This window comes from Rhinolophus sinicus, linkage group LG04, assembly GCF_036562045.2.
Source record: "Rhinolophus sinicus isolate RSC01 linkage group LG04, ASM3656204v1, whole genome shotgun sequence".
NCBI classification, from domain to species: Eukaryota; Metazoa; Chordata; class Mammalia; order Chiroptera; family Rhinolophidae; genus Rhinolophus; species Rhinolophus sinicus.
The window spans coordinates 68,485,585-68,598,965 of NC_133754.1; the positions used below are offsets into that span (position 1 = coordinate 68,485,585).

At 43.5% G+C, this 113,381-nt stretch overlaps 1 protein-coding gene across 2 annotated transcripts; it reads left to right on the top strand.

Moving 5' to 3' along the window:
* The first annotated feature begins 22,263 nt into the window (after window positions 1-22,263).
* PRAG1 (PEAK1 related, kinase-activating pseudokinase 1) lies at window positions 22,264-76,643 on the top strand. 2 transcript variants are annotated; one of them, XM_019750557.2, is made up of 6 exons: window positions 22,264-22,402; window positions 26,687-27,088; window positions 28,828-30,650; window positions 53,158-53,315; window positions 64,279-65,030; window positions 71,453-76,643. In XM_019750557.2, exons 2-6 carry the CDS (start codon window positions 26,774-26,776, stop codon window positions 72,644-72,646), a joined length of 4,242 nt encoding a protein of 1,413 aa, XP_019606116.2. In that variant the 5' UTR covers window positions 22,264-22,402; window positions 26,687-26,773; the 3' UTR covers window positions 72,647-76,643. The 2 variants fall into 2 exon arrangements, with proteins under 2 accessions (XP_019606116.2, XP_074185805.1); XM_074329704.1 differs by lacking the exon at window positions 22,264-22,402 and having other exon boundaries at window positions 26,953-27,088; window positions 28,792-30,650.
* Window positions 76,644-113,381: the final 36,738 nt, after the last annotated feature.

The window sequence follows — 113,381 nt, forward strand, 5'->3', positions numbered from 1 at the left end:
GAAATCAACACTGGATTTCAACATGAGAGGAAAAGGGCCGTGACAAATGTAGTTAAGTTTCAGATTAGAGGCAGAGCTAACTCTGTCCCTTGGAAACAATAGAGGAATTCTAATAAAATAAATTTCAGTATGGAGAAGATTGGTGTGCCGGGGGGTGGGGGGGGGGAGAGAGAGAGAGAGAGAGAGAGAACACATATCAATGCATATAGCATATCTATTGTTTTGGAAACCAGTGTACCAGCCACCCGTAGACATGCTTCCTTTTGCTTTTGAGAGAAATTTTCTTGGCATGCACAACTGGCACTAATTCAAATGAGATAATCCCAGCAGAATCACTTGTCTTGTCGCTCCCAAACCAAGATAATGTTTCATGTTTTAAAGTAATTATTTCTGTCCTTCTCTCAGAGATGGTTAGGCCATATTACTAATTCCCAAAGAAATCAAACATGAGATCCTTAAGAAGTCTGTGACTTATGATATTGGCACTTTTAATAGATTCAGAAGGATACTACTCAAGGACATGTAAGATAACTAATTTCTGCTCAAATGTGATAAACTGGGTCACAGAGACCTAGCAAGATTGTCTGATGTTTCTAAAATCCTTTAAAATCTAGTACAAGGAGACCACTTCAAGACACATCTAGAAGAATGTGGTTCCTGATTAAAAAGAACATTATCCAGTCAAACTATTGGTGAAACATTACTGTCATATTTTTCCATAGCATACTTCAGAGGTCAACAAACTTTTTCTAGAATGGGCCAGATAGTAAATATTTTCAGCTTTGCAGGCCAACACTCTCTCTGTCACAACTACTCAACTCTGCCATTGAAATATAAAGTAGCCATAAAAAATAGGTAAACCAATAAGCATGTTTTCATGCCTGTCATGTGGGGTGTCATGAGGGGTCTCTGGTCCCGCTCCCCACATAGGAATGCAGGACATAGTGAGGTGTGGAGACAGAGCCAGGAGTGCAGTTTCTAGGCTCTCGGCCTCACGTGGAAAGGTGCTGGCTCAGGTAGTAAATGGCCATCAACTGTGATTGCATGGCCATCAGCTGTGGCTAGTTGGCCATCAGCTGTAACCAGTGAGCCATTGGCCACTAATATAACTGCTGTGACTACGCTAGCAAAAAATGGGGGCTAGCAAGAAGATGGTGGCTGGCAAGCACGGATTGCAGTTAGCATGGCAGAGTGCGGGTTGCAGATTGCAGAGAAGTGGACAGCAGGTTGCAGACAGTGTGGCTCCTGCTTCCTGTGTCTCCAACCCAGCTGCCAGCAAGACTACAGTGGTATGACTCCCCTACCTATGGCTCCGTGGGTGTTCCTTTTTGGCCTCACCATGTCCTACATTCTTATGTGGGGAGCGGGAGCTGAGACCCTGCAGGCCGCCTGATGACCCCCTGGCACAACATGAGGCCAAAAAGGAACATCCACAGAGCCAAAGATAGGGGTGTCATACCACTATATTCTTGCTGGCGGCTGGGTTGGAGACACAGGCACCAGAAGCCACATGATCCACAGCCTGCCGTCCACTACTCTGCAATACGCAACCCACACTCTGCCGTGCTAACTACAATCCGCGCTTGCCAGCCCCCATCTGCTTGCTAGCCCCCATTTGCTGCTAGCATAGCCACAGCAGTTATATTAGTGGCCAATGGCTCACTGGTTACAGCTGACAGCCAACTAGCCACAGCTGATGGCCATGCAATCACAGTTGATGGCCATTTACTACCTGAGCCAGCACCTTTCCACGTGAGGCCGAGAGCCTGGAAATTGCACTCCTGGCTCTGTCCCCACAGTGCCTGTGGCTGTGTGTCAATAAAACTTTACAAAAATAGGCGAAGGGTTTGCTGATCCCTATTACAGTTGATAATACAGCAAAAGTATAAGAAACAATTTATAACTCTTTGGGTTTTAAAATGCCTGTTGTGCATTTTTAGGGTGCAGTAATATATGGTGGGCCAAAGGATTTCGTTCTGGATCAGACCTGGATTTGAGTTTTTGCTCTGCCTCTATTTACCTGTGTGACACTAGACACATTATCAACTTTCTAAACTTGATTACCTTATTAGTAAGACAGGTTAACGATGGTCCTTATTTCAGTGGTTGTTGTAAGAATTAAATAAAATAATATGTTTCAAGCACAGAGCATAACCGCTCAATAATGTTACTCATGCATTTACACTGTCCTGGGAAATGCCATAACCAGCACCAAGAAAGCCGTGCTTCTCCTGTCTGTGAACTCTGAGGGAATTTACCCGCGACAGTGTGGTCCCAACTAATATCAAATTCAGCTCCCTAGAATTCCCATCCTTCAACTGCCTCCTTCAGTTCTCACAAGCTTCAAGAGATAGATTCAATGGCACCTTGGTTACCTAATGACTTTTAGGATGAAAATTAAAATAAGTTCCTTTAAGCAAGTCTGCATAGGAAAGGAACCTAAAACCTTTTTACACGTTTTTCAACTAATTTAATACTGTCATTTAATGGAATGTGGTCACATTTTAGTGTTCTCCTGGGAAGAAGGACTTATTTGTCTTTGATTTTCTGAGGATTAGTGTAGTGCCTAGCACACACCGAACATTTAACAAATGGCTTTACAGGAATACTGGTAATTGGATGAAATGAGTTGAGAACCAATATAAGATAAAAATGCCTGCCTCTGAGTCTTGGGGTGTTTCCTTGGGACCACAATTTCTCACCCTTATATGCAGACTGTTCTGGGGATGGGACTAATCTCAAAGCAAAGAGTCTATAGAAGAGAAAGATTTATTCTAAGGAACTGGCTCATGTGATTGTGGAGGCTTGATAAATCCAAATCTGCAAGGCAGGCTGGCTGGCTGGAGACCGAGGGAAGAGTTGCAGTTCGAGTCCAAAGGCAGTCTGCTGGTAGGATTCCCTCTTGTTCCTGGAAGATCAGTCTTCAATCAATTCAGGCCTTCAACAGACTGGACAAAGCCTACACACCTTGGAGGTCATCTGCTTTACTCCAAGTCCACCAATTTCAATGTGAATCTCACCCAAAAACCACTTTCACAGAAACATCCAGAACAATGTTTGACCAAATATCTGGGGACCCCATGGTATAGCCAAGTTGACACAGAAAATTACCCATCACGCTGTGGTTTTCCACAAAAATCCCATTCCAGGTCCTCCCTAGTTTCCCACGTCCTGATAGTCAGGGAATCTCAAGTGAGCTGATTTTGAAAACAACTTTTGAGATTCTAAGATGAAATGTGTTGTATCATTGCCTAGGTTTTCTTTCCTTCTTCTCCACTCCCTAACCCTTCCTATCCCCCTTTTTCCTCCTTCTCACCCACCTCCCTCACCCCCTTTTTTTTTTCTCGGAAAAGGAAGAGGTTGGAAAGACAGAGAGAAGTTTTAACAGTCAAAGTTTTGCAATGTGATGCCACAGCATGTTGCAACACTGTCATGCCTGAAGCAAATGTATTTAAAAGACAAATTCCGTTTTAAATGCACACACTATGTAATAAATCAGCACTTACATACCTTAGAAATTTGACGTCTTTATATGTACCTTTTTCCTCTAGGTTGGAAACCTATTCACATACAATTCTTTGCACTATAACCTTATTGCAAAAGGAACTACTGGATCTCAGGCAACTACAGCCACTACTTTCTGAGTCTCTTCAGCCGGCAGAGGCTTTGCCTGTTCAGGTATGAATAAGAAGCAATGTTCTGCTCTCCATGTGGAAAGTCACAGACCTGGGGTGACAAGTGCAGAAAGAAGCATAAAGTGGCCTCTGTGACAAGTTCCCATGATCAGCCTGCTCTGGTTGTGATCCTATTTCCAAACAAATGCTTCGGCTAACAAGGCAAAAGATAACTCCTTAATAGCAAATCAAAGTAAAAGTACATGAGTAACTTACAGTAAATTGCTAACAGGCGAGGTTGACTTAACTTGCAAAACAATCCTTTCAAAATGAATTTTTATTCAAAATCACCACCACCCAGAAGCAAATCAAATGTTCATCAATTGGTGAATGGGTAAACAAACTGTGGTCTATCCACATAATGGAATACCACTTAGCAATAAAAAAGAACAAATTACTCCTATGTGGAACAACCCAGATAAATTTCAAACTCCTTACGCTAAGTGAAAGAAGCCAGACTCAAAATGCTACCTACTGTATGATTCTACGCATACGATTTTCTAGAAATGACAAAGCTATAGGTACAGAAATCAGACCAGAGATTGCCAGGGGCTAGAGATGGCAGGGAGGGGTTGGCCATAAAAAGGCACGAGGGAACTTTGTGGGGTGATGGAATTGTTCATCTTTTATTCTGGTGGTGGTTCCATGGCTGTACACGTTTGTCAAAATTCACAGAACTTCAACACCTAAAAAGAGTGAGTTCACTGCATATAAATGATGCCTCAATAAATGACTTCTAAAAAAAAAAAAAAGATATATGCTAAGGCAAATGTCTGGAGAAAGAGAAAGACAATGCTTTCTGGAAAATATTTTGAGAGGAAAAACAATGGGAGTTATGAAAGCCTTACTGACCTTTCATGCTCTGCCAGAGCTTAGCTCAGCCATGAAGTAGGAACACTGCTAAGGTTTGGAAGGCAGGAGAAAGGGGAGCAGCAGAGTGCAAACTCTGTTCTCCATCCAATTCTAAGTATTTCAGTGCTTTCGTTTATCACACACATTCCCTGTCTCTTTGAAGATTGAAAACATGCAGTCACTGTAAACCTTCTTGGTGCCTGAAGATGCTGTAGCCTGGTCTCCCTGGAAGTGGAGGCCCGTTCCCACCGCAGGCAGTACATTTTCTCCGTGAGGGCATTAATGGACGCCAACCAATTTAGTTTGGTTCCCCTTTTTCTGTTTCTGGACTGCGCCTCAGAAAGCTATTGTACCAGAGAAACAAAAAGAGACACGTTTTTTATTTGCCTTGAAGATCTTCAAAAAGAAAAAGTGTGTGTGTGTGTGTGTGTGTGTGTGTGTGTGCCGGGATGGAGGGCGTTGCCAGAATAAGTTAACAAAGGAGTTTCAGGGACAGTAATGTGCCACTCAAAGTGCCAGCCAAAGTTCATTTGGATTCAAAGGCAGAAACTGTTAGCAGAGACAGTAGGATTGAATCCCAATTGTCATAAGAAGGTGAGGGGTAGTGAAATAGGAGGCTTCACAGGAGGCTCGCTCGGGGTGGGGAAAGGGAGTTGAAAGAAAGATAAGAGCATCTAGGTCTTTATAGGTGGAAGGGAACACCTCAAATTGCATCAATGGTGATTAGAGTAACTGAACTACTTCCAGAGTATAATTTAAAGATATCATTTCCTAGTGCCAACCATGCTCCTGATTTTTGCATTTTACCTCTGTGTTCTTCTCTGCAAACTAGGATCATTAATCCATGCTATACTTTCACCCCACCGGGGAATGTAGGGAAGCCATTTGGGCTGCCCCGACACACTGCTGACGGGCATTGCGATTGCAGTCTGTACCTGGTTTTGAGATCCACAGAATGTATCGTTATTACCAAGGTTGTTTATCACCTCCGTCTGCATTGCGTATAAGCCGCAGATCCTTGCCTTTTCCATGCTGTGTATTCTTTTCTTCTCCTAGCCAGACCATTCACTGCGCTCACCTCTCTCTCACTGTGAATCAGGCAGTGAGCATTTGAGCACTGGGCAAGGTGGGGGAGATGGAATGACTCTCAGAACCATCTACAGAGAATGATCTGTTACAAAGAAATCATTCGGAGCCAATAAGAGTGCTGCTGTTATCAGTAAGTCTAGCTTCCAAGGAACAATCTGCTTGTCATGCTTTTGTCTCCTGTGGTGCTTCCCTATTACTTGGATCTTCACGGATTTCATTTACTACTAAAAACAGTCCTTTGAGAAAGGACTGTTAGAACTCCCATTTGTCAGCCAAGGATACAGGGACCTAGAGAAGTTAATGAATTTGCTGAAGGTCACTCAGCTGTTTAGTGGGCAGAACTGACAATCACACCCATGCCAGTGCACTGCCAAAACCAAAGTTCCTGCCCACTAAGCAAACACTGCTTCATCCTTGTAAAACCACACCATTTCTTTCCTAGGAAATGGGCATCTCTAAACTGTACCTTTTATATTTCAAGAAAGATACGCAGGATATACAATTAGGAGCTGGCCATGAGATTTTGTGAAAAGGGTTGACATCAGATAGGCCCAGATTCAAATACCAGCTCAACAAGTTAATGGTTGTGCAAACTTGAGTAACATGCTTGCTCTCCCCAACTCTATCGACTGTCAAATTGGAATAAGAATGCTTGTCTCATGAAATTATTTTAGAGATTAAATGTGATATGTGTACAAAAGTCACTCAATAAATGGTACTCTTTCTCCAAAGAATAGTTCCCCAAAAGTCTAATTCTTTGCTACTCTTAGCCGTTGTAAATTGACATAAAAAGAAAGCTGGACATGTTTGAAGCAACCAATCATCGTTTTCCAAACTTTTAAAGATTTTAGAGTGCCAGCATCCCAGTGTATGTATTGAATTGTGCAGTGGATGTAAAGGAAGGAACAACATGAGTATTGGTTTCTGAATGACCACTATGTTTCTAAGAAAAACCTACTAGAACCAAGACATCAAAACTGATATTGGGCAAACCGCCCCCTTCTTATATAATACGCCTCTCTCCAAATCCTGCCCTTGGATAAAATCTTGATTCAGCTTTACATCTGAAGCTGGAATCTTATTTGTTTCCAAGTGCTACATCTCAGGAAAGACATAATGAATTGGAAACCATCATAGGTTAGAAGAATCTTAGAGTTAGAGTGATTTGTGTACGTCATTAGAGAACACCTACATTTTAGTTCCATTATCATAGAAGGCAGGAATCTCTTCCATAATATCTTGATCAATTATCTGAACTCAATCCTCACATCTTAACAGAGTTGGGAGCACACTCATCACATTACTCCTTCGGTTTTTAAACTTATTGCGTCTCCCTGTAATTTAACCTGACTAGTCCTAGCATTCATATAAACAAAGTCCCATGTCCGCGTTACCTTCCCAGCATGTGTAGAGATGAAAATATGATCCTGCTGCTCCCTCTCTACATCCAATGGCCTTTTCTGGGTGATCCAGCTTCCAGCCTTTTCCTGTTTCTTATCAACAGTGTCCAAACTGTTGGCTCTGCTTGGCTTTCAGCGTTGCCCATCACCCCATCACCCTACATGACAATGAAGCTAAGATTGTATTGACTTTTTTGGTAGCCCATTACCTTGTTGTTGGCTTAACACTGAGCTTGTAAAGTTAGAAAATGCATAAGAAAAAGTGAGGTTCCTGGCACAGAAAAGTGGTGATGAGAACTGAGTGTGTGTGGTGGTTTTGACCAGGGCAAAGAAGCCAGACCCTGAAGGTCAGTCGTCGTGTTTGTGGTAGGACCAGCCTGTGAGCCTGATACGGTATATAAAATCCAGAAGGCCAGTAAATGGTTTAGAATGAGTAACAGCTTCGGGATCCAAAATGGCTCAGATTCAACACCATTTATGTCTTCCTCTTTCACACAAAGATATCATGAAATTCTTAGTCAAAGGCCTCCGTGGAATCTGTAGATGCTCTATATACTGCATGGCTTCATCTACCAGCATGACAATCCACTGAATCCCCTGCCTGCTTCTGCAAGTTGAAATAACCAGATTTCCTGGTTATCTCGGGTGTCCTTGGGCACACATAGACAGCAAAAACAGTGATCCAGGTGGGGAATAAACTTGGCAAGAGAACAGACTTAGAATAAATATTTTCTTGACAGAGATTGGCAGGGAAAACATCAAAGATTCTAAAATACAGCATATGGCTCCTCTTATATGCAAAGCTCACCCCTACAGGTTAAGAGGGATGCAAAACAAGTGTAAATCAGAATATCTGACTTTTGGACTCTTATTGTCAAGGCAGGAGTGAGACAGGAACCTGTGAAATGGTTAAGAACATATGAAAGGAGGCATGGAAGTAACATCAAAAGACCAATATCAATAGTGTAGGAGTTCAGAGTGGTTGGATTAAGAGGAAAAGGACACGGTGGGGGAGTGTGGGATGACCTAAAAATGAACTTTGAAGGATGAATAGAATTTAGATGTGGGGGGTTGGGGTGAGAAAAGAACTTCATAGGTAGAACTGATTAAAATCAAGAATATGGAAGGAAAAACTCATTGGCAGGGTGAGTGCATTCCATCAATGATGAGAGATTTAAGGAAGGGTGTCTAGGATGAACTTGTGTACTGAGGCTTGGGGAAGACCAAGAGAGATTTAAGAAAACCTGCAAAAGTGGAGATAGAATATGAACTGCTTCTCTGGAGCCCTTAGCGGGAGGTAAGAGTACCCTTTGGAGGTAGAAAATAACAGCATTTGGAGAAAGTAAAATAAAGTATTACTTTGCAAAGTAGTTGGGAACCTAGTAGAACTTAACCTTAAAAGATACAGACTAAACATATATATTCAAAAATGTGAATATAAACACATAGTTTATACACACATCATGGGTTATTAAGAGAAAGTAGGGATATGTCTATATCCTGAACTTGTGTTAGCATCTCAAAGGAAAACAATATCTTTTCTTAAAACACAGTATCTTTTCTAAAGTAAATGAGGTTACTCTCCAATGACAAGACCCAACTTAGCCAGTCTTGAATTACACCGGAGACTGGGGATTCCATGGTACATAGATGACATTTCTCAACAGAAACATTTTCTAATGGCCTTGTCCCAAACTAAGATCCCTTGCTCCTTAACAGTGTCTAGTTTTATTTGAAGTGTGCTAAGCACTGACCTTGTTTTCTCTCTTGAGGCCTTGTAAGTCCACTGCACTTTCTGATCTGTTACACTTCTAGACAGTCCTCTGGCACTTGAAATTTCTTAAATAATGGAATTTAGGGTAAGTGTGGAGAAGATCCTTCTGTTTTTCTGAAACTTTGATTAAAAATATATTAAATACATAAAAAAGTGGGCTGTTAATGTACTGTTTTTATAGATGACTTATTTTTGTAGGTCACATCAGAGCACCCCAGTTTTAGTTACTGGCTTTGTCTTTGTACACCAGAGAGCCCAGGAGCTGTTGCTATGTATCGTCAATAATAAGTTTCACTGTCACTCCTGAGTATTTCACAGAAAAAGCAGATCGTACTTTTTTAAACACTTGCTTTATAAAACGAGGCGGTTTGGGTGAAGAGGGGATATGTGTCTCTTACTAACATTTTATTTTAAAATATTTAAATTCCATTAGAACTGCAAAGCACAATTTTTATCATAATTCATTTCTTCTAATAGAGAAACAGAAATAAACAGCTGGGGACCTGAGATACGTTTAACTGGCAGCACATTTAAATTTTCACAATAAGAAAAATTGTGGGTGTGTGGCAGGGAAGGGCAGTGAAGCAGACATTGGCCTAAAGAACCATATCTTTAGTCGCTGTGGCTTAGGTAATAAGGAAATGCAGACGGACAAGCATATTTGCCTGATACCCGGAGCAGCCAAAGAACGTTTGGTGCAAGTAGTAAAAGGACAACACATTGTCTAGACTCAAAACCCCAATTTCAGCCCGTAATTTAATCTGTTGTCTGCCCTGGTGCAAAGTAAATTGTTTCTTTGCTGTGTGTTATCTCTAATTTCTTAACCTGTAGGCTCCAAACAACAGCCTAGAAGTGGTTAAGGGAATGAAGTTCAGCAGGAACCCCCAGCTTTGCTGCCTTTGGAGCTGTGAGGATATTGGAGCTAATGACTCAGAGCAGTTTTGAACTCTCTGAGGGGTTCCTGTCTCCACGGCTTGCCCTCCATTTGGCACAGATAATCAAACATTGACTGAAGTAACCATTATGATAATATGGTGGCAAAGTTCCACATCTCTCCTAGTGACTGCCCTTATAGTGGGATGGAGACAGAACATTCAATTCGTGATCATTCTGATGCGGATTTTAATGTTCTATAGATGATTCAATTGGGCATATTCCAAAATTGAAAAGTCATAAACAGAATTTAAGATTTTTTCTCTTCTTTTATGTTTCTCCCTTCCTTCCTTTCTCCCTTCCTTTCTCCCTCCCTTTCTCCCTCCCTCTCCCTCTCCCTCTCCCTCTCCCTCTCCCTCTCCCTCTCCCTCTCCCTCTCCCTCTCCCTCTCCCTCTCCTTTTTCCCCTCCCTCTCCCTCGCTCATCTCTTTCAAGAAAGTACCATAAGGATCTTTCATAATATTGAACTTTAGACCCGGAAGAAATCTTACCAGTTATTTTCTCAAATCTTCCATTTATGGTATAGTCAAAGATCTGGAATATAATGGCCTAGATTTTAGTCTAAATTCCACCACCTACTCGGTGTGTGTCTTTTGGAACCCTGGTTTTCTCATCTGTAGATGAGGCCTGCCTGCCAGGGACAGGACCCAGCCCTCCCGACTCCCAGCACTGTGCTCCTTGTCTTTGCCCCAGGATCCAACTGGCGCCTTCCCATTTGCCTCCATAGTCCTCCTCCAGGGGTCTTCCCTCAGGCCCCAACCTCTCCCCTTGGACTGCCTGCGTCCGCCCCCATAGCCATGCCTGTGATGCCTGAGGATAGTAACTCATGCACCAGAAAATGCACTGGAATTTAGGTCTTCCGAGTTCATACCAATAAGTGTCTTGAGCCCCTAAGAGTCTGACATTAAGCCAGCAGCAGAACACATACCTTTTCCCATATCCTGCTCCCATCTCAGTCCCCACCCTCCAAGGGGTCAACCCTTCTCCTTTCAATCTTAGCAACCATGTTGGTTCCTAGGGAAGACCTCTTGGACTCTCTCGATGATGGGGTTCCCCTGCTCTGTGATCTTACAGAATATTATCCCTTCAGAGTACCTGTCACAATTTGCTCTCAGAAATATGTGGTCCTGTTTGGCTCTGTGATTGACACCCCCTACACACACACCATTATACTGTCTAATTCAGGAAGTCGGGACACATATCTGGCTCATCACTGTAGCCTTAGGGCCTTGCTTAGAGTCTGGTACAGGGTATGTCCTCAAAAAATGTGCTGAATAAGTGAATGAATGGATTCAATTTTTTGATGGATGCTCCAACAATGCCTGTCATGTATTGAGAGCATAGTATATGCCAAATGCTATAGATTGATTTTTTGGGTCCCCCCAAAGTCCGTATATTGAAACCTAACCCCCAAAGTGATGGTATTAGGAGATGGGGTCCTTGGGAGGTGGTTAAGTGAAAAAGGCAGAGCCCTCATGAATGGGATTAATGCTCTCAGAAAGATACCCCAAAGAGCTACCTCACCCCCTCCACTGTGCAAGGATACAGCAAAAAGACAGCTTTCTACGAATCAGAAAGCAGGCTCTCACCAGGTACTGAATCTGTTGGTGTCTTGATCTTGGACATCCAAGCCTCCTGAACGGTGAGAAATAAGCGTTTGCTGTTTATAAGCCACTGGTCTACCATGCTTTGTTATATTACTGGCAGCCCAAACGGACTAAGACACCTGGTTCTGAACTAACCATTTTACATAACTTAGTTTACTTACTTTTCAAAACAATTTTCTGAGGAAGGTATCACTAACTGTTTTATAGACAAGGACATTGAAGTCAGTGCAAAGCACCAAGAAGGGACATCCAACTCAGCTTCCGGAGTCAGGAAAGTCTTTCCAAAGGTGACAATGATGGCACCCCACTTCATTTTTTCCAAACCCTGCTAAAACCAAGTTTAAGGGTCTGACCTTATCTGTTAACCTAGCATCTCAACAGAGGGAGAGAGAGAGAGAGAGGAAGAGAGAGAAAGGAGAGAGAGATCGCACATATATGGTCACACAATTGATATTTGTCAAGGCTCTATTAGCTATGAGAGACATCAGTAAATATGACACATAACTCTCTGGACTAGATCTGGGCTAAGCTGCTTGACCATGGAAAGTGTGGGGACGTTTTTCTATTGCTCTCCCCTCCCCTGCCCCCAAGTAGAGCCCCTTGGAACTGTCCCCTTCTGGCTCTTAAGCTACTGATACCAATGTGTCAAGCACAGGTTGAACTGTGTCACCGCCCCACAGACATGGATCTCCTCATTATCTCCTTTCATACAATAGCATTGTGATAACCTGTTCTTTAATTGAATTGCACACAAAGCCACACTATACCATGATATCAAAAGTCACTTTTATTTTCATTCTGGACACTGGCTCTGCGGGATTATGCAAGTGAATGCTGCTGTCATCCCCACTCAGACTTAGTCAGCTGAGTTGGAAGAGATTTTATGTTTGTTTTTTCAAAGAAAAGAGATTAGTGAATACATGTCTGTTTGAAAGCAGATTCCTTTTCGAGCAGAACACCAGCTCTCATCATCCCATGTGCCCTGACCTACCGGTGAGAATATTAGATAATAAAAGGTTTATTTAAAGGAGAATCAGAGATAAAACTCTACAATTCCCTCATCTCACAAATGCACATTTTTCTTTCCCTTTTATGCCTCTTGTGTTACATCTTTTTGGAAGCTGTTTTCTCATTCCAACCACCCCTACTGGGCAAGCGTGTCTGGAAGAGCTGCAGGTGTCCCTTGGCTGCTGCTTACAAAGCCTACTTGTTAATCAGCCCCATCACGTGTCTTTTGACCCCCTTCCTACCCTGCTCTCTCCACATCTCTCCCAGCCAACCACCACTGCTACTTCTAAAAGGGAAAAAACTGAACAGCCAGTCAAAAGAGCTATTATCCTAAAGACTCCTTAACAAGGCCTGAGGCTTTCCAGTAAATTAGTTCAAGCTTTGCTCCCCTCCCCCTTTCTAGACATGGTGCCCCCTTCTCCCATTCATTGGTCACAACAAAGCTTGTTGACTCTGCTACATTCTGTGGCCACTGGACACTCTACAAAGTGACCCTCTGGGAGCCTCTCAGCCACCATCACTCTATGTCAAGACCAGTTAGGAATGTAAATCCATAGCAGATAACCCCTGTTCCAATAAACGAGGCAATGGTAACATTGTGTGCAATGCTATCTGGGAGTTTATACCAGAGATCTGGAACACAAATGAATTGCTTTTTCCCCCTCCAGTCTTCTCTATTTGATTATTGACTGGTCTGACTGTGCAAGTCTGCCTCACCCCATTTTATTGAGGTTCAAAATGAGAATATTAATTCTATGATATTATGACTTGGGGAGAAATCATTTGCTAATTAAGTCAGTGTTTGTAGAAGGCTCTGGTGTTGGCATGGATAAGTTATAGATAATCTATGCCAATTACCTATTGTGGACCTGAAATTGAAAGAAGGCTGCAGTAAGCTGCAGGTCTTACACGGCAAGGTTTGTTTGCTGCTCCCAGGTCACGCTATTCCACCCTATTCAGATGTCTGGCAACATCTGTCACAGGACTAAGTTCAAGCTCTGAAACCTGAAAGGAGGAAGTAGGTTAAAGTCTTTTTGTTGTTGTTTGTTTCACCATGTGGTGTACCTTGGGAAGAATTAGGACATTCCTCAGAGTTACTTGTGCTGTGTCAAAACGGGATTTTACTCCTGCCAAGGGCCAATGCTGGTTATTGGTAAAATACTTTTAAGTGTCCAAAAGATTGTCTTAAGATCCTTTTATGGTACATTTCCTTTGAGAACCTTAAGAAAAAAAGAAGGGAAGAAGGAAAGGCCACCTCACTTCAAAGGTGAATAAGCAAAGGAAACACTTTGTTTTTCAACAGGTTTATAAAACTTTACAACAGATGGCAAATGACAAGTTCTTTTTAGATAAATACAAAGCTTTTATTCCCCCTACCACTGAACAATCCTGGGGGAAACTAAATTTAGAACACTGGCTTACCTTTGTGAGGAAAATCCACTAAGATATGGTCCATGTAATGACATTCACACGGCTGGGTGTTGGCAAATGATAACTAAGTCTCAGAGGTAACATTACACAGAAAGCTTCCAGGAGAAGTCAACAAAAACAACGCAGAGGTCAGGACATTTGAAAGCCTACTGACCTAGTAAAAGAGAAGCCACAGCTGCCTTGGAGAAGACAGGAGGAAGTGATGAGACTATTGGGCCACAACAAAGCATGTGATGTTTTCTCATCCATGATTTATCAGGCAGCAATAGACTTGGGGTCTCTGTGATTTTATAGAATTATGGATCTATTTAGAAATCTATCTATAGAGAAATATAGATCAATTTCCTATAAGAGTTTAAAAACAGATGGCCTTTTGATTGACTAAGGCTCATTGACCTAAAGTTAACATGAGATTTCTCAGACCTATTCCGTCTCTCAGAAAGAGGCACTTCACTTACAGAAACATTGGTGATTTCTCTCTCTCTCTCTCTCTCTCTCTCTCTCTCTCTCTCTCTCTCTCTCAATTGTGATACAATATATATAACATAAAATTTTATCATTTTAACTTATTTTAAGTGTATGGCTCCATGCCATTAAGCATATTCTCATTGTTGTGCAACCACCATCGTCATTCATCTCCAGAAATATTTCTTCCCAAACTGAATTTCTACCCATTAAACAGTAATTCCCCACTCCCTCCTTCCCCAGGCTCTGGCAACCATCATTCTACTTTCTGTGTCTATGAATTTGACTACTTCCGGTACCTTGCATAAGTGGAATCACACAGCAATTGTCTTTTTATGACTGTCTTATTTCACTTGACATAATGTCCCGCAGGTTCCTTCATGTTGTAGCATGTGCCAGCATTTCCTTGCATTTTAAGGCTGAATAATATTCTATTCTTTCTTTACTGAGGTATAATTTGCATACCAAAAGTTCAACTATTTTAAGTGTACAATTCAATAACTTTTAGTAAATTTGTCAAGTTGTTCCGTCATCACAGTCCAGTTTCAGAACAGTTTCATCATCTCAATAAGATTTTTGATGCCCGTTTACAGGCATCCTGGTTCCCGTACCCCTTTCCCACCTCAGGCCCAGGCAACCACTCGTCTACTTTGTATTTCTAATAGAGTTGTCTTTTCTGGATAGTTCACATAAATGGAATCAATACATTAAGTAGTCTTTTATGTCTGGCTTCTTTCATTTAGCATAACATTTTTGAGTTTCGTCCATGTTGCCACGTGTGTCAGTGTATCAGTATTTCATTCTTTTTTGTTACTCATAAAATGTTCTATTATATGAATATATCACAGATTGTTTATTCATTCACCAGTTGATGGACATGTGGGTTGTTGACACTCTTTACCTATTAAGAGTAATGCTCTATGAACATTTGTGTGCAAGTTTTGTGTGGACATATTTTCATTTCTCTTAAATGGATGACTAGGGGTCAAATTGCTGGACCATATAACACTTATGGTAACTATTTAAGAAACTAACACATTGTTTTCCGAAGTGGCTGTATACCATTAGGAGATGTTCTTTAGGGTAACTAAACAGATCTTTCCAGTGGGTGTGTATTTTCTTTGTGATCCATCCTAATGTAAAATATTCTGTTTCTTTCCAACTCTGACCCCAGCTCAGTCACAAAGCCAAGCAGTGGGAGTCGTGAATTAATTCCTCAAATAGTTGTCATTTTCACATTTTTAACTCACAGCTGAGTTCACTTTAAAACCAAACAACCTTGAAAGCTCCAACAGTGTTATGAATGTCTTATGAGACCTTGGGCAAGTCACATTGGTGAGTTAGGGCCTCAGTGTCCCCACTTGTCAGTGAAAGACTAGACCTAGATGATCTTTAATGTTCGTTAATGACATCTCTGGAAATGTATGTGGATGATCCCTGATGGGCTTTGAGATACATCTTAGTTGACCTTGCCTGCGTGTGGAAGCAAAGAGTTTCTCAACTGTGCAAGCGCCAGGACTTTCCACTAACCAACCGTAGACCCTAAAACTGGAGAAAGAGGAAGCTATAGATGAAAGAATGAGCATCCTTTTCCTAGGGCAGGTTGAATAAAGGGGCACTCTGACCTTCCTATTACAGTGAACTCTCTGGCGTTACATCCATAGTGGGCATTTAATTAACATGTCTCCTGGATGTCATGTTCTTGGTGAGTTGAGTTTTGAAAAATTTTTATCATCTGTCTAGAAGCAATGTACCATTTATTGAAACATTTTCGTTTTAGTAACTCTATCAGTTTCCTAGGGCTGCCATAACAAAGTACCGAAAACTAGGTGGCTTAAAACAACAGAAATGTACTGTCTCAGTTCTGGAGGCTAGAAGACCGAAATCAAGGTGTTGGCAAGGGCTAGGCTCTCTCTGACAGTTCTAAGGAAGAATCCTTCCTCGTCTCTTCTTGTTTCTGGTGTATTCTGGCAATTTCGGCACTCCTTGGCTAGTAGATGCATCACTTCAGTCACATGGCCTCTTCTATTGTGTCTTCATTCTGTCTTCCCTTTGTGTATGTGCCTGTCTTTGGGTCAAAAATGTCCCCTTTTTATAAGGACACCAGTCAATTGGGTTAAGGACCACCTTAATGACCTTAATTTTAATTTGGTTACTTCTGTAAAGGCCCTACTTCCAAATAAGGTCACATTCTGTGGTACTGGGGTCTAGATTTTAATATATCTTTTTTGGGAGGTGGGGGGAGCACAATTCAACCCATAACAGTAACATTTTGAAAAAATGAGGTTTGCAATCAGCTATCTGTTACTGAATACACATCTAACTGTAATAATATTATAAAAGGGGAAAAAAGTGTTTTCCTTCTTCAACACCTGATATCTGAGCTCTGTGGCACTTGGGCCCAAAGAAGGATCATAACAATCTTGAACCCTTTGCCCTTAGTCCCACGCAGTTTGAGATTCTAATATCCTGCAGTTGTTGAAATAATAACTTTCAGTTTAGGGGGAAAATCTGTTCAGTGCCTGGAATGTGATACTGTAAATTATTTAGAATGTTTTACCCTGTGGAGAACTGCCTAGGACTAAAGTCAGGGAGAATGGGATGTTAAAAAAGGTTAAAAAAGAAAATTAAAAAAAAAAAAAAAAAAAGGGTGGGACACAAAGATGTGATGCCATAATCATAGGATGAGGATTAACCAATAAGATTGCTTGAATTTCCACACCTCGGAGAATGAAAAGATAACTCTGGGTTGGCAACTGAAAGAGCTAATTATCACTTGGGAGGAAAGAAAGAGGGGAATGGGGCTGTGTATGCTTGCTATACCAAACTTTCATGGCTTGTTGAGAAGAACGTCTTCTAGCAGGACAGAAGGGACCCAGAAGGGCTTCTCAGAGCAAATTTCAGAAGACTTTTTTCCTTCCCTTATTACTCTCCCACCCCCCTCCATGGTGGTTTTGGAACCCCAGATGCCACCACGGCAGGCCCAGCACATACCCATGGCTTCCAAGTGTTCCATTCCTTCTCAGCTGCGGTTACCCCGCCCCTTGTTAATGCTCTTTTTTCCTACTTGCATCCCTATCAAGCCCAACTTTCCCATCCCATTTGTCTTCTCATCTGATTTACTTCTTCCATGGAGTCCTTTGGAACCCCTGCTGTTATAAACAAAGTAACTAAGAGTTTAAGCTTATCTCAAACACCCCCACCTCATGCAATTAACTGAAGCCTGGACTTGCCTTGACAATGCCTCCTCCCTGGCTATCCTCTCCAAGAGACTTCTCTTCACGCTGCTATGGACTTAAAATGCCTAGAAGAGAGTTCCATACTCCTTTCCTCCATGGCTTCCTCTAGATTCCTGTGTCCCCAATCCTTCACCTTTTCATATTATCCTTGCTCCTTCTTTACCATATTCCTCCAACGTCTTTCATTTTTTCTGTGGCTCCAAACACCACATCTGGCAGGATAACTTCATTTACCAGAAGGCTACCACATACTTCAGACTCAGGAGACCACAAACTAAATCCTATTTGTAGTAATAAAATCATCATTAATGTTACCAGTGTCTGATGCTGAAGTTCTGCTGGTCCCCTTTGACCAACGTCCTTTCTCTCCTTCAGTACCGGCACCTACCTCAGAGTTTCTGTGAGGTTTCAATGAAAGAGGGCATGTAAATCACTTAGCTCTGTAATGTAAGCTATTATTAGTGAATATCATATTGCTCATAGTGAATCAGTAAGTAGCCAGTCCCCATATCTCTGTCTTTCAGAATCATCCATTCAACATGTGTATTTTTCCATTCCCCCTGCCGTCTCTCTTATTAAGGCCCGTTGCCTCCCATCTAGACCAGACATAGAAACTCTAAGCCAGACTCCTTGTCTCTGGTCTCTCTTCCCACTTCCTAATCCATCTGAGATGTAAGATCTAGATAGAACTAATGAAAAAACAACTGGTATAACATCCGTCATTCTGCTGCTCAGAAATGTCAGTGTTCTCCTGTTGGCTCGCTTGGAAACCAAGCCTTTTAAATGTCCAGTGTCACACTGAATTCCCAGCCTTGTCTCCAATAACCATCGTCCAGCCAGACTGGATAGCAAATCTCTGAAAAAGTCTCCTGCCTCTCCCACATCCATTCCTTGGTGGATGCCATTCTCTCTGTCAGGAAAGTCCCAATTGTCCACAAATTAAAATCCTTGCATGGCTTCCTAAGCCCCCTTGCTTCATGAAACCATTTTTTTGTGTGTGTTTCTGTCTTCTAACTCCCGCTCATTGAGCTTCTGGGTGGTCTCTTATTCATCTTTCTTTTTTCTCCCTATAGTAACTCATCTAGTGCTACATAAGTAGAAGACACTTAATAAATGCTTGTTGACTAAAATTGAACAACTTTCTTACTTTAAGGTGAGAGACCCCTCTCTATTTTTTGAGATCCATTCTCCATCTGGGGACATATCACGTATGGGCTAACTTTGGTCCAATTTTCATGCTGTCCAACCCCTCAAATACCCCCGCTAGCATTTTCTCAGTACAGGCATGAGCCACGTAACAGTGGAAATACGTTCTGAGAAATGCACTATTAGGCAATTTCATCCTTGTGCAAACACCATAGAGTGCACTTACACAAACCTAAACCTAAATGGCAGAGCCCACTACACACCTAGGCCATATGGTATAGCCTATTGCTCCTGGGCTACAAACCTATACAGCATGTTACTGTACAAAACAACATGAGATTAAATCAAGCCCAAGAGAAAATAATGCAACCAGACACAGTAGGATAAACACAAGATGTATGAGGGATAACACAGCCTAGTGTTTTACAGCAAACTTTTTTTATCAGTAGAAAAAGTGCACTGTGAAATAATGATACAAACTATAATATTATAAATACATAAAGCATTAACAGTTATTTACCATCACTGTCAAGTATCATGTGCATAATTGTATGTACTATACTGTTCTACAACTGGCAACACCATAAGTTTGTTTACACCAGCATCACCACAAACACATGAGTAATGCGTTGCCCTACATTATAACAGCTCCAATATAGGAATTTTTTAGTTCCTTTTTTTTTTTTTTTTTTCAGACGGTGGGGGAATCATACGAGCCTGAGAGTGGCTAATTTATTATAACTTCTCTTTTTCTAGTACATGCACAGAAAGCCTGACAGCTAATTGCTCTCTCTGTCTCTCTCCTTCACACACACACACACACACACACACACACACACAGCTCCATTTCCAATGATGACAGGCTTCGCAGAAGTATATGGGATCACCATCATATAGGCAGTCCATCGTTGGCCGAAATGTGGTTGTTATGTGGCACATGATTGAACAATGTTGTGCACTTCCTTATTCTGCCTTTTTGCCTTTATAATTCTAAACTACTTTACCTTATCCACCTCCAAGCACCACCTGTCCCAGCCTTTGTCCTTATTTCCTGATATGTAACTGCTCTCTTGTACCATATGGTGCTCATGGACTAAAACTGTGAGGGGAATGGTTCCTCTTCAAGATCTGATCTGTATCAGGGAACCCAAGCCCTGCAGTTGAAAGTGTCATGAAAATGGACTGATAAGCAGCTAGAAGCAGAATGCTGTGTGTACACAAATTGCACTGCATTGCAGGGTGCAGTTTGGAAGTTCCAGCAAGAATTGTTTATTAAAATGCATGAGCTTACTGTAGCTTTACTGTGGAGATAACATATTTAACGGTTACTGATGGGGCACTGCATAAGAAAATGGGCATTTTATGTGGATCTAAGTGAGTCTTTTGAAGTATTTTTTGATTCTTTTCATTAGGCAAGATGAAGCCATCCTTAAGGACATGTCTCTGGCATAAAAAGATGCACATTACGTGTCAGCAACTACAGTGTAATAATGCATTTATTTTGTGTGAGCACAGCAAAACACTTCAGAACACAGTTTATTTTGCAGAAAGACTGAATTAACTCTTCAATTGCCACAGAACCACCAATCTTGTCACACTAGCAAGACTTTGCTTCTTATAATTACGTTCTTTGGCCTGTTTGTGTATTAAGGATAAATTAGGTAAAGAGAAGAAAATGAAGTGGGAAAGTGCATGCCTCCTATGTGCCAAATCCTGTGAGGTGGGGATCCTCATAGAGGAAGAAGTGAAATAGCTAACCTAAATCGTAGGAACCAGGAACTTCTCCAAGCACCTAGCTTTGCCCTCTCCCATTGTAACTAAACTGCATGCACCTTCTGATGGCCTTTTCTTTTTTTGTAATTTCTCCAGCACACATGGCTTTCTACTTATCTGCTTCCTGGGTATTGGTTAATGAGTGAGCTGGACTCTTCAACATTATTGGATGAAGAGGGAGCCAAACCAGGGTTTTCCTTCCATGTTTGTTCAAATGGTTCCCTCCTTACTTTGGAAAGAAAGAAAAATAGGGCTGGACACTTACGGTAGTACTTGGAGAGGGCAGTAAGGCACAGTGGAATTGCCCATCAGTGGAGCTAAACAGCTCTGGGTTCCAATCCTGGTTACTACCACTGTTCAGCTGATGGGCCCTGGCAACTTATGTGACCTTCTGCACCTCCGTTTACTTCTTTATAAAATGGGGATGATGTCCCTCTCATGGCGTTGCTTGGCCCAGGGTAGGTATTTAAGGAATGTTGTTAGTTGCAGTTCCATCAGTCTACATCTTCCCCCAAATTCTATTCATACTCAGGAGAAATTGCTGACATTAGAGCATGAGGAAGTATTCTTTCTGTCCCTTCTACTTTTCTCCTTTTCTCACACTGAAGCTAAACCTCACCAGCATGTCTTCTCCTCTCCCCTCCACCTCCCTCCTCAACCCCTCAGTCCTGCTATATCATGCCAGGTCACAAGGAGAGAGCAGAAATCCAGAGGAAACCGACCTTCCTCCTCTCAGCGGGGTGGAAGATGACCGTTCATCCGGAAGGCTGAGAACTCTAATTGGAATTACAATACAGTACCTCCCTGGGGAGGGCAAGGTGGTGAAGGGGGAGGGGAGCGGCAGAGAGGAGGCAGCAGGTGTTTTCCCGGATCTTCCTGTTCCATCCTCACCACACTGCCCCAACCCAGGCAGGCACACGTTGGTGACCCTGGCGCTGGCTCTGAGGACACACCCAGGTCAAGGTGTGAGCCTGTTTTAGGTAGCAAGAGGAAGGGAGGGCACTGACTGGGTCGTACGCAGGCTGCCATATTCTCGGTGAAAAAGATTTTTAGCCCTAGAACTATGTCGAATTCTTTCTACGTAGCTCAGTGAATGTGTCACTTAATGGAAACGGTGTAAACACAGGTGTAATATTGGCCTGGGAAGACCAGCGTCGTGGAAGATCAACTCTCTCCAGTCCAACCCTTGCATTCCACATCCAGAAAACCAAAATTCAAAGAGATTAAGTAATTTGCCCGAGGCCTCGAGTCAGACCAGGGACTGAGCAGGACCTGGAACACGCCGTCGGGATTCCCAGGCGGTCTCCGTCTGGCGCCACCCTCCTCCCAAGGGCAATAGTAATTGACGATCATGGTGCCCACGCAGCTTTTGGATCCTGTCTCGGATCCTGACCTCATCATTCCACTCCCGACCCCTTGCTTTCTGGTTCCTCCACCCCACCACTGGCGCTTTAGCTCCCCGCCCCCCACCCCCACCCCCCAGGGTTTCGCCGAGCTGGCTGGATGAAAGGACACCTATGCATACATCGTAGAAGGCTGCAAACACCGAAACTCGCCCCAGCAGACCCACGCAGAGCCATCGTTAGGGAGGGGTGCAAATAGGGGCTCCGCTCCCGGTGAGACGCTTCAAGTCTCGGGCTGGGGCGGAGCTTCACGGTCGGGAGCCCGAGGGGGGACAGGGAGGAGGTGTGGGGAGTGGAGAGTTTGGAGGAATCCAGGCTGGTGAGCCGGAGACCGCCGGGGAGGGGAGCTGGCGGCGCGCGGGGCTGGGGGCGCGGGGTGGCGGGGACTGCGGTGGTGCGGCGGGTGTCCGGCGCGCGGCGTCACCGGAGGCGGAGGGGGCGGAGCCGCGCTCGCAGCTGCCACCCGGCCGCGGCGCTCCCAGACGACACCCGCCCGCGGCCGGGCAAGCACCGTGCGCACACACTCTCCAAACAATGCTCGGTGGCGCCCAGCGGAACGGCTGGCGGCTCGGCGACCGACGGCGAGGCCGGGGGAGCGCGACCCCGAGGTGAGCCCGAGACTCTTTCTCCAAATTTGGCCTCTTTTTGTCTGGCAAACGTGGCTGCAGAGGGGAGCTTTGGAGGAGCGCTGCGGTCGCCCGGCGGGTGATCTTCCGTCGGCGTCCCCTGGGGTGACAGGCGGCCAGCTTGGGGAGGGTGGAGGTTAGGGACCGCGTGCACCCAGGGTTGTGCCTGAGGGGAGGCGCCGATCCTGGTGGACACGCTAGCCGGAGGGGTGTTTTCGATTCATTCGAGAATCGCGCTCTTGAAAACAGGGAAACTTTCCTTGGAGTTCCGGGAGGGGAAACCGACTCCTCTGCTCATCTTGCTGGTCCCTCTGCGCTGTTTGGGGCAAGAGTGAAGCGCTTTGGGGTTGCTAGCTGGGAGACTTCCTTTCCGCCGCGCAGCATTGTCAAAGGAGCGGAGAGAGAGGCCGCCCGGCTGTCCAGACTAGGACCCTGGGGTCGTAGCTACCTCTTCTGTGGCACCGGGTTAGATGCCAACCTCGAAGTCTCCATAGGGATTGATATGATGCCTTTTCCCTGAACCATGGCCGAGCCCTTTGAAAGGCGTGCCATGAGCATGTCCCTATCTTTGCTTCTGCTGCCCCCTCCCCAGCCGGCGGGACACAGACACGCAGAGAGAGAGAGACAGAGAGACAGAGAGAGAGAGAGAGAGAGAGAGAGAGAGAGAGACAGACAGACAGAGAGACAGAGAGAATAGAACCTCTCCACTTAGGTCGTGTGAATGGGAATGCAGGCAGGGCTGGCTATCTGTGTATTTCTCTCAGGTAAAGCCTAGTAGCAAGCACATGGCTTTGCAGAGCTGATAGCAAAGCCTAAAGGTCTAAGGGCCACGAAGTTTTGCAATGTCCTGTCCAGATGTTAGGTTTGGAAGGCTTTATTGATCACTGGCCTGACGGATCAGTTAACATCCCCTTCCCTTTTTGAGACAGAAATTTGACAGGAAGCCCTGGGGAGTTCTGCAGTTATTTTCTTATCATGGGGTCTTGTGGAACGCAGTAGCCTTTTTATTGGTTAGACTATAGTGGGTCTAACCCAGAAAACCACATTCCTACTGCTGAGATTAGATTACATAGCATTGGAGAAGAGAAAAAAAAATAAAAAGTTGGGTAAATATCATGACTTACCCTCTGTGTGTGTTTTGCAGGTGCGTGTGTGTTGTTAAGGTTGTCACTTTCTCCTCTCTGCCTGAGCAACTCCTGACAATGGATTGTTGAAATCCAGACCCTTTCCATACATACTTTTCTTTCCCGGTGTTGCATTCATTTAGTTGTATATATATAAATTTTGTAGGTGAGTGTTTTCTGGTATTCTGTCACTTCAGGGTAAGACATAGCAACTTTGGATGCAAGTATGAGGGGCAATATTCTGAACCAAAATAAATTTTATGGATCTGGTCAGCATTCTTCGTATTCTTTTAAAAAGGAGGTGGGAGTGTATCTGACAGCTTCAGTTTTGCAAATTGTAGCCACAAATCTGGTGCAGAAGTTTGCAGAGGCAAAAATATTTTATCATGACTTGGATCAGAAAGAATGCTGAGATCTTTTTCTAATCTCACACTGCTGCCTCCCACAGAAATGGGGAAATTTGCATAATTCTGGGGGCCACCTTCCCTCATTGGTAAGGAATGTGGGCTGGGAAGGTGCCATTTGCAGGTTGGTGGTAGGCAAGGCGAGAAGAGGCTCCCAATTTGTGAATGTCACTTGAGTTTCTCACCATCTTTTACTTAAAACAAACGGGGGATTGTCCCAGGCCCAGAACCTCTCTAGACAGATGGGACTGGAAAAGAATCTTTTCTAGCTTGACATGGTGGTAAATTCAGTTTGCTGCCACTAAGAAACCAGTTTTAAGAGGATGCAGTGAGTCAATGATGGTGAGAAGCCCAGCGCTTCATTCTGTTCCTTATTAAAGATTTTCCCTTAAAAACCTTTGTGATTCTGAGCGGTCATGTTGATGAAATGGTGCCCACGGTCAGAGGTTCAGAACCTCGGAGAGGAGGGAAGAGTGCATATAAACTGGTGAGGGGTTCTGAAAGGAGCTGCTTGCATATTAGTGATCCAGGCTACCAAAAGTCCAGCGCTGGAGTGGGTCCTCTGCTACAAAGGAGGGGACCTCTGGCACCAAGCAACCATGGCAGGTATGTGCTGTTAGCCTGTTGAGGAAATGACATGTGATCCCCCAAAACTGCTTCTTTTGTAAATCTGTGGTAGCCTTGAGGAAGCGGTTGGATGCCCACGTCCCCCAATAGCCCAGCCTTGTATGACGAGCTGCAGGAATGTGAGGTGCCCACACAGACCTGGTTTCCAGGCTCTCCTCCTGCAGCCCACCGAGGGGCACCAGAGCCTCTGCCTGCAGTTGGGAGGAGTGGGGACGGGGGCTGTTTTGTTCTGTGACAGAAGGCAGCCTTCACTGGCTCCCTGGGAAAGAACCTACTCTCCACCTCCAGGGAGGGATGTGGAAACTTGCCCTAGTGAACACCAAAATACTTCCTCACTTTTCCCCCTTTCAGAATTTAGCAGTAGAACTTAAGCTCTTTGTGGCCTAAGATTGTAGGAAAAAGAAAAAAGCATTGCTATCCTCCTCTGCTTGTTAAAGCTTAGCAACTTCTTCTGGGGAAGTTGGCAAGGGATGAAACCACTACTTGGGTATATTTAGGAAAAGAACCTAACCTGCAGTCATCTTAAAAAGAGGGATGTATACAGTCCTAACAACAGCTGCTGAAAGGCAAATTTTTTTTTTTAAATGTCAGTGTTCATTTTCCTTAAAGATGCAGTAAGCTTCAGGGTTAACTTTGGAGGGAAAGGAGGCAAATTTAGCTTCAGCACTTGTTGAATAACCACCCCTGTATGTGAGTGTGGGAGATCAGAAAGATAGCACTTCCCACAAAGATTCTGGAATGATCTTTGGAGCACCTGGCTCATTCTACCTGGTTAGTCCTGTTGGATAGTTTAGAGAGTATCAAAGTAAATTCTCACGGGAAGAAAGTGGAGAGCAAACCCTAGGGCAAAACCCTCCCTATTTAATGAGAATATATTCATCTTAGGTTCTTAAGAACCATTTTCTTGTGAACATTCTGCTGATGAGGAAGTCGGTTTATTTAAATGAGGAAAGAAGAGCAAAGAGCAGAAAACAGATAGTGGCAAGGGACTCAGTATAACGAATGGCATGGTGAGGTGAGCAGCTGCCAGCAAAATTGGCTTCTCTTTCCAAATCACCAAACTCTGTATCTATGCACAGGTCTTAGTGTATGTGGTTGCCATTGTTTTCCCATCTATAGAGGGATGAAGCTACCTGACAAGGTATTATTCAGGTTAATTGGTTAATATCTGTAATCCTCTGAGCTCCTCAATGGTGAATCACTAAGTTCTGTGATGAACACTCTGCTTTCAGTTTTACTCTCAGAGGCAACTAACTTTCCGCCAGCTGACGGCCTTACCTCCAGGGTTATCATAGGGAAAAGAACTATGCTCCTCTCTTCTCTCTCGGACCCTGGCCTGCCACCCTTAGACCACAGCATGGTGGTGCTCATACATTTTTCTTTCTGTTTTCCCCTTGGCCTGAAGCTCCAGCTTTCTTGACCTCACTGAGCACTTTCTGGGTTGAATGATGTATATGAAACAGGGGGAGGAGGGAGGCAAATTCCCAGGATGTCAGACCTCCCTACCAGGGTCCGCTGGGGAGCAAGCCAGCACCACATCTCTACCCTTTCTCGCCCCTTCCATCTCTGCCTGGTCACAAGTAGGGATTACAGTGCTGATTTCAAGGCCCAGCCTTGCCTCCCCCCTCACATAGTTCTTGGTTAAAAATTGCGGCTTATCCCCCAGAAGCCACCATTTTTATTCGTTGTGCTACTTCCTAGTTCTTATTTCTCTGGGGCAGAGTCCCAGGCTCTAGACGCCTAGCGTCAGGGAAGGCACGGATATGATACAGTCTCCTTATCTATGTGATTTCTTCCTGTTAACTGTCCCCAAGCCTCCAAGAGCTCAGGATTGTCGGGGACTGGGATGTCTTTTGTGCTCTGTACTCATGGGACAGAGTTGTGTTTAGTTTTTACAGCTTATGATAAGGCCACACACTCCATGAGAGAGTGACTAAGAGGCTTATGTCACAGAAATGGGTGAGGGCCTTGGAATAAATGGAATATTAATCTTCACCTTTTTCCTCCCCTTTTCCTCCTTCCTCCCCAATCAAATGATCAGACTCTGATTGATCACATGCCCGCCCGCCGGCAGGGAGATCTCTGATCAGTCAAGTGTTCTGCCTTTTCAGGAAGCTGCTCTGTGACCCTCATCTGCCTCCCTCAAGACCACACCTAAGAGCTGGGTGCAAGATGAACCAGTGCCCTGTTCGCCCAAGATGCACCAGGCCGTCCGACTGAACCCCGAGAGCCTGAAAATGTCTGCGTGCAGTGACTTTGTGGAACACATCTGGAAGCCCGGGTCCTGTAAGAACTGTTTCTGCCTGAGGAGCGACCACCAGCTGTTGCCCAGAGCAGGCAGCCTGCCCCCTCCTCCTCGCCTACCCCCCAGGCCTGAATACTGCCGCCTGGAAGATGAAGGTGTGAACAGCTCTCCCTACTCCAAGCCCACCATCGCTGTGAAGCCCACCATGCTGAGCTCCGACGCCTCTGATGTGTGGACAGAGGCGAACCTGAGTGCCGACGTCTCGAAGGTGAGCCTGACTCACCCCTGTGGTATTTTTGCCGGGGCTGCTCCTGTGGTAACGCTTGGTGACTGGCTGGCAGCCAGAGAGGGCTGTTAGAGCAGGATGCCCGCAGGACGGCTGCCTGTCAGCTTGCCCGAGGACCGCTCCTTCCTCATCACTGTCCTCCTTTCTATCTGTTCCTTTAGGCGAAGAACGATTAATCCAGTCCCTCGAAGTTTATTTGGAGACTCCATTAATTATTTATTTGGATAAATACAAAGGCACACAAAATGAAGCTTTTCCCAAAACCTTTTTAAAGATTTTTAAAAATAATTTTAAGCGTATGCACAGGTAGCAATAGTGCATGACGAATCCCATGCATCCACCACCCTTCAACGTGTCAACAATCAACTCATGACCAATCTTGTTTCATCTCTCCCCCGACCCTCTCCTCCCCGTGATTTTAAAGCCAACCTTGACATCGTATCATTTCAGTATTACATCTTTAAGACATAAAGTCTTTAAAAACATATAACCACGATACCATTATCACACATAAAATTATTGGAATTCCTTGATATCATCCAATCCCCAGCCAGTGTTCAGATTTCTAATTGTGAAGCTTAGATTTTACCAGTTTTGACCTAGGATCACCAAAATCAGTTACATCCCCAGAGAGTCGACTATTCTGCTCATCCCACAGGTAACGCTTGCAAAGCCATAATTATTAGAAGGCATGGAGAGCCTGCTGCCTCCAGACATGCCTATGAAGTCGTATATCTAAGACATATTCTAAGAACTGTCTGTGACCTGTTTGACCTCTTTTGCCTGTTCTCCCAAACCGTCATAGTGAGTAGATCAGGAAGGGTGTGAGCTTAGGTGACATTAGAGGTCAGTGTTAAGTCAGGGGAGGCTTAATTGAGGAGAGGGGCATCTCCTGTGGGTTGCACTGAGCTCCATATGGCCGCAGGTCTGCTCCATTTTTGGTAAGCTGGTTACATCCATTCACCACGCCATTCTCACTACCTTCAACCCTCACAGACGTAAGTCAGGGACTCTTTTAGTTCACAATCATCTTGGAAAGGAGCCAGGTGCAGGCCCTAATTTGGGGCTGCTTCTAAAAGCGGGGGTAGAGGGAGACTTCGGAGGGGAGGAGGAGAGGACAGTGATCTCAGTGGTGAGAATGAGCAGGTCACATCTCTGTGTCATGGTTCAACTAGTCCAGTCGCTTATGCCGGCTTGGGCTGAGGCCACTGCCTGTAACTGGGAGAAAGAGCAGCTCTTTGGCATGACCCACCTCAGAAACCATCCCTCACCCTCCTGCCCAAGGTGTTATAAAAAGCCTTACGACTTTGGTTTCTTCGGGAATGGACCATGACACGGTTATCAAGAGACTAACAGACACAAAACACAAAATCCTATTTTTAAAGCCCAGATGAGAACTTATCTCATCCTGCAGTTTTGAGGGAGAAGGCAAAATGTTCTTTTTCGAGTTATTTTCCTCCTACTTCACAAATCTAAACCACAAGCATGACAGGTGAGGTGGGAAGGGCAGCTCCGTGTCTGGGGAGACCAGTGGCTCCACGGGGTCCCAGCAAGGATGAGGGCTGTGGAGAGGTCAGAAGGTAGCGGTGCCGCTCAGCTTCTCTGCTGCAGCACAGAAGACAGTTTACAGTGCCATGGCACTTCTCTCTCACATTGTCTCTCTCCCTTTTTTTTTCTCTGACAAGGTTTAACGTAAGTCTTCTCACCTTGGGTCTGTGTAGGTCATGTGGAGACGGCCCCCCAGCAAGCTCCGTCTCCCAACGCAGGAAGACGTGCCAGTCGTTTACCTAGGCAGCTTCCGTGGCGTTCAGAAGCCTGCGGGGCCCTGTGCTTCCACAGAAGGCCACCCTCACTGCCCACCTGCATATGCCATGGTCGGCCTGCACAGCCTGGAGGCCCGGGGGGAACAGAATACCGCCTTCCACCCAGTGAGCTTCCCCGATGAGAAGGCTGGGCGGGAAGATAAGCCCACGTTTCCCTACCAAGAGCTGACCTCTGCTCAAGAGAGCTTCCGCCAAAAACTGGCTGCCTTTGGCGGGATGACATCTGGCTGTCACAAGAGCCCTGGGCCCTACCCTTCCCCACAGCCTCTACGGGAGTCCCTGCCCTCGGAGGATGACAGTGATCAAAGGTGCTCACCCTCAGGAGACAGCGAAGGGGGAGAATATTGCTCCATTCTGGACTGTTGTCCCGGGAGCCCTGCTGCCAAGGACACCTCACAGGCTGAGGGTCCCCCACGCAGACATGGTGGAGGGGACTGCTCTCCAGTGTGCTGGGAGCAGGGAATGTGTGCAGGGCCAACTAAGGAGGAGAAGCGGGTTTTGAATTTCCCAAGAGAGTGCTGTAACCAGGGCCTCACAGAGAACCCGGCCCACCTGGGCCCCAAGAAGCTGTCCCTTACCTCGGAGGCTGCCAGTTCTTCAGATGGCCTCTCCTGTGGGAGTGCCAGCAGCGGCACCAGCAGCCCCTTCACCCCCCATCTCGAGAGTGATTACTGCTCCCTCATGAAGGAACCTGTGCCAGGGAAGCAGCAGGACACTGGCTGCCAAGTGGTGACCCCTGGCAGGTGCCTTGGGCTGACTGGGGAGCCCCAGCCCCCAGACCACCCCAGAGAAGCTGTGCAGCCTGAACCCATCTATGCTGAGAGCACCAAAAGGAAGAAGGCAGTACCAGTGCCTTCCAGGCCGCAGGCCAACGCAGAACAGGCAACAGCTGCTCAGGGCCAGGTACGGACAGCTAACACCTGGGCTCAGAAAACAGCATCTGGCTGGGGCCGGGACAGGGAAGGCCCAGACATGGCCCCCCAGGTGGCTGCCACCATCACAGTCATGGCAGCACACCCAGAAGAAGACCACCGGACAATCTACCTGAGCAGCCCTGACTCTGCAGTGGGGGTGCAGTGGCCACGCCAGCCTGTGTGCCAGGACTCTGAGGCAGGCGACGAGGAGATGTCAGCTGGTCAGGGGGTGAGCTCCAGGGAAGGCCCCCATCACACAGCCAGTGGGAACATGCCCAAGGGGAGGCCTGCCATTCCTCCTAAGCTGTCCAGGAATAGTCCTGGAGGGTCCCCAGTATCACCATCTGCTTCCCCACTGTCTGACCTCAATGAGGGGAGCCCCAGTGGCAGCACTGGGCCCCAGCCTTCATCAAGGATCCCCGCTGACCCCGCTTCTTCCTGCCAGGCCAACGGTGTCACTGACCGCAACTCTGTTAAGTGTCTTCCACCGGCCACCACTAACTCAGCCTTGGACCAGAGACGGCCCCGGTACCAGACGGGGGCCTGGAGTCGTCAGTGCCGGATAGAGGAAGAGGAGGAGGCAGAGCAGGACTTGAGTCAAGGTTGTGGAAGGGAGATGGAAAATGGCACCACAGACCCCTCAAGCTCCTCTACCTGGCACCGTCTCTGCCCCACAGATGGCTCCTCGGGACACCACAGCAAAAGCGGGACCGGGATGAGCAAATCTGCCTCTTTTGCCTTTGAGTTCCCCAAGGACAGAAGTGGGGTCGATGCCTTCTCACCTCCTCCACCGCCTCCGAAGTCGCGGTGAGTACGAGTGTCTGTGTGTGACTCCGGCTGGCCTGAGGACAAAGGGCTCTTCCAGAAGCCCTGGCCTTTGCCACGTGCACAGAGGGCCTTCAGGCCTGGGCTCTGCGTCCTGCCCCAGGACCACTGTCTGGCCAGAGGCCCTTGTCCTTTATGTAAATTCTTTATGGAAGTTGTTGCTCGTGTTTGTGCACAGCAAACAAGCCTACAAGCAGCGTCCTGCTTGGGATTGGCTGTTTGGAACCAATCTTTCCAAAAATCCTCTTTTTCTCCCCACCTCTCTGAAGTATCTTCTGTAGGCTTTTTCAAGGAAACCCTGAAATTCTCCATTTATTTACACATGCAAAAGAAGGAGCCTATGCTCCAGAATTTGGAGAGGCAAAGAGATGGGGAGACAAAGGGGCGATGCCAGAAACTGTTACCACGATGGCAATTAGGCCTTGGGGCCAAAAGCAAAATAGTAGGAAGCTCTGCCCGTAGTTGGTAACTTGGATGTGGATTTTTAAAGAAAAGAAAAAAATTGTAGTTTGTTTTTAGCATACTGAAACTCACAGCTTTCTCCACCGCTTCACTGCTGTTCTGCTAGTTTAAAGTACCTTTCAAAGGCCCAAGAAAAATAAGTGCCTTTTTTAAGGTATTGAGTTGTGCGTGGAATTTAAATTCTGGAAAAAAGAAATTTCCCTTTATTAGAGCAAAACTGATTCCTGTCGGGGAAAGGACAGGGAAACCTGCTGTTTTTCCAAAAATAATTGCCTTTCTGAACAGACTTTCTGTAGTCATGTCATTTCCAGTGTTTCTGTTTCAGCTCATGGGCCTCTGGGCTGATGTCAGAAGCAGGGACCTGACCACAGACAGCAGCCGCTGTGACACTTGACTTTGAACATCAAGGCATCTGAGGCTGTGAGGCGCTTTAACATGGGCTTTTTTCACGGCCACTACGTTGTTCTGGTGTTACATTGGCCACCTGCCATGCAGAGTAGACAGCCTTCAAATCCTCAGGGGATTGCAGACTCTCGTTGGCTATAGTTTTAACTCCCTGAGTGAATGAGGGGTTCAGTAGCTAAGAAGAGCGCCCATGTGTATGGCACTTACTATGGGCCAGGCACAGATCTAAAGGGAGTTACTCGTAGACATATTAACTCATTTGATCCTCAGAACAGCCCTAGGCGGTTGGAATTCCCATCCCCAATTTACAGATGACAAAACAGAGATAGAGAGAGCGGAAGTAACCTGCCGAGGTTATAGAGCCTTACCTGGCAGTCTGGCTCCCAAGTCTGTGTCCCTAAACGCATAGGGTACATGCAGGCATAGGAGTAAAGGGACATGAGCAGGGCGTGAGAGTAAAAGGTGGGCATTGTATCTATCGGCCCCAGGCCTGGCGAGGGTAGTGAGAAGCACAGGCTTTGGCATTTGAAAATCAAGTAGGTGCATGTTGCCTCTCAGCTACAGGCCAAGTCATCTTGAGCAAGTCACTCGCCGTGACTGAGCCTCCAAGTTACTCTTCTCTAAACCAGATGATAACACAACATGTTATGGAAAGGCTCAAATGAAATGAACAGAATTCAACCCAGAGCTTAGTTAGGATGTGCGCAAAAGTTGCTGACTATGACAGGGATACCCCCACCCTATAGGAATGAGCCTGGCCCAATCCCAGGAATACCACCTGAATCTTGGAGAAGGAACGAAAACTTTCTTGTTTAAGAATTACAGGGCTTGAGGAAACCCCAGTCGCCATAGCAATGTTTAAATAACAAAATTTCAACCGAGTAAAGTTAAAGATCTAATTGGCTTTATTGAATGATTCATGAATTGGTCAGCATCCCCTCTAGTAAGTAGAAAGGTGCTCGGAGGAGCTGCACAAAATGCAAGGCTTTTATAGGTAGAAACACGGTGGGACAAGGAAATTAAGAGTGGAGGATTGCATGCAAGGTCACCTTCCCTTAGGGGAAAGCCCCCTAGGGGGTCTTATCAGGCAGATTGCCTCACTAGAGTTGGTCAGGAAATTCCAGGCTGATTGGTTTAAAATTCTATTCCTGGGAGCCTGAAACTACAATTAGATTACGTATTACATCTTGGTGGGGCTTAGCAAAAGTAACTCCATTGTGGGCCTATTGTTTCTTTTTCACAGTTCCCCCATTTTGATCAAACTCTCAGCCTAACTGAAAGATATGATCAAAATTTAAAGCATTTAGCACCACTCTTAGCTACCAGTCTATAGTTTTGAAATTTTTGTTGGTCCTGTTTTTTTTTTGCTGAGTCTCTATGGTATTCACAGTTTCCCAATTTTTTAGTCTGTCATTCTCTTTGTTTCTTTCTTGACATTCCCGTGTTAGGGAGATCATTTGCTTAGTGTTTAGCGCCTGTGAAAACGTATTCAACGTTTTTGAAAGAATACAGTGAACCAGGAAGATTACCATGATAACTATAAGCTGGATTATTCCTAATGTTTAGAGTACACTTTGAAGCCAGCGTTCCCAAGACCTAAAATGATCTAAGAAAGCCTCTGTTGAAGGAGTCACCCTTTTAAGCCAAATGGCTTGCTCTTGTGATCTTTTGTGGCTAAGTTTCAGCTTCCCCAGAAGTGTTAATTCAGGTATAGCAGGCGGTGTTGGCCACAGCACACACACATAGCCTTGCTCAGCTAAAAGATAATCCTGTTATCAAGAACAACTTTGGTCAGAGAGTTTAAGGATTTTTGCTGGGCATCTATAGCTTTACCAGCAGATTCCTGCAATATTTTCAAGAGCTAAGGAGAGATTCCTGATATATCCTCATTTGTACTCATTTCCAACCAGGGAAGTAGAGATCTGTCAAAGGGAGCTAATTGTGAATTAGGAATGCCTCCTGGTAGGTCCTTTCTAGAACAGTAGGGACAGTTAGATAACCTAAGAGGCATTGTCCAGTTATGCTCTAGTCATCTAAGCATTCGTAGGTCCAAGGGGAATGATAACCACCACAGACAAAGGTAAATGCTGTCAGGCACAAACCACTTGCACGAAGGTGGCATTGTTAATGGACTCATTTGCAGGAATTATTGCATCTGCCCATTCAAGTCAGGGGCCAGTGAGGTTTCCTCCTAACCTGAAATAAATTGTTTTCTAAATTTCAAAGGTTACCCCCTTTAGCAATGGCCTGGGAGATACAGGTGATGGCATTATCTTTTACTTTGGCCAGTGCCAGAGTAAAGGAAAGAAAGAAAAGAAGGAAGGGTTTCATGTTGAGCTAAAGTAGGAAGTCTTGATCTGGCATCTTATCAATGGCAGCTACTTCTCTTCCTAGTCCAGCATTTGCATAAAAATTATAGTCATCCTCCTACGTTCATTTAGCCCCATATAATTCGTTCTTGCTCTTTTCGAATCCAGCTTTTTAAAAAAATTAGTTCTGGAAATACCCACCCAGCTCTGCTCCATGATCGCAAAAGTCATCAGGAATCTGCCCTTGTCAAAAGTCCCCTCCATGAATCCTGACGATAAAGCACTTTGCAGGAACACTTCGGTAAAAACATCAGAGTAAACCAGTAACTGTAAATGACAAAAGATCTTAAAATGCCCATTGTTAAAGATCTGAAGAAAGTTTATTCTAATGGAATTGACAAGGAAATTTGGTCATTCCTGTAACATACAACATTTTATAACATTATATCAGGGCATTCCAGACTAGGAACTGCATACAATTTCTAGAACACTTATAACATATACTTACACTAACACAACATAAAGAAAGGTTAGTATTACTTCTTATTTGACAATACTTCCCCATTATTTTAACATATCAGATAAGCCTAAGTTTAACATCTCCCTTTTTATGAGGAGAGAGAACAAATCTTTTGAGATGTTCCAAGACTCCTCTAGAAAACCCCCAAGTTAGTTCGAGGTCAAAAAGACTGCATTTAGAATTTGCTTTGGGGAAATTTGTTAAAAATACCAAGAGGATTTTAAAACATTTAGTCAAATTGGATCATAGGTTACTGTGAAACAATACTAGTTATCCATTCAACCAAAGTGACAATTAAAGATTTCACAGGCAGATATAGAAGGTTACGTAGTTCTAAGCAAAACATAGCTCTTTTAATATCAAGAAGACTAGGTTTATCAAAAACATTCTATTTTCCTTGAATTCAGAGTTGTTGCCCTTATTATTTCCAGTGGCTTTAATTATATGTATTAGAGTTCTTAACCATTAAAAAAACCTTTAACTTCTAGTGAAAACTAAGAAGTAAATAATTATGAACTATCTTTTACATTCACATTCTTTCGATTGGTAGATTTATATACTTTTTATAATTTCTAGAAATGTGCTTTCTCATAAAAAATTTCTTGACATGACATAAAATATGTTTACTAATAGACCCAAGTGTCTAGTTCCTCTGTAAGAGGATGCCAAAAGTGGGAAAACCTATGTTCAGTAATTAATGTTTCAGTTATTTTATCTTATTTGGAAGTGAGCTGGATATTTAGTAAGTTTCCATCGTTTAGCTTAATCTTATTAGCAAAACTTTAAGGTTTCAGGTCACTGACAAGATTTGGAGAAACTATTTAAAAAGTTCACCTAAACATTTTTTATACTACTGACATTTATGTAATTTACTTGCCCTTATCAATTAATTATGTTTATTAGGTTACTTATGAACATTTTCCAAAATGGAAAACTATTGGAAGGTCTTTGAGCAACATACAAGGTTAACTTAGTGTCTTCACATGGACCATCTGTTAAATGGGTCCTATTTCCAAGGATTAGCCTCACCTGCAAACAAAAATAAAGGATCTCGTGATGTGTATTATGTTTGCTCAGAACTCCGGAGAAAGGGGTCGTCTCATGCAGGGCAGTGTTACTTTTCCCTTACATTTAGTTAGAGTCTGTTTTCTAGGGCCATGATGGAAGAACAGAGAATGATTTTCTGGTTTGCCTACGGTCCTGTTTTAGAAAACTGACTCTGTCTTGGAGTAAAAAAATAGATGTTGCGAATGACTGAGCTTTCCTGTGGTCTTGTTTTGAATGTTTGGCAGTCGCTTATCTGTATGTTTGAGATATTGTCCTCTGTAAACTGCCATTAGGGTTCCTGAGAAACCTCCTCTTGCTGTAACGCCATGTAGGACAAAGGCTCCCAGCGCTCATTTAATGTGCTGGCTGAGCTTTCGTGGTGTTTAAGCGTGTGCCCAGCCTCCTCGCTGGCAAGTAAGGCAGAGTCTGGGTCTTTCCTTACCTGATACTGCTGCCAACGCAACCTCCTGCACACTCAAGCTCACACCTCCTTGGACTGACGGACCCCACTGAGTCTCTGGGTCACCCCTGCCTCGGTGTATGGCAGAGTTAGAAGGCAAGGAGCTCCAAGTACTGCTAGTTAGGGAACTAAACACGGCCGGAAAGAAATGTGGACTTCTTAGTTTAAATGTCACGTTCAAGACGTAAGGCCATGTAATGAAAGCAGCAGTGCCGGCGGAAATCATTGAGATGCAAAAGAATAAAATTTATTTTTGCCTTCGCAGATGCAAGCCTGGTTTTAAATGACTTATGGCTTTTGAGTGACAAGGTCAGTTGAGGGAGAGTCATCCGATTAGTACAGACAAACATTTCACAAAGAAACCCCAAATTAGAAGATAAGACTGAACTGGGAGGTGGAATTAAAGCATGACAGGTGAAGGAGAAATAAGACAAGTTTAGATGCTTTTAGTTTCCAAACAGTCTGGCCCCCATGAGACTGATCAGAAAAAGGAAAGTTTCCCCAAGAAAGTGAGAGATGACTTTGTTTTCCAGTTATCACTCATGCTAATTGTAATTTTCACCCACCACTCAACTACATCCTCCCTCTCTGCGGGGATTCTGGGGAGCAGAGACTGAGTTTGGCCTTGGCCTTTTGGTCCTTGTTAATTTTCTTCCCTCCGTCCCTCCCGCCCACGTTGCTTCTCAACAGACATGTGGTGACCATGTCATAGATGCAGCTATTTTCTGTCCACAGAAGTGGCCACTGTGCTAATCAGAGGAATCGAAATGATTTCATTGTGTTGTCTCTCAGTAACATGGTCTCTCAGCATGAGCCCCGAGGATGGGAGCAGCATAGGCAAGATGGGTATTTGCCTCCAGACCCCATATCCAATCCTATTAAAGCTTTATTTTGGAGGCACGTTGTACTGTTCTGGATTACAGGGGGATGATGGCAATTTATTAGGCATTTTGAAAATCATACTTTGTATTAGAAAGCACTTTATGTATTTAGAGAATCTTCTCTGATGATGTTGAGCTTTTTTGGTGAAACTGAAAAAACTCAGAGGAGGTTGAGTCGGTCCAAGGGAAAATGAATACTGGACATACTTCAGGGGGAGAATTCTCCCCCATACACAGAGTTTGGCAAACAGAACAAAGCACATATATCAACAATGAACGTTTATATTCTGCTCCATGCCAGGGGCAAATTAATAGTTGGCCTTTTCCCATGAGCTTGTGGATAGAGCCTGAAAACACTGCACATCCAATGACGACACATTACAGAGAATTAAAATTGATTCTTGTCTTTCTATTCTGGAATTTTTTTTTTAAATTACTGAGTTGAACAACAGTATATATAAAATATTTACGACATTCTCCATTTTTGAGCATGCATCCATGGGTAAGGCTATGGATTAGAGATTCTTTAATTCATCAATATCTACTAATTGCTCACTTTCTGTAACACTCTGTGCAAGGTGTGAAAAATCCAGTGACTGTCCTTAAGGCCCCTGAAGGTTGAGTTATTATGAGTAAATCAGCAGATGTGTAATATGACCAACAAAGGCTCACCTCTGCTTTGATTCCCTTTGATGAGACTGGTTATCGTAGCATCTGGATTCTCACCACATTCTGTGTTCTGTTCAGTAATGCAAAGGTAGCTCAGGAGTCCTTTAACTGTCTTTTGACCCGATCTAAAATCAAGATCAAGTTTAGTAAGGCAAATAGATACCACCATGTTTCCCCCAAAATAAAACCTAGCCAGACCATCAGCTCTAATGCATCTTTTGGAGCAAAAATTAATATAAGACCCGGTCTTATTTTACTATATTATAAGACTGGGTATAATATAATATAATATAATATAATATAATATAATATAATATAATATAATACCAGATCTTACATTAATTTTTGCTCCAAAAGACTTTTGGAGCTGACATTAGAGTTGATGGTCCGACTAGGTCTTATCTTGGGGGAAACACAGCATTTATCAAAGAAAGAAAAAAAGCCAGATGCTCCTTGAAGATAAAGAACATGGCTAGCTATTTGTAATTCTATAATATCCTGTTTGATGCCTGGCACAAAATAGATGCTCAAGAAATATTTGTCAAATAGACACTTTTAGGCGGAGACCACTCCCTGTTTATTTCCGTTTCTCCAAAAGCACCTAACTCTATGCTCTGCACATCAGGAAATGTTGAAGAAAGTAACAGTAGCTTTAAATACTTGTGTCAAAGTTTCTTTCTGAAACCCAAGTCTCCAGATTGCCCCAATGCTCTGTTCACGCCTCTGTTTTGGCGGTTAACACGGGGTGTCTATTGTATTTAACTGGATCCACAGTTGTATCTCCGCAAGAATTTGTAAACTCGTTGGTGAACAGGAACCATGTTTCATACATTTTTCTTTTGACTTTCCCACAGGGTACCTTAGCATACTGCGTGGGATTTAGTAGGTATTCAATAAAGGATTGTTGAATTAGAACCAAAAAAAAGGTCAGCGTGAACTACCGATTTTTCACTGGACACTCCATTACAATTCTGTGGCTAGCCTTGCTGAATAGAACATTGTCACCTTGAGTTAAAGAAGCTGAGGTTGATAATTATTAATGCTTCAGGTGGGCAAACTCTATGTGGGCACAATGCATCCTTTCATGGATTAATTACTCCCCAATGGTTGTACTTTCCCTTTTGCTACTGGGCTCTCTTACTCAGCTCTTTTTTTTTTTTTCTCCCTAACGCTGAGCAGGTGTGTGGAGCCAGCCCTTTCTTGCCACAAAAATGTTCCTTTCAGGTAGTAATCACCTAAGGACTTTTTTCCCCCACCGGTGAGTTGCAAGGAATTCTAGGGTGTGGTTTTGCTTCTCTGAGAATGGATTTTCCATGTTTTCTGAGGCACGTTGGAAAACCCAGGCATGTGATCGAGCCCCTTTGTCAATGAGGTGATCAGAGGGACTTTGTTCCTAGAATGGCCAGCCTGCTCTTTGGGTGTGGAACTCCCGATTGGTGAGAAATTCTATTTGCAGCGCAAGTAATTTGTTGCTGTTTTGGGATTGTTAATGTGCTCATGAAAGGACTTGCATTTCCTTCTATCAGGGTTGAGAGATCAACTACAAAGAATACTGAGCAGCCCTTTCTGCAGCTAGTGACTTCCTGAATTTAAGATCAGAGTCTTCATCCTCTGCGCTGAAATCGCTCATTATTTCTTTACTGACTCGTGAGCAGATCCCTAAAATATCGGGCACTAAGGGTGTTCATGCCATTTCCATACATCTCTGTAAAATTTCCTGCTTCAATTAGTTTTTGTCTAATGCCCTAGACGGCTTATTCTCCATGCTTCACTAACAGGCTGACTTATAGAAACAACTGTTCTTCACTGGGGGAGAAGGGGAACTTTGAGTTCAAAATACTCTAAAAAAAATCCTTCCCTTTTTACTCAGTTATGTTACTCTCCAGCTAATTTTAGTAGCTATCACTATCCAGTGATCTTCCTGACTTCCTGGTAGTTTGGTGTTTAGCCATTTCATGACCACTAATGCATGTGCTATAAAAACTTTAAGAAAGTCTAAAACCTAGGCAGATAATCGATGGTGTTGCCACTGTATGTTCCTGAGTTGTAGAAAGCCCTTGAGAATGTCTTCAGCTCTTCAGGAACTCCACATGACAGCCCAAATGAATGAAAATACGACTACATTGGATAAATACAAAATGGCGAGAAATTGACACTAATAAGTAATAGGAGGACCTTAAAGATCAGGAAGAAATGGAAGAAGAGTCTTTGGAATTTTAAAATCAGTCATAGTAGGGGTGTCACTTAAAGTAATTCTTACTAATATGTGTAGATCAAAAGGAGGACTTTATGACTGCATATTGCTGAACCATGAGGGCAATTCGGTGCCTCCTCCACACTGATTCCCCTCAGTGGAAGTGGCCGCCTGGAGCTCCACATGGAAAACACGGAGTGCGTGTGCCCAAAGCAGGAAAGCTTGCCATGATCCATCAGTACTGTGTGCGGGTCATGTGAGAGGGGAGTGCAGACACCGTGCCAGCTATTTGCCAATCTAGCTTTAGAATCTAAAACTTGCCACCTATAATGCAAAACCATTGGTGGGGGTTTGTAACTGCTTCCTCTACGAATTTAAGAGTTCCATACCTGGGAGGGGATCTCTGGTCTGTCCAGCTCAGGTGGCCCTGAGCAAAGTGTTTGGCAGAAGTTGGTCATCCTCTTTGATTGCAGCTTCGCATTTCAGGCTGTAATGCCAAAATGTGTTGTTTCCTCTTAATGAGTAATTATGACTATTTCATGCATTTGAATGAGCGATTTTGAATATTTCATGAATTTTTGGAACTCAGTATTTTAGTAAATAACAGTTGCCATTAAGTCTACAGAGGGTGCCAAGAAAATGTGTACACATATTAAGAAAGGCAAAAAAATTTTAAAATTGTAATACTCAATATATACCGACAACAAAAGATGAATACAAGTCACGTTTGACTTCTGCGATTACAAGAGGTGCTCAAAGTGGTTACCATCAGCGTCTAGACCCTTCTGATTATGGTGAACACTGTTTGGTAGACTTCTGTGGCGAGCGTGTAAACTGTTCCAACACAGCAGAAGCAGCAGGACTTGTTGCTGAGCGAGGTCTCCTGGATCTTCCCTTGTGCACATCACACACAGCACCATGGGTCTCAGACTTATCACGAATGCGTGCAATTGTGAGGCGTGTTGGAGGTGCTGTTGCATACTCACGCCTCCATTGTCATTGCACTTCCGCAATGTTCTCGAATTTCAAATACCACTTCAAAATGGTTTTGCGTTCCTCAAATGACAACCGTGCTTCCGCCATTTTCTCTGACAGTCCTGCCTGTCACATGGTGATGCTAGCATTCATTTGATTAACGCCATCTTTTGAGTGAACATCATACTACATATTGCTGCCGTAATTCAATTCAACTTCAGAAAGTAATACATAGATAACATCTCTTAAAATGTGTATATATTTTTGGGGGCACCCCCGGTATTTCCCATTATTTAAAGTCTTATGTCTCTTTACGGATCTTAAATTTCTTTTTTCAGTCCTTAAATCGTGTCCTTAAATGCATGTTTACTTAGTTTTACTCTCATTGGCTTGTAGCACTGCCTGTCTATGCCCCCGCTAGCAGGGTTGGGGGGGATGTTGAGGGGGTAGGGGCAACAGGTATGTCAGAATCGTTTGGAGAAATAGTTTGAAAATAGAAATTAACTATGATAATATAAATTTACATTTGAGAAGTAAAAACAAAACTATTGTGTTCATAATACCGCCTACATATAATTTTTCAGTCTTCTTGGCTAGCGACAAGTTAGGCCATCTGTCTTACAGATATGTTCATCATGGGGACAGAGCGTGTCTCCCCAGGAGAAAGTAGAAGAAACCAGGACAGGAATATTCCTGATCTGTTGTATTTACTTAGTAACATCCCTTCAAATCTCTCAAAATGCCTTCTCTACATCCATGCCCTCTCCAAAACTTGAAACAGGGACGTTGCCTATACATTGAATCCTAAATCCAGCCACTTGATCCTCCGTCTTATTCTACTTTCAATGCTTATTCATGTTTCCTATAAAAGCAGAGAAAGCTAATGAAAGACATTCTTTTTACAGTTCAGAAGCTGAGACTTTCTTGATCTTGACCGTCATTTAATCACTAAATTTGAAGACTTAGAGGAGAGGGAGCTCACATGAATTACCCAGTAAAATTAAGTGTAACACTACATTATGTCCCACAGTCTCTATTCCTGAGTGCATGCCTCAGAGAAACACACCCACACGGGTCCCTTAGGGGACGTGCACAATGCAGGTCATTACAACGTTGTTCACAGCAGCAGGGGCAAACCCAGGCGTTCAACTCTAGGGACACAGAAAAGTGAAATGTCATGAGTATAAAACAAAATGCTTAATAGCAGCCAGAAGCGATGGACTAGATGTATATACAGAAATATGGATAGACCTTGGTATTGAGTGAAATAACTAAGAAACAAGACAAGATCTTTAACACAATGTAATGTATATAAATTTAAAACACACAAAGTAACACTATAGCATCTTAAAAGATAAATCCAAGTTATATATCCAAGGAAGTATAGGGTGAGTACTTGGGAGTGAGAAATGGGGAAAGTTGAGGATTCAAGATGGAGATGAAGGGAAAAACTAAAACAACGTAGATCAGTGTGAAAGTGTATAATTAATTGAGGCATATGATTATCTCACCTCTCTGCACTTTAAATGACTGCACACATGAGGAGAGACTGTGAATCATGGAGAAGTAGAGAGAGGATTCACTTGAGGCAAGAATTAAGAATATCAAGAAAAGGGATGAATGCTTGGAATGGTTGTTTTGGAAAATGCAAGGTCAAGTGTAGGGATTGCCAGGGAGTCCCAAGAGCTACCTGAACGCGGGAAGCATGAATTAACTGTGTTCCCAGTCTGCATTGTTTTGTACTTTCCTAGAGAAGCACTGGGCTGCCTCATGCAAGAGTAAAGATAGAAGATGTTTGGAGTTACCTAGTGTGACATTGTGATTTATAATAAGAAATATATATTTGGTTTTCCCAGTTCTGTCACAGAGCTCCTAAAACCCTTGGCCTTTCCTAAGTGCATAAAGGTGTCTTTTATTATGTTAATGAGGTGACTTTTGGAACCCACCTAAGGATGGAACTGGTTGCCAGGGGGAACCAACCATTGTGATTAGAGGGTTGGAACGTTCAATCCCACCTTTCAACCTTCCAGGAGGGTAGAAGGACTAAAGATTGAATCAGTGGCCAATGACCAATGATTTAATCAATCATGTCAATGTAATGAAGCCTCTGTGAAAACCCAAAAGGACATGGTTCAGAGAGCTTCCAGATTGGTGAACACATGGAGATGTGGGAGAATGTCGCACTCAGAGAAGGGCATGGAAGCTCCGTGCCCTTTCCCAGTACCTCATCCTATGCCTCTCTTCCATCTGACTGTTCCTGAGTTATATCTTTTGAAGTAAAATGTTTCTCTGAATTTGGTGAGCTTCTCTAGCATATTAATCGACCCCAAAGAGGGGGTCTGTGGAACATCCTATCTGTGGCCAGTCAGTCAGAAGCACAGGTGACCACTTGGACTTGAGATTGGCATCTACAACAAAGGGCAATCTTTTGGGACGGAGCCCTTAACCAATGAAATCTAATGCCCTCCCCAGTAGACTGTCAGAACTGAGTTGAAAGATAAGACACCCAGCTGGTGTCTGCGAACTGGTGGTATGGGGAACCCCCAGCCCACATTGGAATTGGGTGACCAGAACCCTAACCTAGGGTGGGAAGGTTTTGGCTAAGGCTGAGGGCTGAAGAACTGACCTGGGAGTGGGGAACATCATCCTTACTGGGCAACAGGCTGGACCAGAGTGGGAGGACAGAAGCAGATCAACCTAGTGGCTTTGTTACAAATAGCCTGAATTTCCCAATCCAGGAACGAAGTCTAATAAATGCACAGAGATTTCTTAAGCCAAATAGTTAGGCTCAAGATCTGGGTCTACAAAGTGGACTTGAAGCATTTGCTGAATCCAGAGAAGGAGAGAGAAATAATTCTGAAATTGGGGTTACCAAAGCCAGTAGTTTAGAAACCAAAAGATTCTGGTCAGGCACAGATCACCTGGGTGGATAGATTCCAAGGAGAATAGGCCAGTACTAGAACAGCAGCAGTTCCCAACTTGGTGAATAACAACTCGCCGCTGCTTTGGTTTAGTCAATCACCAGCGTCCTCTGTGGGTTGGTTGAGAGGATGGAAAGGGGGTATGAAGAGGGAAAGAACCATGGGAGGGTCCTTTTTGTAGAGGGAGGGAGAATAATACAATAAAAGAGGTTCTTTTCCTTTTAATTTGTTTCATGTTGGAACTAAGCAACGTGGTCATCTGAGGAGTATGGCAGTTCCTGAACCTGGGGTTACACTGAAAATTATCAGAATGAGGTCTGGTTGATGGACAAATCAACACTTCCTAGTTATTTAGAATAATGCATGCCATAAAAGCATCACCTTGATTGACTTTCTTCTTTGAGTCTCTTTAAAGTACCGTAATAAAAATGGAGGCATCAAGAGAGAATGAAATCTCTAGCCAATCTGCTGTTTTCTGCTTCTGTCCTGGTAGCAAGAAGAATTACTGGATTTACTGGAGGCTGCTGAAGTGCTCTCTGTCTCTGTCTTTTCTGTGTCTCTGTTTTTCTCCATCCATCCATTCACATTCACCTTCCTATATAGCTAACACTTCCTATGTACCTGGTGCTGTTTTTAGCACTAATTAAATAAGTAACTCATTGAATCTTCCTAACAGGCCCATGAAGGAAGTACTATTATTATCCCCAGTTTATAGGTAGGAAGCTGAAGCACAAAGAGCATTTTCCAAGGCACACAGCCAGTAAGCAGTGGAGCCAGGACCCAAACCCAGACAGCAGAGCCCGTGTTCACTCCGTTAACCTTGCCATCCTGGGTGGCTCTGCAATCCATCTGGGTAGCCATTCAAATGCTTGCATGACTGTTTTTCCCACAGACGCCTCCCACACAGCACTGGCCTATAGGCTGGGCAGCTGGTGGGAGATGCTCCTCTGTGGATTGCAGTTGCTCAAGCTTTACTTCAATGTATGATTCATCTCTCTTTTCATCTTCTCTTCCCATCTGCCCCTTGTGTGAACAGATGTAAAAGCTTCCTCCTTGACTTTCCAGGCCAGGTGTTGGGGACTCGTGGTTCTTAAGGGATTGTATTGGAGATGAAAGTGTCATGGAGCTGGAGATGGGGTCAAGTTGTTGGGTTCTCAGCACTCTCTTACCCGCTCCTCAATAGCTGTCTCTCCCTGTCCTCAGCTTTAGCTGAAACCTCTCCATGCTTCGTCATCTGCCATCCTCACTCCTTCCCTAGGCAGCCCAGAGTGGCTGTTAAAGTATACAACCAGGCAGACTCTGGCCACAAATAAAGGACTCATTTTCTGAGACCTGACAGGTTATTTTTAAAAATATTGGTATCTCTCAATGCCTAAGTATAGATCTGTATACTTAGCCAGCAAATTTCCATTTGACCAATTTAAGCATTTTTATCCTTGACCAAAACCAACTAGTAACCTAAACTGTGTGTGTCTCCTTATTTTAAAAATAAGTATGGCTTTATTCCTGTTTTTAAATGCTTTCCACTGAATGCAAAGTGCATTCATCGTCGGGCTGAACCAGAGGGCTTTTTAGCTTGTAGAGCCCCACAGTCACTAGTGCATGAACTGCAAATGCAAATTAACAGGGCTGCACCATAAAGGTCATTTGACCAAAAATGAAACCGACTTTCTCTCTTTGTACCTGCTAATAGGTCAGCGGGGGAAACATGCTCCCAGAGCAGACTGGACTCATTAGTCCTTTCAGGTGGCACTTAGACACTTACCAAATGATCCCGTGGCATCTTCATCTAAGAGCACCAAAGATAAAAGCAATAAAACCTTTCCAGTTTAGTTATCTGCCTTTCTCCTCTCGTGTCCCAGAAAACAAAAACAACAATGTAAAAACTGGAAGATTTGTGCAAATTCATGATATTTTGCGACCGTTGTATTTTATAGATATGAGAAACTTTCAGCTTTCGAATCCAGCTGTCCTGAGGGTTGTTATTTACTCAGTGTTCCTGTCTTTAGCAAGTTTTGCTCAGCAAGTGTAATTCTTTTTTTAAAGGAAACATTTATCCTCCCAGATGCCACTGAGTTATTGAAACAGAGGCAGATAAGCTTAATCAAGAGCATTTAATAATTACTCTGTGTTCCAGCATGCCGTGATTATGACACAGCCCCTCAAACAGTTTATAATTTGGGGGTAGTAACAAGCCTATTTCACGTGAGAAAATTAGAATAATCTAACCAAGATTATAATCAAATGCTCAGCGATGTAAATCAGACTCAGTTCTGCATGAGTTCCAGAGGGGATAGACAAGTCAGAGAAGACTGAAATGGTTTGGGAGGGATTTGTAGGTAAGTGATACTGAGGCTGGGTCTTGAGGATGGAAAAGGTTTGAAGGGGAGAGAGACTTGTTTCCTCTGAGTCAAGGTTGGTAGGGGCGAGCAACACTGGGTGCTTTAGGGACAATGAGAGATGAGCCCAATTAGAGAGAAGGGTGTATGAGGGGAAGTGATGAAGTAGGATATTAACCAAAATGCTGATAATTTTTTTCCAGACGACAAACCTAAGCATGTGTTCTCATGTATAGACAGTGGGAGAAAATATTTGCAATCGAGATTGGCAAAGGGAATTTGGAAATGTGTGTTTCTGTCACCATGGAGGACCTGAGTGGATCCAACATAGTGGCTGAGGTTGAGAATCCTTGCAGGGGCTCTAGGTAAGACCCTTCAGAGTTAGCCGTCATCATGACAGCAGTATTTTAGAAAGATTTTGAGTCAGGATGAACATTTTTTCTGAAGGTGTATCTCTTTTTCGGAGGAGCTTGACGAGTTAGAAGGGATGGTGGTGGCTCTATCCACTGTTGTGTCCTCAACAGTTAACACAGTGCTCGGCATACAGTAGCTAGTTAATATTTGTTGGTTGAAAAACCTGGGAATGGTATTTTGGACCGACAGGACGGGGGACCTACTGCAAGTAATACTGGCATAAGATAAAGTAAAAATGGGGTGCTCTTAGTCACCAAGCAGAGCTGGTGTTTCAGCTTGAATCATTTAAGGATTTTGACGTTAGGGTCTGGCTAACTAGTACAGAATAAATGGGGTGAAACGTCATGTACGTTAGAGTGTATTTGAATTCCTTCTAATGATGGAGCGCAATAGGACAATTGGAGATTGAAAGCTGCAGGTCACAGAGGCAGATCCGTCCCTACTTTCCTGTGCTTTTGCAGGAAGTGCATTTTATAGAAAAGTCAGAGAGGAACTGCGGGGAAAGGGAGAGCTCTTAGCTGGCGATTCACAGCAGGCTGACAAGGTACTCTCATCGCCCTGACGCTGGCCCTGCAACCTCAGGGCTGCTCCAAAGGACCCGGCACTCACTGGCCCAGCCTGTCCGGCCCTGGGAGGCCATGCTGATGAGGATGGCACTACAGGCTGGAGTCTAGGATGGTAAGAGGTTCTCGTTCTTTGATTTAGGCATGACTTAATTTATTTGCATCTAAAACCATTCTGTTTTCACTTCTTCTTCTTGGTCATTTTTTTAAATGTGTATAAAATGTTCTAACCTGTTTGTGCTTTGAGAGCGACCTCAAAGGTCTTCTGTGCGTCATCCCTAAGCTTAGCAGTGAATCTGGCCAATCCAGAGACTTGGTGGTCTGGGGAGTGAGTCTAAAACTGCATGCTAGCGTGATCTGAATGTTCTTATATTTTGCTCCAGTAGCAAATAAGCACTCAACCAGATGTATGTGAACTACACAAAAGTGAGGGCAGCTGCAAATGAAAATTTGCCTCAGTCACACTTGAAACTGTGCTGTCGTGTGAGGTCTCTAGCAGCCATATGAAGTTTGACATACAGTCTCTGCCACACACTGGGGCCGGCATCCATTAAGGATTTCGGACATTGTGAAATCTCAGAGGTATTTTTAGAAGAGGCTTGTTCCTATGAATGAGGAAGTCTGGCAGATGGCTCTTCCGCCTGGATTATTTTTTCTAGCTTTCTACCGATACAGTATAGAGAAAACGCTGGCAAGGCTTCTTTCTCTAAGGACAATGGGGGGAAAAGCCATTCTCAAAACACTGGGCAGCAGCCACAGGACTGCTAGTCTCTAAGGACGCTGTGCCCCTTGACGTGTATATCACCCAACTCTCCTGTGACTGTGACTAATCCACGGGGGAGGCAGGAACGGAAGTCTGAGCAAGAACGACCCGTTTATCACACTGCGAGAGCAAAGACATCTGCGCAGGTTGAGCTCTCGCTGCAGCTGATAAGAATGTTATTCACCACCCAAAGAGGAAAGACTAGAGTGTGTGGTTTTGGCCCATTGGAGCCACTTCCTTAAATGACGTGACATCAGATTGCAGCTTATAGCTGGTTTGCACTGGTCTTATGAAAGACAAATCACACTATCATCCGTGAAGGAAAAGTGCCTTTAAAAAAAGAAGTATAGTCTTGTTATGCCTTGTTGTGTGCATTCGGATTGTCATTTGGCCTTAGGTCTGACAGAATAATCTATGAGGGCCCAGAAGAGGCACCTTTGGAATAGTAAGCCCTTTCCAGGAATTTTAAAGAAATCTATTGCACACACAAACTGAAGACGCAAAAACAACTTGTCAGTCTCTGCTTTGATGACAAACTTCCCCATTCATTTGTAAATCTGATATGGTTTTGCTCATTCCCTAATTAAAGTTGCGGTTCTCTAGGAGTGCAGATCACACAGGTTTCCAGAGTGGAAGATTTTTGATGCAACTCAGGAAAGAGGCATCACTTCTAAGGTTTTGCTGTTAAGAGAAAGTGTCACCCTGTCCTTCCCCATTTATACCTGAGCATTCCAAATGCCCATTGGGGTTTAGTTACCTGCTGGGAACCTAGGTTTCTTGTGCCTATTTAGTAGAGAAACAGCAATAGTGTCCCTGGAAGCCATGGAAACATGAAATTGGCTTAGATACTAAGATTTACCAGGATCTGCTCCAGGAGGCTCCCCACTTACACACACACACACACACACACACACACACAGTGGAGAATTTATCCTACAATCCCAGGAATACTGATTTTGTTTGCTTTCATTTGGTGAGTTTTCAAAGCTGTGACTTCTCCCTTATAGTGACTAGATGCAGAAGAATTAACCCCCCCAGAGTCTCAGAAGAGTTGTTAGGTCTGAGAAATAAGTTTTTCCATCTATAAGGCTATGCTGTGGTGGAACCAACCCTCACTGAGCTGGCGTGTCTGCTGTGGGCCCTGATGGAAATCTCGCTGGGTCTTCCCCTATATTCGGTGCCTTTCAGAGTCTCAATAATGGGTCAACAGGAGTGGCTATCGCGGGGCTCATTCAGGCCTTAGTGGTTTTCTCTCCTTCTAGAAATGTTCATTTTTAGTTTATCAAATATTTTAAGCATACAATGAATTTTGAAAATAATTTTAACTGACATTCATGTATCTCCCTAAGATTTTTCAACTGTTAACATTTTGCCATTTTTTTAGACTTTTAAAAATAAAATATTACAGGTACAGTGGAAGATCCCACCTTATCTAATTTCCATTTCAATTTCTCACTGCTGCCCATAGTGATCACTGTCTTGAAGTTGATGAGTATTATTTCCATTTTACTGCATATATGTGATATACAAAAATCTATATAGCATTGTTATGTTTTAAAAATGTATATAAATGGTACCTGCACCATTGGACAAGGCTGTTCAAGATCAGGAATTGGTAGTCTACCACCCACAGGCCAGCCATCTGGATTTACAAATAAAGTTTTATTGGAAAACATGCCCTCTCATTTACATATATCTATGGCTGCTTCCTGCTTCAACAGCAGAGTTGAATAGTTGCAGCAGAGATTATATGACCCGTGACCCTAAAATATTTACCATCTGGCCCTTGAAAGAAAACTTTGCTGACCTCTATCAAGAGCAATGATTTTTAACCTTTTTTAAAGTCAGGACCCACAAAAACTATACAGTTAATATCATGATCACACACACTCCTAGAATAAGTTTTACAAAACGAAGTTTCACAAATCCTTACTATATATTTTCTTATCTGTTCTGTTTTGCTAAACTGCTGGTCAGTAAACTACGATGACTCACTAATTGAATTAGCCATTCATTCACTGCTAGTCATTTGAATATCTTTGCTCAAGAATATGTACCTAAAAATAGAATATAAAATGAATAACTTCATTTTAGGGATATGCATATTCAATTTTACAAGATTCATCAATGTGTTATTGTGTGTGTGTGTGTGTGTGTGTGTACACCAATCTTCAGTCCCACAAACAGTGCTAGAAAGTTCCCATTGCCAGACTGATCTGACAGGTGTGAAATGGAATCTTCCTTTATTTATAATCTGATCACTAAAAAGTTTGATCATCTTTTCATGTGTCAATTGACTTTTCGTGTTTTTTCTTTTTGTGACTTGCCTTCACACCCATTGCCCTTTTTTTAATGGGGCCATTTGTCTCTCTGTTGTATTCTTTTTGTATTCTGGATACTAATACTTTATATAGATTACAAATAGGTGGGTTGCCCACCCCCAATGTTTGGTTTTTTTCACTTTTCTTTTTTTTTTTAAGATTTTTATTGGGGAAGGGGAACAGGGCTTTTTATTGGGGAACAGTGTGTACTTCCAGGACTTTTTTCCAAGTCAAGTTGTTGTCCTTTCGATCTTGGTTGTGGAGGGTGCCGTTCATCTTCAAGTTGTTGTCCTTTCAGTCTTAGTTGTGGAGGGCACAGCTCAGCTCCAGGTCCAGTTGCCGTTTTCTAGTTGCAGGGGGCACAGCCCACCATCCCTTGCAGGAGTCGAACCGGCAACCTTGTGGTTGAGAGCCCACTGGCCCATTTGGGAATCGAACTGGCAACCTTCGGAGTTAGGAGCATGGAGCTCCAACTGCCTGAGCCACTGGGCCTGCTGTCACTTTCTTTATAGTGTCTTTTATCATACAGAAATTTTCAGTTTTAAAGCAATCAAATTTATCTATCATTTTTATGGTTTTATTATTATTTTTTTTAAATCTCATTTAAAAGTTACTTCCCTTACCCAAGATCAAGATTTTCTCTGATATTTTCTTCTAACAAATTTTAAACCTTGGGGTATTTTTCCATCAAAAATTCATGTTTGTACATGGTGTGAAACATAGCTCTGCCTTCTTTTTTTCTTTTGTCCTATTATTTGTAGCTGGTGTATGTGTACCATGATGAACTGACTTGTTCATTCTTCCTTGACTGAACCATCACAACGTCTGTCACATAGCAAGTTCCTGTAGACAGAGATCTGTTTCCTGGATCTCTGTCCGCAAAATAATGGCCCCAGATATTATACTACAACCAGGTCTAGATGGTTTTACAGGCAAGTTTTAGCAATTTTTCAAGGAACATATGTTCCCTGTTTTAGACAAACTGCATAAGATCAGTTATAAAGAGAAAAAGTTACCCAATTCATTTTATGCTTCTAATATAACCTTTATACCCAAACTAGACAAGAGCAGTACAAGAAAGAAAAATTATGGGCTAACCTCACATTTGAGTATATATTTTAAAATCCTAAATTAAATATTAGTAAAATTGAATCCAGCCATGTGTAGTAAATTAAGTGTATGCAAAGTGTGCAAGCATAGGTTAATTTTAGAAAAGTTATTAATGTAACTCATCACATCAACAGAGTAAAGTAGGAAAATGATATGATTTTTGTACAGATGTAGAAAAAGCATTTGATAAAGTCCAGTAACTATAAATGATTTAAAAATATAAAACACTTAGAAAACTTGAAATAGAAGCACTTCCTTAACCTGACAAAGAGCATCTACCAAAACCTGTAGCAAACATGGACTTGGTGTTAAAGCATCCCTTGTAGTGCTCTGGCATCGCATTCCCTCTTTGCACCTGGCACCTGAGAGCTTTTCTTTCTTTCAATGCTTTCTGTTACTTTAAATAAGTGTGTGTGTGTGTGTGTGTGTGTGTGTGTGTGTGTGTGTGTACAGGCGCGCGTGCGCACTTTTACATACATTTGTGTATTTTTCAGTTTTATCTATTTATATACATGTCATGGCGTGTTTTCCTAAGTGTGTGGAATGGGGCACAGTGCCAACTCAGCAGCTATGGTGCTGGAATTTCTCCTTTGGCAATTTTCTGGGCTTGCAGACCGAGAGACTGCAGAGACCCCTCTGGAGGGGGCGGAGTAGTTGGATTGCCATAAAGCTGGCTTCTCTCCTAGACTGAGGAGCTGTCGTTATTCACAACTTCAGATCTTGGCTTCATCTGGAGAACATTTACTGATGGATCTGATGAGGATAAAAATCTTCTATGAAACTTTCTGTGATTGTATTTTTTAAGAGGGTAAAACAAAGAAAAGTAATCTACAGCTTATCATAGCACTTCCTAAGGATTTGATAGTTCCAAGATCTTTACAGGGACATTGAAATATAAAGAATACTATTGTAATATTGTCATTGCTGTCACACTACGTGTAACAGCTTTACAGCATTTTTCATGGTGATTCTAAGGGTTGGAGATGGAGAGAGAGAGGTTTCTAGAGAGGACATCTCATGGTAGCAAACAAACTTTCTCTAAACTTCTGTTAGTAAACAAGGGATTCCAGTGACTGAAGGCCAATACAGGGCTTGGCCATGTTGAATACAAAGGACAATCAATCCATTCTTGACTATAAGGTCATATGCATTAAATAGGGCAGTGCCAATGCCAAATCAATACTGTATTGTACATTTCCTACAGCAAATACTGAGATATAGATCTGCTGTCGTGGGAACAGGAATGTTGTCAGGAAATAGCAGTTCTGACAAATCTGGGTTACCACCAACAGGGAAAGAGCTGGATTGATTGTGGTCTCTCTGACTTTGTGCTGAAAATGTCAGGTCAGAGTGAGTGTTCATGGAGTCCTTGGAAAGGGGAAGGAGAAATCAATAAGCTAAACATTCTGCCTAATGAGGGAACTGTTTTCTCCAAGGTGAAGTTCTCTGTTCTTGAACTTGGTATTCCTGTCCCTGATATATTGGCAATGCTGCCTTAGAAGTGTGACAGAAGATTCCATAGAAAGCTTACGGGCAGATTCATCCTATAGTTCTGGAATAAGGGTTATGTGAACATGGTTCTATCTGAGCATTGCACCTGAAGTCTGATTAAAATTTCAATAAAGTTTCCCTTAATTCCAAGGAACAACATAGACTCTTTGAAGTTAGGTCAAGAGAGCACTAGGCAAAAAAGAAATCCCATGTTTTCAGTCCTGATTTGCAATTCACTTGTTCTGTGATCTTGCAAACGCTACCCAATCTTTGTATGTCTCTATATATGGGCTTGTATGATAATAGTCCATTTTTCTTTGCAGAGATGTTACATAGGATATAATAGGTGACATAAATGTTTTGGCAGACGGGGTCAGACTACGAAGGCAGTTTCCCCCAAATCATGATTTTGGCATTTGTCTAAATTTAATAGACTCACTTCTCTTAACCACACCCAAGAGATCGCCTACCATTTAAGTGCACTAGGTTTCAAAAGAGCACCTGTTATCTCTTCCCAGAATATTGTTTTCAAAACTTGCTGGCGTTGGTCAATTTCAAGAGCATGGTAGATTCATGGTCCATTGGCCTGGTTTTTGACTAGGAACCAAATTAATCACTTTTATTGTTTGTTCCTATATTTTCCAGGCACCTTTTAAAAATGAACAAAAGCAGCTCTGATTTGGAAAAAGTGAGCCAGGGCTCCGCGGAGAGCCTCAGCCCATCCTTCAGGGGTGTTCACGTCAGCTTCACCACGGGCTCCACGGACAGCCTGGCCTCGGACTCCAGGACCTGCAGTGATGGAGGTAACAGACTTGATCTTCACAGGGAGGCTGAAATTCTCCCGAGTGTGGAAGGCCCGGCCTGGGGTAACTGCCGGGATTTGGAAGGGCTGAGCTAGACCTACTGTCTTGGGCCTGCTTTCCGCATGAAATAGACTCTACCAAGGAGCAGTTGACGTTAATTCCCCGTTGAATATCTGGCAAGGTGCCTCATCCCATATTGTGCCTCCCAATTATACACAATGCAGCCACATGGCAACAAGGCGGAAGGAGGCAGAAGTTGATAGCATGTCGAAAGACTCCTGATTCCTTGGGTAATGAGCCATCTATGTGGAGGTCTGCCCTCCACTTCTGTCCGCTGGGTTAGTTCTCAGGGGATTGGGTACATGCCAACCACAGGTTTTATCTCTTTTGTCAATCTTCTGTGTTTCTCTCTCCCTCCCTCCTTCCCCCTCCCTCTTTTCCCCTCCCTCCTTCCCCTCCCTCCTTCCCCCTCCCTCTTTTCCCCTCCCTCCTTCCCCACCCCACTCCCCCAACCTCAGGCTCTCTCATGTGCATATGTGCACATACACACGTATATACATGCACACTGTTGGACACAACAGGTGTTTCATAAATGTTTGTTGGGTTAAAATCATGGAGGCTTCAGTAGGCAACCATCCATCCCACTTTCTGGATAAAGTTCTAAGGCATTGTATGTGGGTGTGTCCTGATTGGGCACATTCCTGAAAAGGAACTCTCATTTTTCTGTAGTTGTGATGGATAGTGTTAAAACCTCTCAGCCTTTCATTCTTTGTGTGTGTGTCCTCTCCTGCATTTTTCTTACACTTGCTGTAGCATGTTAGGTTTCAACAGGTGCTAGCATGACTTCCTCTCTCACTCCTATAGAAGTATTTCTTCTCAGTAGGCAATTTTGGAGTAGAGGCTTCCATTGGAAATTTACTGTCGCCAACATGTTTCTAGCTAAAAGATGAGTATCACTAAGACAAAAACATATGTTATAAGTCAGACTGTGGTGGGTTCTGATGGGAAAGTTCTGATAGCTCTAACTTAAAAACAGGAACTATCTTAGCCTTGATTCGGGTGGGATGTGACAAAAGAGGATTTTCATTTTCTGCAGGTTTTCCTGGGCTTCTATCATTTTCCTTTACTCATCCCATTGTGCAAAAATTCCACGAAACAGATTATGCCATAGAGGGCTGGGCCGGGCATGTGAACCATCAGACCCTGTGCTGGTCAGCCCTGACCCACTCTTTTGGGATTGTGCCCAATTCTGAGGGAGCAGTCTGCAGTGGAGCTCTCCATCGGCCACCAGCCAGCTGGTATTGATGAAAACTGGACTTAACTGCATCAGCACATTGTTTCTCAGAACCAACAAATTATGATGATTGCTTTCAGGGCTCTTACAGTCTATCCAGGCAAATAAGATTAAAACACGTGACACATTCCAACCCATGGGTGGATGCAACAAGCTAAGAAATTGAGCTCCCCAGGACATGGGTGCTTATAAAGGCTGATGGAAGAGAAAGAAATCAATGAGAGCTAATGCAGGGTTCAAGGAAGGCTTTTCAAGTAGATGGGACTTCAGCTCATGTCTGAAGTGTGGTTAGAATTGAGGAGGAGAGAGCTTTGCAGGTAAAGGAAACAATAAGAGAGGAGCAAAGGCTCAGGATTAGCAGTGCACATTGGGAAGAGGGTCAGACCAGCCTGACACTTCAGTGGAAGCAGATGAGGGGGAAATGGGTTGGTGGCAAGCAGGAAGCTGGATTGTATACTGCTCTCGAAACCAATTTATGGAGGTAGGAAAAAGAGAGCCACGAGGGCTTGATGAGTACAATGGTGACACCTAACTCAGACATTTTTTAATTAACATGAATACATTTTCATGGTTATTCTTTTATCATGAGCCAGTTATTCAATGAAAATGCATCTCAAAATTTGGATTCCTGGATCCAAGGTTACCAGACGCTGGCTCCTTAGAATGAACCGTTTCTATCTGCTGCTCCTATGTGTGACTTTGTACCCGGAAATTGGCTAAAAACCAAAGACAATCTCTCTCTCTCTCTCTCCCCCCACTCCCCTCTTTTTTTTTTAACATCTCTTAAACATTAATTTGGAGAATATCCAGAACCACTGGTCATGAAATGTAAGACACCCTTCATTGAGCTTTGGATCATTAACAAAGGCCACTTGCTTTAGATCTGTTACTGAACAATTATTTTTCAGCCCCATGAGTCCTGACTTTTACCACACAGCCGAAATAGTCACCTATTACTATTTGGCATCTAGTGCTGAAGCTGAGAGAGTGGATCAGAATTGGAAAGGTAGAATTAGTTCAAGCTAAAGTTGCTTGAAACCAGAATGTAGTGTCTACCTCTCTAATATTATATACTAAGTCATAATATATGTTTAGACTATATATGTATTTTGTCAGTAGGAATTCACTGATGAAAATGATAGCTGTCATTGACTTTTTGCATCCGCAGTGGAGTGAGGTGAGGACAAAGTCATCCCAGTGCATAATAGTAGCTTATGTAAACTTGGAACAGCATCAGGTTTTTATTATTCAGGTTTTGTGGCCAAAAAAAAAAAAAAAAGTTTTAAATTTTATAAGAAAAACAAACAATTGAAATCAACAACTGTGTTGCATCTTTAAAATGAGTTTGTCTAAATTTTATGTTTGTGAAATATCATTTGTGTATCAATGTTAATTTTGTAGCTTTATGCTTGTATCGCATTTCATACTCCTCAAAGCACATCTGTTATCCCATTTGTCCATGTGAGCAGTTCAATTGAACAGTGAGTCAATTCAGTGGAAGGAAAAACCCATCTATGCAGTTGTTTAGTTTATGCTTGGTGTGGGAGGACCCAAGTGCATGTGTCAGGACAGACCTATGAATGCTGGCAAGGGGAGGCTTGTCTGCAGTGAATGGGTGGATGGATGTGAGGGGAAACTGTCGGCTAAATGAAATTGTCATCAGAAGACTCTTGTGCTTTAATTGGTTACTTTTAAATATGCAAACCTCATGTCCCATTAAGATCATTTTCCTTTTTGATTTAGGGTAAAATTCAGTTCAGCCCTTGGACAAACATCTGTGGATGCCAGGCTCCCAGGGTACAGGAGATTAGAGAGTGTTCTGTTGAACTGAAACTGTTGGTACAAACACGAGATAAGAGGTCTAACTGTACAATGAACGTAGGTATAAACCCACGTGAAGTTATGCAGCAGGGCAGTGTCGGTATTATTTTTATAGCCAGCAAACCAGAGATACAGAAAGTTAAGTAAATATCTTGACAGTAGCCGCTTGTTTTTCTCAATAATAATGCCAAGTAGGTTTTTTAAATATATACATGAATTCAGTCGTTGATTTGGTAGATATTTGTTGAATATAAACTATGTACTGGGTATAATTCTAGATGTTGAAGATACAGCAGTCACACACAAAAAAATGCCCCCCCCAAATGCCCCATCCCTTCTTTAATGTGGGGAGAGATGGACAATAAGGAAGATAAAGGAGTAAAGTAGCCACGGGTCAGATGGCAGTAGGTGCTATGGGGAAAATTGAGCCAGGAATGTGGCAGGGAGGGGTGGGGGACCTGTGAAGGGCAGAGACAGTCAGTCACAAAGATCAGACATCAGTCAGAATAAATGACAGCCTGACTTTCATTGAGCATTTGCTCCCCCACTCAGGCTGTCACCTGAGACTGTATAAGAAGAAAGAGTATGTTTTTAAGGGTGGTCTTGAAAAAGGCATCTAACACTCTCTACTTAAAAATAGTGTATTTTCTGACTATTAAATTGACGTGTTAAAGCACTTGATCCTAAATGGATGGGTCTGGTCTAATATATTACACTGGAGTTTGCCCCACCCTCCCACCTACATGGAGACGGACGGAGTCATGGGTTCTGTTCTGGGAGATGCATTACTGAAGGAGGAAGAAGATATCCCAGAGGAAGAGGTACTCGTTTTTAAGGTTGTAAGGCCTGAGCCCTTACAGTATCACTAAAATGAACCTTCATCTTTGTTTCAAATATTTCCCTTCAAACTGAATTTTAAATATATATATACTACTTCAGTAAAGCCAATGCTTGTCTGTGGTAAAAATTCAAACGGTGGAGAAAGGTATGAAATGAAGTCAAAGACTTCAGATAACCTGCATCGTAGCTCAAACTACCACTTTGAGCAGTTTTTTCTGTATCACCTCAGAAATTTTTATCTATATCATAGATCTCATTTCCATGCATTTTTGTACTTATATCTTGAAGTCTTTATCTCAGAATCTCTAGATCTACCTCACTTTTTAAAAAAAATTTTATTGGGGAATTCTGGAGGACAGTGTGTTTCTCCAGGGCCCATCAGCTCCAAGTCATTGTCCTTCAATCTAGTTGTGGAGGGCGCAGCTCAGCTCCAAGTCCAGTCACTGTTTTCAATCTTTAGTTGCGGGGGGCACAGCCCACCATCCTCTGTGGGAATTGAACTGGCAACCCTGTTGTTGGGAGCTCGCGCTCTAACCAACTGAGCCATCTGGCCGCCCTCTACCTCACTTTTTTTAATGCTGCATAATTTTTCATTGAATTGGTGAAACCCTTTTCTTATCAATGCATGTTTAGGTTATTTTCATACATATATTTTCAAGTGTACAGTAAGATCCTGTAACATACACTGAAATAATTTGATGAGCATATCTGAAAGATAAATTCTTAGAAATGGAATTGATGTGTCAAAATATGTGTGTTTTAAATAGACGTTACCAAATTATCCTACCAAAATGTCAATTTCTACTTCCATCAACAGCGTGTGAAAGTGCTTTGAACTAACTTTTACTATTAATTTGGAAGAAAACCTTTAATGATTGTGTTGTAACAGGGGATTGAAAGGTCATGATTCCGGAAGCACCCTTGGGCTGTAGGCATGGAATGCTTTCCATGAGCCTTTTTTCCAAACTTGAGACCAGGCTTCTCCTCTTTTGCATGTAAATCACATTCATGTCTTGAAGATTGTTTCTTGGGATGATTAAGTGGTCTGGAGAGACTCCTCACAAATGCCATATTTTCCATCCAGTTGTAAAACGCTAATAATAATGCTTCCATGTTCAGACCACATTTACCTTTTTTAAAAAGGAGTGATTCCTTTTGAAGGAATGCTTTGTTGCTTTTCTTTTTTTTTTTTTTTTTAAGCACTTAGAGTTGAGCCTATTCTGATTGTGGGACCAAACAAGAGGTTGCACAATTTTCCTTTAGAGGAAAAAGTTACATGTGAGAGTAGAACATTCCCTCCCCCCACCATTCACGTCTTCTGGGGGTGGGGAGAAGAGGTTTGACAGAAATCTGTAAGACTACCACTTCCTGTGTAACACAAGCGAGGTCCCTACACAGATGGCTTTAGTTTTCTTACCTTTAACGTGAGAAGATTGAACGAGCCACAGGGCATGGGCAAGGTTCCCTCCATCTGCTTTGTTCCCTATGCCTTTCATTTAGTAGGTGCTCGAGAAAAACTGACTGAACGAATGGATAAATCTGATGCAGCCATTTCCAGCTATATACTCTACTATCTTCATTTTTAAAAATGCTACTCTTAAGTTTTTTGAACAAAGGAAAATTCCATTTGCTTTACCTTCCTGGAAACTCTAGAATAGTCAGACACCAAAGCTAAAGTTTGGAGCTTGGGGACTCTTAGCTGGGACTCTACCCTTTGCCTCCACACTTGCTCAGGCCCAGCTGCTGCCAGGAGGCAGAGCTGTGCACTGAGGGAGCCAAACGGTGCTCATTCATACAGCTCAAAACTGGACTGACCACTTCCTCCCTCAGCTCAGCTCTCATTTTGGCTGTGGAGAACAATGAAAGTGCCTATTAAAACCCAGCAAGAAGAGAAGACTCTATAATAAGGAAAACCTTATAGCACTACATTTGAACTTTTGGCCTGCATTACTGCATAGGGCTTAAGCTTTTTTTTTCCTGACTAGTGAAAGCCTGATTTCTCTTTCTTTTTAAATATAATGGCACCAAACTGGTATACTTTCCCCTTGGTCCTTTTAAGATCCCACCCTGTACACCATGTGTGATGTGTAGTTTCCCACTAGAAACTCTCTCCCTGAAGCACGTGCACTAAAGGGATGCAGAGGTGTTCTCCGTCGTTGGCTACTGGCTTTATATGCAGAATTAGAAATTGAGAGGAAAACTTAGGCACTGAGAGTTGGAGCTCCATGGCCCAATTAGCATGCAAAATCATTTTACAAACCTACAGTGAGGTAACTAATGATGTAGGCAAACTTCCCAGAAAAGTATTTTCCATTCTCACTCCTTTTATACCCTAATTGTAAGCCAGAATTTGGGAACTGATTTAACGCCAGCATAAAACCAGGACATACAGGCATACCTCGTTTTACTGCACTTTTCTTTATTGTGCTTCAGAGATGTGGCATGTTTTACAAATTGAAGGCAAGACCCTCCACCAGCCCAAACTCGCTTAACTGTGATACTTGCTATATTGGCGGTGGTCTGGAACTGAACCCGCAATCTCTCTGAGGTCTGCCTGTATTTGAATTTGTCTCATGTGCCTTTAGAGCTGAGTCCTGAGGATATGGGCTGTTGGCCAGTTTTTCAGGATGTTTTTAGGCACAATTTTCTGAACCAGTGGTTTGCCTGTGAATTCTGAAACTATTTTAGGTATCAAGGCATATGTGTTCCCTCTTCTTTTTGGCTCTTCTAAATGCAGAGTGTGGCAGCTGCTGCAAATAGTCACAGTCGAGCTGCCCTGTTGCCTATGGCCGTGTTTAGGAGAAAATTCCCCATGGAAGAGTCAAGAAAAGGACAGTCAGAATGGGTCCTTAGGGGTGGCCCCGAGGCTGCAGAAGAAAATAGGTACTGTTTGTCTCATAGGGGAGAAATCAGTTTAAAAAAGGGCCACGTGTTGGCATCTATTTCAAAGTAGCCCTAAGAATATTAACAGCTGAGATGTTGTATGGTCCTGAGGTTGCTGGGAGTTATGGTCTTCTCACCATCTGTGGTTCCACATCTGGAGAACAGCTTCAAGGACCCATAAATTCAGAAAGATGGCTCAGGCCGAAAGGCTATATATATATATACATTTTTTCCCCAAATACAAAAAGCACAATATGCCTATATAATGCCCCTTTATATGGTTTAAGTGCACATTTCAGATGAGCCTCACTTCACCGGGTGAGGTTCCGGTAAGTACAGTTCTCATGTCTTTGGGGAACTGCATGGTTGAGGAGCGTTCTGCAGTGCATCCTCTGATTAGGACGTGCTTTACGCAGGGGCTGGGTGACCAGCACATAGCATCTAAACCAGGGGTGTCCAAACTGCAGCCCACGGGCCAACTGCGGCCCATGATCCATTGTTAATTGGCCCGCAGCAAATTCCAAAAATATCTTTAGTTTACTTAAATAACCCAGGTGAGGCAATACGTACTTCACCTCGAGTGAGTGGCCCGGCTGTTTGTGTATTTTACTGCATATGGCCCTTGGTGAAAAACGTTGAAAAAAGTTTGGACACCTCTGCTCTCAACAATAAAGGAAAATGAACCAGCCCACTCTCTACTCCCTGAAGCCACGCCTCTTCCTAATACCCAGTACTTCTTGCCTAAGTAGTTACAGGATACAGATCTGATGAAAGCCACGGTCAAGCACAGTCCCCACCATCCCCAGGAAAAGCCAGAGAACACAGAGGGTCCGGAGAAAGTTGTTTCCTTCCACTGCCTCAAAACATGACTTATTTTTTGTACTAAAGCAGAACCTCTTAATTCTCTGGTAATCTACAGAATAAGAGTGTACAGATTATTTTTTTTAAAAACCAATTCCTGCTATCCTTACAGATTCAAAAGTGCACCTTTGGAAGCTGTGGGAACTAGAGATAGAGGAAGGGTTGAAGCGAGATTACCATCTGCCTAGAGGTATTTTATTTCAGAGGCAGCTTTGAGACAAAATGCATGTTAGAAGAGGTTGAAAATGGAGAGAGTGGCCGAAATTATAGACTATTAGCGCTGGAAGGGGCCTTCACAGTGATGCCATCCCGGCAGTTTTTAAATGAGGAAAGTCGGGGTGGGGTGGGGTAGGTCAACCGCTAGTTACAGGTTCATCCCACTGTCTGCCCTCAGCTCAGAGCAAAGGCAGAAAGGGATGCATTGGCGGCATCAAGGCGAGCTTTACAAGGAAAGCAAGGGGGACAAACCAGTAAGGATTGGGAAATAAGCACAAGGCTTACAGAGGGGCCTTAGCTAAGTACCTGATTTGTCACGACCTCCCTGGTTGTGGGACTGGGGACCAGGAGTCCTGGTCATAGGCAGGCTGTCCCTGTGGCTGGAGGCTCTGACTAAAGCATTGACCAGGGATTCTCATCACACTCCACTTTCTCCCCTCATCCCCTATCTTCTGTGTATTGATAATACATTGAGAATGCAACAGTTAGATGGGATTGGGCTTTGGCTTTCGAGAACGCAGAAAGGCCAGGAAATGCACGTGGTTCCGCCCAGCCACCCTCTTGCTCATCACCTGGGGGATTGGTGGCTGAGGCTTGGTGTCCTGTGACAGCCCCATACATGAGGGGTCTTGCTATTCCTCCCTTTTGTAGCCTAGGATCTAGTGACTGAATCTCCTCCTCTCAGCCTGTGCTGCTAGAGGAAGGAGGGGAGGAAGTGTCACCACCCTAGCCTTTATCTGTCCCCATGTTGGACCCGCCCTTGGGAGGCATAAAGCTTCTTCCTGGGGAGCATGGAGTGGTGGACCTATGGACTCCGGAATTTCAGAACCTGGTGATGTCACCTGCAGTTAGGATCTCCCCTCTGGCTGGCTGTTTCTTGCGTGCCCCCATTTGGACTGTTGGGAGGAGAATACATGGGCGTGAAGCTGACTGGTCCCAACTGCACCACTGCTGCTTGATTTATAATTAACCCGGGCCTCCTGGAAGGGATATAAATCACTCATTCAGCCTTGCTGGCAGGCACCCTGCCTGTCATTAGCCAGGGGGGTAAGGTGGAAAGGAAAACTTGTTCTGATCTTGATAAACCACTGGAAGGCTTGAGTGACTGCCTACTGCAGACGTGGGAGCATGCAATGCATCCTGCTTCCTCCTGGGTCTGGTGAGAGATGGTGGAGCCTGGAAAGGTGTTGATGTGGGATGGGGTGAGGAGGGCTAACAGCCTCCCTCTGCTGCACAGCGTTTTTGTTTGCATGAACCTATTGGTTCCCAGCTCCTATGTTCAACAATCTGTGTGTACTAGCTTTGTCCTTCTGTGAGCTTTGCGTTCAGGGATGTACTAGGCAGGAGGTGCCGTGCTGCCACACGCTGTCGGGTTGTGTCTGAGTGTCAGTGAGGCCGGGGCATGGATGTCAGTGCTTGCCCTGCCTGGGGCAAGGCGAGCCCTGAGGACACGGTCATTCACCTTGCTGCCGAGAGGGTCCCTCCTCCCTATGGAGCATCCTAAGTGAGGAGACCCACGGTTGATCTAAGGGGCTTGGTGCCAGTGTTTGTCCTTAGCGGCCATTCTGTCCTCACTTTGGTTGCAGAAAACAGAGAGGGACTCAGTGTGGGTATGAAAGGTTATTAACTGGTCAGGAGCAGTCCTAGAAAGGTCAGGTGCATCTGAGTGAGGTGACGCAAAACTAATAATTTGCTTCCTTTGTGGCCTTTCACTACTTGCCTCAGGCCTATGTGTTTGCTGTATCTCTTTCAGTCTAGCCTTTCTGCTAAGGTGGGGAGGGATACAGGCACCACATACCTTACCCTTAAGATGACATGGCACCGTGAGCTAAATGAGGGGTGCACATCATAAGTACCTATTCCCTTGACTCTAAGACCCATTTTTCTGTCACATTTTAACCTTCAGGATTCTAGGGTACATTTTACAACCTACGAATACAGTTAGTGTTTTCTGTTATGCCTTTAAAAGCTGTTTTTAAAATAGTGTGTACATCTTCCAGTCACTTGTTAGAATGAAAGAAATGAGTATTATTTCAATTTGCCCTTTCCTGTTTCCAATGTCCACAACTTTTTCTTACATATTTTTTTTTTTACCTGAACTCTTGTTTCATTGTGAAACCTCAATTGTATACACTGATACAAAGAGTAAAGTGCAGTCCTCACCCTGTCTACATGAGCCCTGCATTTCACCTTCTGAGATGTTTCTGAATTTCCCCATGCTCTGTGGTGACCTGTGCCATGTGGAACCTTGCCATCAGATTCACTGTCCATGGGCACCCCTCTGGGTCTGCAGAGCTCAGGAAAGGCTCTCTTTCCCTTAAGATCCGTTTCTTTAATAAAAATCATGTTCCTCTGCCTTCCAACTTATCTGTGGGCCAGCCCTGCTCCCCGAAGCCATTAGGGTGTTTGTCAAAACTCACAGAACTACACACTAAAAGGAGGGATTTTTACTGTAGGTAAATTGTGCCCTCTGTAAACCTGACTTTTAAAAAAAGATCCAGCCAAACCACACACGTTGAGGTTCGTAGTTGCTCTTGCAGCATTGTTTGCAAAATATTCGAAGCAACCTAAGTGTCTATCAAGAGGGAAGTGGCTAAATAAATTATGATACCTTCATACGATAATATGAGATCGCTATTAAAAAGAACTAGATAGATCTGTAAAAAGAACGAGACACATCTGCTCTGAACTATCTCCAAGATGTAGCATTACTTGAAGAAAAGCAATATTCCAAGAAAGTTTGCTCTCCTTGTATAAATGTGTTGGGTCGTTTGGCGTATCTTCAGAGGAATATGCTGGGGTGGTTTCCTCTAATGAGAGGGCCTGAGTGCTGAAGGCCAGGGTTGGAGGAAAACTTTGTTGGCACTGTCCACCTTTTTTGGCATTTAAAATTTTTTGCATTGTGCATAGGTCGTCACTTCAAGAGATAAATAAAAATAGACTGCTTTGAGATAAATAAATAAACAAAAACAAACAAATCAAGCCACAGGGCCCTGGAACTGAGTGGCATTGGCCTCCAGCCTCATTGTTCTTGTTTCTTGTTTTCAGGCCCATCATCTGAGCCGAATCACTCACCCACCAACAGTGGGAAGAAGCTCTTTGCTCCTGTTCCATTCCCTTCGGGCTCCGCTGAGGATGTGTCCCCCAGTGGCCCCCTGCAGCCTCCGCCTCTCCCCCAGAAGAAGTTAGTGAGCCGGGCGGCCTCTTCACCGGATGGCTTCTTCTGGACGCAGGGCGGCCCCAAGCCGAGAACGGCAAGTCCCAAGCTGAATCTCAGCCACTCGGAAACCAACGTCAGTGCCCATGAGGAATCCCACTTCAGCTTCTCCTCAAGCCCCGGGAACCGCCACCACCATACCTTCTCCTCCTCTGAGCCTCTGGAGAAAACTTTCAAAGGCAGTGGCCACTGGGTCCCAGCCGCAGGGCTGGCAGGCAGCAGAAGCAGCAGTGGCAGCCCCAGCCTCCAGTGCAAAGGGGTCCAGTCGTCCTCCCAGCTGAGCATGGCCAGCCAGGCCTCCAGCAGCAGCACCCAGCTTCAGCTCCACAGCCTCCTGAGCAGCATCAGCAGCAAGGAGGGCACCTATGCCAAGCTGGTGGGGCTCTACGCCCAGTCCCTGGCCCGCCTCGTGGCCAAGTGTGAGGACTTCTTCATGGGCGGGCAGAAAAAGGAGCTGCACTTCAATGAGAATAACTGGTCACTCTTCAAGCTGACCTGCAACAAGCCCTGTTGTGACTCAGGAGATGCCATTTATTACTGTGCCACCTGCTCGGAGGACCCCGGCAGCACCTACGCTGTGAAGGTAGGTGCCACCTTTCCTTCCATTCTGCAGTACAACCAGCTGCTCCTGCCTCGCCAGAATGGCAGCTTGAGCAAATCATTTCACCTCTCCCGGCTACAGGAAAAGGGTTGGGTCCTAAGCGTCCTTTTAACATTTCATGCTCAGTGATTTCACACTCTGCCTGGCCCAGGACATGGGGCAACGAGATTTGTGCTATGAATAGAAGATGCAGTGCTTTCAGGCGTGAATTTATGTGAAATGGAGCTGGAAGGAGAGTTAGGCTTAGGCATCGTATTGAACAATCAATTGATCATTCAATGTACAGCTAGACTTCTGGCTGAGTATGTAAGTATAACTATTTGACCTTGAATCCTCACAGGGTAGGTAGGTTTTACAGATGGGGAATCTGAGGCTTCAAATGATTAAGTAATCTGCCCACAGCTCATTGGGGGCAAAGATGTATCTGAACCCGAGTTTGTCTCCAAAGTCTACATTCCTATCTGTTAGGAAAAATGAAGTTCAGTGGCTGCGTGCGATGTCGGAGGGGTGGTCGGTTGGGGAAGAGGGTTGTCACGTTGTGAGGGGTGTAAATGTCTAGCTATTGCGTTGTTTTGTACACCTGAAACTAAAAAAGAAAGAAAAATGAAGTTCAGAGAAGTGATTAATCCCAGGTAACCCAGCTCTTTAATCTTTGACCCTGGATCAGAGCCATTGCTGCCACACCCCACTGCTCTCTCAGGGTGAAGCTCTGAGCAAGCAGGTGGCGCGTCTGCACCCACCTGGCCACGCTGCGCTCTGCCATTGACTCGAGTCTTTTCATGTGGCCCCCTTTCTTGTCTTCTTTGGTGTCCTTTGAATATCTATGTGTCTGTGGCCCTTCTATAAATGCAGACTTTTGTAGGAGTAAGGAGGGGAACTCGGAGCTGTCTTCTGCCATCACCTGTCCCATGCTATTCTTTTATTTCTAGTTAGAAAAAAAATGTAAACAGTAAACTAACGTGAAATGACCTTGGTGGGGTAGCTTCATGCTTAACAGCGATATTTTTTTAAAAATGTGATGATTATCAGCCAAGGAAAATTGCAATGAATTTTACTTTGAAGCTTTTCTTTTGAGAAATTGGTGATACCACCATAAAATATAGATTCGTCACCCATGATTTCTATGTTTAAGGGTTTGTATATAATTACTTGCTGCCTTCCTATGGGAGAAAAAAAAAAAAAAGAAGTAGGGAAGGGGATAGCTACTAGGAGGCTTCAGTTTACTATACGGAAATCAAGGCCCTGAAGAACTAGGAAGTGTGGCCAAGGTGGAAGAAAACACAAATGTCTGGAATGAGATTCTGTGGATTTCCTGAATTTCATTGCCTCCTTAATCTACACCCAGCAGCTTCTCTCTGGGTACCCTGTCCTTCCCTGCCACTTCCCCAGCCATGATTAGAAGAACAAAAGAAGCAATCACAGCATTTCCCTTCCTATTAGGATGGTGCTGTATCCAGTCAGGAGGGAGGGAGCAGATCCTTCAGTGAGCTGAGCACAGTTAGCCTGTTATCACTGTCAGCCCAGAGCCAGAGGACTGTATGCATCCAACAAAAGGGACGTGGATTTGAAATCCTTGAAAGCCCAGGGGATGGAGGTGCCTGTAGGGCGTTCGTCATTTTTGCTGGCGCACTGAACCTGAGAAGGTGAGCTGTGCATCTCTTCTCTGCGTTCACCTACCTGTGTTCAAGTGCATCGGTCACTCTCACTGGTCTCCTGGGCTGGACCTGGGGGTTCATTCAGTGCCAAGAGACAGCTGACCTCTCCATTGTGAGGGGGAAAGAGCCTGATGGAAGAGGCTTACTCCCTCTTGCCCGTGGGGTGAAAGTGATGTGGCCCTCCTGCAAAGAACGAAAGGGCCACCTGGGGTTTTTATATCCCTAAGTGACTGTGGTGTGCAGCTTGCATTCTAGGACCTCCTAGCATTCGCCACAGTCTCTGAAGAACAATGCAGAGAATTCAGCTTTCCCAGAGGATGGTAAAAAGAAGCCTTGCTCCTCATTTCATTAGAAACGTAAACCATAAAGAAACTGGAAGACAGGCCTCGGCCCTCTAAGGAAGACAGGCCCAGGGGTCTCCTATCTGACTTTGCCAGACACTTGGCAGCTGAAGGACTATCTCTGTACCGTGTGAAAAGGAAATTTGGAGACGAGCTTGAAATACTCAAGAGTCTGGGGAACAACAATATCAATTTGCAAGTGTGCCTGGCCTGGTAATGGGGGGCGGGGGCGGTGTGAGATGGGGAGCATCATTTCGCACGTGCAGCTGTTCCACTTCATTAACTGTGCAGTCTAGACGGAGTACAGTCATCTGGATTCCGCAGCGGGGGAGCCGGTCCCCCTTCCCACTGCCTGTCTGTTGCTGAGCTCATTTCATCTGTGCCTGGTAAGCGGGCACCATGGTTGCAAGTCCCCATTAATAAAAGCATGTTCCCACCTGCTCCCCCTAATGCCGGGTCCTGGTCTGTGGACTCAGCACCCTGCAGCAGCGAAGAGAGGAAGCCGGCTCTGCAGCCCTACACCGTGAATATGTGGCAGTGAAAATCATTAGCTGTGTGCAAGGTTTGGAAGCTGTTTCATTCCTTAGTCAACTAGAATTCCAGTTGGGTAATTAGGGAGCTGTGTGAAGGCGGCTGGGCCTTTTATTTAACAGATGTGACTTAGCCCAGCTTCTCAACCACAAATGAGGCCATAACTGTAAAGTTTAAAAAGACTCGGCTCAACAAAACATTTGACATGTGAGCAGAACCAAAGGTTTACGTGAAGGTCTTGAGCCAAAACCTAAGCACAGACACCCTGAAAATGAAATGGGGAGAGGGGGTGGTGGTGAGGGGAGACAGGGACCGAGAGGAAGCCTCCTGCTCCCTGTCCCTGTCGTCTGTCCCTCCACCCTGCTCTGCATGCAGGTGGTGAGGAAGCTACAGTCCAGCAGAGGACAAGCTCACTGGTGTTGGACCAGCTCACGTACAGTCCAGGTGCCATTTACTCTGCTCCTTCATTTACATCTCTGTGCAAATTGTCAACAGCTCCGCTGGAGCTCTGCTGGGAGTGTGCTGGGCCCAGGCCTTTCATGCCCTTGAGAAAAGGGATCCTTGGAAACACTTCCCAAGCCCCGGGCATCTGTGCAGTAACGGTTGGTACAAGGGTTGGTACAAGAACCTGCAAGCCGGCAGCACCAAGCCTGGCTGCAGCCCAACCTGCCTGAACAGTCACCATAGCAACCTTTCCTGGTGACTGCTCACCTGGGCTAGGCGCTGTGCTGAAAGCCACACCTATGTGGTGTCATCTAAGGCTGACCATGGCCCAGGGAGGAAGGAGCTGTCACTGCCCCTGATACACAGAAGAGAAAACAGACTGAGATAAATATAGTCCGTCCTCATTCATGGGTTCTGTATTTATGAATTTGCTGCTAAAATGTATGTGTAACCTCAAATCAATACTTGTGGCATTTTTGTGGTTATTCCTGGACGTTCACAGAGTGGGGGGAAATCTGAGTCACCATTACATGTAAATTCCGAGCTGAGGTAGAACAAGGTGGCATTCCACCTTCTCGTTTCAGCACTGTCAACCCCGTCCTTTCCGCCATTGATTTAGTGCCTCGTGCTTCACATTTTTGTGCTTTTTGTTGGTGATTTTGCAGCTTACAATGGCCTAGCTGAGTGCTGAAGTCCCGTCTGATGTTCTTAAGTGCGAGAAGGCTGTGATGTGCCTTCAGGAGAGTATTGGATAGGTTTCATTCCGGCATGAGTTAGAGTGCTGTTGGCCATGAGTTCGAGTGTTAATGAATCAACAACATCTATTAAAGAGGTGTCTTTAAACAGAACAGAAACAAACACATATAAGACAAGGTTATATATTGGCCAGTGGATAAAAATATTGTAACCAGAGGCTTGCAAGAACTTCACATTGTATTTCTCCCTAGGACAGTGGTTCAGGATTCACTAATTCAGTGTTTGTGGCTACTTAATAAATAGAACATAACTACCGCAAACAATGGGATTCAGTTGTAACCTGCTAGTATTTGCCGAGTTTATATTGAAGCCAATGCCTTTTGCATTCCAAAGCCCACTTTGACCTCTAGACTACTTTTCAGTTGTATAGTCATGGGCAAATAATTGAACCACGTGAAGCCTCAGTTTCCTCCTCTGTGATAGCATCTACCTCACTGGTTTGTTTGAGATTTAATAAGACACTGCGGGGGAGTATTGACGAGGCACAGTGACTCACATACGAGAGTTCCGTTGGTATCTTGTGATTGAAAAGCTCTCACTGGACGGGGGTGACCCCGACATCAGTAATGCTTTTCCCACATAGCCACAGATGGCAGCGCAGACAAGTCCATACACAGTGGGGGATATTTATACGCAAGACTATTTTTTGAGGACCCCACTCCCAACCCCCACCCCAAATTTCCTTTAGTTAAATAGTATTCCAGAAGCCTACCATATAAAAGCAGAAGGCAGTTGGGTGGACTAGAATAAGAAAGAGCCTACAATAATGCCCTTTCCATATGTATTCCAGGATCGGTGTTTTTTTTTTTGTTAGTGTGATTGGAACCAATGTCTGGGATAAATGCACTTCCCTTTTATTTCTATTCTACTTCTATAATAGAGAGATTACTAGATTAATGTGTTACCTCCCCTGCCCCCCCAATTATCTTGATAAAAGTTTCCTCAGAGGCTGAACTCTTTTATCCCAGGTTTCATGCTGAGAAGGTTTGTATAGCTGCAATATAAATAGACCTCTGTGAAAAGGTGCTGCCGTGGAACTTTTAAAAACAGCCCCTGTGAGCATTGTGGTGCTTCAGGAACACCGCTGTAATCATCTGAGTGGCAATGCAGCAGCCCGAAGGGTTGTTTTGGGATTGTTTGCAGGATGATGTTTTCTAGGTAGATGCGAGAGGCCTTTCTTCTCAGGATTACATGCTGATCCTTACATTTCTATAACGCATGGCTGAGGTTGCACAGTATCCTTCTGAGAGAGGAGACCATCTTCAGTCCCTTCCAGTGTAATTACAGGGAAATGGAGGCCTATTGGTGTGTGGCTGTCCAGCTGCGCGGCAGCTAGATGAGGACTGGTGCTGCTCAAGATGCTTGGGCGGCTGGCACTGTTGTCAGGACAAGGAGATGGTGAAGAGGCGGGAAAGAGACGCTTGTGGGATTCTGGGGATCAGCTGCTTGTTTATTCTGACCTTTGGTTCAGAGCGTGCCTTTGGCCCTCTGGGTTCTCTGTCCCTGGAGAGCTTTCTGTTTTCTTTCAGCTGCTCTGATTCACCCTTGGAGGAGATGTGTGTGGCCTCCACATAGCAGTTCCACCAAAATCAGCCCTGCAGGTCATGCCAGCTAGTAGGCATTGCGTATTTACCTGGATCTAGAAACTAGGGCAGCCTAAGAGAACGTGGCCAAGGCCTAGAGGTTTAAAGCCGGCATCTGCCCCTCCAGTTCCCCAGGAAGGGAGCGCTCCAGCCATCAAGCACGTCTGCTGTCTGCCAGCTGCTGACTCAGGTGTGAGGAGTGCAGAGCAAAGCGGACTGCCTGTGTCAGCTCTGACTTGGCTTCCTGAGAATTTGCCCAGCCCAAACTGGGGGCAGCATGATGTCTTCCCACCAATACCAGAGGGCCACACTACATGTTGTTCTGTAGGGACCCCAGTCTTGCTGGGTTGTGTGATAATTCTATGTTTTAACTTTGTAGGAAATTGCCAGACTGTGTTCCAAACTGCACCATTTTACATTTCACCAGCAATACACGAGTTCCCATCTCTCTGCTCACCCAAAGACGTGTGTTATTGTCTACCATTTTTCCTATAGCCGTTCTAGTGGGTGTCAGCTGGTACCTTATTGGAGTTTCGATTTGCATTTTCCTAATGAGTCATGATGTTGAACATCTTTTCATGTGCTTATGTTCATTTACATATTTCTTGGGTGAAATGCCTATTAATATCTTTAGCCTACTTTTTGATTGGCAAGTTTATCTTATTACTGAGTTGTAAGAGATTTTTGGAAATTCTGAATAGAAATCATTTATCAGATATGTGTTTTGCACATATTTTTTCCCTCAGTCTATTACTTGCCTTTCTGTTTTCTTAAAAGTATCTTTTGAAGCACGAAAGTTTTGAATTTTGATGGTGTCAAGTTTATTGATTCTTTCTTTTATGGACCATGCCTTGGTTGTGAGATCTGAGAAACCTCTGCTCAACCCAAGGTCTCAAAGACTCTCTCCTATGTTTTCTTCTGAAATGTGTATATTTGGGCTCTTGCACCTAAGTCTGTGTGATCCGTTTTGAGTTCATTTGTGTGTAAGGGTTTACGTTCGCCTTTTCGAATGGGGGTTTCCAAATGTCCGAACACCACTTGTTGAACAGAATGATGGACCCCACTCCTGACGTCACTTTTCCTTTCCCCCACAGATCTGCAAAAGCCCTGAGCCCAAAACGGCCTCATACTGCAGCCCGTCTGTGCCTGTGCACTTCAACATCCAGCAGGACTGCGGCCACTTTGTAGCCTCAGTGCCCTCCAGCATGCTCGCCGCTCCGGACATGCCCAAGGACCCTCTGCCTGCCCTGCCCTCTCACCCCCCTGCCCAGGAGCAGGACTGCGTGGTGGTCATCACGCGAGAGGTGCCCCACCAGACTGCCTCTGACTTTGTGCGGGACTCGGCCACCCACCATCGGTGTGAGCCGGAAGTGTACGAGCGGCGCGTGTGCTTCCTGCTTCTGCAGCTCTGCAACGGGCTGGAGCACCTGAAGGAGCACAGGGTCATTCACCGTGACCTGTGCCTGGAGAACCTGCTGCTGGTGCGCTGCACCCCGCAGGCCACTCCCGCCCCCGCCCCTGCCACCCCCACTCCCCCTGTGTCCTCGGCTTCCTCCAGCACCCCTCCCACCGCCACCTCCCATTCCCCTGCTGCTACTGCCTCCCCTTGCCCCTCGGCTGCCCTCCCAGCCAGTGTCACCCCGAGCCCCGCGGCTCCTCCCGCCTGTCAAGGAGTGCCCAGTGAGAAGCACTTGCCCCGGCTCATCATCAGCAATTTCCTGAAGGCCAAGCAGAAGCCAGGCGGCACCACCAACCTGCAGCAGAAGAAGAACCAGGCCCGGCTGGCCCCCGAGATCGTGTCTGCCTCCCAGTACAGCAAGTTTGATGAGTTCCAAACAGGCATCCTCATCTACGAGCTGCTCCACCAGCCCAACCCGTTCGAGGTGCGGGCCCAGCTGCGAGAGCAGGACTACCGGCAGGAAGACCTGCCCCCGCTGCCCACCCTGTCCCTCTACTCGCCCGGCCTGCAGCAGCTCGCCCATCTGCTGCTGGAGGCCGACCCCATCAAGCGCATCCGCATCGGCGAGGCCAAGCGGGTGCTGCAGTGCCTGCTGTGGGGGCCGCGGAGGGAGCTGGTGGAGCAGCGCGGCACCTCGGAGGACGCGCTGTGCAGCACGTTGCACAACTGGATCGACATGAAGCGGGCCCTGATGATGATGAAGTTTGCGGAGAAGGCGGTGGACCGCAGGCGCGGAGTCGAGCTGGAGGACTGGCTGTGCTGCCAGTACCTGGCGTCCGCGGAGCCCAGAGCCCTCTTGCAGTCCCTGAAGCTCCTGCAGCTTCTGTGAACGCTGGCAGCCCCCAGCCCTGCACTTTAGCTGCCCCTCTCCGTGCCTGGCCCCGTCCTGACCCCCATACCCCACCTTGCCTGGGAAACACTTGCGTGTTCCTGGGAGATGGTACAAATGACTTTATACTGGATGTAATATATATACATATATATAATATATAAATAAGAAGGACTGGATGCCATTGCCCGCTCAGGCCTTCTGTCCTCCCTTCCCAGTTTTTTCCCACAATTATGTACATTTCTAGCGCAGTGCAAGGTCCTGAGGATACTTCTGCCACAAAATGAAGCCTGGACTCTGCCTCACTACCCGATTATGTGATCGCTTCACCCTTCTGTCAAATGCCTATTGAAAAAAACAAAAAAAAACACAAATTTTTTTTTAATTTTGATTGAGTCATGAGCAAAACTTTTTATCCCCAAGCGTCCAAGTATGTTAGCATCGTTGGTGGGTAAAATTGAACATAAGCCTCTGAAGCAGTCACCAGGCTACTTGCAGTGTCCTTGATCTTACACTTCTCGTGAGGTAGAGCAGCAGGCCAGTAGGGCCTGGCCTGCTCAGCACCAACTAATCTTCCCTGCTTTTTTCCCCACCTGGCAGTCTCTTAGGAAGAATGCAGACAGAGCTGTGGTGATCCCACAGATTTGGAATTCAACCCTACTGCTCTAAACCATTTCCAGTTTGCTAAACCTGGTTACTATTTGTATCAATCAGAGGCCTGGCTGAAAACAGAATCCTCCTCAGATGGTTCAAATACCAAAACCTTAACATGGGACCATTTAGAAAGATGTGGCAGGGTTAAGAGGAAAAACGAAGCTGAGGCAAAAGCAAGTGCTGGCATGGGAGAGTCACCTACTCACTCTCCCTGTTTTCCACCTGTCATTGCCAGGAAAAGACCGATGGGACACCAGACAGCCAGGGGGGCTTGGGTGATACAGTGGGCAGGATCAGCCTCCCTGGGCAGGGAAAGGGGGAGAATGCATGGGGTGCCAGTTGGCACACAGCCCACTGTTCCTACTGTACTAGATAATGGCAGTACAAGAATAGTACTCGGGTGTTTCCACTCCCAGACCAGTACTTTCTGCTGTTCTAAGCTCTTTCCCATTTCCCTTTCTAAAAACTCATACATTTAACACACTTACTGGCACCTACTACCTACCGTGTTTCCCTGAAAATAAGACCGGGTCTTATATTAAGTGTTGCTCCAAAAGACGCATTAGGGCTTATGTTCAGGGGATGTCCTGAAAAATCATGCTAGGGCTTATTTTCTGGTTAGGTCTTATTTTCAGGGAAACACAGTACTGTAGTCAGTATTTGTCACCATGCCTTTAAAAGTGCACAGAATTAGGAAGCCACAGAGCTTTCTTCATAAGGACACACAAAAATTCAATGATGACTCATGTGAAAAGAAACAGCCCCCAGACCCTTGTAATTTTATCTAAAGGCTAATCTTCCAATTTGTGAACTAATTTCTGAAACCTTGTTAATAATTATGGATGATTTAAAATAAATACAGAGATTTTAATGGATGTCTTAGAAACCTAGGAATGTGGCTAGCAACCAGGATGGGGGAAATCTCCCAGGTCCCCTTCTTCATGTTAATATCAGTCCTTTTGCAAGCTCCACCTTCCTGCCATGGACTACAGGTATAAACACATCCATATTTCCACATATCAGCAGTGAAGATAACACTTGTGGAGCACATTTCTTATTTCAATTGTTGCTTGAGCACTCAGGAAAGAACTGGTTAAAACCAGCTTCCAACTATGTTTGTAGAAGAGAAAGAAAGAATCTTTGAACATGGAAATCATAATTCTCCATAGGACCTGTCACGCTGGTTGTCTTTGTTTCAGAGAGTATTATTTTGACTATTGTTTGTTCCTGGGAATTTTCCAGGCAAACCCTCCACCCTGGATTTTGCTGTCTTTTGCTTTCTTGTCCTTTCTCACTTCATGTAAATAAACAATGGAGAGGGAGGAAACAAATATTCTGCCAGGGGAATGCAGTGCCATTTGGAAGCACATGTCTCAAGAGGCACATTTTAAATCTCTGAATTAATTGTACCTTTTTTATATGCCACCCACTTCAGAAAAAAAAAAAAAAAAAAATTGAGGTTGTAAAAAAAGTTTTTAAGAACCAAAAGGAACCAAAAAGTAAAAGTGGAAAGAGAAGAAACTATGACAATAAATCCTGATTGAGAAGAATGATAGCAATCAAACATAAAACTTAACTTCTGAGCTTTCCGCCAACCTAGAAAAAGTAGAAGACAGCTGGTTGCAGAATTCTTTGTGTAATTTTAGGAAACAGTTCAGTTCATCAGGAGGAAGAAATCTTTTCCCAGTGGTTGGTTCTAAAGGGAATTTGTCAAGGATTTTCTTATTTAAAGACATTGAGTAATGTCCTTGATATTAGTTTTTAAAAAAAGAAAAAGAAAGAAAAAGATTTTTCCAGATAGGGCAATTCCTTTTTTTTTCCTCCCCCTTTCTTCCGCCTCCCCCCCACACTCTGGTTCAAGCTGTTGTTTCTCAGTCTAGTTGTGTAGGACACAGCTCCCTGGCCCATGCTGGTATTATGAGCCTTGCGCTCCCCCTGGCTGAGGCAGGCGGCCGCTCACAGCAGCTCTCGCTGGCTGCGGGCCACTCACACTGGCCACCGGCCACTCATGGCAGCACGTGGTAGCCCACAGCAGCCCACGGCAGTTCACGCTGGCCATCGGCCACTCACGGTAGCCCACAGCAGCTCACGCCAACTTCCAGCTGCTCACAGCAGCCCTGCTGCAGGGAGAGCTGTTGTTCACAATCTTAGCTATAGAGGGCGCAGCTCACTGGCCCACGTGGGAATTGAACCAGCAACCTAGGCGTTAGGAGCATGGTGGTGCTCCAACCACCTGAGCCACCGGGCTGATTCCAGGGCAATTTTTTATATCCACCATTGGTGAAATCCAAGTGGGTAGCATTCAAGCCTAACTCCATCAAGGAGGTTTTATAGGGTAATTGCCACCCATTCATCTCCATGGGTTGGCTTTTTCCATAAATGGTAAGTGTGGCTACAAATACTAGGTTTGGCAAACAGCTTCAGTCACACTAAATTCAGAGGCTTAATATAACTCTTTTTGTGTTACTTCAAAATACACCTGGGATGCATGGCTTTATCTCACAGAAAGCTCAGCACTAAATAGATTAAGTCCAGAAACAACAGCTAATTCCATAGGACTGAGGTTCAGAAATAAGCAGTGACCTTTGTATGATGACAGTCTCATAACATCTGGTTATTTAATACTCCTGGTATCTGTGAGTTCATCTTTTTTTTTGGCTTTAGATCCAACTACTGGTATTTAAATCTCCAGTTTTTTATTTTCTCTCCAGCTCTGAGTCAGGCCCCCATGTCCTCTCCACATTTGTAACTTCTGTTGTTAACGTGCCTTTCCCTTTTTCATGCCAAGATGTGGATTCTTTTTTCTTCTCCTAAATTCTTTCCTGTGGGCGTTATGGAGCTGTACATCTAAATTGTTACATCCTTGCCAGAAGCAAGTAATTCAGGGATTATTTATTTATCATAACACATGGCTCAGATCTAAAAAGACAGGGCTCTAGGGGAGCTGCAGTGACTACTCCCCGTAACACTTCCTGGTTTTCGAGAGCTTAGGACTGGAGAAAGCTCTTTTGTGATATCCACATGTACTCAAAACAATTATGAGGGTTTTGAAGAGGGAAGACACATGTTACTTTAATGACTTCTCTGAAATTTGTTTTTCAAATACATAGCAGTAAGTGAGGCAGCCGTTTCCCACTCTGCTGACTATCTACAAATCCTTGAATATCTAAGGATAAGCTTTATTAAATCTCATTAAAAATAGTCGATTTGTAATGTAAAATCTGCTTGGCATATTTAAAAGAGGGCAATGTGAATGGAATTGATTCATTAGAAACCAAACTCTAACCCAACTGATGTCATTGCTAAAAATAAAAGACAAGAATAAAATGTTTAGGGGAAGTTCCATGGGGTGACTGTCTTGACAAATCACTCTTTCTTTTCTCTTTTCAGATGCTAATTAATGAGGGTAAGGGATAGCCAGGGAGACCTACTCCGGGCAGGAGATATCCTAGGAGGATTCATGCCCTGGGAAGGAGGTTATGAGGCAGCCTGATGAGCCTGAGGAAAGAAGTCTAAATTAACCCAAACATGATATTGATTTAGGGGGAACTGGGCTTGGGTTAGAACTTCCATGATCAATTTGGATCCTTACTGGATCCTGGTACTCAGTCTTCTCGGATCTGCATCTTTCTTCCCAGGACTTGACTATATCCATTCCAAGTTTCTGAAGTGGTGGAAGCAAAGTCACATTTGCTCAGGAGCTTTCTGCATGCCATCACGCCCACTTGGTACTGGACTATCCCAGTGGGGACCTATATTTGTCACATATTCTGAATTCTGGATTCAGATCTTTCTGGATCCTTTCCCAGATGTAATTACAGTTATTTCCTACAAAAACACTGTCCTGAACACTGGATGTGCGTAGACTATGAAAACTTGTATGCATGGTATTAGGACTTCAAGGTTATTTTACATGTTACTGACTTAATGCCCTATTGGGGATAATCAGGCATGAAGACAGTTTGGGGGAACTGAGCGTGGAAGTCTAAGGAGAGAAGAGAAGATAGGAGAAGAGAAAGCAAGATTCAGAGAAAAACCACCTGCCTTACCAGTTGCCTGGATCCAGCCCTGATGACTCCCCATGACCCCCAAAAGATTATTCACTAGTCGTGTTGCGGTAACAAAATACCATAGACTGGGTGTCATGCAGGGTGCTCGCTACAGGCTCTCTGGTCCCGCTCCCCACACAAGAACACAGGATATGGTGAGGCCAAAAAGGAACACCCACAGAGCCATAGATAGGGGAGTCATATCACTATACTCTCCTGGCGTCTGGGTTGGAGACACAGGAAGCCGGAGCCATACTATCCACAACCTGCTGTCCACTTCTCTGCCAACCAACCTCACTTGCTAGCTGCAATCCACTGTGCTAACTGCAATCTGTGCTTGCTAGCTCAGCCACCATCTTCTTGCTAGCCACCATTTGCTGCTAGTGTAGCCACAGCAGTTGTATTAGTGGCCAATGGCTCACTGGTTACAGCTGACAGCCAACTAGCCACATCTGATGGCCATCCAATCATAGTTGATGACCATTTACTACCCAAGTGAGCACCTTTCCAGGTGAGGGCGAGAGCCTGGAAACTGCACTCCTGGCTCTGTCTCCACACTGGGTGACATAAACAACAGAAATTTATTTCTCACCGTTCTGGAAGCTGGGAAGTGCAAGATCAACGTACCAACAGATTCGGTTCTGGTGAGAGCTCACTTCCTGGTTCATCGACAGCCATAGTCGTGCTGTTTCCTCACATGGCAAAAGGGGCAAGGGAGCTCTCAGTGGTCTCTTATGACACTAATCCCATTCATGAGGGCTTCATCCTCATGACCTAATGACCTCTCAAATGCCCCACTACCTAATACCATCATTTTGGGAATTAGGTTTCAACATAGGAATTTGGGGGGGACACAAACATTCAGTCTGGAGTGTCATGCTTGTCAGCCCTTTACTGGGATCATACAAACACTTGTATGTCTATTTTATTCTCAAAGATTTCCAGGGATGCGGAAGCTATAGAACTCTAGATTGTGTAGATTTCGACTTCAGAGTTTATAGTAGATGCCTTAAAATGTCAGAAAGACTTATATCCTTTATTTACTGACCGTTCTCATCATCACAATGATGGAGACGATGTTCAGTTTTCCTAAAGCAGTAACAGAGATTTCTTCTCCCTTATCCCTCAACCTTACTGTTTATTTATTCTGAGTAAGTAAAACATAACATGACACTAGAAGCCAAAACTATTGAAAACAAAAATACTCAGAGAAGTATCATTCCCCCACACTCTGTCTCCATTCCTCCATCCTTTCCACCGTGCTCCCGCCCCACCCCTGTAGTATCCAAAACTCACTAATTTATTAACTCATTAATAAATTAATTCATCCAACTTTTAATGATCTCTCACTGATACTGTTCCTTGGTTCTTAGGACAACCCATTTTATTTCCATTAGGAGATATGAACTGTTTTTCTTCTCAGATGTAAATCCTGAGGCTTGCCCCAAACCACAGCCAGCGTTGGCAGCAGATCCCTGAATTACACGATGAAATTCATCTTCAGGCCCTTCCTCATCTCTGGAGTGATGCTGCTCGTCCTTGTATTTGGAACCCAACACTTCTTGGACAAACTATACACCAATCCCTCACAGCAAACCCAACCTGGTGACGATGGCCAGGTCGCAAAGGAAAGTACTTCCAGATGATCTTCCAGAAAGAGTGTTTAAGAAAGAAAGAGATTGTGCTACTCTGTGACTTGGCTTTTCTGTGGCTCCAGTGTGGTCGTTTCTTTCCCTGACTTTAGAGAGCTGCCATGTAAGCAACAAGGAGTCCACTCATTGAAATCATTTATGGAACTTACAGTTAACGCTTAAACAAAAGGAGCCTGATGCTGTTGGTCTTGGCTGAGTCCAACATGAGTCATGCACTGTTTCAAGTACCTGATTGAATACGGATAGAATGAAGGGTTTCACTGGATGTTTAGTCCAGTGGAACAGTTCCACACAGAGACAAGGGTTGGGGCAGAGAAGAGGGGGTGGGAGCTATGCATCCAGCACAGAAGACACACAGGGCCACAGAGCAGAGACTGCTCTCTCAGCCAGTGGACGCCTGCAGCTGGGGTTGGCAGCCTCCTCCCAGCTATGAGTCACACATTTGATTGCAGCCCGCATCCTGTAGACAGGCCCGGCCAGTGCCAGCTGCTGGTCCTTCACTTATCACTGGACAGCCCCCTTTGCTTCAACTCTGAAAAGGCAACAGCCCATCACAGAAAGTTTTAGAAAGAAGAAAACCAAAGGCATTGTTACAGGGGGATTGCAGCTATGCTGTCCTTTGGGTAGGCTAACCATTTCTAAATAGTACCCAGCTCGCAAGTGCTCCTACAAAAGGGTTTTCGCTAGGGCGCATGCAGACAGACCTCTGGGAGCTGCTCTCCAAGCGGGGAACTAAAGCCGTGGGATTATCACCTTCCCAGGCCCAGGCCCTGGAAGGTCTGAAATTTCGCCTTTGTGGTACCTCTAAAATTACCATGAAGGGAGAGAAAGGACTTAGGAGAGAGGCGCTTAATATTCCTGGAGCGATGTTGTTAAGAGACTGCCACACGCCTTGGGAATGGCTGCAATTTGGCTGTTTCATGTCTGTGTGTCTGTAAATGGACCACAGTGTTTAGCAAACAGAAACTGGCCATATAACCCAGGTTCCTTGTCTAATTTTTCACTCACGTACCCCGTGTTCTGAGAACCAAAAAAGAAACTCCTTAATATGAGCAACCCTTTCATTCACAGACTCCCTGGGTTGCATAAACAGAAGTTTTTAGTTTGGTGTCTAATGAAAACACTGAAAAACTATGTATGACATAATAATAGTCTCCTTGTTTACCTGACTTCCCTGTTCCAAAAGACTTAAAGTCCTGGTATTTGAAATATCATTTTACCCTCTTACAACATTTCTCTGACATATGTAGGAATCAGGGTAGGTGATCTACATTTTAGGAGAAAATTGAGGACTGCAAAGGTGAATGGATAGATGAAGTATAAACCCAGCACTAGTGTTTGGCTGCAATGCCTTCCATTCTCCAGTAAGCACCCTGGTACCACATGTGCTCAACTGTTTCCTGGGGACCCAGCCCCATCCTGGCTGTCTTAGCCCGCTTGTGAGAACTAGTGTTCCTTTCTCCTCTGCGCTCGCTCAGCCCTGGGTCATCTTTGACCAAGGCCTCTTGACTCATTACTAGGTCACTCTTGGGGAAGCAGGTACTATTGTTTATCTTACTATATAATAAGAGTGGTGATGCAATATAGTCTTTCTCACTAAGTAGCCTGAGCCACTTGAGGGCAGCGACCATGTCTGAAACTACTTTGTTTTTGATTCCCTAGCCCTTTGTATTTTATACAGAATGTGCTTAATAAAAGTGTTGATGCCATTTATGAAGATGCGTGAGTTACAGTTGATGACTGCAACCACTGCTTAGGAAAATGATGCCCCACAAATCAAACAGAGCTTTACAGTTGGCAAAACATTCTCAGATGCCTTATCTCACATCGGTTCTCTAAGGTCATACAACATCCCCAAGTACAGAGCATGACAATGAGCCTCAGAGACTAAGTGACTTGCCAGGTAGTCCTTACGACTGGTGAGAATGACAGGATTCAGACTGGAACCACGTCGTCTGTATTCAAAGCCAGCGTTCTCTCCTCCACAGCACAACCACAACCATTGTTTCTGAAGAACGGTGCTGTTGCTTTCACACAGAGATTCCCAAGGCCTCTGTCTTATACACCAAAGCTATTGTGTAGTTTCCTATACTATTGAGTGGCTTCCACTGGAATAGAGACTGCACGGGGCTCAATTATTAACCTCAGAAGTTAAATTTGAACGAACATTTTACGTTTTCTTGGGCATGTCACACAAACACTATCTGTCTCTCTGAAATGTGTAGCGATGAGGTAGGTAGTAACAGAAGCACACAAATTGTATTGGATCCATTTTCAATTGCATTGCCCTAAATGCATTTCCAGAGTGAGAGTGCACCCTGCGGTACCCCAGAGAAAGAACAGTCTCTCTTGGATCATCTGCTTAACGCAAGCCAGTCATCTGCCAAGCTGCCAGCCCTCACCTCCCTGAGGCCTCAAGGAGCTTATCAGATGGGTATGTGAGGAACAGCCAAGGTGTCTGCCCAGTTAACCCTTGTCAGGCCCTGTACTCTGCTTCTGGCCCTGCAGGAAGCATGCCTGCATTGAAACTGCTGTGACTCCACGGTCACCTTCCAGAGGTAACCCCCTCTCTCAGTCTTGTCAATCTGGTGCTCAGCCCCAAGCAAAACAGCTGCACAGAGAGAGCAGTGCCGTTTCTTTGCCAGACCACGATAAAACACCAAATTCCGTTTTCTGCACCAAACTGAGGCTCCCTGGGCAGAAAGGGAGCAAGAATATTCAGCTTCCCAAGCTGCTTAGTTTTCACTCTGTATTGTGAGATTTTTGTCTCCTTAAGGCTGAGTGTTATTGAGATGCCAGTTTGGTGGGACACCCCAGGTGCATCATGAGAATGTCCCAGTATTCCCAGCAATGGAACCTCTGAAATGGGGCTCAACATGGAGGGGTTCCGTGCTGCCAGGCACCCCAGACACACTGGTAGCTGAGCAGGCCTACAGGCAGCGCATTTACTAAGCACCTCGCAATAGAGACGTGCATGTGACTCCCTATACAGGAGGCACATGTTTTTTCAATGCTTAGGTACAACTTAAGAGGAAATTTGATGAGAATCACCTGAATAAGCGTACGTAAATTTACAAATCATTGGAATGTTTCTCAGTGATTTTAAAGGAATACTCTGGAGGAGTGAAAATTTTCATTGTGTAAGGTTCTGCTCTCTGGGGTTCCCCAAATTTGGATCGGCTTTAAGACACACTTCTATTTCTCGGCAGTGGCCCAAGGGTGCCTTGCTTTTGAGCTCCTTCTCATTGTTATGTTTTTACAGCAGGAATTCAGATTTCCAAAATAATTTCTCAGTTTTCAGAGGGATAAAAGACCCATAAACCTCATGAACCTATCCCAGCGTCCCCGACAGCCACCTCGTTGGGAGTTCAGCCCTCTGCCTGGTTTCTCTCCATGTCCGGTCAGAATGGTCTGTGAAAGTGAGCTAAACCCTCAGCAGATTATTTCATCAGCCCTAATAAAGGCATGTTCAGGGCTCTGCCAGGAAGAATCTGGTTGCAGAAGCAACTTTCCTTTTGAAGGACCAGGGTAATCGCTTCTGCCCAAAGCCACGAGGATTGCATTGCAGGAAGCAAAAATATGATAGCCCAGCCTCTTGGCGGACAAGCTTCTTCCCTCCCTCCCTCAGCCCCCAAACAAATAGCTCCCTGGGGGAGTGATGTCTACATCAAAAGCTGCTTGTCACTCCGTGGGCCTCCCAGATGGGGAAGTGTTTGCTTTGGCTGAGAACGACCACATTCTCCGCATCTGGAGGCAGAGACAGACTGCTGCGGACACTTCCTGGCTGCAGCAGGCGGGTTTGCAGGCACCCTGCCTTTCCCAGCCTCCCATCACCCAGAAAGGTTGGAGGAAGTTTAGACAATAGGAGAACTGAAGATCTCCAGCTGAGGCTGCTAGGTATGCCATAGAGGTTATAAAACTTCTTCATAAGCTTCTGAGTTGGTAACACCCAGCTCTTGGTAAAATCATAAGATACAGAAACGTGTAAGTCTTCTTATTTAACTCTCTTACATCCACAGATCTCAGGAAAGTCGTCTGCATTTAAAAGTCAATGAAACCTGTGACTTGTCAGCATTCTAGATTGCAAAGTCATGTTTCCTCTCTTTCAATCACTGGGCTGTAATGCGATCACTGTTTGATGTCCTGAGGCCTAAACAATTTCCTCAGTCATTGCTGTTTTTGATTAATACAAACTGGTGGCATCGCTCAGCTACTAAGAGCTATGATAATCTCAGAAAGCTTTCCTAAATCACTTTTAAACTCAGGTAAATCTCTTACTCTCAGTTGTCAACCACCTCTCCAGCATCTTTAGTAAGGAACAGGGTAGCCACGTGGGGAAAAAACAACTGGAGAACAAAGGCACGACCACGTCCTGTGACTTTTATACATGTAAGTGACAGAAGCAAAGAAGGGGTTATTGGCTTAAGATCGGGCTAGTCAGGATATGGTGGCCAAAATTAGTTAGTATTGAGGCAGGTCTGGGAAGAAGTTATGGTCATTTTTTTAAAGAGCTCTAAGTGCTGGAACTTGAATAATCCTTACAACGTGCACACACACCTTTCTAAAGCATATCTTTTTTTTAATCAATATTATTTGGTGCCGTGTTTCAACAATTCTTGTGCAATTTCTTCAAGGGAAAAAGACTTTATCTTCTATACACTTTACATCCTTCAAAACATAGTCCACAAGCCAGCAGCATCTACAGCTCTGGAAGCTTCTTAGAAATGCAGAATCTCAGGCCCCACCCAGGACCTACTGAACCAGAGTATGCATTTTAACAAGATCCCAAGTGATTTGTATTTAAATTTTGAGAAGTGCTGTTGCACACCTTTTATAGCTCCAGACCACCAATCCTTATGCATAATACTCAATGATCATATGAAAGCCTTACTTCCTAAACAACTTTATTGAGGTATAATTCATATCCCATACAATCCACCCATGTATAGTGTACAATTCAACGGCTCTGGTATAGTCACAGAGTTTTGTATCCATCACTTCCCAGCCCCCCATTTCCCCCGGACCCCAGCAACATCTAATCTACTTTCTGTCTTTATAGTTTTGCCTACTCTAGACATTTCATATAAATGGAACCATACAACATATGCTCTTTATGATTGTCTTTTTCATCAGCATATTTTCAAAGTTCATGCATGCCGTAACATGTATCAGTACTTCATTTATTTTTAGTGCCAAATAATATTCCATTGTGTGTATATATTACATTTTATCTGTCCACTCATCAATTGATGGTTATTGGGTTGTTTTCATTCTTTCGCTGTTATGAATAAAGCTTCTGGGAGCGTTCATGTGCCAGTGTTTGTGTGGACACATGTGTTTCGTCTTTTTTAGTTATATACCTGGGAGTAGAACTGCTGGGTCATGCTTGATGTTTTAAAAGTATTTTTATGTTGTGATTCAGAGATAGCAAGTCCTGCTGTCCCCTTTTAAAAGATGAGAAAACTGGGGCGTCTGGATGGCTCAGTTGGTTAGAGCGCGAGCTCTGAACAACAGGGTTGCTGGTTCGATTCCCATGTGGGCCAGTGAGCTGCGCCCTCCACAACTAGATTGAAGACAACGAGCTGTAGCGGAGCTGCAGGAGGGGCGGCCGGATGGCTCAGTTGGTTAGAGCACAAGCTCTTAACTACAAGGTTGCTGGTTCAATTCCCACATGGGATGGTGGGCTGTGCCCCCTGCAACTAAAGATTGAAAACAGCGACTGGACTTGGAGCTGAGCTGCACCCTCCATAACTAAATTGAAGGACAACGACTTGGAGCTGATGGGCCCTAGAGAAACACACTGTTCCCCAATATTCCCAAATAAAATTAAAAAAAAAAAAAAAAAGGGGAGAAAACTGAAGTCCAAGAGCTTGACCCCTGTGGAGCGGTGGAGTTATCTAGCTCTGTCTTTAGACTTTTAGCTGATTTGATCGATAAATGGTATAATTGAAGGTGAGCAGGTTAATCTGCTTTTCCAAGAGTACCCAAAAGTGTAATGAAAGAAAATTATGATCTTGGGTTGACAATATTCCTTCTCCAAGTCCTAGATAGTAACTGGAAACCTAAAATAGTTTCTCTAGCTTTTAGACTGGACTCAAATTAAAAAAAAAATAAAAAAATGAAGTGTTAAAAAATAATGAAGGGTTTCATAACTTTTTATTTCTAATCAATGTTTTAATCGTACAAAGCAGTCTGAAGGGGAGACATATTTGAAGATAATTACACAAAAGTCAAGTCCAAGACAAGCTCTCTAGTCCCAATTTTTCCTTTACTACATATTATGCTAATTAAACCACGTGTGTCCCTCTGCTTTTGCCAGGCATTATAGATTTACGTCATGGTGAATTGCTTGCCAACAACAGCTTTACGCATTTCTTTATGATTTATTTATTAAGTTTCTGTAATACCTTTCCACATAAGTGCTCACGGTACAGGTCATGTAATCTTTAGGATGTTATTGTTATATATTCCTAAGTATCTTAATGTTGACTTGACTACAAACAGGAATGGCTCCCAGTGTAGCTAAAGAGAAAAGGCAACAAAGAAATTACTAGAGTGACATAAATGTGAGCTATACACATAAATATGAACTACAGTGGAGATGTGAGCTAACGTACAGGGAGACTACAGAGGAGGAAGAAGCTAATTTTGCCTTATGAAGTGGGGGAGGGGAGAAACCAGGAAAATCACAGAACAAGTGCTATTGGAGGTGAACTTTGAAGGATAATTAGACAGAAGCACAATAGACAAGAGTGAAAGGACATATTTTTAACAGCTATTTTAAGGTATAGTTGATATGTAATAAGCTGCATGCATGTAATTTCAGATTCGGTACATTTTGACATACTCGTATGTCTACACCCGTGAAATCATGCCACAGTCAAGATAATGAACATATTCATCACTCCCCAAATTTTCCTTGTGGCCCATTGTAATCCCTCCCTCCTGCTTCTCCCCACACATCACATGCCTAGCCCATCCCCAAGTAGCCATCAATATGCTTTCTTATTATACATTAATTTGCATTTTTCTAGAATTATATCAAAATGGAATCATCGACCAAGTATCCTTTTCATTCAGCATTAATCATTTTGAGATTAATCTATGTTGTTACACATATCAGTAGTTTATTCCTTTTTATTGTTGAGCAGATTTCCATTGTGTGGATGCATCACCTTTTATGGTATTTTTGAGTTGTTTCTAGTTTTATAAAACTGCTGCTAAGAACACTCATGCATAAGGTTGCATATGGATGTATACTTTCTTTTCTCTTGGGTAAATACCTAGGAGTGGAATGACTGGGTCACAGAGTAGATGTGAGTTTTACTTTTTAGAACCTGCCAAATAGTTTTCCAGAGTCATTGTACCATTATACATACTCACTGCAGTGTATGATTTCCAGTTCCTCTGCATGATGTGGCCTGATCAATCTTTTCCCTTTTAATTTTACATGTTTTATGTGTGGGAGGGTGCATTTCTGATGAGTTCTTTGGGAGAGAATCATTGAGGCAACACGTAGGAGACATTTTCAATCTCTTGGTTCATATTGCAAATGGTTTTTCATAAAATTCATTTACCCTCCTAACAAAGGTTTCATCTTATTGGCCTTCACATCTTAAGATCCTCCTTCATTTGCCTCAGAATTCCTGTATCTCCAGCAGGGCAATGTGTGTGGAGAAGGGTCTTTGGCTTTTGTTGTTGTTGTTTTCATTATCATTGGTGTCTCTGTGGCCCCTGCTCTTCCAGGTATCTCTTCAGGGGTAAGGACTCCTGGGCACAAGGTCGGGGGAGTCGGTGAGGTAGAGAGCCAGGACTCGCAGACTGTGGCAAGAATGGAAGGTATTACGAGTGTCCAGGGCTGATTCCAGACCATGAGCCAGATTTTTGCTCAAGTATAAAGACTTACTTGGAATTCCTTTAGACTTGACTAAAACGACAGCTTTTATTTTTCCTCCTCTCAAGACCACCTCACTATTTGTAATCACTTATAAATATGTTTTTGTTTTTGTTTTGTTTTTAGCATCAGTCCATCTAAAATCTTTAGGGGAAAAATTTAGCTCAGGGGTTACATTAGAGGATAATCTGTAATGTCTTTTCCAGTTTTGTGTTTCTCCGAAGGCTATTTTCCTTTAAAAAAAAAAAAACAACAACAATGACAACAAAAACACTGCTGCTTCTGTCTTTTTAGCAGTGAAGGTTTTTGCCCTTTCGCAGATGTTAGAGAACCTTATTGTAAATGCAACCCCAGCAGCCTACCTTGACATTTCACTTGGCAATTCAGGCATTTATGTTTCCTGTGAAGCCTTAACCCTCTGCAATTCTTCATATAGACAGTCTGGAAGTACGTTGAGGTTTGTCTCCTTAGACAACTGGCTCACTGCAACCTAAATGGGGACTGGACACGACGATTCTTTTAAACAGGGACTCCAGTCAGAGGGAAGCTGATTAGAATTAGAATCTGCCTCTTTGTTTTGACTAGAGCCCTGCATGTGGTTGGTGGTCTTGGGATGGCATCCGAGTGGGCCTTCTGTGCTTTGTAGGTGTTCTCAGGCCCTTGTCTTGGGCACATGGCAAGGGACAAGATAAACTCTTAATGACTGGATACAATCATTCTTTTAACTTATGATTAAAGTTATTTAAAATATGAATGATTAGGATCCTCTACCACCACTGTTAGCAATTAAGGTGACTAAGCAGAGCTTCTATCCTGTGTCTGTCTCATCACCATTCCTTCGGAATATCTAGCATAGTGTTTGTGTTTAGCGGAAGCATTTCTCCAAGGAGTTAAGGCTTTCTCAAGATGGCTGAGTGGCTCAATGTAGGAGACACTTTTTTGAATTTTAACATTAGTTTTCTCCTGACAGCGAGTCCCTCTACCCTAGACATTGGTTCTTTCTTCTTTCTTCTTCTCACTCTATCTTTCTCCCTCAACTTCTTCGGCTCGCTCTTGATTTTCAGCTTCTATTAGTGCTCTGAGCGTTGCCCCATCCATAGGCATTGCCCAGGTCATTCATAGGGGAGGAGCCATTTGCCATGTCTAGCTGGCCAGCCCTCAGCGGACACTGTGCATTTCTTTTCTGACTCTGCCCACCTTTCTAAGCAGAGCTTCAGACCTGAAACCCTAACCCAGTAGCTAAAACCTGGAAAGAAATTTCACCTGGTTTTTCCCTGTCATTTATCAAGTCACTCTAAGTCCTGCTTTGGCATAACTGAACACTAGTGATTTTTGGCTACAATGCCTCCACTGTCTAAGTGCGTATGTTTCTTCTGTGTTTGGGGGAGATGGCAGGAGATAACATTAGCTCCATTTTTAAAAAGAAGGAAACTGGAGGATATCAAAGTCACCACATCAGCTGGTTACACAATGACTCAGAGGCCAAGTGAAGGCCTAAATTTTCAGTTTTCTTTCAAAGTTTCATCAAAATCAGTAGACCTAATTATATCTTTCACCCAATCTAATCTTTTCCATTGCTCTGTTTTCATACCTGTACTGGGATTTTCCACATGGACTCATGAAGATGGAGCTTCTATTAATGCAGAGATATTTCCCCTTGTTAAAATGCTGCCCTGAGAGTTGCCCATCCATAGGTATTGCCCAGCGGGTCCCCTCCAGATCCCTTCAGATCCACCCCTTCCCCACGGCCACGCTTTGCCTTGCTGGTATTCTCCCCAGCCTCGGTGAAGAGGGTCCCTCAGCAGCCTATGTTTACCTTGTGACTGAGAATATTTCCATTGTTCCTCAAATGACCCCAGCTGTGGAACGGAACCCCCAGAACGCTGCTCTGGTGATCTCTTGCTGGTCCACGGACCCCTCTGATAAATGTTTTATCGTGTTGCTCTGTACAAGCCTCCCTCAGCGTGGAAGAACAAAGGTCTCTGAGAAGGTGTTACTTGCCAAGTTCCCAGGAAAGTTGCCTACTTGCAGAAAGAGTGTGTGAGGGAGGCAGGAAGCTGCTGTGGTCATGAACTAGTACCCTAAGTGCCCTGGCAGACTGGGGCGGGGTCAGGGCTGACTGCTGAGGTCAACCCACTGGAATGCTTCTAGGTAACACACCCTCCCTGTCAAGAGCAGTGAGTCACAGGGTGAGAGGAGCCCTACCTAGAGCAAAACTGCACACTGAGGGTGAAAAAGGAAGGAAGGTGGCTTGGCCTTCCACCCCCATCAGAGAATAGGTTAGTCCCTGTCCTCAGCTTTCGGGAGGACAGCTTCCATCCATCGAGTCCCACACATTTGCTTCTTTGAGCAAATCGAAACTTCTGGTTGCCCCTTGGGTTAGGTGGGCTCTACCAAGCTCTCGGGAATGAGTGGGAAGAAGTGGCTTGCCTCCATCAGCCACCTCCATGAGGAAGGACGAGTCCGTTGAGGACAAGGGGAGGTGGTGCCTTGCCCCTGGCACATGGTAGGGAATCAAGAAACATTTACTCACTGAACTGAGAAATGGGAGCTCTGCGCTGGCACCACCTTCCAGAGCTCTCTACCCCAAACTTGCTAAACATTTTCCGAACAGAATGGATTGCAACTCAGATCAAATTACTGACTCAGAAATGACACACTGATCAGCTCAGCACTTCCAAAGATGGGATCTGGCAGCTGGGAGAAGACTATAATGACAGTAAATATGGAACACAGCCTATGACTTTTAAAAAAGTAGTTTCCACAGAGATGCCCTGCCTTACAGACACAGGGTCACCACCACGGACTTGAGGTTCCAGGCCAGGGTGAGGCTCAGGGGCCTGAAACCTGCAGCTGGAGCAGGTAGGCTGCTTGGAACATAGAGCTGAGAGCCCCAAGTTCCAAAGGACTCTAAAAGCCATTGCTGCGAGCAGGGCAGAGAATGAAGGACAGTGTCCGGAGATTAGGAAAAAAGCCCTTGGCAGGTGGGGTGGTCAGCTGGTTTTGCTGGCCTCTGACGCTCACAGTATATGTTTTATATGTTTGGACCCTGCTCTGTTCTCAGCGTGTCTCCCTCTCCTTGAAGACAATGCCAGTTGCATGGTCAGGAAGTGATGAATGGAGAGCCAAGACCTTGATGTCAGCCGATGAGCCAGGGATGTTAGGTGTAGGAGCGCCAGCTGACCCAGCCAGACAGATGGCCGTTCTCAGGGTAAGATCCAGTCAAGTGCCTCATTCACAGGAGGGAGGGTACTGACTTCTTGCTAACAATTTCCTCCCCCCACTGTTCGCGTTCACTGATTACAACATGGAGATATCTTACTTTACTATCCTGGACTTACAGGGAGTTCTACTTCCAACAACCCCCTCATTCTTCACACATGAAAAATTTACTTCTCATCAACTCATCTCATTATCCTCCCTCTTCTGTCATTCAGTCCGTCACATCACCTCCACGAGTGGTTTTACTGTGTGCCAATCCATTTAATAGGCCTGGGGATACAAAGTCTCAGCCCACCAAGGGCTCACTCTCAAATTAGAGAAATAAGCATGTCATCACCAGGACCCCCTGGTAAGTTCTGTGCTGGTGGCAAGAGGAAAGAACAGTGGGAAAAAGAATAGGGCCCTGTTAGGGAGATGGGGGAAGGGGAAGGCTTCTCAGATGATAGTTAGGACCATGCTATGAGCTGGGTCATAAAAGGTCTCCCCAAAAAGAGCAGTGGTGTTCATTCCAGGAAGAAGGAACAAATGCACACAGGCCTGCAGCCTGAGAAGTACGGTCTGAGAAGTATGTTGCATTTGGAGAGCTGGGGGTGCCCTGAGTTTGCTGAAGCCACAGGGGTACAGGGTGAGTAGGGGCAGGACTGTAACTTCCATTTCCTGACTCTCCAACAAGGCTCATACCGTCCCTGAACTTGAAGCAGACTGTGAGGGAGCACCAAATACTTTCCTCTCAGCCCTCTCCTCCTCTCCACCTCTGGGATGATTTATTAATACATCCCTCTCACCTGGATCCTGCCTCCCGTTTCACAAATCCTGCTTGTCCCTGCTTTGACTAGTAAGCACCACATACTCTCCCATTTTGCCTAGGGTGGGAAGGAAAAACTGAATAAGATTAGCAAGTAAATAAATGAGGAGTCAACCATATCAGGTATCCTAGCAAGTGCTAAACAAAAGCAGGAAGAATGTTTCAAAGGAAAAGCCTCAGACAGGAAGTAAGAGGACAAAAATAAAAGAGAAAGGGAAAAACAAACTTAGGTCACCTGTGAAAACCACTAAGTTAGCTAATGAAATACAGGATATGACCAAATGAATTAGCAAAAGCCAGAAAAAAACAGTAATAGCTAATACTAACATAGCAGTCACTATATAAGCCCATTCCTACGAATGAAAGATTTGTTAACTCATTTACGCTTCATGGAAGCCCTGTAAGTTGAATACTGTTACTATCCCTGCTTTATAGATGAGAAGACTGAAGCACAGAGAAGTGAAGAAACTAAGAAGTGAAAAATGGCTATATGCAATGGGTAAGAATTAAGAGTTTACATGTATTATAACAGAAGTTCCCAAAGAGTAAGTTTACATAAGGGGTTGGGGAACATGCTCCCCTCATTCACTTCCTGTTCCCACCAGGGAGGGTTGCCTTATATGGAGCGTCATGTCGGCTGGAGCCTGAAGTACATCCAACTTTGGGACTCAGACATGGCCTGGGCAAGTTGCAGTCTCTTTACATGAAAACCAAAATGACTTCAGGGTAAGAAAAACACACACATATGTAAACGGGTCCTCCGGGAAAGCGGGGCAGGCCGACTTGCTTCTTACAAGACGAAAGAATGAGTGATCCAGGAAAAGGATGGCTGTGCTTATCTGTCAGATCTGTCTCCTGGTCCAGCCCCATGGATACATGCCTGAATCTTATTTTGAGCAGATGATAAGTAGAGTAACAGTGTAAGTAAAGTGACTATAGCTGTTTCATAGAACAGCTCACTGGCCCACGTGGGAATAGAACCTACAACCTCGGTGTTAGGAGCACGGTGCTCCAACCACCTGAGCCACCGGGCTGGCCCACCCTATATTTAATGCAACAAATACTATTCAACTTTAACAAAATAAGAATTTTATGCTGTCTGACTTGTTCTTAATTCTTCCCTAAGGGCCTATTTAGTTTAGCATCAAATATAAGATTAAGAGACTCTAAACTTTAGCTAAACAGCCACTCAAGGGATTTAGAGATGATCTCTTTACACAACAGAGAGTTAGCAGACATCTGACATCCCCTGCACAGAGAACACATGTTTATACGTAGAATAAACCTGCTTTTCCTAATGTTGCTTGTTTGTTTGAAAGCAAAATGAAATATATTATTACTATACCCTCAAAAAATCAACGGCAAGTTGTGTAAAATTTGGGGCAAGATGAGTCTAGCAATTTATACTGAATAAAGCAACAGAAAATAATGAAGTTTATAGTGATTATATGATTACATAGAAATATGAGTGTGTATCTACATGCGTATGTGCATGTATGTGTATATTTGCATATACCTTAAATTGTATAGCACTCATGAAATGGGGAAGTCAAAGCTAGTAATAGCTCAACAGGAATTCAAACTTTGGTTTTCTAAGACCAATTCTGGGGCTCCTTGTGTCACCCTATGCTGTACCCCAAATGGTGATAGAAAGTCTCAGGGCAGAGGAGAAAATAATGCAGGGAGATATTGTTCAGTCCCACCAGCCGGCTGATGATTAAGTATTTTTTCATAAGTAGTGAACTATAATATACATTTTTCTCATGTATTTAGATCTAATAAAATCGTTTTTTAATAGTTTTAAAAAGATAGCAAGGATAGAGAAACAGGGAAAAGGAAAGAAATAGATGGTAATAAAGATAAAGGGAATAAAGAGGAATCTCTCTCTCTCTCTCTCTCTCTCTCTCTCTCTCTCTCTCTCTCTCTCTCTCTCTCTCTCTCTCTCTCAGTTGCTGCTTTTCTCCAAAGAACTATATAAAGAGCAGCAAAACTCCAAAATGTATCACTATGAAGTTACACACTGAAGAAGCAGGCTTAGACATAGGATTGGGAATGGAGGAATGTAACAGGGAAAGTTCAAGAATGCCGAGGAGCAGCAAGCAACAGCACACCCCTTGGCCAGACCCGGCTCAGCTGGAAATGTTTTCATGTCACCGTGCACCAGCAGAGCGGTCACTCTCCTAGTTTATTTACAGATGAGAGAAAATAATTTTTTAAATATTTGTGTAGTGTTCGCAGGGTAAATGCAAATATTGGTATACATAAACACAGTTAAGTGACAGCCACTGATTGTTACATTTTCTAGAATTAATGATTTCCATGTTCCTAATGCTTGCGTGCATAGCAAATTGTTGGGTGGAGAGAGAGCACATGTGTTGTATACAACCCCTTCATTTACTGAGGAGGGAATGGATTTGGATATCACACATGGTTTGCATATGCATAGCTTATGTAAAGCTGTATTTTTAACCATGGGGGTGTCACTAAGCATTCAGAACTATTTAAACTCCCCTGGCTTTCTTTGATTCTCCAAAGTCCTAAGTTTTCTGTAAGTGCAATTAAAGTAGTCACCTTTGTTGCAACTTCATTCCTGCACAAAGGTCAGCTCTTCTGCTAGGCAGACCTCTTGCTCTGATTAAGAAATGCTGATGATATGGCAACAGTAACCAAATAAAAGATGAGGTGCTTCTGGGGGAAGAGTATTACTCATAACTTGGTATACATCCTGTTAATTATCCTGCCTTGATGAATAGTGTGTGGCAGGAAACTAGGAAGTGATAAAAGACCTACCACTCCACCTCCTTGAAGAGGAAGATGGAACACTGAGTGATTACAAACCAGGCACCTTGCCACACACACCACCGAGCAGGGGGTGGGTTCCTTTATCACCCAGACTGCTGTAGACAGCCTCTGTTCTGCTATAAAGTGTAGGTATAAAAGGGTTTGACATTGAGGTCTAAGCAGATAAGCCAATAGTATAGAGTCCAAAATGAATAGCTTGTCCCAAACCAAAACATTAGTTAAGAGTGAGGGAAGAAAAACAATCATGTAAGCAAAAAGGGTAGCTTTGCTTAGAAAATGCATCTTTTGTCCATTCTCTTTTTCCAGTTTATAAATAACATGATCTAATCAAGGGCCATGACTGACAAAAACTTTTCTCACATTTTTCAAGTATGTCGTTGGACAGCACAGTAACTTAATCTTAGACTAGCAGATCTAGAATTACAGGTATCCTGGTGGCCTTGACATCAAAGTTCTCACCCAATGAAGGGACTCCTTCTAATACCCTGGAGAGTGACCCAGCTCCGATTACGCCAGGAATATTGCTAGTACCATGGGCAAATTGTGACTTAAGCAGGCATGTCATTCTACTTTCACTTATAATTATTAGAAAGCCCTATGTAATAGCATGGGGCTGGGTTTCGGATACTTCTAAAAATTCCCATGTCTCTCCCCGAGTATCTGTGTGCATAAAGTGATGTGACTGGGAGCTTTGTTTTGATCAAAAGAAGCAGGTACAGAGGGGAGACAAAGAGAATATAAAGACTACACAGAATTTCCATTCTAGCCCTTTGGCCTGATTGGAGACTCAATAGAAATAACGATTAAGGGTTTAGGAAATGAAAAACTCCAAGCACAAGCATGCTGCCGTGGGGCCCAGGGACCAGCTGTGGTCAGCGGACAGCCTTTCCTGAGTTGTCTCTGGAGCCCAACTCTGCTGTGACCCCTTGAGGACGGGCCGCTTTCGGAGCACTGAGAGAAGGCATCTTTGCACAGCCATTGGGCCTTATTTGTGACTCAGTCACCTGTAGCAAGAATGTGGCTCCTTCAGGTACCTTTGTAGGGAACAGACAGGGCAAAGGGAGACAAATTAAGCAATGAAGAATGAAGCAGATGTGTTGAGGTTACTGGTGTGGACAGGCTGCTTATTTAGAAAGTCCCAGAAATATTTTGGTTGGGAGAAAGAGGGATAGGAGGTCTTGTGCAGGAAACTGTGTGTAAAAGTGTGGGGAGAAGAGGTTTCCTGGGTTACTGAGGTTTCGGTATGTTCAGGATGGTAAGCCCTGGGAACACATGGGCCACATTTATGTAGCGTCACAGTGGCTTCCTTTGCAACAGAAGCTAATTAATTCCTACTCAGTTATGAGACTGTGAGGATCAAATGTGTTACTCTCTGAACAGTTGTTTTTTAAGTCGCAGATTGCTTTTGTCAATAGAAATAATTAATGACTTCTATTTTTTCATAATATAAAACAGCTTAATCTTAAACAATTGTGAGTTGTGAGCAGCACTGCAATAAAGTTGAAAACTGTCTCTTAAAGGAAGAGTGACCATATAATGTATCACCCAAACCTGGGCGCTTTGGAGAGTAGAAGAGGGTATTACTGGTTATACTGGAACAAGAGGCTATACTGGAAGGACTGTGCTGGGTAAATTGGACCGTAAGAGTTACCCTACCTGAGGATTTTGTGATTGGTAAGACATACCTGGGCAGTGGCATCAAGTGGCAGCTATCAAACAGCCTGGAATGCAGCCTGAATATAGCCGGGCCATCTTGAAGCCTGTCTCTGCCTGCTGATGCCAACCTTCTCCACCAACAATAACAAAGAAAGGGGCAGGGTAGCAGACTATTCTAGAAATCTCAAAGAGTAATATAGGTATTTCTTATAGGTTTTCTTGAAAGGAGGGTTCAGTGCTTTAAATGCGTGTATCATGTACACATCCAAATATCCTAAAATATGCTCCCATCAAGCTCACCGAAGCCTCCATTGCAGCAGCCGCCCTATCTCCCTTCACAATGCCCTTCCGCCCTCCACACAATTCTCTCAGAGCTACTGTTCACTTTCTCTTTCCTGTCATTCTCCCCTCAGTTCTGTCCTCTTCCCTTCTGCCCCCCCCCCCCGCTATTTAAAATCTGCAATGGGGGGACGTGGGATTGTGTGAACATGTGTGCGTTAATTTGCTGGGTGTGTTCATCGCACCTTTTAGAGTCTCATCACATTAAGTGTAAAAATTTCTGTTAAGGAACTCGATGACCCCACTGGGAGACTGGAATTCAGATGGAGGGAAGAGAAACACGGGAACTGACTGACCATTATTGAGCAGTCTTGGGATGGGTGCTTTATCCACACAATGCGAAACTGGCGCTTCCTGTCTTGGTTTGTCTGAGGCATGGAGACAATAGATGCCATGTTTCCGGTGACTTATAGGAGACTATCCTATGGATGTTCTAAAGCATGTTAGGTGATTCACCTACACGAAGGTTCAAAAGAAATCACTTTGTTGGGGGTGGAAGGGGATTTGTGGAGATTATTTATTTGGAGATGGCTGCTGGTGTGTTACAAGTCTCCCGCCTCCCATGCCTGCCTCTTACTTCAAGCAGACAAGGGGGCTTTAAAGGACCACTCAGAAAACTTGTATCCTGGCATCTAGATAGATGACGCGGACTTGGATTTGACTCATACCCGAGGAATCTAAGGTCCAGAACTGCCTGGCTAGCTGTCTTCATGGCAGAGTGAAGTAAATTGCTAGGATGGGGCCTGGCTGCTCAGTTTTTTGGGGCAGCAAAAAATTTGTTAATGTTTCCCATAGACCTGATCTGGTGAGTCCATAACAGCAAAAAAGGAAGGAAGACTTTCCTTAGAACCTGTGCAAGTGGCTTCTGGAAAACCATCTGCTTGAGGAGAGGAGAAGCTGGAGGTGCTCTGCTCTTTCCAAAGGCCTGAGAGGGGAGAGGGAGCAACCACAAAATAAATTCCATCTGCCCAGACTATGGGAATGATAAACGGGAGCTGCCCAAGGCTGGAAAGATCAGGAATTGGCAAACTATTTCCAGTAGTCTCGCTGCCTATTTTTGTAAATACAGGTTCATTGGAACACAGCCACACCCATTCTTTGACATATGGTCATTTGGCGTTATCACGACAGATTTGAGTAGTTACAACAGAGATGGCATAGCCTGCAAACTCTAATATATTTACTACCTGGCTTTTACAGACAATATTTGCTGCCCCTTGGGGAAGTTTTTCAGAAAACTCTCAGAAATGCCCCAGTAGGGAAAAGAGTTGGACTTGGAGAGCATGAAACCGTCGTAAGACATTACCATTCAAGTAAAAACTCTCCACTGCCTTTTACTCCTTTTGGCTCTGCCTGCATCAGTCTAATGGGGTCTAAATGATTCTCATCACCAGTTCCAATGGGGAGCAGGAAGAGTGTTCCACACATACAAGCAATGCTTGCACACCAGCTGGGTGTCCTCTGATTCAACTCAATTCGGACACTATCCCCAGAAATAGCATCAGATCTCACAGGTTGAGGGTTCTATCCCACAAATTTGCCCCACTTTCAGATACCAATTGCAAGCCCAGGTTTTTTCCTGTGCTTCTGAGCAACAGGCTATAAATTGGAGATTCACACTTTTGCTGCGAAGCTCGGATATGTTTTCCTGTGGCTTACACTACCCACAACAAAGATGTCATGTATGCCATATTGTGTAACATTCTGCAATAAGTTTTTTATGTCATCAATGCTATTAGATTCTAATTTATCTATGCTTGAATCTAATTGATGCTACTTAGTAGGTTTTGAGTATTTTTTGCTAAAATTCAATATAATGGTAAATTAACTACCATATAAAAAGATTTAAACAATAAAAATAACATCATTTATGTACAAAGCAGCTCAAAATGTTATTATTAAATACATAAAATAGTCAAAATATCAACTTTTTGTTTTTTGTGGATTTTTGACACATTTTGAAGGAAAAAAACTTGAAATCAATTAATGCAGTGAAAGGGTTCAAATACCCTCTCCTTGGGTTTGATTGATTTGCTAAAGTGGCTCACAGAACTCAGAGAAACATTTTACTAACTTATTGTCAAAGGATGTAACTCAGGAACAGTCAGATGGATGCCGTTGCCTAGTGCACCACTCTCCCCAAACCTCCGTGTGGTCATCAGCCCAGAAGCTCTTGGAACCCTATCCTGGACTTTTGGGGTTTTTTAAAGCCTATTTTTTTTTTTTTTAAAGATTTAATTGGGGAAGGGGAACAGGACTTTATTGGGGAACAGTGTGTACTTCCAGGACTTTCTTCCAAGTCAAATTGTTGTCCTTTCAGTCTTAGTTGTGGAGGGCGCAGCTCAGCTCCAGGTCCAGTTGCCGTTGCTAGTTGCAGGGGGCGCAGCCCACCATCCCTTGCGGGACTCAAGAAGTTGAACCAGCAACCTTGTGGTTGAGAGCCCACTGGCCCATGTGGGAATGGAACCGGCAGCCTTCAGTGTTAGGAGCACGGAACTCCAACCAACTGAGCCACCCGGCCGGCCCTGGACTCTTGGGTTTTATAGAGGCCTGATCACGTAGACATGACTGACTAAATCATTGGCCATTGGCAGGTGATCCAACCTCCAGCCCCTCTCCCTTCCCTAGAAGTCAGGGGGTGGGACTGAAAATTCCAAACCTCTAATCATGTTTTTCTTTTTTTTAGGCAACCAGCCCCCATCTGTAGGTGATGTCCAAAAGTCACCTCATTAACATAACAAGAGACACCTTTGTCACTCTCAACACTATTCTAAGGCTTTTAGGAGCTCTGCCAGAACCATATGTATGAAATAAATACATATTTCTAGTTATAAACTACAATAACTGTCACAAGGTCAGAAGTAAGTAAAAGAAAAGCCACTAAGGCTTTTATATTTTTTTGAAGGAAGGTAAAGCTATTGATTAACTTTTCATTTTGTTAAATTAAACGTGTATGTTATATTTTCTGGGTCAATACTGTAAAATGGAAACAGTGTATCACTTAAAAATACCAGAAGGAAAATATTAAGGAATGGAACAAAAACTTAAGCTAAAAGAAGGCAAGAAGAGAGTAAGAGGAAGAGAAACCTGAGGGAGGTGGGGGGAGGACAATTAGAAAGTACCAAATAGTAAGCACATCAGCTATAAATGGACTCATATCTCCAATTCAAAGATAAAGATAGACTAGATGTTTTTAGAAATCCAGTTATATTCCATTTACAAAAAATCAACTTAAAACTTTAGAACTTTGAAAAAAAGAAAAAGAAAAAATATGCCAGGCAAATCCTAAAAAGATGAAAGTAGGATAGCTACTTTAATAATAAGTGAAAGAGACTTTAATGATAATGAAGATTACTATAATTGATACCAATTTCAACTCACCAGGAACATATATCAATTCTCAATTTGTATAGGTTCAATAAAATAGCTTCAATATATATAAAGCGAAATTTGGAAGAATTATAAATTATAAATTCCAATAGACCTCTTTAGCAACTGACAGGTCAAGCACAAGAAAAAGGAAGCTTGATTGAAAGGTAACTATGTCTACAAATTGTATTTTGAGCTCTAAAGGAAGTATAACAAATATATTTTTAAAAATCTGTTTCCTATAGACAGTCTCTGACCATAGCAAAATTAAACTAGACACCAATACTAAAAAATTAATCTCACACTGCACCCCTCAGAAACCACAATTTGGGGAATTAAAAATAAATAATCCGTGGGTTAAAAGAAGTCCTAACTTCTTAGAAAATGCATAGAATTACAAAGCAAAGGAAATACTACATATCAGTACTTCTTGTGTATTGTAGTTAAAGCTGTGCTTAGCAAAAAAAAAAAAAAGTCTTAAATACTTACATTTTTTAAAAGATGAAAGTGTATGCTAAAGATCCAATTTAAGAAGGCAGATAAAGAATGTCTGAATCAACCCAAATAATACAGAAGCAAAGAAACACTAACTATTCCTTCCCTTTTACTTAACATTGTTGATCCTTTTAAATGTTTGTTGATCTGATCAGTTGCTATGCATTTCATTTTCATCTCGTTAATTTAGAAGTTCTGCCATCATATTCCATTTGATTAATGACCTGGCTGTTCCCTGCTCTATAAATCAGACCAAATGACTCTATCGCCCTATTATTTCAAAGCTATTTCTCCCACTGAGATCCACTATTTCCCCTGCTGATCGCCCCCTTCTGATTTCTTCACATTTTGCTCATAACCTAATGGCATGAAATCTCTAGAATTCTTCCATTTTTCCCCTTTCTTCCCTTTATCCAACTGTCCTCCTCTCCCCCTGCCCCCCAATTAAACTCTGGACTGTTTTTACTTCCCCTTTTACTCTTAATTCTGAGGTTTTGCTGAAATAGTTGAACACCGAATTTCACTTGACATTTGGTTGTTTTTTATTTTCAGGGTTCACATGTGGGACTTCCATTACATGTTCTAGCTTTATCCATTAGGATTTAATGACATATTTATAAAATGAATGCATTATCATCTCCAATTGTTCCCTACTTTAACTTTCCCCATCTTGAAATCTCTGTTCTAGTTCATTCTGTCTTTGGAGAGGTCTTTTTCACAACTATTTACCTCAGATGAGGTACTCAATGATTTCGTCTCTGATTAGCACATTTTTTAGTATCTTTCTTTCACCTAAACAGGTAAACAACTGTACATGCTGAGTATAGGATTTGGGGGGCTTCTTTCAATTGCCTGAAGATAAGAATCTACTGTCCTCTAGCTTCCTGTGTGGCAGATAACAAGTCCAATGACAGTCAAGAAAGGAAAAGCCAGGAAATTTGTTTTACCAGGATGTGTGTCTCATCAAAAATTCTGAACTTTTTTTGCTCTGAAAACTCAGGCCTTTCTTTGGTTTAGGAAATTTTTCTCCCAAGTTATTCAAAATTATGTCTTCTACTTCATGTTTTCCTTCTTCTTTCAGATTGTTATCCACATGAGGGGTATCCTGCAACCATTTTCCAAATCTTTCACCTCTTCCCTCATGATTTTCATCTCTTTGCATGTTTTTTGCTCTAAGATTTGTGACACTGATGGTCATCCATCTTCCAGACTATCTTACAGTTCTCATCAATCACCATTCACCCTCTTGATTCACCTACTGATTTGGTCAAGTTTTTTAAAAGCTCTAAGAAGTCTTTTTCTTTTATTTGCTATTTTGTAGTTTTGTCCTTAAGTGCTACTTTTTAATTTTTCACTTAGGAACCGATTTGTCTGCTCCAGCAGGTCTGTTCCATCGGGTGTGTGATCTGATTGTTGTAATTTATTTGTTCTCTCTTTGGCTTCTGGACACCTTTAGATAGATGATTATTTTTCTCTATTGGCCAATTGGAGTTCAGGCTTTTTTCTTTTCTTTCTTTCTTTTTTTTTTTTTTGGTGGTACTACTCTAAAAATCAGGAAACTCTCAGGTCCCCTCCCTCTGAGCCTGGTATAGAGGCTGACAGTCCCCTTCTGAAGCAGCCCTGCTCTCAGATCACTCTGGCTCTCCCAGCACCCATGGCAGGGAAGATTTGTTGAAACCTTTATGTCCCTGAAGGAATCCTGACACATTCAAGTAAGACAGAGTGCCACCCCAGAGTGGCACATCTTGATTCACAATCCCTGCCCTTTTCCAGAGCTCACCCAGCTCAGTACCACTTCTTTTGCAAAGAAGAAGCTGGGGGTGGGGGGGTCCCAAGAGCCCAAGACCTCACTTACACCGCCTGTATGTCCTGGCTCTTGACAGGCAAGCCGCTTGGATTTGGGAGTAGAAGGGAAGGAAATCTCATTTAGATCATCACCCTGTTCTGAAAAATCTCGTTCATGGGGTCTCTTCTGTAAAACGAGAAAATTTAAACTAGTGTTAGGTAATACTTAAGGGCTCTTTCAGCTCCAAAAATCTATAAATCAGATATTAAATAAAAAGGATTCATGACTTTGACTATCTATCTAATTAGAGTGTCATGAAAGCAACACTTTAAGGGCAAGTGTTTTTAAGAAAAGAATAGTTTTTGAGTTATAAGACTTTTATGAAAAAACAACTCATCTGGTGACAGAAGACTAAGCTTGAAACGGGATGGCAAAATCTTCCGAGTTTTCAAGTTTCTTAATTTCTGATCATATATGGAACATAACATATTTATTCCCACAACCTAGAGCAATGCTTCTCAAACTGTATTGTACATACAAATCGTCCTGAGACCTCACAATGCAGGCTCTGACTCAGTAGGGCTGGAAGAGTGCTGAAGGGTCTGTATTTCTTACCAGGGAGGAGGGATGCTCACACTGCTTGTCTGTGGCTCACGGTTCAGTAACAAGGCCTGGAATATTTGCAGTGGTGAGTAGACCTCTGGTGGCCAGAGTAGAAACGTACAACCATTTCATCATACAGCTATAAATTCTTTTTCTGGGAATGTCAAAAAAAAAAAAAAAAAAAAAATCCCCCCCAAACCAGCAAACTGATTTATCTGTAACTTACATGATACAAGCAAAGCCAACATAGTTTATTAATTTGGACTCTATTAATCTGGAATTTGGTGTCATTCCAGACAGATCACACTGTCAGTGATTTTCAAAGAGGGGATATATTTAGTCTATTAAGTGCTAAGGCAAATGCATTTTTCCCCCCAAAAAGAAAGAAAATTGGAAACCAACCTAGTAATAGCCTTTATATGCAAATAATGAATGAGTTATAAATGATTTGCCTTTATTTCATTAATTTTTTTTCCCCTAAGGCTTCTAATTTTGATTCTCCTATCCACGTCAAGGGCTGCCTTAAATTACATTTCTTATAAACCGTTCTCTGATTCAGGCCCTTTTCTGAATCAGACTAGTCTACTCTTTAATTAGGAAAAATGACAGCAGTTTTACGTTTCTCAGTCTTTTGGCTCCTTTCAGTCTGTGCTTCTCAACGGAAAATAAAAAATGCTGTGCCATTTGACTAACTGTTGCCAGTGGTTCAAATTAAACAGAGTCTATAAACGTTTGAAAGGTATTCAATTTTGGAAACGATCTTTTTATTGTTTTTTTCCTAGCTACAAATATGTTTCTTATTTTGAATGTCAATAGACATATTTCCTGGCTTTGCCATAGTAAATAGATAAATGTTCCAGAAACCATCCGCCTTTTTTTTTTTTTTTTTTTTTGAGATAACAAAATTAGTATCACTCTAGGAAGGAAGATAAACATCCTACACCAAGAATGTGCTTATTCTCAAGCTTGAAGCCCATCTAATTGAAACAAACTTGCAAATTGATATTAGTATGAAGTTAATATTGATATAAACCTCTGCCCAATGTACAACTCACTATCACTAGTCCTTAGCAGTTACAGGAAAATGGTTCATTGGCTTATGGAAATTTTCTTGAATTTAGTCGCGTTCCAATGTCCTTGCATTTGGTCACTAAATGGAGCTCCCGAAGCAAGTCTGTTTTCCTTGCTGGCTTCTATAGTATCATCATATCCATTTATTTATAAGAGATATACAGATCCTCCATCCTGTAGGAAGTTGTATAAGTTTATTCAACCCTTTAATTAATCAGCTTTACAAAAACATCTAGAGCGATTACTACTAATGATCTATACCAGGGGTCTCCAAATTTTTTCAACGTTTTTCACCAAGAGCCATATTCGGTAAAATACACAAACAGCCGGGCCACTCACTCAAGGTGAAGTACGTATTGCCTCACTTGGTTTATTTAAGTAAACTAAAGATATTTTTGGAATTTGCTGTGGGCCAATAAAAAATGGATCGTGGGCCACAGTTGGCCCGCGGGCCACAGTTTGGACACCCTTGATCTATACCTATGTCTGTGTAGATCATTTAAAAGGCACCTCTTCTGGGGCTCAGAAGTATGGGATGTTTCTTAGTAAAGGTTTGGTGGGAAGTGCAGGTAAATGGTTAATGACAGATATTTCTATTAGAGTCTCTAAAACTTCACAAAATTCCGTACGCATCTCTGACTCAGGGATTGAAATGTAGTTCATATATATAACCAGACATCACCTGGTAATGGCCCTGATAACCATTAGTTCACTAATTGAAAGAAAAAAACACTATCTTTCTATTCTCTACTCACAACACTTTTGACACCAGTTGTGTGGTTTCCCCCACACACACACATTGACCAATTGTCTGACAGCAGCCAGACGTCCTACAATCCAATTCAGTTCTGACAGTATCTACCTGGAGTTACCAACAGATCCCACAGGTTAAAGACTCAGTCCCACAAGACTGCCCCCACTTCAGATGCCAATTGTAAGTAGTGGGTTACCCAAGGTTACACAAGCTTCTGTCTGACTTGGCTACAAGTTGGGGGTTCCTCTGACTTGGCTACAAATTGGGGGTTCCAATGACTGTTTCCTCAGGTTCAATAATTTGCTATAGGTCTCACAGAACTCAAGGAACACTTACTTACATTTACCAGTTTATTATATACTAAAGATACATATGAACAGCAAGATAAAGAGAGAGATACGTAGGGTGAGCTCTGGAAAGGCTCCAAGCAGAGGAGCTTCCGTATCCACGGAATTAGGGTGTGCCACTCTCCAAGCATGTGGATGCAGTCACCAACTTGAAAGCTTTTGGACACTGTAGTCTAGGGAACTTTAAGGAGATTTCATCACATAAACATGATTGATTATTAACTCAATTTCTGACCCCTCCTCCCTGCCTGGAGGATGGGAAGTGAAGCTGAAAGTTCCAAGCTTCCAACCATGGCTTGGTCTTTCTTGCAACCAGACCCCATCCTGAAGCCATCCAGGAGCCCACCAGCAGCTGCCTCATTAGAACAAAAGACACTTCTATCACCCAGGAAATTCCAAGGGATTTAGGGGCTCTGTGTCAGGACCTGGGGTCAAAGGTCACATATTAGAACAAAACATGCTCCTAGCACTTTTATCACTTACAAAGGTTTTGAGACTCTGGCCAGAAGCCAGGAGACAAAGACCAAACTACATAGCTATTACTATAACACAATATCACACTAACCTTAATAGTTTTGTTACATTTCAAAATATCTGCCATCAATATTAAGTGGGTGAGTGCTAACCATGTCAGCAGCAGGTCTGGTTTTTCTGCAGTTCATAACATTTCACTACAAGTTATAAGGAAGGAACAAAACCTCAATTGTTACCTGTGATTTTGCGTTTTTAAAACCTAATTTATGCCTTTCTTAAGTCTAATTTATTCTCCTTATCTTTCATTCTGTGGAGCCCTTCACTGAGGGAGGCAGAAAACACCAAGGTAATAATTAGACTGCCTGTTCAAGCTAGGATTGGGAGCAGATCATTTTGTGCGCCAGCCCTCAGCAGCAACCAGAAGGAAAAAGTCAAAGCAAATACAGGTTTTGGTACCAAAACACCCAAATCACATACACAAAAAGCTCAATATCTCTATTCTCCCATATCTATGTGGCCACTATAACAACCACAGAAGTCATTTGAAAAATAGAAACATTTATGGGATCTGTGATTTCAGAAGTAAAGCAAGGACGGAAGTAAAAACAGACATAGCTGAGGGGAAATGGGAAGCTTCACCTTCCCAGAAGGAGAAACTGGCACCTGCTTGAAACTTCTTGGACCCCGAATACTGAATATTTCACTTTGTATTGTTACGTTTATTCACTTCTAAAAAGCAGAAACACATTTACGATATAAGCGTGTTAAATGGGTATTATTAATTCACACAGGACATGGAATCAATTCAAGCAGATCGCTTTCTTCCTCCCTCTTCAGAACAGCAGTGGAGGGGAAGGAGATGACTTTTCTTCTGCAATTGCCCTCCTGGGTCAGGTGGGGCTGGCAAAGGGGTGTCCTCGGCCTCTGGGTTGGACGGGGTCAGAGGAATGAGGCCTGTATTGCTGCAAGTTGTGGTGCAAGGTGCAGACAGGTAATACCAAAAGTGAAGTCCCCAAAGGAATTCCAAGTCAGAGCCAAAACAAACATTCTAAACTGGGTCAGCCACCCCAGGAACCAAACAATGAGTGGAAACTAAGGGAAGGTGCCAAATGGGTTAGAAACACAAAACAAACAAAAAAAACTGATAAGTGGAAGTATCAGGCAGGACCCAAGGAAGCAGCTTTTTGAGGTCAGGCTGACTACATTTAGATCTAAAAGAGTTCTGATCTAACACCAAACTCACTCACCACCAGGCCGGGCTTTCTCCTGTACGGTTTCCCTAGATTTACCTGGTAGAAGATTCTGAAGCAATCTGGAACTTGCATTTCTAAAGTGAGGGAGGTTCCCACTGTCACAGTAGATAAGTTACTGGAGCTCTTACTGGAATCCCAGGTTCAGGGTCAGTTTTTGGAGGGTGGGTTGGGTGTAGCAAGGATCTGTGGAGCATGGTGGGGATGTTTGCAGAAAGCCATGGGAATGCTGGCCTCTGATAGTTCTATGTGGACCTCCAGTTTCTGAAGTGCCTGGTCTGTAAGATTCTAGAGGCGAGCCAGGCATCTTCCATTGAGATGCTCTCCTTTAGGATGGACAGTTACCATTCTATGTCTTACTTTGACCCTCCACATACTACAGAGTTTCCTAGAGGCTTTTCTAGGTGTCACACCTCCTCCAACACCAAGCACCTGTGGGAGTTGTTCTAAAATGAGATATTCTTGGGGAAGGATTGTTACAGCAAATGTCACTGGGTTGAGGTGGATGCACTAATTATTTTGGTTTTTGTAGAACTGCAGAAGCTTCCTGCCTTGCTCTTTTACCACGTTGATTAATTATTTATACAAGTCAAGACAGTAATGAGCGCTCTACAGCTCTCCATGCTGTTCTCACAGACCCTCCCCAGCAGCCGTGATCCTTTTCTTCTTTCCCATAAGGCCCCAATTCTGTTCCATTATCCACCTCCCCAGCCATGAGCCCCAGGAGTGGTCACCTCATGCTCAGCATTAGGGTGGCCCTGATCTGTCTGAAGATCCTCCCCTTCCTTTTGCCACTTTCAGTTTTAGGAACGAACGTATGACCACATTTGGGCCAATAAGACTTGAGGGAGAAATGTTCCAGAGGTTCTGGAAAGTGTTTCCTTACTCCCAAGAGAGAGTTTCTGCTCTTTTTCTAGTCCATGTTGAACTCGAGTCCACTTCTTAAAATCTTGCTACCTGCCTGAGTTGAAGCCTACACAAGAAGAAGGGCAGATCGAGAGACTCACGGAGAAATGAAACCAGGGTTCTGACATAGTAATGTCCGTGGAGCAGATTGCTTTTTTCATGAGATAATAAATCCCTTTATTGGTTAAGCTGTTTTAAACAGAGCTTTCTGCTTACTGTAGTAAATCATCCTATTGATACGACTGTATAAGGCAAATATTTTTTCTCCCTATTCCCCAGGTGAGGAAATTGAGGCTTAACATTAAGCAATGTCTCCAAGGTTAGACAACTCCTTAGGAAGAGTCAGGATTTGAACCCAATGCAGCCCCAACTCCTAAGCCTGTTTTCTTAACACACACAATGCAGAGCCCCTGGTTGACGTGATTAATCTGACTCTTAGTCAGAGGGTCGTAGGCTGTGGACAAGGATGCAGAGGGCTTTGATTATCCTGGGGGCCCCGAATCAAGGGTAACTGACACCTTGTCAGTGTACTTGTGCTGGCGTTGGCCTGCTGGGGGTGGTGCTGTTGGAGGCCTAGGACAATTTGAACCAGGGATTGACATGAGACAAAAGAGGAGTTCATATTGAAATCTCTCTGTTGCATAAAGACTCCTGTCTTTATGCCATTTTCTCAGTGAGCGTTTCTTCCTATATCCCAGGCTTGGTCAATTACTGTACTATATGCTCTCCTGATACCCTCAATTTCTTGTACTTATCCCAATATAATTAGGTAATAATTTAATATCTGTTTTCCCTGCAAACTATACAAATTCCTTACCCTTCTGGGCTTCCTTTCCTCTAAGCACTGCTGCCCCAGCCATTTATTTAGTTTTCATGCCAGGTGACATGAGTGCATCTGTCAAAACAGACAGGACATCATGGGAAATGGTACAGTCCTGAGTGCAATGCCACATATAGGTAGGGGAGTGGGGTCCAAGTTTGGGCTGCAGGAGAAAGCTGGCTGGTTAAAGGTAGAGAGAGTACGTTCCACTGTGACAGAATGTAGAAAGGAAATGGAAGGAAACCAAACCTAAACCTCATCTATTTCAAAATTTTGGCTGGAAATTAGAAATGTAGAAAAGCAGAAGCCTTGCACAACCGCTTTACCAGCAAGATAAGCAACACAAATACACACACACACACACACACACACACACGGGACTTAAGCTAGTTCTTTCATTACTACAATCAAGTTACATAAGATTTTCTGGACTGGTTTGAAAACATAACTGTCATTTGTAATTTAGTTATTGTTGGAAAACACTTTGAGAATACCCCCGCACCCCAAATATACTGAATATGGACTTTTAGTAAAATACAATTATTGCTTTGTATTGAAGTAATTTTTCTTTTTTCTCTTTCTAAAGCCAAGTGCATTGTGTGGAAGCCAGTAGGTGCTCAATAAATAATTGTTGAATAAAGGAAAGGAAGTTGATCATCGATTACACATTATTTCTATCCAAAACAAACAAACAAACAAACAAATAAATAAAACCAGAAATGAGTTTTTTCCCCACAAAGAGTGAATATTACATACTAAGGATATTGCCACAAATGGAATTCCTTTCAGCCTGTACTAGCTGAAGAAGAAACAAAATAGCTTAGGGAACCTCAAGATTGTTAGAAGCAAAGGGAAGGTGTAAGAATGCTGTGTGCCCAAGGCCAGCTGAGGGCCTGCTGTTTCTTCCTTCCTTCATCATTAATAGGTATCTATTCAGCACAATACTTGTAGTACTTTGCTAGGACCATGAAGTGTACATAAAGAGGTGTAATACCCAGTTTCTACAGGGAAGAAACACCACAATCACACTGACCTTTTCAAGTCAGAATATAATCATATTATTCTCCTGCTTAACGACATTCCATTGACCACAGGATAAAGAGAACAATCTTTAGCCTGTGTGTTCTATCTAACTCACTAGGCTATTCTCAAGTCACTCTCCTCCCAACTTTCTGCCTTTTGGCCCTGCTGGTCTTGTCATCCTCTGAGTGCTGAATTCTCCTGTCAATACCAAGATTTGTCTGCCTGAAATGACAACTTCCACACACATTTCCTTTCCCCAGTTAATGCCCACTCATGCTCCAGAGGTCAGATCCAACTTTACTTCTTCAGAAAGACCTTCCTAAATCCTTTAGACTGGCTCTTCATTATGAAGCAACACTGATCAAATTAGAAACAGCTATCATCATCAAAGTAAACAATTTGATCTATTCCACTTCTAAAGTTGATAGGGCCTAAAGGAAAGCCATAAAATTTATATAAAGCTCTGAGGAAAAGTTAGGGATAATTATTTCTTTGGTGAATATTAAATAAGCACTTACAAAGGTAGTGAGGTGGGTGCCGCGGGGATTCAATATCAGTGGATGTCAATGGAACTTACAAGCCAATAAGAGGAGGGGGCAGACATGTAACACATTCCACTGACACGACCTAAGTAGTGTGACAGAAATATATCTTGGGCCCTGTGGGGATATGAGAAAGAAAGGGCAAAGTCTCCCATGGGAGATGAGCTCACAGCTGTAGTTGTTAAACCAGAAACCTGTGGTGATGCCAAGGAGAGGCTCTTTTAGAGCAAATACAGGCCTAGTTACACTCAAAATAAGGAGAGAGATTGACCTCACCTTGTAGCATCCAAAGCGATAGATAAAAATTAGGGAAAATGGGTTTACGTTGAAAATTAATCCAGAAACTATTTGTTATAAATGAATGCAATAGAATCTTCTTTCTCAAAATTAATTGATTAACTAATTAATTAATTTTATTATCTCACTGGGTTGGTTTACCTATATTAATTAAAGTTTTCAAGACTCATTCGATTCATAAGATGCTATTTTTACAAAATGCTATTTTTACAAAAACACGATTATTTTAAAAATTTGTAAGTATGACTACTTAAGCACTCTATCTAAATGCAGACAATTAGTGCTTATAAAATAGTGAATCATACGCCACTGTATCTCCTAAAGATTGACTATTCTTCAAAGCTTTATAGTTATATATGGAAAGTCTTATACAGTATTCCTTCCTTATCCACAGAGAATACATTTCAAAACCCACAGTGGATGTCTGAAAGTCTGGGTAATACTGAACCTTATGTATATATTTTCCTATACCTACATACCTGTGGTAAAATAGTTGTTAAACTAAGCACAGTAAGAGATTAACAGCTATAATAACAAAATAGAACAACAATTATAGCAACACACTGCAATAAAAGTTATGTGAATGTGATCTCTCTCAAAGTATCTCATTGTACTGCACTTACCTTTTCACTTAAAGGAAGTATTTTATGGCTTCTCTCTGGCATATCCAAATTGCCGGGACTGCTACTCTTGCACTTTGGAGCTGTTAGTAAAATAATAGTGACTTGAACACAAGCACTGTTATACCACGACAGCTCATCTGATAACCAAGATGGCTACTAAGTGACATGGTCGGGCAGCGTCTAAAGAGTGGAGATGCTGGACAAAGGGATGATTTATGTTCCTGCTAAGACACAGTGCGACAGGGATAGATTTCATCATTCTACTCAGAACCGCACACAATATAAAAAATATCAATTGTTTATTTTTTTAATTTTCCATTTAATATTTTTGGACTTTGGTTGACCGCAGGTAACTGATACCTTGGAAAGCCAAACCATGGATAAGGGAGGACTACTGTACTTACAAATGTAACTTGTAAACCATCACAAATTAGAGCAAAACTATTTTCCAGAGCAAGTACTCATCAACTCTGCCTACTACCAATAGATGGCAGTAACAGTTATGCACCGCCATTTTCATTTGAACATAGTTTTGACGGTGGCTTCAGCCATTAGTCTAGCATGTATCTGCTATGTTTACATTTAGCATTGAGATACTTTTATGGGCATCCTTTACTCCATTGTATCTAATAAATGCAAAACCAATAAGGTGGCTAAAAGTGCTAGTTTGAAGAAGCACACAATTATAATGGAAACAACAGTAGAAAAAAAATGTAAGAAAATTATATATGTAGAAGACATTACTCCTTGGCACATCGGAAAAATTCAGTACGACAAAGTAATGTGTAAAAAGAACTGCTCTAATCGATCAATAATATTTAGCAAAAGATTAGGAGGAATAACTGCCAAACTGGAAAAAAAGGTTGGGAGGAGCTTGGCAGGTTTTTGCAAAAGGCTAGGAGGTCATCCAAAGTTTCAACATGGTAAAAATAGTAAGCCACTATGGCTTGGTGACAAGCTGTAGATGCCCAGGCCTCTTCAGATCTGCACAATCTGAAAGTCAGTGGTGCCATGTCCAATGCAGATGGAGCAGCTGTGAATTTCTGCAGGGAGACTCAGTCCAACACAGGGATACAAGGCTCAGTGAGTGGAACAAGGGCTGGAAGTCAGCTTCTATTTGCTGCCTCAGTTGGGGGAACAACCTGCATAAACAAATTAATTGCTAGATAACTCCCCACCACATGTGTGACCATCTTTCAGGGGAAGACATGCCTGCCCAAGATTTTCCATATAGTTAAAACTGATCTGATTTGGAAATCGGTGTGAGTGGAACTTATACTAGTGAAGGGTGGCAGGCTATGTCACCCCAAAATACGCCACTTTGGCATAAGAATTGTATGGAGGTAAAGACACTTGAAAACCAGCAGGTACAAGAAGGGTGCTCTGATCTCCCCTTTTCTTCCTGAAAGCAGGAGATAAAATTGCCATGTGCAAGATGTCCTCCCCTACAGAAGGAAAGAAACGTTTTTATCACCAGAGACACACAGACAAGAGACTTCTGTGCAAATAGACTTTGTTAAAACAATTCTCATCCTCCTTTAGTCTCCCTGTTTAGTTTAGTTACTTTTCCATAATTGCCTCTCTGTTTAACTTAATATAGAAGCATTGGGTTTTGCCACGTCTTAGAGTCTTCATTTTAGTGGGGAGATTTCCGTGCACATTTAAAAACAAAATTTACATTTTTCTCCTGTTAATCTATCTTACATCTATTTAATTCTCAGGCCCAGCTGGAGACCCCAAAAGGGTAGAGGTAAAGTTCTGCCTCTCCTACACTAACAAGTAGGAAAAGACTATCTGATTTTAAAGCTCTTAGAAGAACAAGCTGTTCTCCTATTGGATGAAAATGCATCCAAGGACCACGGGCATAAACCTCTCTCTGCCATCGGAACCTATGGCAGGGAAATGCCTTATTACAGTTTTCTGGGATGTAGTTGGTTGTAGGCAAATATCGACACCAACCACTCCCTCCTCCGCTGCTTCTTCCCTAAAAAGTGGAATCTATTTCCTCTCCCGTTGACTCTGGCCTGGACTTGTAACTTGCTTTTCTTGCTTTAACATTTGTCCCTGTCAGAATGCAACAGCAATGACATTCTGGAGCTTCTGGGGCCTGGACTTATGAGACTGGCATTTCCTGCGTTCTCCCCCTTTTTGTAGCCACCATGTAAAAAGTCCAACTACACCGAGATGAAAACGCGGTGAAGCAGCCAAGCTGGCGACGTGGAAAGACCACGTGGAGGAGAACCAAGGCGGCCTGGCAGACACCGTAGCCGGATGGACGCTGCAGCCCGTAGGCCAATGAATGCAGTCACTCCGATGACCCCAGGTGAGGCCAGCAGGAAAACCACCGGTCAGCCCACAGAATCATGTGATATAGTAAACTGCTTTTGTTTTAAGCGTCTAAGTTTTGGGGTCACTTCTCTTGCAGAGCCTAACCAGATTGTAGAAGTAGAGGAGCGTCTGTAATAACAGGTATGTGAGATCAAAGACAAAAACTGTCGTCTCCATGAGATTTCATGGAAATCAAAGTCAGTGACAGGTCAGTAAACATCCAAATGTGAAATAACAAAGGTAAAAAGAAAACGTTTATAGTAGAACTTCTGAAAATGGAATAGGTTACCTTGTCACTGGAGGGACAAAACAGATAACCACTGATACAGGCAGCTGGATGGGGATTCCTATATGATCAATGGTTTTAAAACTATTTTGCAATGGAACCCCAATATGCTAAATTGATAAAATACTATTTTATTGGCAAAGTATTTTTAAATTTAAAGCATCACTTTCATTTGTTAAAAAGGCCACCCATGAGGTTAATAAATGCATTTGAATGAAAACAAAGTGTACTGTCAGCTCTACTTATATCCTTACTATCCACTTAATTTCTGTATTTTTTTCCGAACACACCATTATCTAGAAAATGCCAATTAACCTAGAAATAGGCTGAGAGGAACTCAAATTCAGAGACTTTGCCTCAAGGCAAAGCGAGACATCCAGGACTCGGTAGGGGCCCGATTAATCCTTCCTGAGTGTGCGAAAGAGGAGCAGGCTGCAGGAAAGGAGCTCGGAACAGGTGCCTTTTTCCAGAAATGGCCCCTTCCTGGCAGCTAGCAGTGATGAAGATGCCATCACTGGCAGCTCCAGTGATGAAGAAATTGGTCCCAATCTGGTTTTCACTCATTTTCTTATTTCTGGAGCCACTTAAAGGAACATGTGCCTCCTTTTATCTACTCTAAGCATAAGGAGCTCTCAGTCTCTCCCTGCTATTTCCTCACCACTCCTATCTCCTCCCTCCCTCCACAGAG

What these genes read in the sequence shown, in the direction of transcription:
- PRAG1 (XM_019750557.2), top strand. Translation starts at nt 26,774, where the DNA reads ATGCACCAGGCCGTCCGACTGAACCCCGAGAGCCTGAAAATGTCTGCG. An exon ending in TGAGTGCCGACGTCTCGAAG is followed by an intron (nt 27,089 to 28,827) that starts GTGAGCCTGACT and finishes GGGTCTGTGTAG; the next exon opens with GTCATGTGGAGACGGCCCCC. An exon ending in CAGGACCTGCAGTGATGGAG is followed by an intron (nt 53,316 to 64,278) that starts GTAACAGACTTG and finishes TCTTGTTTTCAG; the next exon opens with GCCCATCATCTGAGCCGAAT.